We start from the raw sequence: 144,179 nt of genomic DNA, 5'->3' as shown, positions 1-144,179 counted from the left end.
TCAAGGAAGACGATCAAGGTGTGATATGGTTTAAAAACCGCATAGTAGTGCCAAAGAACGAATAACTCCGCCAGCAAATTCTTGATGAAGCACATCTTAGTCGTTATTCTATTCATCCCGGAAGCACTAAGATGTATCAAGACTTAAAGCAACATTACTGGTGGACAAAGATGAAGATCGAAATTGCACGCTATGTGGCTAAGTGTGACACTTGCAGACGTGTCAAGGCCATACACATGAAAACTGCTGGTCCATTACAATCTTTGCCAATCCCAACATGGAAATGGGAAGACATCAGTATGGACTTTATTGTGGGACTGCCCAGGACGACAAAAGGGTATGACTCTATTTGGTTTATAATTGATCGACTTACAAAGATTGCTCACTTTCTGCCAGTCAAGACAGATTCCCCGGTTACTGTCTACGCCCAATTGTACATTGCTCGTATTCTTAGTCTGCATGGTGTTCCAAAGACCATAGTGTCGGATCGTGGACCTCAATTTGTAGCCAAGTTTTGGGAAGCGCTTCACAAATCCTTGGGTACTAAGTTACTCCACAGTTCGGCCTATCATCCTCAAACCAGTGGACAGACTGAGAGAGCGAACCAAATACTTGAAGATATGCTGCGGGCATGTGTTCTGGATTTCTCACCAAAATGGGATGAATGTTTGCCTTTGGCGGAGTTTTCATATAATAATAGCTATCAAGAAAGTATCAAGATGACACCCTTCGAAGCTTTATATGGACGACGGTGTCGTACTCCGCTAAATTGGTCTGAACCTGGGGAAAGGTACTTCTTTAGGCCTGATATGGTGAAGGAGGCCGAGGAAAAGGTTCAGAAAATTATTCATAATATGAAGAAAGCACAAGCTCGTCAGAAGAGTTATGCAGACAAACGGCGAAGGCCCTTATATTTCCTGGAAGGAGACTATGTTTACCTGAAGGTCTCACCAATGAAAGGTGTATCGCGTTTTGGGGTTAAAGGGAAACTTGCACCCAGGTACATTGGTCCATTCCTGGTGCTTGAGCAATGTGGACCAGTGGCATACCGACTTCAGCTCCCCGAAACATTGTCTGCTGTGCATAATGTGTTCCACGTGTCACAATTGAAGAAGTGTCTTCGGGTTCCCGATCGAACCATTGAAGTGACTGATGTTGTCCTGGAACCAGATTTAACATACTCAGAACATCCTATTCGAGTTCTGGATCAAAAGGACAGGGTCACCCGAAGAAAGACTCTCAAGTTCTACAAGATACAGTGGAACCAGCATTCTGAAGATGAGGCTACATGGGAAACCCAAGACTTTTTAGATAAGAATTTCCCAGGCTTTTTAGCCTCTTGTAAATTGTAAAGTCTGTATAGCTGTGTAATAAAGAAGTGACCCCCACACCACCCCTGCCTTGTACCAAAAATAAGGAAATAAAAGTATTCTGCGTTTCCTTTTCCATTACTTACCCTAGGACTTTTAATCTCGGGACGAGATTCTTTTATGGGGGGAAGGATGTAACACCCCTGGTGTTACTATAACTAAAACTTGAGCATGGCATCATAAGCATTGGCATTGCATATGTTTGACACACCTAGAGTGCATCCACTAGGCAAAAATTTCAAACAAGTTGCATTGTTTTAATGTTTTGCAAATAGGACCCTGGATAGGAAGCTTTAACCCTAAATAGGTATTAAAGGGGTAAAAACTTAACCCAAATTGAGAAAACATAAAGACTTTAGGGTAAAAGTCATAAAATGACCCCAAAAATAAAGTTGAATCACATTTATACCCCTGGGATACCAGAAACCCTAATTGGAACCCTGGAAAACCCTAAAACCAAACCCTAGGGGCCTATGTGCAAAATTAGTCCACTTTTGGACTAAAGTGCAAAACCAAGTTAAATAGGTATCTTTAGTCATTTGGGTCACATATATGTGAATTTGCAAGTTAAACCCTAAGTTTTGGGCTTAATTGCAAAAATCACCTCTTAAGCACTATAGAGCCTAAGTCTGAAATTCAGTTTAGTTGGTTCAACTTTGGAGCCCTGTATCTTCTGAAATATAGGGTTTTTGCCCAAAGTGACCACAACAAGTTTGTAGCCCAATTATAGGAGAACAACTTTGTTTAAGGATTCAAGCCATGTTCTTATGAAAAATGTGGAGAAAATCTCAACCCAAGTTGGACTGTCAGTCTGGTTCTGTCTGAATATCAGACTAACAGATTCATGCCCTAAACTTCAAACCCAATTTCAAACCAGATGCAGTGGCTTTTTGGGGCAACATCATATGGCAAGATTGTAGAGGGCATGTTGCTTTACAACTTTGCTTCAGATCCTGGTTGGAGTTGTTATTGGAAATCGAGAGAAAACTCAGCTTCGAATTTGGTTGTCAGGCGACTGATGAAGATGCACCATGGTACAGTAGCTCAATGGGGATCAGACCGCCAGCGCGGCTGTCCTCACCGCCGACGGCTCCCTCCGCCGCGATTCGTGTCACCGGCGTCGGGATTCGTGCCTGGCTGGTTGGATAGCGCCGTGGGGTAAAAAGATCGTCTTTCCCTCGTGCGCTGGACGCCACTCCGATGACCCCCCCGTACTTCCCCTCTGGCTTGCGGCTGGGACTGATAAGAACGCCGGTGAGCCGCCGTCGCTGGGTCTTGCGCCGCGTGTCCGGGCGCTTTACCACGTCGCGGATAGTTACGCTAGGAGTGTCCGGTGATCGCCGGAGATACCGCCACGGTAGAAGCCACCTAGCGTTTGCGCCAGTGCTTTCTTCTTCCTCTGGCCGCCGCGCGTCCCGTCCGATTCACCGGCCACCGCTTGCGAGCCCTATAAATTGAAGGCCCGGGCAACTGCGCTAGATCATCCTGAAGCCATAGCACCCGCTCCCACCCTCGATCATTCACCAGCGCCCGCGAATTTCAAATTCTCCCCAAAACAGTTCTCCACCGCCGTGAAAGCACCTCGTCGTGGCCAGCCCTCCCCAGGTCTAATCACGCCCTCTCTAATCTCATTTTAGCATCCTTAAGCTTCCCTCAAACTCACTGACCCATACAATTGAATTAGGAGTCCTCTGGTCGCTGGGAACGCGACTGCCTAGCCGCAATGCTCACGGTTGCCGTGGTCAGGGTAAAATAGGGCACCATTCTTCAAATTAACCTAGGGGAAACATTCACTAGGTTGTGAATTTGGTTTAGGCCGAAGCTGAGCACCGGTCATGGCCCCGCTCGGCCGGTCTACGCGCTCGCCGGAGCTCCTCCGCGCGCTGCCGTCGTCGGGGACCTCACCTGTGGAGAAATAGAACCTCAGGGACCCCGGTGCAAGTTGTCAGTGACTGATACAAATAGTAACTGAACTCGTTCACATTTAGCCAGAAACCCGAGGCCCTTTCTGCAAAGCCGCCAGGGCGCGGGCGCACGCGCGCGTTTTCCTCTCTGGACTGGGCCGCCTGGGCTGAAACCGGCCCATCACTGTTTCAACCTTTTCTTTTTCTTTTTCAGTAGAGCTTTAGAAATATGTAGAAAAATGTAGAAAAATGCTAAAATTGTGAAACTAATTTTCCTAGGCTTGTTATTTTCCCTAGAATTTAGTAAAAATAGTTTTATGATTTTTAGTGGAAATAAGAAATTTTAGGGTATTTAAAGTGGTTAAAAGTATTAGTTATAGATTTTTAGAAAATAATTGGTAAGTCCAAAAATGCCCAAACCTTTTATAGGAACTTAAAGCAATATTTAGAAGCCTTGGGTAGAGTTTGAATTGATTTGGACCTTGTTTGATCACCAAAACCCAAAACCACCCCCTGCCCTGTGAACTCCTTTACCGACTCCGGAAACCCTAAGTTCTCGGAGTTCCGTGAAGGAAAGTTGTACTCAAGACCTAAATAATAAGTTTATATTATCTTTGCATCCTCATAAGCATCCCATGGCATCCATTCTTATACCTATGTATGGTTATGATTAGAACGTGAAGAAGAGATAGAAGTCACCGAAGACAGGACACCACCACCTTCGGATTCGCAAGCAGGCAACTGCTTCTACTTCGATATCTGTGGATCCGAACCCGAATCACCTGTAAACGAAGGCAAGCCCCGGTGCATTTGCCACCTTCCTTGATGTTTTTATAAATCTTTCTCACTTGATTGCTGCATTAGGTGATAGGAGTTGATTGATAAAACAATTCCTGCATTACCTTCCTTGAATTTGATTACCTTCCTTGATCACCTGTTTTACAAAAGATTTTTGATGCTTAGCCTTGCTTTAGAAAAACAAAATGTTTTGTTTTTACAAAAGATGTTGTGGCAAAAGTGGGAGGGTTGTTTTCAAAAATAAAACTTGATGGTGAATCCATCATGGCCATGATGGATTCAACATCGGAAAAGATGTACCTCTGCCAGGTACCAAGTTTTTGGGTTAAAAAGATTAAGCTGAGACCGGGCAGGTGACTTGCACGAGAAGAGAGTCTCGGTGTAGTGTCTCCGTCTGAGTCGATTAAGGACCTTGTCGATGTAGGCCTGCTGACCGAGGACCCTTTAACTGGTCACATGCCTCGTCATGGGTAAGCCTTGCCTCGGGCAGACTAAGGCCAGAATAAGATAACACGAAATGGGCGTGGAGCGGTGGCGAGAGTAGCGTGTACCCTCCATGGCAAGAGGCTGGACGGTGGTGTATCTGTGCTCTCAGTTTGCGTGAACCTGATCTGGTCTTAAGAACCCCGGTGGCGGGTTGACATATGCAAGGGTTAAGTGCTACATATGTCGTGTGATTGGAGATCCTCAGCTGAGTATAATCGATTCGGATCGCCGTACCTTCGCGGTTATGGAGACTTGGCCACTGACTTACACGTAGCATTCCACTAAAGACGATGGGCTTTTGTTAAGAAATTGGCTAGTGCAGGACCAGTGATTGAACTAGGGTAGAAAGAACTCTAGTGCAGGTAATTTTACCTAACTTGACAAATAAAATTGGATTTTTAAGGATCCACTTTAGTAAGCATTTCTGCAAAACAAAGTCTTTGATTATTGAAAAGCCTTACCTTGACTCCCATATAACCAGCATACCCTTGAGAGTCTTTTCTTTAGTCGGGTAAGACTTGCTGAATAATTCCATACTCAGGGTTTATCCCTTCGTTGTTTTTAGGTGAGGAAGTAGCAGATTTTTGCTGCTTCTGTGCCAAGGTGGTTCCCAAAGAAGAAAAACAAGACTGAAGTGCGGGAGGACTCGGTCCTCCACATAGGATCTTTTGCTTTTAGCTTATCGGGAGGAGTCTGTGCCTCCCTTGGTTTGTATAATATTACTACTCAGCACTCGCCTTTTTAGTTCTGGTCTGTAACAAAATAACTTAAGCTTGCTTTTGAAATAAATGTAATTTATGTAATCGCTTCCGCATTTCTTTATCTCCGATGTTCTGTAATGTCTGCAAGATGGGTGAAACGTTCCTGATAAGGTAAGGAAAGATACCGAACTTGTCAAGTGACTTAGGAACATCTACAGGGTGTCTGATGTCTGTTAGACAAGGACAACTGTAGGTGGGCCTAATTACTTGGGAGGTTCCGTCACAAGGAACAAAGCTCGACTTGTGGCCAAGGGATACTCTCAAGTCGAAGGTTTGGATTTCGGTGAAACCTATGCACCCGTAGCTAGGCTTGAGTCAATTCGCATACTACTAGCCTATGCTACTTACCATGGCTTCAAGCTTTATCAAATGGACGTGAAGAGTGCCTTCCTCAATGGACCAATCAAGGAAGAGGTCTATGTTGAGCAACCTCCCGGCTTTGAAGACAGTGAGTACCCTAACCATGTTTATAGGCTCTCTAAGGCGCTTTATGGGCTCAAGCAAGCCCCAAGAGCATGGTATGAATGCCTAAGAGATTTCCTTATAGCTAATGGCTTCAAAGTCGGCAAGGCCGATCCTACTTTATTCACTAAAACTCTTGACAATGATTTGTTTGTATGCCAAATTTATGTTGATGATATTATATTTGGGTCTACTAACGAATCTACATGTGAGGAATTTAGTAGGATCATGACACAGAAATTCGAGATGTCGATGATGGGGGAGTTGCAGTATTTTCTAGGATTCCAAGTAAGCAACTCCAAGAAGGCACCTTCATTAGCCAAACGAAGTATACTCAAGACATTCTAACCAAGTTTGGAATGAAGGATGCTAAGCCCATCAAGACACCCATGGGAACCAATGGGCATCTCGACCTCGACACGGGAGGTAAATCCGTCAATCAAAAGGTATACCGGTCGATGATAGGTTCATTACTCTATTTATGTGCATCTCGACCGGACATTATGCTTTCCGTTTGCATGTGTGCAAGATTCCAATCCGACCCTAAGGAATCTCACCTTACGGCCGTAAAACGAATCTTAAGATATTTGGCTTATACTCCTAAGTTTGGGCTTTGGTACCCTCGGGGATCCACATTTGATTTGATTGGTTTTTTGGATGCCGACTGGGCGGGGTGCAAGATTAATAGAAAGAGCACATCGGGGACTTGCCAGTTCTTGGGAAGATCCTTGGTGTCTTGGGCTTCAAAGAAGCAAAATTCCGTAGCTCTTTCTACCGCCGAAGCCGAGTACATTGCCGCAGGCCATTGTTGCGCGCAATTGCTTTGGATGAGGCAAACCCTGCGGGACTACGATTACAAATTAACCAAAGTCCCTTTGCTATGTGATAATGAGAGTGCAATCAAGATGGCGGATAATCCCGTCGAGCATAGCCGCACTAAACACATAGCCATTCGGTATCATTTTCTTAGGGATCACCAACAAAAGGGAGATATCGAGATTTCTTACATTAACACTAAAGATCAATTAGCCGATATCTTTACCAAACCTCTTGATGAACAAACTTTTAACAAACTTAGGCATGAGCTCAATATTCTTGATTCACGCAATTTCTTTTGCTGAATTGCACACATAGCTCATTTGTATACCTTTGATCATGTCTCTTTCATATGCTATGACTAATGTGTTTTTCAAGTCTATTTCAAACCAAGTCATAGGTGTATTGAAAGGGAATTGGAGTCTTCGGCGAAGACAAAGGCTTCCACTCCGTAACTCATACTTCGCCGTCGCTCCGCGCATCTCTCCATCTTTTTGGGGAGAGTTCAAAGCAAAAGGACTCCATCTTTGGTATAATCTTCACTCATTTATTTATGTCCAAAGAGGGAGAAAGTTCCAATGAGGGCTCTAATGACTCCGTTTTGGCGATTCATGCCAAAGGGGGAGAAAATATTTGGCCCAAAGCAAAAGGACCGCACCACCACCTAATTTTAAAAAAAATTGGAGATTTTCAATTGGTAAATTTCAAATTGGTATCTTATTGTATTCAAAAGGGGGAGAAAGTAGTATTTCAAAAATGATATATCAAAACCCTCTTGAACACTAAGAGGAGGATCTCATTTAGGGGGAGTTTTGTTTAGTCAAAGGAAAAGCATTTGAAACAGGGGGAGAAAATTTCAAATCTTGAAAATGCTTCGTAGAATCTTATTCATTTACCTTTAACTATTTGCAAAACAACTTTGAAAAGGATTTACAAAAGAATTTGCAAAAACAAAATCTGTGGTGCAAGCGTGGTCCAAAATGTCAAAAATGAAGAAACAATCCATGCATATCTTGTAAGTATTTATATTGGCTCAATTCTAAGCAACCTTTGCACTTACATTATGCAAACTAGTTCAATTATGCATTTCTATACTTGCTTTGGTTTGTGTTGGCATCAATCACCAAAAAGGGGGAGATTGAAAGGGAATTAGGCTTACACCTAGTTCCTAAATGATTTTGGTGGTTGAATTGCCCAACACAAATAAATGGACTAACTAGTTTGCTCTAGTGTATAAGTTATATAGGTGCCAAAGGTTCACACTTAGCCAATAAAAAGACCAAGTATTGGGTTCAGCAAAAGAGCAAAGAGTCAACTGAAGGCACCTCTGGTCTGGCGCACCGGACTGTCCGGTGCACCACCAGACAGTGTCCGGTGCACCAGAGGACTCCAACTCGTCACCTTCGGGAAAATCTAGAGGCGCTCCGCTATAATTCACCGGACTATCCGATGTACACCGGACAGTGTCTGGTGCTCCAAGGAAGAGCGGCCTCAGGAACTCGCCAGCTTCGGGAATTCGCAAAGGCTCGTCCGCTATAATTCACCGGACATGTCCGGTGTGCACCGGACTGTCCGGTGTGACAACGGGACAACAGCTATTTCGGCGCCAACGGCTACCAGCAGCGCATTTATTGCGCGCCAGCGCGCGCAGAAGTCAGGCACGCCCATACTGGCGCACCGGACACTCAACAGTACATGTCCGGTGCGCCAGCGGACATCCAGGCGGGCCCAGAAACAAAGCTCCAACGGTCGGAACCCAACGGTTTTGGTGACGTGGCTGGCGCACCGGACATGTCCGGTGTGCACCGGACTGTCCGGTGCACCATACGACAGTCAGCCCCACCAAACGGCTAGTTTGGTGGTTGGGGCTATAAATACCCCCAACCACCCACCATTCAAGTCATCCAAGTTTTCCACTTCTCAACCACTTACAAGAGCTAGGCATTCAATTCTAGACACACTCAAGTGATCAAATCCTCTCCAATTCCACACAAAGCTTTAGTGATTAGCGAGAGAGATTTGCCGTGTTCTTTTGAGCTCTTACGCTTGGATTGCTTCTTTTCTTTCTCACTTGTTCTTGTGATCAAAACTCAATTGTAACCAAGGCAAGAGGCACCAATTGTGTGGTGGCCCTTGCGGGGAAGCTTTGTTCCCGTTTGATTGAGAAGGAGAAGCTCACTCGGTCCGAGGGACCGTTTGAGAGAGGGAAAGGGTTGAAAGAGACCCGGTCTTTGTGACCACCTCAACGGGGAGTAGGTTTGCGAAAACCGAACCTCGGTAAAACAAATCCGCGTGTCTCACCGCTTCACTCGCTTGCGATTTGTTTTTACGCCCTCTCGCGGACTCGTTTGTATTTCTAACACTAACCCGGCTTGTAGTTGTGATTATTTTTGAGAATTTCAGTTTTGCCCTATTCACCCCCCTCTAGGCGACTATCAGGGTAGGGAACTTTTGGACATGCTTTGTTTAGACCAGTGTAGTCTACACACATCCGCCATTTCCTGCCTTTCTTTCTCACAAGCACAGGGTTGGCTAGCCATTCGGGATGGAATACCTCTTTGATGAACCCTGCAGCCATCAGCTTGTGGATCTCCTCTCCTATGGCTCTGCGCTTTTCTTCGTCGAATCGGCGCAGAGGCTGCTTCACGGGTCGGGCTCCAGCTCGGATATCCAGCGAGTGCTCGGCGACATCCCTCGGTATGCCAGGCATGTCCGAGGGACTCCACGCAAAAACCTCGGCGTTCGCGCAGAGAAAGTTGACGAGCACTGCTTCCTATTTGGGGTCGAGCTTGGAGCCGATCCGGACTTGCTTGGAGGCGTCGTTGCTGGGGTCGAGAGGGACGGACTTAACCGCCTCTGCTGGCTCGAAGTTGCCGGCGTGGCGCTTCGCATCTGGCACCTCCTTGGAGAGGCTCTCCAGGTCGGTGATGAGGGCCTCGGATTCGGCGAGGGCCTCGGCGTACTCCACGCACTCCACGTCACATTCGTACGCGTGTCGGTACGTGGAGCCGATGGTGATGACCCCGTTGGGCCCGGCATCTTGAGCTTGAGGTAGGTGTAGTTGGGGACGGCCATGAACTTGGCGTAGCATGGTCTCCCCGACACTGCGTGGTAGGTTCCTCGGAACCCGACCACCTCGAACGTGAGGGTTTCCTTTCGGAAGTTGGAGGGAGTCCCGAAGCAGACGGGCAGATCGAGTTGCCCAAGGGGTTGGACGCGTTTCCCGGGGATGATCCCGTGAAAGGGCGCCGCGCCGGCCCGGATCGTGGACAGATCGATCTGCAGGAGCCTGAGGGTCTCGGCGTAGATGATGTTGAGGCTGCTGCCTCCGTCCATGAGGACCTTGGTAAGCCTGACATTGCCGATGACGGGATCGACAACGAGCGGGTACTTTCCCGGGCTCGACACGCGGTCGGGGTGGTTGCCCTGGTCGAAGGTGATGGGCTTATGAGACCAGTCTAGGTAGACTGGTGCCGCCACCTTCACCGAGCAGACTTCCCGGCGCTCCTGGTTGCGGTGCCGAGCCGAGGCGTTCGCCACTTGCCCACCGTAGATCATGAAGCAGTCATGGACCTCGGGGAACTCTTCTGCCTTGTGGCCCTCCTTCTTGTCATTGTCGTGGGCTCTGCCACCTTCCGCCGGTGGCCCGGCCTTGTGGAAGTAGCGCCGAAGCCTGACGCACTCCTCAAGGGTGTGCTTGATGGGACCCTGATGATAGGGGCACGACTCCTTGAGCATCTTGTCGAACAAGTTGGCGCCTTTGGGAGGCTTCTGAGGGTTCTTGTGCTCGGCGACGGCGACAAGGTCTGCGTCTACGGCGTCGCGTTTCGCTTGCGACTTCTTCTTGCCCTTCTTCTTGGTGTCGCGCTGAGCGGACGCGTCGGGGACGTCTTCCGGTTGGCGCCCCTGAGGCTGCTTATCCTTCCGGAAGATGGCCTCGACCGCCTCCTGACCAGAGGCGAACTTGGTGGTGATGTCCATCAGCTCGCTCGCCCTGGTAGGAGTCTTGCGACCCAGCTTGCTCACCAGGTCGCGACAAGTGGTGCCGGCGAGAAACGCGCCGATGACATCCGAGTCGGTGATGTTGGGCAGCTCGGTGCGCTGCTTCGAGAATCGCCGGATGTAGTCCCGGAGGGATTCTCCCGGCTGCTGGCAGCAGCTTTGGAGATCCTAGGAGTTCCCAGGGCGCACGTATGTGCTCTGGAAGTTGCCAGCGAAGGCTTTGACCAGGTCGTCCCAGTTGGAGATCTGCGCAGGGGGCAGATGCTCCAGCCAGGCTCGGGCGGCGTCGGAGAGGAACAGGGGAAGGTTGCGGATGATGAGGTTGTCATCGTCCATTCCACCCAGCTGGTAGGCCAGCCGGTAGTCTGCGTGCCACAGTTCCAGCCTTGTTTCCCCCGAAAACTTGGTGATGGTAGTCGGAGTTTGGAACCGGGTCGGGAACGGCGCTCGTCGTATGGCCCGGCTGAAAGCTTGCGGATCGGGTGGTTCGGGCGAGGGGCTCCGATCCTCCCCGCTGTCGTAGTGTCCCCCACGCCTGGGGTGGTAGCCTCGGCGCACCTTATCGTCGAGGTGGGCTCGACGGTCATGGCGGTGGTGCTCGTTGCCGAGGCGACCCGGGGCCGCAGGCGCTGTGGCCCGCGTGCGCCCGTTGTGGACCGAGGCTCCCCACATGAATCGGGAAGTCGCAGCGCGATGCTCCGGGGGGTACCCCTGCCTTCGGGAAGCAGAGCTTTCGGCCCGTCGGACCGCGGTATCCTCTAGGAGATTCTTGAGCTCTCCCTGGATACGCTGTCCCTTGGTGGTGGATGGTTCCGGCATCGCTCGGAGTAGTATTGCTGTTGCAGCCAGGTTCTGGCCGACCCCACTGGAAGCAGGGGCAGCCTTGCCCTGGCATCGTCGGCGATGCGGTGCTGGACGTCCTGGGCCAGATGACGCGCTTCTCTTGCCAGTGCTCGGCCTGCCCCCTCCTGCCCGATAGTCTGCCGGAGCTGCACAAGTTGTCCTGCTTCCTCGTCGAGCCTGGCCTGCATCTCGCGGATTTGCTCGAGCTATGCGTCCTGACCCCCCGCAGGGACTGGGACCACATCTAGCTCCCGAAGGATGTCAACGCGAGGCACATGCCTAGGGGGATCCCCGTCCTCCGGCATACCAAGATGGTTGCCTTCGTCGAGACCCCCTAGATCGACATGGAAACATACGCGACTTGGGCCACAGTCCTTGTCGTCGAGGCTGTGGCTACTATCGGAGTAATCGGAGAGGCAGTAGTCACATGCGGTCATGAAGTCCCGCATGGCACTGGGGTTATCGAGCCCGGAGAAATCCCAACTAGAGTCGGGCTCGTCATCTTCCTCGGAACCCGAGGGCCCGTAGGTCGAGACGACCGTCAGTCGGTCCCAGGTTGACCGCATATGATACCCCGGAAGGTTCGGATATGCCTTCATGAAAGCATCCGCCGAAGCGGGGTCGCTTGGTGGGTCGAAGCTGAATCTAAAAGGCACAGGATGAAAAACGGATGGTACCTCTTGATCGACGGATGGTGACGAAGTCGCGTCGGGGACGGACTGCACCGTTATCTTAGGTACGAGGCTAACGCCCAACAAGTCCTTCGCGAGCGTGCTGGCGTCGTCCGTCTGCTTGGGGTTGGCGTGTTGCGGGGAAACGACGCTCGTCTTCGTCTCAGACGCGAGGTCAACGCCCGACGTGTCCCCCACTGGGGTGCCAGCGCCGTCGACTCGCTCGACAGCCGATGAGGTGTCGCCTCCTGCTTGGCCATGCCCGCCCCGCCTCCTCCTCCGTCGGCGAGGAAGGTGACGGGACAGACCCGAATGTTGCTCTTCCGCCACGCGGGGAAGACGTCGTCGATTCCGCCGCCGGCGGGCGGGCTGATGGCCGCCATTGTCGTTGTCGCGCGGCGAAGGAAGGAGTACCATGTCGCAGCTGCCGTCGAGGGACATGAACTCAAGGCTCCCGAAACGGAGCACCGTCCCGGGTTGGAGAGGTTGCTGGAGACTACCCATCTGGAGCTTGACGGGAAGCTATTCGTCAACACGCAGCAGGCCCCTACCTGGCGCGCCAACTGTCGGCGTTTCGACCCCGGGGGGTCCCTGGACCGACGAGTAAATTGTCACTGTGTGTCCCAGCCCAGATGGGTCGGCGCGAGACGGAACACAAGGGGGGAAAACAGTAAGGGGAAACCGCGGCCTCGTGTTGCCTTGCGCCCAGGGCGGATGCGCTTGCAGTAGGGGGTTACAAGCGTTCGCGAGGGAGAGAGAGAGAGGGAGAGCCTTGCGCGTCGGACCATTCTCCCGCGCGGCCACCTTCTCGTATGAGAGCCCTGGACCTTCCTTTTATAGATGTAAGGAGAGGGCCCAGGTGTACAATGGGGGGTGTAGCAATGTGCTAACGTGTCTAGCAAAGGAGAGCCAGAGCCCTATGTACATGCCGTCGTGGCTGTCGGAGAGGTGTTGCTGCCCTGTTCATGTGATGTCATGGCCGTCGGAGGAGCGCTTGAGCCCTGTGGAAGCACAGCTGTCGGGGCTGTCGGATCCTTGCTGACGTCTCCTTGCTTCCGTAAGGGGCTGAGAACCGCCGTCGTCATGGAGCACGTGGGGTGCCATCATTACTTGTTTTACCGGGGCGAGCCAGATGGGACGCCGGTCTTGTTCCCCGTAGCCTGAGCTAGCTAGGGGTAGGGTAATGATGGCCCCCTGTGACGTGGTCGGTCCGAGCCCGAGGTCGGGCGAGGTGGTGACTCCTCCGAGGTCGAGGCTGAGTCCGAGCCCTGGGGTCGGGCGAGGTGGAGTCCGTCTTCCGAGGTCGAGGCTGAGTCCGAGCCCTGGGGTCGGGCGAGGCGGAGTCCGTCTTCCGAGGTCGAGGTTGAGTCCGAGCCCTGGGGTCGGGCGAGGTGGAGTCCGTCTTTTGAGGTCGAGGCTGAGTCCGAGCCCTGGGGTCGGGCGAGGCGGAGTCCGTCTTCCGAGGTCGAGGTTGAGTCCGAGCCCTGGGGTCGGGCGAGGCGGAGACCGTCTTCCGAGGCCGAGATTGAGTCTGAGCCCTGGGGTCGGGCGAGGCGGAGCTTCCTATGGCGCCCGAGGCTGGACTTAGCTGCTGTCGGCCTCACTCTGGCGAGTGGCACAGCAGTCGGAGCAGGGCAGGCGGCGCTGTTTTCCTGTCAGGTCAGTCAGTGGAGCGGCGAAGTGACTGCGGTCACTGCGGCCTTGTCGACTGAGGAGCGTGCGTCAGGATAAGGTGTCAGGCGATCCTTGCATTGATTGCTCCTGCGATACGGTCGGTTGGCGTGGCGATCTGGCCAAGGTTGCTTCTCCGCAAAGCCTGCCCGAGCTGGGCCTCGGGCGAGTCAAAGGTGCGCCCGTTGCTTGAGGAGACCCTCGGGCGAGGCGTGAATTTGCCTTGGTCTACTGTTCCTGCCCGAGGCTGGGCTCGGGCGAGACGAGATCGTGTCCCTTGAGTGGACGGAGCCTTGACCGGAATCACGCCCATCAGGTCTTTGCAGCTTTGTGCTGATGGGGGTTACCAGCTGAGATTAGGAGTCTTGGGGGTACCCCTAATTATGGTCTCCAACAATACGAATATAATTGTGGGTTAAACTAGTGAACATGTGTGTGGATTGTGAATTAGTCAGTTATGTGTTGTGTTAATTTGATGCTACGTTGATGTGGTCTTTGAAAGTATGAGTATAATTACTATTTTTTATTGTTAAATTAGTTAAAATTAACTAGAAATTGATTAATATATACATATTGTTTTTTCTGCTCTGACTTGCAAGCTAAACGAGCCGATTCAAGCTTATAAACGAGTCGAGCCGAGCTGACTCCGTGTCTCGTTAGCCTAACGAGCCAGCTCGAACTCGGACGAGTCAAACTGGCTCAATATACATCCGTAGATGAAACGGCGCTTGACAATGACCGGATCACCGGATAGGCAAAATTCTAGACCTTTATCCTATCCTACTACTTGCAACTGCCAAGGATTCGAACCATGATGATCCTTACAAAGAGAACACTCGCGATTAAACAGTGTGGCTCGTATTGATTTGTGTTGCACAAAATAATTGTATAGTATATATAGAAACTGCAGTCATGCAAATAACCGAAATATTAATACAGTAGCCCAAACTCCCCTTTCAGCCCATATCCATATGAGCCCCCCATCTAGCCCAAGACTAAGGGGCTGTTTGGTTCGTAGCTAAATGTGTCACGCTTTGCTTAATATTAGTCGTTCGAATTGAAGAATTAACCTTAGGCATAAAAGTTAGATAAAGTGTGACAAGTTAGCCATCAAACCAAACAGGCCCTAAATGTTGTGGCTGCGCCACCATGTTCATGAGAGACAACCAATCGTGATCACTGTCAAAAGAAGAAGAAAACGAATAAAAGGAAACCTGATTTGCTGGGACGAGACACGTGAATCTATGGAACTGTTTCTGTACTTGTGCGCACACACAACATACAAGGATCTTGCTTTTTCCATTGAGTCCCCGCTCTCTGTCTTTGCACACACAACAACAATTGGGACCGTGAACAGTTGGCACGGCCCTGTTCGACCAATCAATAACTTGGAGTTTGCTTGCTAAGGCTTCGGTAAGACGCACATGGTTGCACGTTGCACGGAACCGACAATCGACACTCTCGTTCCCTCACGTGGCATCGGACAGCCTTACACGATGCATGCTGCACGGATCATTTGAAAGTCGTTTAGAGAGGATGAATATATAAAATCTGGAAATTATAAATATTGAACACAAAATTCACCTGAGGTTAGCGTTAGAACGAGTAATAATGAAGTCGGAGTACAAAAGATAGTTCATTTTGCCACGAGTTGCTAAATTAACGCGGATAACTTTGTGAGCTAAGTCAAAATGGTCGCAAGCAAGATAACTTAAAGAAAATGAAGAAGAAAAATCAAATTGCAATGCAAAATTAACACAAATACACGGACGATTTGTTTCCCGATGTTCGGTTTCGAAGGACCTACTCTCCATTGAGGAGGCCATGTAGGACGGGTCTTTTCAACCCTTTTTCTCTCTCAAACGGTCACTTAGACCGACTGAGTGCTTCACCTTAATCTCGAGGTTCACTAAGACCCATCAATGATCACCGCACACTTAGGTGTCTCTTGCTAGCTTTATAGTTCAATGATAATTTAGAAGGAAGAAAGCACGATCAAGAAACCAAGTATTAAGAGCTAAAAAAAACACAAGGTCACACTCTCTATATTGTCTCTCCAAGGCGCTAATCACTAAATATTACAAATCACAATTATGGCGCTTGGAGGAGTTTTGAGGCTTTTGAGTGTGGCTTGAAGTGAAGACTTGCTATTGCAATTAATGAGTGTTGCGGAAGCTTGGATGTATTGAATGAAGGTGGTTGGGTGATATTTATAGCCCTCAACCACCACATAGTTGTTGCCTTCAATCTGTCACACGCGGATGGTACGTGCTTTAGGTTCGGACGGTCCGCCCCTGCATATCAACGGCCGGATTTGCTACAGTTAGTAGTAACGGCTATAATCACATTAAATGTGTCGTCATATGTCACATAAAGTCAGACGCGGATGGTTCGGTCGTGCCTCCAACGGCTCGCGTGGATGATATAAATTATTTTTTCTGAATCTGGTACCTTCGAGTTTTTCTGGTTTTCAACGGGTGGACGGTCCGCGCATGAGGCTAGACAGACCGTGCATGAGGTCAGATGGTCTGTGCCAGGTGCCAAACGATATCCACTTATCTGTCGGATAGTCAGATGTAGAGATAAGCATTTTCACAGTGCCTGCCTGAAGTCCATCGTGGTGTCGCAGGCGTTCTGCCAGAAGGGTTCAGACGATCCACGATAAGCTTATTTGAGGCTTCATCTTTCTTGAAGTATTTTCCAAATTCTTGAATTCATAACTTAGTAAAATAGTTAGCTCTGTTGGTTGTGATGATCATCAATTACTGAACACATGTGTGAAAATGGTTTTTAGGCCTATTTTTCTTTCACCCTTGCACCCACCAGCGCCCTAGCCCGCACGTGCTGAAGCCCTCATGTGCAGACAACCAGAGAGTTGTGAACTGCACTATGTCTGGTTTGTTCGGTTAAACCAAAAAACCGAACCGAACTTGACGATTAATCAGGATGTCAGTTTTTACTTTTTCATATAGAATTTCGGTTACCATTGTAAAAACCAAACTTTAAAAAACCGAAAAATTGAACCGAAAAAATTCGGTTAACCGAAGGTTAATGTTTATGGCTTGATGTAGTGATTTGAGAAAAATGTGACCTCTCAGGCGATAATACTTTGTATGTACTCATGGCCAAATATATCTAAATAAATAGATCGACGCTAGGTACGATAGGTGGGTCTAGCACAATCCAAGAACGACACGACACAATGTTGATAGCGTTCGTGAAGCTATGTTGATGGTAGGGGTGCAAATGCACTCCCATAAAATGCAAAATCTATAAATAGCTAAAAATTACCATATATGCACCTCTAAAATATTCTTATGTATCCATAAGACAAATACATTCATCCAAACTTGCTCTAGCTTTGCCACTATCAGCATGGCCCTGTCCTAGTGCTGCGCTTGGGCTACCACTCATGCCCAACATGATAAAGAAGCATGTGACACATTTTTAGGATGTGCAATTCAGCTTATCAAACTTGCTTTTGCTTTCAAAAAACATAAGTAGAACCAAGAGGGATCACCAAATTTGCTTCTTCTACCAAAATGACTAATATAAATTTTGGAAGCAGGTTCCTCCTGCTTTTATGCTCTTCAAACTTCTCAAAATTTATCCACCTGATATTGGTTACACAAACTTACCTGTTGGGGCGAAGGCGAAGACGCTACCCTTCGCTCGATGCCTTCGTCGATCTCGCCGCACCAACGGAGGCGAAGCGACCGGCAGTTTCCACCCTTCGTCCAACACGCCGCAAGACAAAGGCCTACGACGAGGTCGCCCCGTCTCGCGTCCTCGTCCAACACGAAGGCCCACGTGGAATTCGGCCCATTGTAACAGGCCCCGCGCGGCTGAGTGTATTACGGGCCCGATTTGTAGAGGCTTTTCTGTAATGACAGTCTGTAACCCTGCTTTATGGGAATATTCCGGGGATGACCTAGGCGCCTGAGGGCACATGCGTCCTTAATCCAAGACGTTGGGTACTCAGGCACTTATAAATGTGCCCTTGAGAGGCTAGATTAACAGAACAATTGCCTTCCTGAGCTAAAACCTTGTTTGCATTACTTTCACTCCCCCGTTGGATCATCTTGCTCGGGAGAGCAAGTGTAACACCCTGAATTTGGGGGTATAAAATTTCTTTGCTCATATTCACAAATTCAGGTGTTACTTCTCTTTTCTCACCTTTCCCCAATCTCCTCTTTCTCATTCCTATAGGAGAAGAGTGGTTATTCTTATTTGTAATTATAAGTTAGTAGGTTAAACTCCAAGGGAGTATGAATTGTTGCATCATGTTGAACCCTAGATTTCACTTTTGTTTGGTGCATAATTCTTAGAGAGTCTAATTTGAATTTGTGGCTTATTTGGATTTGAATCAAATAGAGAAAATAAAAAGAAAAGGGAAAACAAATACCAGAATAAAAGAAAAAGGGAAAGAAGCTCAACCCTGCCCCCTCCTCGGCCTTTCGGCCCAGTCGGCCCAATCCCGCGCGCGCGCGTCTCCCCCCCCTCCTCTCTCTGCCCCGGCGGGCCCGCCCGTCAGCGCGCCCGTTTTCCCCGCGCCCGCGCCCGCTTTCCCCTCTTCCTCTGCCCGCGGGCCCCGGCTGTCAGCTCCGCCGTCTCTGCGTAACCGCCGCCCGAGCTGCGCGTTGCCGCGGTCTCCGCGCCCACGTCGCGCGTGGAGCTCGCAACCGCCCCGCCCCCGGCCACTTGAGCCCAGAACCCCGCTCGCCCTCTCTCCCTCCCCCATTTGCGCACCAGCAGACCCCTCTCTCACCTCCCCCGCGCTGCGCACACGCCAGAGCACCGCCGCCATTAACCGCCGCCGTCCCGAGCCCGTTTCCCCGTCGCCGTTGGAGCTCCGCCGTGCCCCCTGCCACGGTGAGCTTCGCCTCGGCGTCCGCAACCCGGGACACGCCCCAATTCCTCTTCCCCCTCCCTATTTCCCTCTGCCCGCGCTCACCCGCCATCCTCCGTGCAGCCGCGGAGGTCCGCCACCGTCGACCCGGGCCGCCGTCGCGCCATTGCCGCCACCGAGGAGTTCCCGGAGTCCGCCTTGAGGTAAGGAACCTCTCCCGCCCCCTCCCGACCTTTGTATTGCCTCCTGTCGCGTTCAATTGCTCGCCGGAGCCCTTTTGCGCCGCCGCCGAGCCGCTTCGCCGTGGACCGCCCCCCTCCGGTGCCCCTGCCCCGACCTAGCCCCCACCAGAAGACTCCCCGCGCCTTCCCCAACCTCTCCGGCCGTCCAGGTCGCCCCAAAGACCCGCAGGGCCCCCGCGCCCCTCGTCTCCGGCGAGTTCTCCGCCGCGGGGACGAGCGCCGCCGCCTCTGCTAGCCGTAGGAGAGGCCAAGGCCGGCCACCCGATCCCCGCCGCCCATCCCAGATCAGGCGGCCCCGTTTCAATTAGGCCGAGCCCAACCCTAGCCGTTCGCCTGAGATCCAACGGCCTAGAGCCGTTTCCCCCGTGCCCCGCCTTCCTGCCATTTGGGCCCCGCCTGTCAGCCCGCCGCCCCGCGCTGCCCGCCTGGCCCCGCCTGTCAGCCGCCCGCGCCCGCGCTGCCCGCCTGGCCCCGCCTGTCAGCCGCCGCGCGCCCGCGCGCCCGCCCGCGGATCTAATCCTGCGCGTTGATCTGAGATCCGACGGCCGTAGGAGCCCGATACCCCTTCGCCCGCGCGTTTTCTTAAAGAGACCCCCGGTTTTCTGAAATTTAACCCGCCGTCCCTGGATTCTCTCAGTTAGGTCCTCGGACCTTTTATTTAATTCAAAATAAGTATTTAGGGTATATTTTTTAACCCCTAAACTTGTAAAATTCATAACTTTGTCATATGAACTCCAAATTAGGTGCTTCAAATTGCAAAATGCTCATAGTATTTTTGTCTATCTATTTAAACAATGTTTCCCTGCTGTTTCCATGTCCCAATTAATAGTTGATCATTAGGATAGGATTAAGGTTATTGGAGCCCTATTTGAGATAAATAGAAGATGGTAGACTTTAATAAAAGTTAGAGCACCTAAGTTTATGGACTTAAACACCCAAGTTTAGAGACTTAAAACCATGTAATGATTTAACCTCACCACTGACTTAAACCTGATTAGTGGATAATGAATCACTTTGAATAGTCCTCTACCCTAGACCTAAGGAACACCAGTGTGCCAATCCTTTTCTATTATGAACTTGTGATCCCTCTGCTGCATATGTTTGGTATATTGCTTTTGTTTGTTATTTCCCAAGTGCATAGTGTGAATGATTACTTTACGTAGACAACGGGCAGTCTGTGTTTCCCGAGGAAGTTGCAGAGGAAGTCCCTGATCAGCAGTTTGGTGAAGGCAAGTGTCCTCTGACCCATTATGTCCCTTGCACTTATAATTCACTTTCCCGCATTACTTAATTGAAACCTAAGGATTGACTAGCTTGATACTTTACCTTATCCTTGATGACCTGTTGGGTTATTATGGTTAGCATTTTGCTATTGCCTCAACCTAATCAATGAACATGATGTGACTATTTATGATACGATACTGTTATCCTGATGATATTGATGATCTTGTGATACTCTAGGGGGCTCAGGCTGTTTCCTGAGTACCTCTCCGTAAGGACCTGTTCGTTGAGAGACCACCCGAGATAACAGCGCAACCATGAGGGTGGAATGGGGTGCCCTTAGCTAATTAATTAGAGGAACTAGAAGTGTAGTTGCTTCGCCGTCGTGCCGTCAATGGGGTCCAGGCACAGTACTTGCTCTGCCGAGGCTGGGTGCCGAGGTTCTTTCGTTTTGCTTTTTAGTCACCCTCCTGCGGGGAGAGGTACTGTGTTTATCAAACTGGAGAAACCTAACGGGCAGCTATGACCTCTAGGGAATCTTTGTAAAGGCTTCGTAGTGAATCCCTGGCCATTCACCTCGGGAGTGAATAAGGGTCTTGCAAGCCCGGGCTAGAGAGAGAATCACGGCTCATGGGTAAAGTGTGCGACCTCTGCAGAGGGTAGTGAAACTGGTATATCAGCCGTGCTCACGGTTATGAGCAGCCTTGGGATCCTCTTTGATTAGAGATACAGATGGTTCGAGACACAAGGATTATGTTATGGTTTTGGTTCGACTATGATGATGTTGTTCCTCGATGAGGAAATGATTTACGGGTTGGCTAATGCTAAAATCTGGCCTCTACTAATGATAAATACCTGACCAACTAAAAGCAACTGCTGGAGCCTAACCCCATATAAAGCTAGTCCACTTCAGCCAAACGGGACATTTGCTGAGTACGTTGATGTGTACTCATCCTTGCTTTACCACAAAACACCAGGTTGTCCGTATTGTAACCACTACTCAGGAGAAGGTGAAGCCGTGGAGGGAGACTTCCAGGAGTTCCAAGACTACGACGAATTCTAGGTGTGGGTTGGCGGCAACCCCCAGTCAGCTGCCTGTGAAGGCCTTATCTTTACTGCGTTTCGCTAGCACTTTGATTTACCGGTTAAGTTGATGACTATGTGGATGTCTATGACTCTGTGATGTAATAAGTTAATACTCTTTTATGTTATTATTCGAGCACTGTGCAATGATGTTCATTTATGTAATCGCTGTGTACGTGAGTTCTGATCCTGGCACGTACATAGTTCGCATTCGGTTTGCCTTCCAAAACCGGGTGTGACATAAGTGGTATCAAAGCCGTGCTGACTGTAGGACCGCTGACCTAGAGTAGCACTGGTCGTACTAAGGACTATTGACCTTCCCTCTCACCTTGACCTCTGATGTTACTTCAAAAGTCGGTCACCTCGACCAACCCTATGTTTTACTACATATATATACTATATTATACCTTGTGAAAATTTTTATCTTGTTCTATCTATGGTTTATTCACTTGTCATATTAGTTCTGTTCTTACTCTTGTGCTTACGATGTCTTTTGTAGATGGCTCGTCTTAGACACACAGCACGTAAGTCGGTGATTCCTTTCCTGCCGTCTCGACTTGCGGAGCGTCCCCTGCGCCGCACCGTGTCCGGTCAGTCGAGTCACCTGGAGAGACTGCACCACCGCCTGCGTGAGGAGCAGGAACGCCGGCGCCAGCACAGGGAGCAGCAGGGCTCTTCCTCCCCACCCCAGCAAGAGGTGGAGTCCGTGAGGCCCCGTTCCTCTGTTGCTATAGCATCCCAAAAACCCTAATCTAGGGTTGAAACCCTAATCCACCTTTTACCCCTCCCTCCATCCTCTAATTCTAAAAGTCCTCCCCAAAAAAAAATTTCCTTCATCATATGCATACATTTTGGTTGATCACAAAGCACCTCACTTAGATTCTATTTTCTAAACACTTAGAGTATCTACAAAATAATTTGTTCCAAAGAAAAAGATGCAAAATGGGAAATAGGAATTAGAAAGTAAAAAGAAAAAAGAGAAAAGCCTTCCCCCCCTACTGGGCCGACTCCCGGCCCAAACCCGCGACTCCCCCCCCTCTCGCGCCCGCGCTCCTTCTCTCTCGGCCCACTCCCGGCCTACCTCCGCGCGCGCGCCAGCCCGCTCCGCACTCCGCCTCTCTCTCACTGACAAGCCAGCCCCACCCGTCAGCCGCCCTCTCTCTCGCGCACTCGCTCCCTCTGACCAAGCGACCCCACAGGTCAGCCGCTTCGTCGTCCTCCCCGCATACGACGCCCCGCCGTCCCTTCACCGCCGTCCCTTCCCCGCCGTCTCTTCACCGCCGTCTCCTCGCCGCACAGGAAAGTTTGGCACCGCTCCGTCCTCCTCCCCTTGACCAGCGTCCTCGCCAGTACCGCCCCGCCGTAGCGTCCCCTCGGCGGCGCTGTGCGCCATTAATGGCGGCACCGGGAAGCTCGCCGGAGTCAGGGAGCTCCACCGCTCCCCTTGCCCCCGCGCGCCTATAAAAAGCTCGCCCCGAGCTCCTTCTTCCTCGCACCGGCCTCGACCACTACCCTCCTCCCCTCGCCCGAGCCCAATTCGCGAAGCCCCGCCGTCTTCCCCCTCTCCGGTGAGTCCCTCCCCCTCTTCTCTCTCCCTCTCTGTTGGCCCAGCGAGCGATTAAGTTAGCCTAGCAGCTTCCTCACCTTGCCGCAAACGCAATACACCACTCCCCCACCCCGATTGCTCGCCCAGAGCTCACCGACGGCAACCCCGCCGCGAAGCTCCGCCACCTCCCCGCGGACAGCCCCCTCCCGACCTCCTCTGACCAAATTGAGCCCACCTCTAGGTCCGCCATCCCCTCCCCATGCTAAGACACCTGCACATTGCCCAAGAACCGGGCCACCGGCGGCGAACCGCCACCGAGCCCACTGGCGGCCGAGTCCTCATCGCGGACGGCCGGTTCACCCCCCCGTCAACCGTAACGCCGTCCCTTCTCCCCCCTCTCTCGCTGGCAAGTGGGCCCTATGCGACGCCGTCACCCCCCCACGGCCGCGCCGTTCTCCCCCCCCCCCCCGCTCGTGGGCCGCCGCTGGGCCGAAAGCGCCTCAGCGCGCGCTCGCGCCCGGGATGGGCCAAAATTCATGCCCCCAGCCCAGATAAGAGGAATTCCCTTCTCTTTTTCTTTTCCACCCCTTTTTCCCATTTAAATAGTTTTCTCAATATTTTATGCACAAAATATTATCAAAAAGGATTTCCAAGGACACATAAAATAATGTTGTTAGGAAATGGCACACTATGATTGTTAAACTACTGTTGATGTATTGTTCTACTGTATGTTTCCTAGAAGAAGAGGGAACCGCAAATCCGGATCCCGTAGCCCCGGAAGAGGGACCAGAGCCCGAACTTCCGGAAGTAGGTCTTCTGTGCCAGGAAAGCTTCGACGAAGGCAAGTCCATCCTTCCCTTGATGCATAAATTACCTATTCTCTCTACCACTGCCTAGGCCGGGAATCACGGGGGAATATTGCATTGGGAGTGAGAGATGGCCCGCATTAACATATACTTTCTGGATACGTAATGTGGTTTGGAAAGAATGGCAATGTGTTTTCCCCTAATAAAGTCTCTTCTTGAAAAGTTTTGCGATGAAGGGTACTCACCCTCATCACCCTGGGAGTGGGATGATCAGGGACTCCCTGGTTTAGGGGAGGGCCTAAGGTGTTGGCTCAGCTGGTTTAGGCGTGAGCAGAAGGATTGTCTCCTCATATAAGGACCGGTTTGTCATTTTCACTACCTGTACTCCTTTGACGTACAACCACTCGAGACTGTGTGGGCAGTCACTCAATCCGAACTCGTGCGGTCCAACCCCAGGGTTAAGAAGGCTGGGGAGCACCGGGAGGATAAGGAGGGGGAAAGTTTTGTCCGGTTTGGGCATGGTGGTGGCCTGACTCCTTCCGGATAACCGTTAAGGTTAGGATGCACGAGTAAGGAAAGAGATCCGGCATTCGGGTCTCGCGACGGTGAGATCGCAGAAACCGGGCTAGTGGGTAAAGTGTACCCCTCTGCGCAGAGTTGAAACCTATTCGAATAGTCCGTGTCCACTGGTATGGATGAGTCTGGTATGGTATGGCAATTAGAGCTTTTTCTCTAAGTTCTTAACAAGGAAAAGGTGTGTTTAAATGGGTTTTGAAAAAGAAAATAAAGCCACGGGAGCGGGAAGCTCCGTGGTGGTTGAGTTTTTGGTTACTGGTAATACCATGGGAAAACCTTCAAGCAACTGCCTCTCTCTAAGAAAATGATGAGTGACTACAACTCCACCAAATTGAGCATGTACATCATAGGTCTCTTTCTCTCTACGGGAGCGGGGTGGGCTTGCGGAATACCTAGTGTATTCACCCAGATTTATTTATGTTTTTCAGCAGTCGAGGACTTCTTTTCTGCTATGCTTGATTAAGAGGGCTGTGTCTGCACCCAGTTCTGCCTGTGGCTTGGGCTAGTGTATTTTCCTACTGCGCTTCTCTATTTGGCTCTCTCGAGCTTGTACCCCGGTATTGTAATAACTTTATCTAAACTCTGTACTATTTGAAGTAAGGAATGTGTTTACTAGCCTCCTGAGACTAGTAATTGTTTCACATTTGAGTCCCAAAGGATCGGGACGCTTCAGGTGGTATCAGAGCCCATAGGACTGGCCGTAGGTCGCAGCCCTGACCCTAAAACTTACCTTAGAAAGAAAATACCCCTTACCTCAAGAAAAGTTTTCTCTTCCCTTCCCCGGTTTTAACAAGACCCTTCTTTTCCTATTCCAGATGGAAGACTCTCTGGCCATTAAGTCATCCTACTGCTCAGAAGTGGAAGGGTTCCCACGCCTCTTGCGAAGCTGTGCGCTCCGCATGGGAATCCGCAAGAAGCCGGAATACGTCTGGACGGAACATTTAGAGGGCGGAATGATGAGATGCTCTATGGCAGTCTACCTGGGGGAAAGCCAAAGCTATCCCAACCAACGTTCCTTCCAAGTCACTTTTACCGGAGCCCATTTCCTAGATGCTTGCCAAAATGTCGCCCGAAAAGCCCTCCGACAGCTATGTCAGAACTACAACAAAGTAATCATTGAAACCCCCCTTCGCTACTTTCCACCCAGCAACAAGAATACCCCCACCTGGAGGAAAAGACTTCAGGCCCTATCAGGAGGAGATCCTATTGAGAATGATCCCACCATTGTCTACATGGCTGGATACCTTCATACCCTTGATAACCAATATGATGACCTCGCCCTCCACTGCACTTCCCTAACCTCCCGGGTGGAAAGCCTGGAGCAGAAAGTCAGGGAACTTTCAGAAGAAAAGGCGTCCCTTCAAGAGAGCCTCTCGTTAGCTGAAGGCGAAGAGACCAACACCCGTGAAGCTTACCGCACCCTCAAAATGGACTACGACAAGAAACTGAAGAAGCTCGCCCCCGCAAGGAAAATCCGCAAGAAGACCAAAAGCCAAGGATGTCAGACTGAGCAGCAGGAAGAGAACCCTCCCAGGAACCAGTCCGACCCCGAGGACATGTCCCTGGCCAGCCTTGATGACCTTCTCAAGGAGTTTGGGGACACTTTAGAGAAAGAGTTCGGGGGTACCCTAGGAAGCACTCGTGTGTAATAAGCTTGTGGTAGTGGTATGCTATGTAATGTAATGGCTTGATGTAATGAATAAAATAACTAGTTAAAAAAAATGGCATGTGCATAATAGCGACTCTTTTCCCATGGCAGATGGCTTCGGATAGAACCACGCCTACCGCCTCCGGGATTGGAGCAAGACTTCCTCTAGGAGCTGAGGGAGAGGCTGGCGGAGAAGGGGGTGAGACCCACCTCCCCGCACCTCCAGAACTACCACTAGACCTAGCCCAAATTCTGGCCAATCAAACCAGACTCATTGAAGTCCTCACTCGAAGTCTGGAGAACCAGCGCCCAGGCGGTGGAAGGCCCCAGGACAGGATGGGAGAATTTCTGAGACTCAAGCCTCCCACGTTCGCGGGGTCCAGCAATCCCCTCGATGCAGATGACTGGCTTCGCACGATCAAGAGGAAGTTGGAAGCCATCGCATGTCCTGAGAATCAGCGCGTTCAGCTGGCAGCCCATCAGCTTTCAGGAATGGCTTTAGCATGGTGGGACACTTTCAGTGAAGCCATCAGAGACGCCACATGGGCAGAATTTGAAGCAGCCTTCCGTGAGCACCACGTACCCCAGGGGATAGTTCAACTCAAGGAGGATGAGTTCCGGGAGCTAACCCAAGGCAGAAGAACAGTCAGTGAATATGTGCACAAGTTCACAGAGTTGGCCCGCTACGCGCCCGAGGATGTCAGCACCGAGTCCAGAAAGATGGCTCGTTTTCTGAGAGGGTTAAGACCCGAGCTTAAGACCATCCTCGCCAGCCAGGACTTCCACAGCTTCTCTCACCTTTCCAACAAAGCTATTCAAGTGGAAAGAGCAAAAGAGGAAGAAAAAGGGCACATCAAGAGAAAGTTCCAGGTCCTCCGAGCACAACAGCAAGAACGTCACCAGAGAGCTTGACCCTTTGGGCTCCCCCCAGAGGTCCAAGCTTCCATAAACAATCTGGACCCTCTCCATCGCGCTACAGTCAGCAGAGTCAGAGCTCCCATCAGGCAACCTCCGTTGCAAGCAACCAGCCGCCAGCAAACGCCTGTTGGCACTGCGGGGACCCCAGTCACTTCAAGAACAACTGCCCCCAGTTGAAGGCACCAGGACCAACCTACTCCAACTCGGTGAATGGCCCCAAGATTCCATCAGCACCAACCTCCAAGGTGCTCCCTTCCAACAGCCAGCAGAGCAGGACTCAGTACCAGGGCAGGGCCCGGGTCAACCACGTCGACGCGCAGGAAGCCCAGCAAGCCCCGGGAGTAGTGCTCGGTGAGTTCCTCGTTGAATTTACCCCCGCTTCTGTGCTTTTTGATTCAGGAGCATCCCATTCATTTATAGCCGCTAAGTTTGTGGAGAAGCATGGCATACCCTCTACACCTCTAGCTATCCCTTTGGTCACCCGAACCCCGGGGTCAGACCTCCTGTGCAAACTCAGGTGTTCCCAAGTCAGAATTCTTTTGAGTGGGGTAGTGTTCCTGGTAGACTTAACCATCTTGCCATCCCGAGGAATTGACGTAATCCTAGGAATGGATTGGCTAGCTAAGCACAAGGGTGTTATCAGCTGCGCAAGCAAGACTGTTCTTCTCATAGATCACCAAGGAAAGGCAGTTACCTGTCAAGCCCAACCGCCCGCAAATGATCCAATGATATTTAATCTGGTAGTAGAAAGCATGTCTGTAATCAAGGAGTTTGAAGATGTATTTCCAGAAGAGTTGCCTGGGATGCCACCAGAAAGAGAAGTAGAGTTCTATATAGATCTCATTCCCGGCACCGCACCCATCGCAAAGAGACCATACCGCATGGCCCCCACTGAGTTGGCAGAATTGAAACTTCAGATTTCGGAACTACAATAAAAAGGGTACATCCGTCCCAGTTCGTCTCCCTGGGGAGCACCCGTTCTTTTTGTTACCAAAAAGGATGGGAGCATGAGGATGTGTATTGATTATCGATCCTTGAACGAAGTTACAATCAAGAATAAGTACCCTCTCCCTCGGATCGATGACCTCTTCGACCAACTACAAGGAGCCAAATACTTCTCCAAGATAGACCTCAGGTCAGGGTATCACCAACTGAGAATCAAAGAGGCAGACATTCAGAAAACTGCATTCGTCACCAGATATGGGCAATATGAGTTCACAGTGATGCCATTTGGACTAACCAACGCACCCGCCTTTTTCATGAACCTCATGAATAAGGTATTTATGGAAGAATTGGATAAGTTTGTCGTGGTTTTTATCGACGACATCCTCATCTATTCCAAGAGTCGCAAGGACCATGAGCAGCACCTTCGAACCGTCCTCGGAAGACTCAGAGCACATCAACTTTATGCTAAGCTCAGCAAGTGTGAGTTCTGGTTAGAGAAGATAGCCTTCCTAGGGCATATCTTGACTGCAGAAGGGATAGAAGTGGACCCATCCAAGGTAGAAGCTGTTTCAAATTGGAAGCAACCATCCAATGTCAGTGAAGTACGAAGCTTTCTGGGAATGGCAGGGTATTACCGCCGTTTTATCAAGGGATTCTCCAGCATAGCAAAGCCCTTGACCGAACTTCTCAAAAAGGACAATAAGTTTGTGTGGACTCCCAAGCGTGAAGAAAGTTTCCAAATCATCAAAGAGAAACTTACAACTGCACCAGTCCTGACTCTGCCAGACATACACCAAGATTTTGTCATCTTCTGTGATGCTTCCAAGCAAGGCTTGGGGTGCGTCTTAATGCAAAATGAGAAAGTCATTGCTTATGCATCTCGCTTACTCAAGCCGCACGAACAGAACTATCCTACCCACGATCTGGAATTGGCAGCCATAGTGCACGCCCTAAAATTTTGGAGGCATTATCTGATTGGGAACAAATGCCACATCTTCACTGATCACAAGAGTCTGAAGTACATCTTCACGCAACCGGACCTCAACCTCCGTCAAAGAAGGTGGCTCGAATTGATCAAAGATTATGACCTCGAAATCCACTACCACCCCAGAAAGGCCAACGTGGTAGCAGACGCCCTCAGCAGAAAACCCTTCGGGGTTAAGGGAGCAAACTTTCTGGAAGATTGGAAGAAAGAATCAGCTCAGCTAAATGCATGTCTGGGAGACAACGGTGGCCTGGAAGTCAAGCCAAATCTAGAAGATCTCATACGCAAGGCCCAACGCCTGGACGCAGAAACAATCAAGCTTATGGAAAGAGCACGAAAAGAGCAACTTCCGGACCTCAGGACAAATAATCAAGGAGCCCTCTGGTTCAAGGATCGCCTGTGCGTGCCAGTGGGAGAAACACGAGAAACCCTGCTCGATGAAGCCCACAACTCAGCTTACTCTATCCACCCAGGGACCACTAAGATGTACTTAGACCTTAAGACCAGATATTGGTGGAAAGGGATGAAGAGGGAAATAGCACAGTATGTGGCCCGATGTGACACCTGCCAGCGAACAAAGGCCGAACATCAGAAGCCTGCAGGCCTACTTCAACCCCTCCCAATACCCGAGTGGAAGTGGGAAGAAATAGGCATGGATTTCGTAACCGGACTACCCAGATCACAAAGAGGAAATGACTCCATATGGGTAATAATCGATCGTCTCACCAAGGTGGCCCATTTCATTCCAGTAAAGACCACTTTTGGAGGGGCAGCCCTCGCCCGATTATACCTTAAAGAGATAGTCAGGCTACATGGCATTCCACGGAAGATAGTATCAGATAGAGGAACACAGTTCACTTCAAAATTTTGGAAGGGCCTTCAGCAAGCAATGGGCACCAAGCTAGATTTTAGCACTGCTTATCACCCCCAGTCAGATGGTCAAACAGAAAGAGTCAACAAAGTCCTCGAAGATTTACTCAGAGCCTGCGTGTTAGCCTTCGACAGAGATTGGGAGTCTAGTTTGCCGTACGCCGAATTCTCATACAACAACAGCCATCAGGCCAGCATCAAAATGTCACCATTCGAAGCACTGTATGGAAGAAAATGCCAGACTCCCCTAATGTGGTCCAATGTAGGGGAAAGAACACTAGAAGGACCCGACTTTGTTAAAGAAGCCGAAGAAAAAGTTGCTTTGATCCGCAGAAGGTTACTTGAAGCTCAGAGTCGACAGAAGAGTTACGCAGACAATAGGCGAAGGGAACTCAGATTTGAGGAAGGAGATTTTGTTTATCTCAAGGTTTCCCCAATGCGTGGTGTCAAAAGGTTCCAAATGAAAGGAAAGCTAGCACCCCGTTTCGTCGGTCCTTACCCTATCATTTCCCGAATAGGACCCGTGGCATACCGTCTTGAGCTACCAGAATCCATGTCAGATATTCACAATGTGTTCCATGTGTCCCAACTCCGCAAATGTCTAAAAGTACCAGAAACCCGTATCGAGGCAGAAGCAATTCAGATTCAAAAAGATCTCCAGTATCGAGAAAAGCCAGTGAAGATTCTCGACTCAGCAGTCAGAAGGACCCGCAATTCAGAAGTGAAGCTCTGTAAGGTTCAGTGGAGCAGAGATGGGGAAGAGGAAGCCACCTGGGAAAGTGAGGACTCTTTGAGAAAGGAATACCCTTACCTTTTCTCGAGCCCCGTCTGAATCTCGAGGGCGAGATTCCTTTAAGTGGGGTAGGTTTGTAGCATCCCAAAAACCCTAATCTAGGGTTGAAACCCTAATCCACCTTTTACCCCTCCCTCCATCCTCTAATTCTAAAAGTCCTCCCCCAAAAAAAAAATTTCCTTCATCATATGCATACATTTTGGTTGATCACAAAGCACCTCACTTAGATTCTATTTTCTAAACACTTAGAGTATCTACAAAATAATTTGTTCCAAAGAAAAAGATGCAAAATGGGAAATAGGAATTAGAAAGTAAAAAGAAAAAAGAGAAAAGCCTTCCCCCCCCTGCTGGGCCGACTCCCGGCCCAAACCCGCGACTCCCCCCCCCCCCCTCTCGCGCCCGCGCTCCTTCTCTCTCGGCCCACTCCCGGCCTACCTCCGCGCGCGCGCCAGCCCGCTCCGCACTCCGCCTCTCTCTCACTGACAAGCCAGCCCCACCCGTCAGCCGCCCTCTCTCTCGAGCACTCGCTCCCTCTGACCAAGCGACCCCACAGGTCAGCCGCTTCGTCGTCCTCCCCGCATACGACGCCCCGCCTTCCCTTCACCGCCGTCCCTTCCCCGCCGTCTCTTCACCGCCGTCTCCTCGCCGCACAGGAAAGTTTGGCACCGCTCCGTCCTCCTCCCCTTGACCAGCGTCCTCGCCAGTACCGCCCCGCCGTAGCGTCCCCTCGGCGGCGCTGTGCGCCATTAATGGCGGCACCGGGAAGCTCGCCGGAGTCAGGGAGCTCCACCGCTCCCCTTGCCCCCGCGCGCCTATAAAAAGCTCGCCCCGAGCTCCTTCTTCCTCGCACCGGCCTCGACCACTACCCTCCTCCCCTCGCCCGAGCCCAATTCGCGAAGCCCCACCGTCTTCCCCCTCTCCGGTGAGTCCCTCCCCCTCTTCTCTCTCCCTCTCTGTTGGCCCAGCGAGTGATTAAGTTAGCCTAGCAGCTTCCTCACCTTGCCGCAAACGCAATACACCACTCCCCCACCCCGATTGCTCGCCCAGAGCTCACCGACGGCAACCCCGCCGCGAAGCTCCGCCACCTCCCCGCGGACAGCCCCCTCCCGACCTCCTCTGACCAAATTGAGCCCACCTCTAGGTCCGCCATCCCCTCCCCATGCTAAGACACCTGCACATTGCCCAAGAACCGGGCCACCGGCGGCGAACCGCCACCGAGCCCACCGGCGGCCGAGTCCTCCCCGCGGACGGCCGGTTCACCCCCCCGTCAACCGTAACGCCGTCCCTTCTCCCCCCCTCTCTCGCTGGCAAGTGGGCCCTATGCGACGCCGTCACCCCCCCCACGGCCGCGCCGTTCTCCCCCCCCCCCCCCCCCCGCTCGTGGGCCGCCGCTGGGCCGAAAGCGCCTCAGCGCGCGCTCGCGCCCGGGATGGGCCAAAATTCATGCCCCCAGCCCAGATAAGAGGAATTCCCTTCTCTTTTTCTTTTCCACCCCTTTTTCCCATTTAAATAGTTTTCTCAATATTTTATGCACAAAATATTATCAAAAAGGATTTCCAAGGACACATAAAATAATGTTGTTAGGAAATGGCACACTATGATTGTTAAACTACTGTTGATGTATTGTTCTACTGTATGTTTCCTAGAAGAAGAGGGAACCGCAAATCCGGATCCCGTAGCCCCGGAAGAGGGACCAGAGCCTGAACTTCCGGAAGTAGGTCTTCTGTGCCAGGAAAGCTTCGACGAAGGCAAGTCCATCCTTCCCTTGATGCATAAATTACCTATTCTCTCTACCACTGCCTAGGCCGGGAATCACGGGGGAATATTGCATTGGGAGTGAGAGATGGCCCGCATTAACATATACTTTCTGGATACGTAATGTGGTTTGGAAAGAATGGCAATGTGTTTTCCCCTAATAAAGTCTCTTCTTGAAAAGTTTTGCGATGAAGGGTACGCACCCTCATCACCCTGGGAGTGGGATGATCAGGGACTCCCTGGTTTAGGGGAGGGCCTAAGGTGTTGGCTCAGCTGGTTTAGGCGTGAGCAGAAGGATTGTCCCCTCATATAAGGACCGGTTTGTCATTTTCACTACCTGTACTCCTTTGACGTACAACCACTCGAGACTGTGTGGGCAGTCACTCAATCCGAACTCGTGCGGTCCAACCCCAGGGTTAAGAAGGCTGGGGAGCACCGGGAGGATAAGTGTAACACCCTGAATTTGGGGGTATAAAATTTCTTTGCTCATATTCACAAATTCAGGTGTTACTTCCTTTTCTCACCCTTCCTAATTCTTTTCTCTCTCATTTCAATAGGAACTAAGTGCTTATTTTACTTGTAATTATAGTCTATTATGTTAAACCCTAGTGGAGTATGAATTGTTGCACCATGTTGAACCCTAGATTTCACTTTTGTTTGGTGCATAATTCTCAAAAGGTCTAATTTGAATTTGGGGCTCATTTGAATTTGAATCAAATAGAATAAATAAAAGAAAAGGGAGAAACAATTCAGAATAAAAGAAAAAAGGTAAAGCAGCCCAACCCAGCCGCCCCCTCGGCCTTTCGGCCCAGCCGGCCCATCTCTCGCGCGCGCACCTCCCTCCCCTCCTCTCTCTGCGCAGCGGGTCCCACCTGTCGGCGCTCCCGCCTTCCGCGCACCCGCTCCGTTCTCTCTCTGCTCGCCCGGTCCCACCTGTCGGCGCCCGCTTTCCCCGCGCGCGCTCGCTCCCTCGCTCTCTCTCTGCTCGCGGGCCCGGGGTGTCAGCCCCGTCTTCCTCGCGTAACCGCCGCCCGAGCTGCTCGCGCCCGCCTTCCCCGCGCCCACGTCGCGCGTGGAACTCGCCCCACCTCGCCCCTGGCCACTTGAGCCCCGAACCCCACTCGCCCTCACCCCCTCCCCCATTTGCGCCCCAGCAAACTCTCTCTCCCCCTCGCTGCGCGCACGCAGAGCGCCGCCGCCACTAACCATCGCCGCCCGAGCCGTTTCCTCGTCGCCGGTGGAGCTCCGCCGCGCCCTTAGCCCCGGTGAGCTCCGCTCTGGCGTCCGCAACCCGGAACGCGCCCCAATTCCCTCTCCCCCTCCCTATTTCTCTCTGCCCGCGCTCACCCGTCGTTCGCCGTGCAGCCGCCACCGTCGACCCGAGTCTCCGTCGCGTCCCCGTCGCCGCCGAGGAGTCCCCGGAGCCCGCCTTGAGGTAACGGACCCCTCCAGCCCCTATCGCCCCTTGTTTTGCTCTCTGTTGCGCTTGATTGCTCGCCGGAGTAGATTAACCCCGCCGCCGAGCCGCCCCGCCGTGAACCGCCCCCCTCCGGTGCCTCTGCCCCGACCCAAACCCTACCGGAGAACTCCCCGCGCCCTCCCCGACCTCCCCGACCACTCGGATTGCCCCAGAGCCCCGCCAGTCGCCCGCGCCCCTCGTCTCCGGCGAGCCCTCCGCCGCGGGGACGAGCGCCGCCGCCCCAGCTAGCCGTAGGGGAAGCCCAGGCCGGCCACCCGATCCCCACCGTCCATCCCAGATCGGGCGGCCTCGTTTTAATTTGTCCAAGCCCAATCCTGGCCGTCCGCCGGAGATCCAGCGGCCCAGGCCCGCTTCCCCCTCACCCCGTCTCTCTGCCGTTTGGGCCCAGCCTGTCAGCCCGCCCGCGCGCTCGCTCTGCCCGCCCGGCCCCGCTTGCCAGTCGCCCGCGCGCCCGCGCTGTCCGCCCGGCCCCGCCTGTCAGCCGCTCCCGCCGCCGCGCGCTCGCGCGCCCGCCCGCAGGATCTAATCCTGGCCGTTCGCTTTAGATCTGACGGCTGTAGGCGCTCGATACCCCTTCGCCCGCGCTTTTTCTTAAAGAGACCCCCGGTTTTCTGGAATTTGAACCCGCCGTCCCTGGTTTCTCGCAGTTAAGTCCCTGGCCCTTTTATTTAATTAAAAATAAGTCCTTAGGGTATAATTTTAACCCCTAAACTTGTAAAATTCATAACTTTGTCATATGAACTCCAAATTAGGTGCTTCAAATTGCAAAATGTTCATAATATTATTATCTATCTGTTTATGCAATGTTTCCCTGCTGTTTCCATGTATTAATTAATAGCTAATCACTAGGATAGGATTAAGACTATTGAAACCTCATTTAAGATAATTGGAAATAAGTAGACTTTAATAAAAGTTGGATTACTTAAGTTTGTGGACTTAAACACTTAAGTTTAGAAACTCAAACCAGATAATTATTTAATCCCACCACCAACTTAGACCTGATTAGTGGATAGTGAATCACTTTGTGTAATCCTCTACCCCCAGACCTAGGGAACTTTAGAGTGCCTATCCCTTTTCTGTTATGAACTTGTGACCCCTCTCTGCTGCATATGTTTGGTATATTGTTTTTGTCTGTTATTTTCCCAAGTGCATAGTGTGAAAGATTGCTTTGCGTAGACACCGAGCAGTCTGTGTTTCCCGAGGCAGTTGCAGAGGAAGTCCCTGATCAGCAGTTTGGTGAAGGCAAGTGTCCTCTGTCCCATTATGTCCTATTCATTTATAATTTACTACCCCGCATTACTTACTTGAAACCTAAGGATTGACTAGCTTTACACTTTACTTTATCCTTGATGACCTATTGGGTTGTTATGGTTAGCACTTTGCTACTGCTTTAACATAATCAATGAACATGATGTGGCTATTTATGATACTGTTATCCTGTTGATGTTGATGATCTTGTGATATTCTAGGGGGCTCAGGCTGTTTCCTGAGTACCTCTCCGTAAGGACTGGTTCGTTGAGAGACCACCCGGGATAACAGTGCAACCATGAGGGTGAAATGGGATGCCCTTAGCTGATTAATTAGATGAATTAGAGGTGTAGTTGCTTAGCCGTCGTGCCGTCAATGGGGTCCAGGCACAGTGCTTGCTCTGCCGAGGCTGAGTGCCGAGGTTCTTTCGTTTTGCTCTTTGTTAGTCACTCTCCTGCGGGGAGGGGTACTGTGTTTATCAAACTGGAGAAACCTAACGGGCAGCTACGATCTCTAGGGAATCTTTGTAAAGGCTACGTAGTGATGCCCTGCCGGACCACCTAGGTAGTGGTCAATGGGGAGTAGCTCTCCCCGGGTAGAAAGGGAATCATGACTCATGGGTAAAGTGTGCGACCTCTGCAGAGGGTAGTGAAATTGGTATATCAGCCGTGCTCACGGTTAAGAGCAGCCTTGGGATCCTCTTTGATTAGAGATACAGATGGTTCGAGATGCAAGGATTATGTTATGGTTTTGGTTCGACGATGATGATGATGTTCCTCGATGAGGAAATGGTTTACGGGATTGGTTAATGCTAAAATCTGGCTTCTACTAATGATAAATACTTGACCAACTAAAAGCAACTGCTTGAGCCTAACCCCACATAAAGCTAGTCCACCTCAGCCAAACGGGACATTTGCTGAGTACGTTGATGTGTACTCATCCTTGCTTTACCACAAAACACCAGGTTGTCCGCATTGTAATCACTGCTCAGGAGAAGGCGAAGCCGTGGAAGGAGACTTCCAGGAGTTCCAAGACTACGATGAATTCTAGGCGTGGGTTGGCGGCAACCCCCAGTCAGCTGCCTGTGGAGGCTTTATCTTTACTGCGTTTCGTTTAGCACTTTGATTTACCTGTTAAGACAATGACTATGTGGATGTCTATGACTCTATGATGTAATAAGTACTCTTTTATGTTATTATTCGAGCATTGTGTGATGATGTTCATTTATGTAATCGCTGTGTACGTGAGTTCTGATCCTGGCACGTACATAGTTCGCATTCGGTTTGCCTTCTAAAACCGGGTGTGACATAAGTGGTATCAAAGCCCATGCTGACTGTAGGACCGCTGACCTAGAGTAGCACTGGTCGTATTAAGGACTATTGACCCTTCCCCTCACCTTGACATCTGATGTTACTTCAAAAGTTGGTCACCTCGACCAACCCTATATTTTACTATCTATCTATACAATACCTTGTTAAAATTTTTATCTTATTCTGTCTTTGGTTTATTCACTTGTCATATTAGTTCTGCTCTTACTCTTATGCTTACGGTGTCTTTTGTAGATGGCTCGTCTTAGACACACTGCACGTAAGTCGGTGATTCCTTTCCTGCCGTCTCGACTTGCGGAGCGTCCTCTGCACCGCACCGTGTCCGGACAGTCGAGTCACCTGGAGAGGCTGCACCACCGCCTGCGTGAGGAGCAGGAACGCCGGCGCCAGCACGGAGAGCAGCAGGGCTCTTCCTCCTCACCCCAGCAGGAGGTGGAGACCGTGAGGCCCCGTTCCTCTGTGGCCCAGCTGGAGGCGCCCCTTGTTCCACCGCGGGACGTCCCGGCTGTTGGAGGAGCTACTGGAGGAGACCCCGACGACGACGACTCAGCCCACAGCACGGAGTCCTCTGAGCCGCAGGAGGCGGAAGGATGGGTCGCCCGACCCATCACCCGTGACGCCGCTCGCGGTTGTCACTTCCACGACGCACTCGACACCTTGCTGCGGCAGGCTTTCGACCGGCACACCTGGTCGATCGAGTATCGTTGTGTAGTCTACCAGCACAATCGCGGCAGGTACCCGGACCGCTGGGAGGCTACCTGCCTAGTTCGCCGTCCGGAGGATGACCTCCGGGGTGCGGAGGCTGTTTCGGAGCACTATTCCATCTCCGAGAGAGACACTGCAGAGGCGGCTATGCAGGATGCAGCACGACGTGCACTCTCTCAGTACTGTTCTTTGTTCGGTGGCGTGGCCGACGGTCTTAACCTTCGGTACTACCCCCGCCGCCCTACTGGCAGCACATAGAGTGTGGTTGTTTCACCTGTTGGTGAGGCTAACCCTAGGTTGAGCAGCACAGTCAACCTAGTCGCAGTGCTTAACACGGAGCTGGATCACTCTCTGGACGAGCTAAGCAGGGCTCGAACGGAGATTGCGGAGTTGCGTGCTGAGTTGGCAGAGCGCCATCACCAGGAGGGTGGTTCTCCCGCACCTGTTGGGACTCAGCACCCATACCGCTCACCGCCACGTGGTCACCACACTTATGGTTCCCCTGTCTGTAAGACCAGGATAGATTTGGATCCTTAGGTCGTTAGCGTCGAAGTTTGTAATAATTCTAAGTCAGATGTCTCAGTCTTAGGTAGTCAGTTTAGTTTGCTTATCAGTTGCTTCCATTTAGTTTAGTTTGCTTATCAGTCGCTTGCATGCTTGTTATGATGAACTTGTGTTGGATTTGGATCTTTGTAATGACTGTAGCCAACATGTGGGTTTCCCCTGCAGTTTGGCTTAGCTAGTAATATTAATGAAGTCAGTTGTTTAGTTGGGAAGCCATTTACTCTTACTTTCCTTTCTTATCTGAGAAGCTGTGTTGAATCATGAATGAGGATCAGTGAGGCTCTTTTGTTCGCTCAGTGTCATGAAGAATTCTGTATTCTCTTTTCTTATGCTGAAGGGTTGTAAGATCAATGCTGATGTATGAATGTCTTCCACAGATGTCTGACAACAGGCGCCGATGCAACAGGCGTGCTCAGCTAGAGCAACATGACCAGCAGGAGGAAAATCAGAGGCAGCCTCCCCCGCCACCCCCGATGTCAGTGGAGCAGATGTTCTTGATGCAGACCCAGGCAGTGCAGGCCATTGGACAGACTCTGGCAGCCATGCAGCAGGCTCAACAGCAGCCCCAACCCCAGTTGCAAGTGCAGATGCCCCAGATGCCACGAGATAAGCGTGGTGAGTTCATGAGAGGGCACCCTCCTACCTTCACCCATTCTGCTGACCCCATGGATGCAGAAGACTGGTTGCGCGCAGTGGAAAGGGAGCTGCGCACCGCCCAATGCGACGACAGGGAGAAGGTTCTGTATGGTCCCCGCCAGCTGAGGGGAGCAGCCCAGTCCTGGTGGAAGTCCTACCTCGCCACCCATGCTGACCCCGAAGCCATCACTTGGGAGGAATTCAGCGAGAGTTTCCGTCGGTACCATGTGCCAGAGGGACTAATGATCGTGAAGAAGGAGGAGTTTCTGGCTCTAAAGCAGGGACCCATGTCTGTTAGTGAGTACAGAGACAAGTTTCTGCAGCTGTCTCGTTATGCACCCGAGGATGTCAACACTGATGCCAAGAGGCAGTACAGGTTCATGAGAGGTTTGGTGGATCCCCTGCATTACCAGCTGATGAATCACACCTTCCCCACCTTCCAGCACCTGATCGATAGGGCAGTCATGACTGAGAAGAAGCGTAAGGACATGGAAGATCGGAAGCGCAAGATGAGTGGACCCCAGTCCGGAGGCATCAGCCGTCCACGTTTCTCAGGCAGTTCATCTCAGCAAGGCAGACCTGGTCACCCACAGGGATATCAGAATCAGAATCAGCGTCCGCATCAGCAGCAGTTTCAGAGACAGTACCCGCAGCAGCAGCAGCAGTATCGTCAGCACAGCCAGCAGGGAGGTAATCAGTATCAGAAGCAGAACAACCAGGCACCTCGCCTTCCTGCCCCAGCAGCGAATCAGAGCAACCAAGCAGCCCCGGCACAAGGAGGAGGCAGAGGATGCTTCCACTGCGGAGATCAAGGCCACTGGGCGATGCAGTGCCCAAAGAAGATGGCTCAGCAGCAGACCAACCCCAATGCTCCAGCAAGGCAAGGTGTACTGCAGCCGGCAGCAGGCAATCGTAACCAAGCGTACAACCGCGGAAAGGTGAACCACTTGGAGGCCGAAGCGATCCAGGATGCACCAGATGTGGCAGTAGGTATGTTCTCAGTCGAATCTCATCCCGCGAAAGTGCTATTTGATACTGGTGCAACTCATTCTTTTGTCACTGCAACATGGGTAGAATTGCATAACATCTCAGTAGAGGCAATGATGCCACCCATGAGGATTAATTCGGTTGGTGGCAGAGTGCAAACAGATAAAATATGTTCAAACATAATGGTGGAAATAAGGGGGATAGGATTCCCCAGTGACTTAATAGTAATAGGCACCCCTGGGATAGATGTCATTCTAGGGATGAACTGGTTAATGAAGTATGAAGCAAATGTTAGTTGTGACAAGAGGACCATAACATTGAAATCCCCGTCAGGAGAAGAGGTAGTGGCCGAGCTAAGGATGCCTAAGTCAGAAGAAGGAGTCTGTCACCAGATTTCAGTTGATAGTAAGGAGCCCAACCCGCTCGAGGTTATCAAGGTTGTGTCGGACTTTCCGGATGTGTTTCCCGAGGAGCTAACGGGCATGCCGCCCGAAAGGAAAGTCGAGTTTGCCATAGAGCTTATCCCTGGTACCGCCCCCATTTCCAAAAGAGCCTATCGAGTGTCTGGACCAGAATTGGTGGAACTCAAGAAGCAGATAGATGAGATGCTAGAGAAGGGTTACATCAGGCCAAGTACCTCGCCTTGGGCCGCTCCAGTGTTGTTTGTAGAGAAGAAAGATGGTACCAAAAGGATGTGCATAGACTACAGAGCCCTGAATGAAGTCACTGTCAAGAACAAGTACCCCCTGCCAAGGATAGAAGATTTGTTCGACCAGCTCAGAGGTGCCAGCGTATTCTCGAAGATAGATCTGAGATCAGGTTACCATCAACTCAGAATCCGACCCTCGGATATACCGAAGACGGCATTCATCACCAAGTATGGGTTATATGAGTTCACAGTTATGTCCTTTGGTTTGACAAATGCGCCAGCCTTCTTTATGTACCTGATGAACAGTGTGTTCATGGATTATCTGGACAAGTTTGTGGTAGTGTTCATCGATGACATTCTCATATACTCTCAAAGTGAGGAAGATCATGTGGAGCATTTGAAGATGGTATTGCAAAGGCTTCGAGAGCATCAGTTGTACGCCAAGCTGGGCAAATGCGAGTTCTGGATTCATGAAGTCTTGTTTCTGGGTCACATCATAAACCAAGAGGGATTGGCAGTGGATCCAAAGAAAGTAGCAGATATCCTGAACTGGAAAGCACCGAAGGATGTTCGTGGGATCAAGAGCTTCATTGGAATGGCTGGATATTATAGGCGTTTCATTGAAGGTTTCTCGAAGATTGCTAGACCAATGACAACGTTGCTAGCGAAGAAAGTTGAGTTTAAGTGGACCCAAAAGTGTCAGGAAGCATTTGAAGAACTGAAGAATAGATTGACTACAGCTCCTGTGTTAGTCCTGCCTGATGTTCACAAGTCATTCTCAGTGTATTGCGACGCTTCGTACACCGGATTGGGATGTGTGCTGATGCAAGAAGGGAGAGTTGTAGCGTACTCATCTCGACAGCTGAAGATCCATGAGAAGAATTACCCCACACATGACCTGGAATTGGCAGCAGTGGTTCATGCTTTGAAGACCTGGAGACATTACCTGTATGGGCAGAAGTGCGACATCTACACAGATCATAAGAGTCTGAAGTACATATTCACCCAGTCAGAGTTAAACATGAGGCAGCGAAGATGGTTGGAACTGATCAAAGACTATGAGTTGGAGATACATTACCATCCGGGCAAAGCCAATGTTGTTGCAGATGCTCTGAGCAGGAAGAGTCAAGTCAACATGTTGGCCTCGCACCCAATGCCGTATGAGTTAGCCAAGGAGTTTGACAGACTGAGCCTCGGTTTCCTGAATAGTACGCAAGGAGTGACAGTGGAATTAGAGCCCACCCTAGAGCGGGAGATCAAAGAAGGGCAGAAGGATGATGAAAACATCAACAAAATCCGGCAGCTGATCCTAGAAGGAAGAGGCAAAGACTTTCGAGAGGATGAAGAAGGGGTAATCTGGTTCAAGGACCGATTGTGTGTTCCCGACCTCAAACCTATTCGGGAACTGATCCTCAAAGAAGCTCATGAGACAGCCTACTCCATACACCCTGGAAGTGAGAAGATGTACCAGGATTTAAAAAGGAGGTTTTGGTGGTATGGTATGAAAAGGGAGATCGCAGAATATGTCGCCATCTGTGATAGCTGTCAGAGAACCAAAGCAGAGCATCAGAGGCCTGCCGGACTGTTGCAGCCATTGCAGATTCCTCAGTGGAAGTGGGATGAGATCGGGATGGATTTCATAGTTGGCCTACCTCGTACCCGGGCCGGCTACGATTCCATCTGGGTGGTTGTGGACCGCTTAACAAAGGTGGCCCATTTCATACCTGTGAAGACGACATACACCGGAGCAACGTTAGCCGAGTTATACATGTCACGGATAGTCTGCCTTCATGGGGTGCCGAAGAAGATAGTGTCAGATCGAGGAACGCAGTTCACATCTCATTTTTGGCAGCAGCTACAAGAAGCTTTGGGCACCCATTTGAACTTCAGCTCAGCTTATCACCCGCAGACAGACGGTCAGACTGAAAGAACTAATCAGATCCTAGAAGATATGTTGAGAGCCTGTGCGTTGCAAGACAAGTCAGGATGGGACAAAAGGTTACCTTATGCAGAATTCTCTTACAACAATAGTTACCAGGCCAGCCTGAAGATGTCACCGTTTCAGGCACTCTACGGGCGGAGTTGTAGGACTCCGCTGCACTGGGACCAGCCTGGAGAGAGACAGGTGTTTGGCCCCGACATCTTGCTTGAAGCCGAAGAGAATATCAAAATGGTTCGGGAGAATCTGAAGACAGCCCAGTCAAGACAGCGAAGCTATGCGGACCGAAGGAGAAGAGAACTGAGTTTTGAAGTGGGAGACTACGTCTATCTGAAGGTGTCACCTATGAGGGGAGTCAGAAGGTTCGGAGTTAACGGCAAGTTAGCACCCCGGTACGTCGGACCATATCAGATTCAAGCCAAGCGTGGAGAAGTGGCCTACCAGCTCGACCTACCAGAGAGTTTGTCAGCAGTGCACAATGTGTTCCATGTGTCGCAATTGAAGAAATGTTTGCGAGTACCAGAAGAACAGTTGCCAGTGGAGGGTTTGGAAGTCCAAGAAGATCTGACATACATAGAGAAGCCAACGCAGATTCTGGAGTTTGCAGACAGAGTCACCCGGAGGAACACCATCAGAATGTGCAAAGTCAGATGGGGTCACCACTCGGAGGATGAAGCAACCTGGGAACGAGAAGATGACCTGAAGGCCAAATACCCTGAACTCTTTGCTGACCAACCTTGAATCTCGGGGCGAGATTCTTTTAAGGGGGATAGGTTTGTAACACCCTGAATTTGGGGGTATAAAATTTCTTTGCTCATATTCACAAATTCAGGTGTTACTTCCTTTTCTCACCCTTCCTAATTCTTTTCTCTCTCATTTCAATAGGAACTAAGTGCTTATTTTACTTGTAATTATAGTCTATTATGTTAAACCCTAGTGGAGTATGAATTGTTGCACCATGTTGAACCCTAGATTTCACTTTTGTTTGGTGCATAATTCTCAAAAGGTCTAATTTGAATTTGGGGCTCATTTGAATTTGAATCAAATAGAATAAATAAAAGAAAAGGGAGAAACAATTCAGAATAAAAGAAAAAAGGTAAAGCAGCCCAACCCAGCCGCCCCCTCGGCCTTTCGGCCCAGCCGGCCCATCTCTCGCGCGCGCACCTCCCTCCCCTCCTCTCTCTGCGCAGCGGGTCCCACCTATCGGCGCTCCCGCCTTCCGCGCACCCGCTCCGTTCTCTCTCTGCTCGCCCGGTCCCACCTGTCGGCGCCCGCTTTCCCCCGCGCGCGCTCGCTCCCTCGCTCTCTCTCTGCTCGCGGGCCCGGGGTGTCAGCCCCGTCTTCCTCGCGTAACCGCCGCCCGAGCTGCTCGCGCCCGCCTTCCCCGCGCCCACGTCGCGCGTGGAACTCGCCCCACCTCGCCCCTGGCCACTTGAGCCCCGAACCCCACTCGCCCTCACCCCCTCCCCCATTTGCGCCCCAGCAAACTCTCTCTCCCCCTCGCTGCGCGCACGCAGAGCGCCGCCGCCACTAACCATCGCCGCCCGAGCCGTTTCCTCGTCGCCGGTGGAGCTCCGCCGCGCCCTTAGCCCCGGTGAGCTCCGCTCTGGCGTCCGCAACCCGGAACGCGCCCCAATTCCCTCTCCCCCTCCCTATTTCTCTCTGCCCGCGCTCACCCGTCGTTCGCCGTGCAGCCGCCACCGTCGACCCGAGTCTCCGTCGCGTCCCCGTCGCCGCCGAGGAGTCCCCGGAGCCCGCCTTGAGGTAACGGACCCCTCCAGCCCCTATCGCCCCTTGTTTTGCTCTCTGTTGCGCTTGATTGCTCGCCGGAGTAGATTAACCCCGCCGCCGAGCCGCCCCGCCGTGAACCGCCCCCCTCCGGTGCCTCTGCCCCGACCCAAACCCTACCGGAGAACTCCCCGCGCCCTCCCCGACCTCCCCGACCACTCGGATTGCCCCAGAGCCCCGCCAGTCGCCCGCGCCCCTCGTCTCCGGCGAGCCCTCCGCCGCGGGGACGAGCGCCGCCGCCCCAGCTAGCCGTAGGGGAAGCCCAGGCCGGCCACCCGATCCCCACCGTCCATCCCAGATCGGGCGGCCTCGTTTTAATTTGTCCAAGCCCAATCCTGGCCGTCCGCCGGAGATCCAGCGGCCCAGGCCCGCTTCCCCCTCACCCCGTCTCTCTGCCGTTTGGGCCCAGCCTGTCAGCCCGCCCGCGCGCTCGCTCTGCCCGCCCGGCCCCGCTTGCCAGTCGCCCGCGCGCCCGCGCTGTCCGCCCGGCCCTGCCTGTCAGCCGCTCCCGCCGCCGCGCGCTCGCGCGCCCGCCCGCAGGATCTAATCCTGGCTGTTCGCTTTAGATCTGACGGCTGTAGGCGCTCGATACCCCTTCGCCCGCGCTTTTTCTTAAAGAGACCCCCGGTTTTCTGGAATTTGAACCCGCCGTCCCTGGTTTCTCGCAGTTAAGTCCCTGGCCCTTTTATTTAATTAAAAATAAGTCCTTAGGGTATAATTTTAACCCCTAAACTTGTAAAATTCATAACTTTGTCATATGAACTCCAAATTAGGTGCTTCAAATTGCAAAATGTTCATAATATTATTATCTATCTGTTTATGCAATGTTTCCCTGCTGTTTCCATGTATTAATTAATAGCTAATCACTAGGATAGGATTAAGACTATTGAAACCTCATTTAAGATAATTGGAAATAAGTAGACTTTAATAAAAGTTGGATTACTTAAGTTTGTGGACTTAAACACTTAAGTTTAGAAACTCAAACCAGATAATTATTTAATCCCACCACCAACTTAGACCTGATTAGTGGATAGTGAATCACTTTGTGTAATCCTCTACCCCCAGACCTAGGGAACTTTAGAGTGCCTATCCCTTTTCTGTTATGAACTTGTGACCCCTCTCTGCTGCATATGTTTGGTATATTGTTTTTGTCTGTTATTTTCCCAAGTGCATAGTGTGAAAGATTGCTTTGCGTAGACACCGAGCAGTCTGTGTTTCCCGAGGCAGTTGCAGAGGAAGTCCCTGATCAGCAGTTTGGTGAAGGCAAGTGTCCTCTGTCCCATTATGTCCTATTCATTTATAATTTACTACCCCGCATTACTTACTTGAAACCTAAGGATTGACTAGCTTTACACTTTACTTTATCCTTGATGACCTATTGGGTTGTTATGGTTAGCACTTTGCTACTGCTTTAACATAATCAATGAACATGATGTGGCTATTTATGATACTGTTATCCTGTTGATGTTGATGATCTTGTGATATTCTAGGGGGCTCAGGCTGTTTCCTGAGTACCTCTCCGTAAGGACTGGTTCGTTGAGAGACCACCCGGGATAACAGTGCAACCATGAGGGTGAAATGGGATGCCCTTAGCTGATTAATTAGATGAATTAGAGGTGTAGTTGCTTAGCCGTCGTGCCGTCAATGGGGTCCAGGCACAGTGCTTGCTCTGCCGAGGCTGAGTGCCGAGGTTCTTTCGTTTTGCTCTTTGTTAGTCACTCTCCTGCGGGGAGGGGTACTGTGTTTATCAAACTGGAGAAACCTAACGGGCAGCTACGATCTCTAGGGAATCTTTGTAAAGGCTACGTAGTGATGCCCTGCCGGACCACCTAGGTAGTGGTCAATGGGGAGTAGCTCTCCCCGGGTAGAAAGGGAATCATGACTCATGGGTAAAGTGTGCGACCTCTGCAGAGGGTAGTGAAACTGGTATATCAGCCGTGCTCACGGTTAAGAGCAGCCTTGGGATCCTCTTTGATTAGAGATACAGATGGTTCGAGATGCAAGGATTATGTTATGGTTTTGGTTCGACGATGATGATGATGTTCTTCGATGAGGAAATGGTTTACGGGATTGGTTAATGCTAAAATCTGGCTTCTACTAATGATAAATACTTGACCAACTAAAAGCAACTGCTTGAGCCTAACCCCACATAAAGCTAGTCCACCTCAGCCAAACGGGACATTTGCTGAGTACGTTGATGTGTACTCATCCTTGCTTTACCACAAAACACCAGGTTGTCCGCATTGTAATCACTGCTCAGGAGAAGGCGAAGCCGTGGAAGGAGACTTCCAGGAGTTCCAAGACTACGATGAATTCTAGGCGTGGGTTGGCGGCAACCTCCAGTCAGCTGCCTGTGGAGGCTTTATCTTTACTGTGTTTCGTTTAGCACTTTGATTTACCTGTTAAGACAATGACTATGTGGATGTCTATGACTCTATGATGTAATAAGTACTCTTTTATGTTATTATTCGAGCATTGTGTGATGATGTTCATTTATGTAATCGCTGTGTACGTGAGTTCTGATCCTGGCACATACATAGTTCGCATTCGGTTTGCCTTCTAAAACCGGGTGTGACAATAAGGAGGGGGAAAGTTTTGTCCGGTTTGGGCATGGTGGTGGCCTGACTCCTTCCGGATAACCGTTAAGGTTAGGATGCACGAGTAAGGAAAGAGATCCGGCATTCGGGTCTCGCGACGGTGAGATCGCAGAAACCGGGCTAGTGGGTAAAGTGTACCCCTCTGCGCAGAGTTGAAACCTATTCGAATAGTCCGTGTCCACTGGTATGGATGAGTCTGGTATGGTATGGCAATTAGAGCTTTTTCTCTAAGTTCTTAACAAGGAAAAGGTGTGTTTAAATGGGTTTTGAAAAAGAAAATAAAGCCACGGGAGCGGGAAGCTCCGTGGTGGTTGAGTTTTTGGTTACTGGTAATACCATGGGAAAACCTTCAAGCAACTGCCTCTCTCTAAGAAAATGATGAGTGACTACAACTCCACCAAATTGAGCATGTACATCATAGGTCTCTTTCTCTCTACGGGAGCGGGGTGGGCTTGCGGAATACCTAGTGTATTCACCCAGATTTATTTATGTTTTTCAGCAGCCGAGGACTTCTTTTCTGCTATGCTTGATTAAGAGGGCTGTGTCTGCACCCAGTTCTGCCTGTGGCTTGGGCTAGTGTATTTTCCTACTGCGCTTCTCTATTTGGCTCTCTCGAGCTTGTACCCCGGTATTGTAATAACTTTATCTAAACTCTGTACTATTTGAAGTAAGGAATGTGTTTACTAGCCTCCTGGGACTAGTAATTGTTTCACATTTGAGTCCCAAAGGATCGGGACGCTTTAGTTGCCCAGCTGGAGGCGCCCCCTGCACCACCGCGGGACGCCCCGGCTGTTGGAGGAGCTACTGGGGGAGGTCCTGGAGGAGACCCCGACGACGACGACTCAGACCACAGCACGGAGTCCTCTGAGCCACAGGAGGCGGAAGGATGGGTCGCCCGACCCATCACCCGTGACGCCGCTCGCGGTTGTCACTTCCACGACGCACTCGACACCTTGCTGCGCCAGGCTTTCGACCGGCACACCTGGTCGATCGAGTATCGTTGTGTAGTCTACCAGCACAGTCGCGGGAGGTACCCGGACCGCTGGGAGGCTACCTGCCTAGTTCGCCGTTCGGAGGATGACCTCCGGGGTGCGGAGGCCGTTTCGGAGCACTATTCCATCTCCGAGAGGGACACTGTAGAGGCGGCTATGCAGGATGCAGCACGACGTGCACTCTCCTAGTACTGTTCTTTGTTCGGTGGGGTGGCCGACGGTCTTAACCTTCGGTACTACCCCCGCCGCCCTACTGGCAGCACAGAGAGTGTGGTTGTCTCACTTGTTGGTGAGGCTAACCCTAGGTTGAGTAGCACAGTCAACCTAGTCGCAGTGCTTAACACCGAGCTGGATCACTCTCTGGACGAGCTGAGCAGGGCTCGAACGGAGATTGCTGAGTTGCGTGCTGAACTAGCAGAGCGCCATCACCAGGAGGGTGGTTCCCCCGCTCCTGTTGGGACTTAGCACCCTTACCGCTCGCTGCCACGTGGTCACCACACTTATGGTTCCCCTGCCTGTAAGACCAGGATAGATCTGGATCCTTAGATCATTAGCGTCGGAGTTTGTAATAATTCTTAAGTCAGATGTCTCAGTCTTAGGTAGTCAGTTTAGTTTGCTTCTCAGTTGCTTGCATGCTTGTTATGATGAACTTGTGCTGGATTTGAATCTTTGTAATGACTGTTGCCAACCTGTGGGTTTCTCCTACAGTTTGGCTTAGCTAGTAATGTTAATGAAGTCAGTTGTTTAGTTGGGAAACCATTTACTTCTACTTTCCTTTCCATCTGAGAAGCTGTGTTGAATCATAATGAGGATCAGAGAAGCTCCTTGTTCACTCAGTGTCATGAAGAATTCTGAATTCACTTTTCTTATGCTGAAGGATTGTAAGATCAATGCTGATGTATGAATGTCTTCCACAGATGTCTGACAACAGGCGCCGATGCAACAGGCGTGCTCAGCAAGAGCAGCATGACCAGCAGGAGGAACATCAGAGGTAGCCTCCCCCACCACCCCCGATGTCAGTGGAGCAGATGTTTTTGATGCAGACTCAGGCAGTGCAGGCCATTGGGCAGACTCTGGCAGCCATGCAGCAGGCTCAACAGCAACCCCAACCCCAATTGCAAGTGCAGATGCCCCAGATGCCAGGGGATAAGCGTGGCGAGTTCATGAGAGGGCACCCTCCTACCTTCGCCCATTCTGCTGACCCCATGGATGCAGAAGACTGGCTGCGCGCAGTGGAGAGGGAACTGCGCACCGCCCAATGTGACGACAGGGAGAAGGTTCTGTATGGTCCCCGCTAGCTAAGGGGAGTAGCCCAGTCCTGGTGGGAGTCCTACCTCGCCACCCATGCTGACCCCGAAGCCATCACCTGGGAAGAATTCAGCGAGAATTTCCGCAGGTACCATGTTCCAGAGGGACTGACGATTGTGAAGAAGGAGGAGTTTCTGGCTCTGAAACAGGGACCCCTATCTGTTAGTGAATACAGAGACAAGTTTCTGCAACTATCTCGTTATGCACCTGAGGATGTCAACACTGATGCTAAAAGGCAGTACAGGTTCATGAGGGGTTTGGTGGATCCCCTGCATTACCAGCTGATGAACCACACCTTCCCCACCTTCCAGCACCTGATCGATAGAGCAGTTATGACTGAGAAGAAGCATAAGGATATGGAAGATCGGAAGCGCAAGATGAGTGGACCCCAGTCCGGAAGCACCAGCCGTCCCCATTTCTCAGGCAGTTCATCTCAGCAAGGCAGGCCTGGTCACCCACAGGGATATCAGAATCAGAATCAGCGTCCGCATCAGCAGCAGTTTCAGAGGCAGTACCCACAACAGCAGCAGTATCGTCAGAACAGCCAGCAGGGAGGTAATCAGTATCAGAAGCAGAACAACCAGGCACCTCGCCTTCCTGCCCCAGCAGCAAATCAAAACAATCAAGCAACCCCAGCACAAGGAGGAGGCAGAGGATGTTTCCACTGTGGAGAACAAGGCCACTGGGCGATGCAGTGCCCGAAGAAGATGGCGCAGCAGCAGACTAACCCCAATGCTTCAACAAGGCAAGGTGTACTGCAGCCGGCAGCAGTCAATCGTAGCCAAGCGTACAACCGTGGAAAGGTGAACCACTTGGAGGCCGAAGCAATTCAGGATGCACCGGATGTGGCAGTAGGTATGTTCTCAGTCGAATCTCATCCCGCAAAAGTGCTATTTGATACTGGTGCAACTCATTCATTTGTCACTGCAATATGGGTAGAAATGCATAACATCTCAGTAGAGGCAATGATGCCGCCCATGAGGATTAATTCGGTTGGTGGCAAGGTGCAAACAAGTAAAATATGCTCAAATGTAAGGGTGGAAATAAGGGGGATAGGGTTCCCCAGTGATCTAATAGTAATAGACACCCTTGGGGTAGATATCATCCTAGGGATGAATTGGTTAATGAAGTATGAAGCGAATGTTAACTGTGACAAGAGGACCGTAACATTGAGGTCCCCGTCAGGAGAGGAGGTAGTGGCCAAGCTAAGGATGCCTAAATCAGCGGAGGGAGTCTGTCACCAGATTTAGTTGATAGTAAGGAGCCCAACCCGCTCGAGGCTATCAAGGTCATGTCGGATTTTTCGGACGTGTTTCCCGAGGAGCTAACGGGCATGCCACCCGAGAGAAAAGTCGAATTTGCCATAGAGCTTATCCCTGGTACCGCCCCCATTTCCAAAAGGGCCTATCGAGTGTCTGGACCAGAATTGGTGGAACTCAAGAAGCAGATAGATGAGATGTTAGAGAAGGGTTACATCAGGCCAAGCACCTCGCCTTGGGCCGCTCCAGTGTTGTTTGTAGAGAAGAAAGATGGTACCAAAAGGATGTGCATAGACTACAGAGCCTTGAATGAAGTCACTGTCAAGAACAAGTACCCCCTGCCAAGGATAGAAGATTTGTTCGACTAGCTCAGAGGTGCCAGCGTATTCTCAAAGATAGATCTGAGATTAGGTTACCATCAACTCAGAATCCGACCCTCGGACATACCGAAGACAGCATTCATCACCAAGTACGGGTTATATGAATTCACAGTTATGTCCTTTGGTTTGACAAATGCGCCAGCCTTCTTTATGTATCTGATGAACAGCGTGTTCATGGACTATCTAGACAAGTTTGTGGTAGTGTTCATCGATGATATTCTCATATACTCTCAAAGTGAGGAAGATCATGTAGAGCATTTGAAGATGGTATTGCAAAGACTTCGAGAGCAACAGTTGTATGCCAAGCTGAGTAAATGCGAGTTCTGGATTCATGAAGTCCTGTTTCTGGGCCACATCATAAATCAAGATGGGTTAGCAGTGGATCCAAAGAAAGTGGCAGATATCCTGAACTGGAAAGCACCGAAGGATGTTCGTGGGATCAAGAGCTTCATCGGAATGGCCGGATACTACAGGCGTTTCATCGAAGGCTTCTCAAAGATTGCTAGACCAATGACAGCGTTGCTAGTGAAGAAAGTTGAGTTTAAGTGGACCCAAAAGTGTCAGGAAGCATTCGAAGAACTGAAAAATAGATTGACTACAGCTCCTGTGTTAGTCCTGCCTGATGTTCACAAGCCATTCTCAGTGTATTGCGATGCTTCTTACACCGGATTGGGATGTGTGCTAATGCAAGAAGGAAGAGTTGTAGCATACTCATCTCGACAGCTGAAGATCCATGAGAAAAATTATCCCACACATGACCTGGAGTTGGCAGCAGTGGTTCATGCTTTAAAGACCTGGAGACATTACCTGTACGGGCAGAAGTGCGACATCTACACAGATCATAAAAGTCTAAAATACATATTCACCCAGTCAGAGTTAAACATGAGGCAGCGAAGATGGTTGGAATTGATCAAAGACTATGAGTTGGAGATACATTACCATCCAGGCAAGGCCAATGTTGTTGCAGATGCTCTGAGCAGGAAGAGTTAAGTCAATATGATGGCCACGTACCCAATGCCATATGAGTTAGCCAAGGAGTTCGACAGACTGAGTCTCAGTTTCCTGAACAGTACACAAGGAGTAACAGTGGAGTTAGAGCCCACCCTAGAGCGGGAGATCAAAGAAGGGCAGAAGAATGATGAAAACATCAACAATATCCGGCAGCTGATCTTAGAAGGAAGAGGCAAAGACTTTCGAGAGGATGAAGAGGGAGTAATATGGTTCAAGGACCGATTGTGTGTTCCCGACATTAAACCTATTCGGGAGCTGATCCTAAAGGAAGCTCATGAGACAGCCTACTCCATACACCCTGGAAGTGAAAAGATGTATCAGGATTTAAAAAGGAGATTTTGGTGGTATGGCATGAAAAGAGAAATCGCAGAATATGTCGCCATCTGTGATAGCTGTCAGAGAACCAAAGCAGAGCATCAGAGGCCTGCCGGATTGTTGCAACCATTGTTGATTCCTCAGTGGAAGTGGGATGAGATCGGGATGGATTTTATAGTTGGCCTACCTCGTACCCGGGCCGGCTATGATTCCATCTGGGTGGTTGTGGACCGCTTAACAAAGGTGGCCCATTTCATACCCGTGAAGACAACATACACCGGAGCAACGTTAGCTGAGTTATACATGTCACGGATAGTCTGCCTTCATGGTGTGCCGAAGAAGATAGTGTCAGATCGAGGAACGCAGTTCACCTCTCATTTTTGGCAGCAGCTACAAGAAGCTTTGGGCACACATTTGAACTTCAGCTCGGCTTATCACCCGCAGACAGACGGTCAGACTGAAAGAACTAATCAGATCCTAGAAGATATGCTGAGAGCCTGTGCGTTGCAAGACAAGTCAGGATGGGACAAAAGGTTACCTTATGCAGAGTTTTCCTACAACAATAGTTACCAGGCTAGCTTGAAGATGTCACCGTTTCAGGCACTCTATGGGCGGAGTTGTAGGACTCCGCTGCATTGGGACCAGCCTGGAGAGAGACAGGTGTTTGGCCCCGACATCTTGCTTGAAGCCGAAGAGAATATCAAAATGGTTCGGGAGAACATGAAGATAGCACAATCAAGGCAGCGAAGCTATGCGGACAGAAGGAGAAGAGAACTGAGTTTTGAAGTGGGGGACTACGTCTATCTGAAGGTGTCACCTATCAGGGGAGTCAGAAGGTTCGGAGTTAAAGGCAAGTTAGCACCCCGGTACGTCGGACCATATCAGATCCAAGCCAAGCGTGGAGAAGTGGCCTACCAGCTCGACCTACCCGAAAGTTTGTCGGCAGTGCACAACGTGTTCCACGTGTCGCAATTGAAGAAGTGTCTGCGAGTACCAGAAGAACAGTTGCCAGTGGAGGGTTTGGAAGTCCAGGAGGATCTGACATACATAGAGAAGCCAACGCAGATTCTGGAGTTTGCAGACAGAGTCACCCGGAGGAACACCATCAGAATGTGCAAAGTCAGATGGGGTCACCACTCGGAGGAAGAAGCAACCTGGGAACGAGAAGATGATCTGAAGGCTAAATACCCTGAACTCTTTGCTGACCAACCTTGAATCTCGGGGCGAGATTCTTTTAAGGGGGATAGGTTTGTAACACCCTGAATTTGGGGGTATAAAATTTCTTTGCTCATATTCACAAATTCAGGTGTTACTTCTCTTTTCTCACCTTTCCCCAATCTCCTCTTTCTCATTCCTATAGGAGAAGAGTGGTTATTCTTATTTGTAATTATAAGTTAGTAGGTTAAACTCCAAGGGAGTATGAATTGTTGCATCATGTTGAACCCTAGATTTCACTTTTGTTTGGTGCATAATTCTTAGAGAGTCTAATTTGAATTTGTGGCTTATTTGGATTTGAATCAAATAGAGAAAATAAAAAGAAAAGGGAAAACAAATACCAGAATAAAAGAAAAAGGGAAAGAAGCCCAACCCTACCCCCTCCTCGGCCTTTCGGCCCAGTCGGCCCAATCCCGCGCGCGCGCCTCTCCCCCCCCCTCCTCTCTCTGCCCCGGCGGGCCCGCCCGTCAGCGCGCCCGTTTTCCCCGCGCCCGCGCCCGCTTTCCCCTCTTCCTCTGCCCGCTTTCTCCGCGCCCACGTCGTGCGTGGAGCTCGCAACCGCCCCGCCCCCGGCCACTTGAGCCCAGAACCCCGCTCGCCCTCTCCCCCTCTCCCATTTGCACACCAGCAGACCCCTCTCTCACCTCCCCCGCGCTGCGCACACGCCAGAGCACCGCCGCCATTAACCGCCGCCGTCCCGAGCCCGTTTCCCCGTCGCCGTTGGAGCTCCGCCGTGCCCCCTGCCACGGTGAGCTTCGCCTCGGCGTCCGCAACTCGGGACACGCCCCAATTCCTCTTCCCCCTCCCTATTTCCCTCTGCCCGCGCTCACCCGCCGTCCTCCGTGCAGCCGCGGAGGTCCGCCACCGTCGACCCGGGCCGCCATCGCGCCATTGCCGCCACCGAGGAGTTCCCGGAGTCCGCCTTGAGGTAAGGAACCTCTCCCGCCCCCTCCCGACCTTTGTATTGCCTCCTGTCGCGTTCAATTGCTCGCCGGAGCCCTTTTGCGCCACCGCCGAGCCGCTTCGCCGTGGACCGCCCCCCTCCGGTGCCCCTGCCCCGACCTAGCCCCCACCAGAAGACTCCCCGCGCCTTCCCCAACCTCTCCGGCCGTCTAGGTCGCCCCAAAGACCCGCAGGGCCCCCGCGCCCCTCGTCTCCGGCGAGTTCTCCGCCGCGGGGACGAGCGCCACCGCCTCTGCTAGCCGTAGGAGAGGCCAAGGCCGGCCACCCGATCCCCGCCGCCCATCAGCGCGGGCGAAGGGGTATTGGGCCCCGCCTGTCAGCCCGCCGCCCCGCGCTGCCCACCTGGCCCCGCCTGTCAGCCGCCCGCGCCCGCGCTGCCCGCCTGGCCCCGCCTGTCAGCCGCCGCGCGCTCGCGCGCCCGCCCGCGGATCTAATCCTGCGCGTTGATCTGAGATCCGACGGCCGTAGGAGCCCGATACCCCTTCGCCCGCGCGTTTTCTTAAAGAGACCCCCGGTTTTCTGAAATTTAACCCGCCGTCCCTAGATTCTCTCAGTTAGGTCCTCGGACCTTTTATTTAATTCAAAATAAGTATTTAGGGTATATTTTTTAACCCCTAAACTTGTAAAATTCATAACTTTGTCATATGAACTCCAAATTAGGTGCTTCAAATTGCAAAATGCTCATAGTATTTTTGTCTATCTATTTAAACAATGTTTCCCTGCTGTTTCCATGTCCCAATTAATAGTTGATCATTAGGATAGGATTAAGGTTATTGGAGCCCTATTTGAGATAAATAGAAGATGGTAGACTTTAATAAAAGTTAGAGCACCTAAGTTTATGGACTTAAACACCCAAGTTCAGAGACTTAAAACCATGTAATGATTTAACCTCACCACTGACTTAAACCTGATTAGTGGATAATGAATCACTTTGAATAGTCCTCTACCCTAGACCTAAGGAACACCAGTGTGCCAATCCTTTTCTATTATGAACTTGTGATCCCTCTGCTGCATATGTTTGGTATATTGCTTTTGTTTGTTATTTCCCAAGTGCATAGTGTGAATGATTACTTTACGTAGACAACGGGTAGTCTGTGTTTCCCGAGGAAGTTGCAGAGGAAGTCCCTGATCAGCAGTTTGGTGAAGGCAAGTGTCCTCTGACCCATTATGTCCCTTGCACTTATAATTCACTTTCCCGCATTACTTAATTGAAACCTAAGGATTGACTAGCTTGATACTTTACCTTATCCTTGATGACCTGTTGGGTTATTATGGTTAGCATTTTGCTATTGCCTCAACCTAATCAATGAACATGATGTGACTATTTATGATACGATACTGTTATCCTGATGATATTGATGATCTTGTGATACTCTAGGGGGCTCAGGCTGTTTCCTAAGTACCTCTCCGTAAGGACCTGTTCGTTGAGAGACCACCCGGGATAACAGTGCAACCATGAGGGTGGAATGGGGTGCCCTTAGCTAATTAATTAGAGGAACTAGAAGTGTAGTTGCTTCGCCGTCGTGCCGTCAATGGGGTCCAGGCACAGTGCTTGCTCTGCCGAGGCTGGGTGCCGAGGTTCTTTCGTTTTGCTTTTTAGTCACCCTCCTGCGGGGAGAGGTACTGTGTTTATCAAACTGGAGAAACCTAACAGGCAGCTATGACCTCTAGGGAATCTTTGTAAAGGCTTCGTAGTGAATCCCTGGCCATTCACCTCGGGAGTGAATAAGGGTCTTGCAAGCCTGGGCTAGAGAGGGAATCACGGCTCATGGGTAAAGTGTGCGACCTCTGCAGAGGGTAGTGAAACTGGTATATCAGCCGTGCTCACGGTTATGAGCAGCCTTGGGATCCTCTTTGATTAGAGATACAGATGGTTCGAGACACAAGGATTATGTTATGGTTTTGGTTCGACTATGATGATGTTGTTCCTCGATGAGGAAATGATTTACGGGTTGGCTAATGCTAAAATCTGGCTTCTACTAATGATAAATACCTGACCAACTAAAAGCAACTGCTGGAGCCTAACCCCATATAAAGCTAGTCCACTTCAGCCAAACGGGACATTTGCTGAGTACGTTGATGTGTACTCATCCTTGCTTTACCACAAAACACCAGGTTGTCCGCATTGTAATCACTGCTCAGGAGAAGGTGAAGCCGTGGAGGGAGACTTCCAGGAGTTCCAAGACTACGACGAATTCTAGGTGTGGGTTGGCGGCAACCCCCAGTCAGCTGCCTGTGAAGGCCTTATCTTTACTGCGTTTCGCTAGCACTTTGATTTACCGGTTAAGTTGATGACTATGTGGATGTCTATGACTCTGTGATGTAATAAGTTAATACTGTTTTATGTTATTATTCGAGCACTGTGCAATGATGTTCATTTATGTAATCGCTGTGTACGTGAGTTCTGATCCTGGCACGTACATAGTTCGCATTCGGTTTGCCTTCCAAAACCGGGTGTGACAGCAAGTTCCAACATTTGGCGCCCACCGTTCGTGCTACGAAAAAACCACCCGCGATGGCACCCAAGCGAGCTAGCTCGAAGGCAGCCCCATCCGTTGATGAAGCAGCGAAGGCAGCGCTATTGGCCGAGAAAAAGGGCAAGGCCCTTGTCGACGCCACCCACCACGAAGCCTGCGAAGACGACGCACTCAGCAAGAGGCAGCGCAATGAACAACCCACACCCGAAGGCAGTCTCCGCACCTGTAGCTCCGGAGGACAACCGCAACCTCCCCCAGGCTTCGCTCCACCGGAGGGCGCGGACGCCACTGAGGATGGCGAAGCCATCGGCGTTTCAGCAGAGGAACAACTACAGCTGCGGGCCTTGCGCATCAAGAACTGCAACCTCCAGAAGCAAAAGGAGATCCTCGAGGCCAAGCGCCAACGTGTCTCTGCGCAGGCCAAGGTGCGCCAGATGATACGCGATGAGGAGCAGAAGGCTCAGGAGCTTGATCAAGAGATTGCACTCATGCAGAGCGAAGGCCAACTTGGTCTGCAACAAGGCCCACCCCTCCAACAGTGTGCGCCATTCGAAGACCTGTTCATTCCTCAGCGCGGACCCACCCCGCATGCCACAGCGTTCCAAGGGTCAACTACCTTGACGAGCGAAGTCCCCTGGCGCCGCACCTGCAAGTGTCACCATGGCCCGCCAACTTCAGGGCGGGAACCTACCCCAAGTACAACGGCAGCACTGACCCAGCACCGTATATCATGAGCTACCAAGTCGCCGTTGCATCATCCAGAGGGGACGACGCCACGATGGCCAAATCATTCATCATCGCCCTCGAAGGCCCGACTCTCACTTGGTACACCAGGTTGCCCCCGTTATCCATCGACTCCTGGAGAAGTCTGCGGGACAAATTTTTGCTCAACTTCCAAGGGTACCGCCCAGACACCGATGCCTTGGCTGAACTGTCACTCTGCAAGCAGCTGGAAAGAGAGACTCTACGGGAGTACTACCGCAAGTTTCTGACTCTCAAGTCGCAACTGCCTTCGGTTGATGACCAAATAGCCATTCACTATGCCATCAGTGGCCTTCGGGCTGGCGTTCTTTACAGCCACTGCATCAGAGATCCACCCAAGAACCTCCAGGAGCTGTATCAGCTGTTCGAAAAATATGCCAGATCCGAAGAGCTCCACCAACGCAAAGTTGAGTCCCAGAGGAAACCCAAAGACCCTCCGCAGTCCAGCCGTACGTGGATGAGACCTTCGCAAGCAGACTCCGGTCGGGACGGCCGCAGTCAGCAGCAGGTACACAACATCGCCAACCAGCACCCCACTGGTGAGGCCCCTCGCCGCCAAGAGTATCCCCCATAGGGCCGCGGCAACGGAACTCGTGGTCGGGACCGGGGATGGGCGCAGTAGCCGTGCAGATTTTACTGCTTGTTCCACAGCGAAGACTGCACGCACCCTACAAGGGACTGCCCAGAGACGAAGGCCACCAGAGACAGGATGTCTCGGGTGCAACCAGCCGACAACCCTAGAGTTGTCGCGCACACATATCAACAACTCCCTCAACCATACAACCACGGCCCCGCTCAGCTTCCACCTAACCACGCATACCCACACCACCAGGAGGTACAAATCATACCTCCCCACCCCCACACCCGCAACAGCCAAACATCCACCACCCCAAGCACCAAAACAAGAAGACTTCGCCGATCAGCCGTATCGCGGAGTCATTCACATGATCACCGGGGGGTCCAGCGTCGACTTCGACACGAAGCGACAGAAGAGGGACCACTACCGCAACATCAACCATGTCGCCATCACCGGTCCAGTCGTGCAGACAAAGTGGTCCCATGTGCCATTGACCTTCGACGCCCGAGACGTCGACCTGCGCAGCGCACCCCACATCGACACCATGGTTATCAACTGCAGTGTGGCAGGCTGGGACCTGCACAAAGTCTTAGTTGACAACGGCAGCCAGGCGGATATCATTTTCCTCCACGCCTTCGACCGCATGGGCATCAGCCACAGCTTGCTCAAACCCTCGGACAACCCACTGTATGGCTTCGGCGGCAAGGGCACCTTTCCTGTCGGCAAAATAGAGCTACCCCTCTCCTTCGGTGTAGCACCCTGAAAGTCGCCTAGAGGGGGGGTGAATAGGGCAAAACTGAAATTCTCAACAATAATCACAACTACAAGCCGGGTTAGCGTTAGAAATATAATCGAGTCCGCGAGAGAGGGCGGAAAACAAATCGCAGGCGAATAAGAAGTGTGACACGCGGATTTGTTTTACCGAGGTTCGGTTCTCGCAAACCTACTCCCCGTTGAGGAGGCCACAAAGGCCGAGTCTCTTTCAACCCTTCCCTCTCTCAAACGGTCCCTCGGACCGAGTGAGCTTCTCTTTCTCAAATCACTTGGGAATCAAACTTCCCGCAAGGACCACCACACGATTGGTGTCTCTTGCCTCAATTACAAGTGAGTGTTTGATCACAAGAAAGAATGCCAAAGAAAAAGAAGCGATCCAAGCGCAAGAGCTCAAATGAACACTACAAATCACTCTCTCTAGTCACTAAGGCTTTGTGTGGAGTTGGGAGAGGATTTGATCTCTTTTGGTGTGCTTTGCAATGAATGCTAGCTCTTGTATAGTGGTTGGAAGCTGGAAAACTTGGATGCAATGAATGGTGGGGTGGTTGGGGTATTTATAGCCCCAACCACCAAACTTGACCGTTGGTGGAGGTTGTCTGTTCGATGGCGCACCGGACAGTCCGGTGCACACCGGACATGTCCGGTGCCCCAGCCACGTCACCAGTGCCGTTGGAATCTGACCGTTGGAGTTCTGACTTCTGGGCCCGCCTCGATGTCCGGTGGCGCACCGGACATGAACTGTTCAGTGTCCGGTGCGCTGGTATGGGCGCGCCTGCCTTCTGCGCGCGCTGCGCGCGCGTTTAATGCGTTGCAGGTAGCCGTTGGTGCGAAGTAGCCGTTGCTCCGAGGATGCACCGGACAGTCCGGTGCACACCGGACATGTCCGGTGAATTATAGCGGAGCAGCCTTCGTGAAATCCTGAGGCTGGCGAGTTCCGGAGCAGCGTCTTCGTTGGAGCACCGGACACTGTCCGGTGTACACCGGACAGTCCGGTGAATTATAGCGCGCTGGTTCTGGATTTTCCCGAAGGTGACGAGTTGGAGTTGGAGTCCTCTGGTGCACCGGACACTGTTCGGTGGTGCACCGGACACTGTCCGGTGGCACACCGGACAGTCCGGTGCGCCAGACCAGAGGAGCCTTCGGTTGCTCCTTTGCTCTTTTGTTGAACTCAATACTTGGTCTTTTTATTGGCTAAGTGTGAACCTTTTGCACCTGTATAACTTATACACTAGAATAAACTAGTTAGTCCAAAGATTTTTGTTGGGCAATTCAACCACCAAATTTATATAGGAACTAGGTGTAAGCCTAATTCCCTTTCAATCTCCCCCTTTTTGGTGATTGATGCCAACACAAACCAAAGCAAATATAGAAGTGCATAATTGAACTAGTTTGCATAATATAAGTGCAAAGGTTTCTTGGAATTGAGCCAATATAAATACTTACAAGATATGCATGGATTGTTTCTTTATTTTTAACATTTTGGACCACGCTTGCACCACATGTTTTGTTTTTGCAAAATCTTTTGTAAATTTTTTTTCAAAGTTCTTTTGCAAATAGTCAAAGGTAAATGAATAAGAGTTTGCAAAGCATTTTCAAGTTTTGAAATTTTCTCCCCCTGTTTCAAATGCTTTTCCTTTGACCAAACAAAACTCCCCCTAAATGAAATCCTCCTCTTAGTGTTCAAGAGGGTTTTGATGAATCAATTTTGAAATACTACTTTCTCCCCTTTTTGAACATATTAAGATACCAAATTGACAATTGAAAATTATATTTTAAAATTAGGTGATGGTGCGGTCCTTTTGCGTGATGGTGCGGTCCTTTTGCTTTGGGCTAATACTTTCTCCCCCTTTGGCATGAATCGCCAAAAACGGAGTCATTAGAGCCCTACGAAGTACTTTCTCCTCCTTTGGTCATAAAATAAATGAGTGAAGATTATACCAAAGTTGGAGAGATGCTTGGAGTGACGGCGAAGGATGAGTAGTAGAGTGGAGTGGAAGCCTTTGTCTTCGCCGAAGACTCCAATTTCCTTTCAATATACCTATGACTTGGTTTGAAATACACTTGAGAACACATTAGTCATAGCATATATAAAAGAGATATGATCAAAGGTATACTTGTGTGCTATGTGTGCAAATTAGCAAAAGAAATTCCTAGAATCAAGAATATTGAGCTCATGCCTAAGTTTGGTAAAAGATTGTTCATCAAGTGGCTTGGTAAAGATATCGGCTAATTGATCTTTAGTGTTAATGTATGAAATCTCGATATCTCCCTTTTGTTGGTGATCCCTAAGAAAATGATACCGAATGGCTATGTGTTTAGTGCGGCTATGCTCAACGGGATTATCCGCCATGCGGATTGCACTCTCATTATCACATAGCAAAGGGACTTTGATTAATTTGTAACCGTAGTCCCGCAGGGTTTGCCTCATCCAAAGCAATTGCGCGCAACAATGACCTGCGGCAATGTACTCGACTTCGGCGGTTGAAAGAGCGACCGAATTTTGCTTCTTTGAAGCCCAAGACACCAAGGATCTTCCCAAGAACTGGCAAGTCCCCGATGTGCTCTTTCTATTAATCTTACACCCCGCCCAATCGGCATCCGAATAACCAATTAAATCAAAAGTGGATCCCCGAGGGTACCAAAGCCCAAACTTAGGAGTATAAGCCAAATATCTCAAGATTCATTTTACGGTCGTAAGGTGGGATTCCTTAGGGTCGGATTGGAACCTTGCACACATGCAAACGGAAAGCATAATATCTGGTCGAGATGCACATAAATAGAGTAAAGACCCTATCATCGACCGGTATACCTTTTGATCCACGGACTTACCTCCTGTGTCGAGGTCGAGATGCCCATTAGTTCCCATGGGTGTCTTGATGGGCTTGGCATCCTTCATTCCAAACTTGTTTAGAATGTCTTGAGTATACTTTGTTTGGCTAATGAAGGAGCCCTCTTGGAGTTGCTTCACTTGAAATCCTAAGAAGTACTTCAACTCCCCCATCATAGACATCTCGAACTTTTGTGTCATGATCCTACTAAACTCTTCACATGTAGATTCGTTAGTAGACCCAAATATAATATCATCAACATAAATTTGGCATACAAACAAATCATTCTCAAGTGTTTTGGTAAATAGCGTAGGATCGGCCTTTCCGACTTTGAAGCCATTAGCAATAAGGAAATCTCTAAGGCATTCATACCATGCTCTTGGGGCTTGCTTGAACCCATAAAGCGCCTTAGAGAGCTTATAGACATGGTTAGGGTACTCACTATCTTCAAAGCCGGGAGGTTGCTCAACATAGACCTCTTCCTTGATTGGTCCGTTGAGGAAGGCACTTTTTACGTCCATTTGATAAAGCTTAAAGCCATGGTAAGTAGCATAGGCCAATAATATGTGAATTGACTCAAGCCTAGCTACGGGTGCATAGGTTTCACCGAAATCCAAACCTTCGACTTGGGAGTATCCCTTGGCCACAAGTCGTGCTTTGTTCCTTGTCACCACACCATGCTCATCTTGCTTGTTGCGGAAAACCCATTTGGTTCCTACAACATTTTGATTAGGACGTGGAACTAAATGCCATACCTCATTTCTAGTGAAGTTGTTGAGCTCCTCTTGCATCGCCACCACCCAATCCGAATCTTGTAGTGCTTCCTCTACCCTGTGTGGCTCAATAGAGGAAACAAACGAGTAATGTTCACAAAAATGTGCAACACGAGATCTAGTAGTTACCCCCTTATGAATGTCGCCGAGGATGGTGTCGACGGGGTGATCTCGTTGTATTGCTTGGTGGACTCTTGGGTGTTGCGGCCTTGGTTCTTGCTCATCCTCCTTTTCTTGATCATTTGCATCTCCCCCTTGATCATTGCCATCATCTTGAGGTGGCTCATTTGCTTGATCTTCTACTTCATCAACTTGAGCTTCAACCTCATTTTGAGTCGGTGGAGATGCTTGCGTGGAGGAGGATGGTTGATCTTGTGCATGAGGAGGCTCTTCGGATTCCGGTTAGGAGTTCATAGGATGTCTTCTTGAGGATTCGGTGTAAATATAACCGGTTGATGGCGTAGCAGGCGGTGTTGACCGCCTCGGCCCAAAACCGATCCGGTGTCTTGTACTCATCAAACATGGTTCTTGCCATGTCCAATAGAGTTCGATTCTTCCTCTCCACTACACCATTTTGTTGTGGGGTGTAGGGAGAAGAGAACTCATGCTTGATGCCCTCTTCCTCAAGAAAGCCTTCAATTTGCGAGTTCTTGAACTCCGTCCCATTGCCGCTTCTAATTTTCTTGATCCTTAAGCCGAACTCATTTTGAGCCCGTCTCAAGAATCCCTTTAAGGTCTCTTGGGTATGAGATTTTTCCTGCAAAAAGAACACCCAAGTGAAGCGAGAATAATCATCCACAATAACTAGACAATACTTACTCCCACTGATGCTTATGTAAGCGATCGGGCCGAATAAATCCATGTGTAGGAGCTCCAGTGGCCTGTCGCTTGTCATAATGTTCTTGTGTGGATGATGAGACCCAACTTGCTTTCCTGCTTGGCATGCGCTACAAATCCTGTCTTTCTCAAAATGAACATTTGTTAGTCCCAAAATGTGCTCTCCCTTTAGAAGCTTATGAAGATTCTTCATCCCAACATGGGCTAGTCGGCGGTGCCAGAGCCAACCCAAGTTAGTCTTAGCAATTAAGCAAGTGTCGAGTTCAGCTCTATCAAAATCTACCAAGTATAGCTGACCTTCCAACACTCCCTTAAATGCTATTGAATCATCACTTCTTCTAAAGACAGTGACACTTACATCAGTAAATAGACAGTTGTAGCCCATTTGACAAAGTTGCGAAACGGAAAGCAAATTGTAATCTAAAGAGTCTACAAGAAAAACATTGGAAATAGTATGGTCAGGTGATATAGCAATTTTACCCAAACCTTTGACCAAACCTTGATTTCCATCCCCGAATGTGATAGCTCGTTGGGGATCTTTGTTTTTCTCATATGAGGAGAACATATTCTTCTCCCTTGTCATGTGGTTTGTGCACCCGCTGTCGAGTATCCAACTTGAGCCCCTGGATGCATAAACCTACAAAACAAGTTTAGTTCTTGACTTTAGGTACCCAAACGGTTTTGGGTCCTTTGGCATTAGATACAAGAACTTTGGGTACCCAAACACAAGTCTTTGACCCCTTGTGTTTGCCCCCAACAAACTTGGCAACTACCTTGCCGGATTTGTTAGTTAAAACATATGATGCATCAAAAGTTTTAAAAGAAATGTCATGCTCATTTGATGCACTAGGAGTTTTCTTCTTAGGCAACTTAGCATGGTTAGGGCCAGAGTGAGACTTCCTAGAATTAACTCTCCTAATTTTGTTCTCAGGATAGCCGGCAGGGTACAAAATGTAACCCTTGTTATCCTGAGGCATGGGAGCCTTGCCTTTAACAAAGTTAGACAAGTTCTTAGGAGGGGCATTAAGTTTGACATTGTCTCCCCTTTGGAAGCCAATGCCATTCTTGATGCCAGGGCGTCTCCCATTATAGAGCATACTTCTAGCAAATTTAAACTTTTCATTTTCTAAGTTATGCTCGGCAATTTTAGCATCTAATATTGCTATATGATCATTTTGTTGTTTAATTAAAGCCATGTGATCATGAATAGCATTGATATCAACATCTCTACATCTAGTACAAATAGAAGTGTGCTCAACGGTAGATGTAGAGGGTTTGCAAGATTTTAGTTCTACAACCTTAGCATGCAACATATCATTCTTAGTTCTAAGGTCGGAAATAGTAGTATTGCAAATATCAAAATCTTTAGCCTTAGCAATCAAATTTTCATTTTCTACTCTAAGGCTAGCAAGAGAATCATTCAATTCCTTAATCTTAGCAAGCAAATCATTATCATTTCTAAGATTGGGAATTGAGACATCACATACATGAGAATCAACCTTAGCAATTAATCTAGCATTTTCATTTCTAAGGTTGTCAATGGTCTCATGGCAAGTGCTTAGCTCACTAGACAATTTTTCACATTTTTCAACTTGTAGAGCATAAGCATTTTTAACCTTAACATGCTTTTTATTTTCCTTGATTAGGAAGTCCTCTTGGGAGTCCAAGAGATCATCCTTCTCATGGATGGCACTAATTAATTCATTTAATTTTTCTTTTTGTTGCATGTTTAGGTCGGCAAAAAGGGTACGCAAATTATTTTCCTCATCACTAGCATTATCATCACTAGAGGATTCATATTTAGTGGAGGATTTAGATTTAACCTTCTTCCTTTTGCCGTCCTTTGCCATGAGGCACTTGTGGCCGACGTTGGGGAAGAGGAGTCCCTTGGTGACAGCGATGTTGGCAGTGTCCTCGTCGGAGGAGGAGTCAGTGGAGCTCTCGTCCGAGTCCCACTCCCGGCAAACATGGGCATCGCTGCCCTTCTTCTTGTAGTACCTCTTCTTTTCTCTCCTCTTTCCCTTCTTGTCGTCGCCCCTGTCACTGTCACTAGATATAGGACATTTTGCAATGAAATGACCGGGCTTACCACACTTGTAGCAAACCTTCTTGGAACGGGATTTGTAGTCCTTCCCTTTCCGTTGCTTGAGGATTTGGCGAAAGCTTTTGATGATTAAAGCCATCTCCTCATTGTCGAGCTTGGAGGCGTCAATTGGTTGTCTATTCGGTGTAGACTCCTCCTTCTTCTCCTCCGTCGCCTTAAATGCCACCGGTTGCGCTTCGGACGTCGAGGGTTCGTCAAGCTCGTTGATCTTCTTTGAGCCTTTAATCATACATTCAAAGCTCACAAAATTCCCGATTACTTCCTCGGGAGTCATTAGTGTGTATCTAGGATTACCACGAATTAATTGAACTTGAGTAGGGTTAAGGAAAATAAGTGATCTCAAAATAACCTTAACCACCTCGTGGTCATCCCATTTCTTGCTCCCGAGGTTGCGCACTTGGTTCACCAAGGTTTTGAGCCGGTTGTACATATCTTGTGGCTCCTCTCCTTGGCGAAGACGGAAGCGACCGAGCTCCCCCTCGATCGTTTCCCGCTTGGTGATCTTGGTGAGTTCATCACCCTCGTGCGCGGTCTTGAGTAGGTCCCAAATCTCTTTTGCATTCTTCAACCCTTGCACCTTGTTGTATTCCTCCTTGCTTAGAGAGGCGAGGAGTATGGTTGTAGCTTGAGAGTTGAAGTGCTCGATTTGGACCACTTCGTCCGTGTCATAATCTTCATCCCCTATGGATGGTACCTGTGCTCCAAACTCAACAACATTCCATATACTTTTGTGGAGTGAGGTTAGATGAAATTTCATTAAATCACTCCACATAGCATAATCTTCGCCATTAAAGGTTGGTGGTTTGCCTAACGGAACGGAAAGTAATGGAGTATGTCTAGATGTACGAGGATAATGTAAGGGGATCTTACTAAACTTCTTGCGCTCTTGGCGCTTAGAAGTTACGGACGGCGCATCGGAGTCGGAGGTCGATGTTGATGAAGTGTCGGTCTCGTAGTAGACCACCTTCCTCATCCTCTTGTGTTTGTCGCCTTTCCGATGCGACTTGTGTGAAGAAGATTTTTCCTTCTTCTCTTTGTGGTGTGAAGAAGAAGATCTTTTCTCCTTCCGTTTGGAGGAGTCCTTCTTCTTCTCCTTCCTCTTGGTGCGGGACTCTTCCGATGAAGTGCTCCCATGGCTCGTAGTGGGCTTGTCGCCGGTCTCCATCTCCCTCTTGGTGTGATCTCCCGACATCACTTCGAGCGGTTAGGCTCTAATGAAGCACCAGGCTTTGATACCAATTGAAAGTCTCCTAGAGGGGGGGTGAATAGGGCGAAACTGAAATTCTCAACAATAATCACAACTACAAGCCGGGTTAGCGTTAGAAATATAATCGAGTCCGCGAGAGAGGGCGGAAAACAAATCGCAGGCGAATAAGAAGTGTGACACGCGGATTTGTTTTACCGAGGTTCGGTTCTCGCAAACCTACTCCCCGTTGAGGAGGCCACAAAGGCCGGGTCTCTTTCAACCCTTCCCTCTCCCAAACGGTCCCTCGGACCGAGTGAGCTTCTCTTTCTCAAATCACTTGGGAATCAAACTTCCCGCAAGGACCACCACATGATTGGTGTCTCTTGCCTCAATTACAAGTGAGTGTTTGATCACAAGAAAGAATGCCAAAGAAAAAGAAGCGATCCAAGCGCAAGAGCTCAAATGAACACTACAAATCACTCTCTCTAGTCACTAAGGCTTTGTGTGGAGTTGGGAGAGGATTTGATCTCTTTTGGTGTGCTTTGCAATGAATGCTAGCTCTTGTATAGTGGTTGGAAGCTGGAAAACTTGGATGCAATAAATGGTGGGGTGGTTGGGGTATTTATAGCCCCAACCACCAAACTTGACCGTTGGTGGAGGCTGTCTGTTCGATGGCGCACCGGACAGTCCGGTGCACACCGGACATGTCCGGTGCCCCAGCCACGTCACCAGTGCCGTTGGAATCTGACCGTTGGAGTTCTGACTTCTGGGCCCGCCTCGATGTCCGGAGGCGCACCGGACATGAACTATTCAGTGTCCGGTGCGCCGGTATGGGCGCGCCTGCCTTCTGCGCGCGCTGCGCGCGCATTTAATGCGTTGCAGGTAGCCGTTGGCGCGAAGTAGCCGTTGCTCCGAGGATGCACCGGACAGTCCGGTGCACACCGGACATGTCCGGTGAATTATAGCGGAGCAGCCTTCGTGAAATCCTGAGGCTGGCGAGTTCCGGAGCAGCGTCTTCGTTGGAGCACCGAACACTGTCCGGTGTACACCGGACAGTCCGGTGAATTATAGCGCGCTGGTTCTGGATTTTCCCGAAGGTGACGAGTTGGAGTTGGAGTCCTCTGGTGCACCGGACAGTCCGGTGCGCCAGACCAGAGGAGCCTTCGGTTGCTCCTTTGCTCTTTTGTTGAACTCAATACTTGGTCTTTTTATTGGCTAAGTGTGAACCTTTTGCACCTGTATAACTTATACACTAGAATAAACTAGTTAGTCCAAAGATTTTTGTTGGGCAATTCAACCACCAAAATTATATAGGAACTAGGTGTAAGCCTAATTCCCTTTCACACCCAATGCACGAAGCGAGCAAGTCACTTTCGACATCGTCGACATGGTGTACCCATACAACGCCATAATGGGTCGGGGCTCCATAAACAAGTTTGAGATAGCCATTCACGGACTTTACCTGTGCATGAAGATCCCGGGTCCACAAGGCGCGATCACAGTCTACGGCAACCAGCAGGCCGCGCACAACATAGAAAGAGACTTCGTTCCTAGGCAAAGGAACGTACACTGCCTCATGGCGCAGCGTGAGGTCCCCGAGTCTGCCAGTCCAACCGCCAAAGAGCATAAAAAGGCACAGCTGCAGAGCAACGATGGGACCAAGACTGTTCCCCTCAACCAGGCAACGCCCAAGCAAACAGTCATCATAAGCGAAGACCTCACTTCGCATGACGAGGCGAGACTCCTCTCCTGTCTGTCCAAAAATAAAGACGTCTTCGCCTGGTCCGCCCTCGACCTGGTCGGAGTCAGTCGCTCTATCATCGAGCACAACTTGGGAATTGACCCTTCGGTGAGGCTGAAGAAGCAACGACTGCGCAAGATGTCTGATGAGAAGACAGAAGCCGCCAAGGCTAAGGTACACCGCCTGCTTGAGGCCAACTTTATCGAGCCAGTCGCCTACCCTACATGGCTCGCCAACGTAGTAATGGTGCAGAAGAAGAGCGGCAAGTGGCAAATGTGCATTGATTTCACCAGCCTCAACAAGGCCTGCCCTAAGGACAACTTCCCGCTGCCTCGGATCGACAAGATCATCGATAGTGCGGCCGGGTGCGAAGTCATGTCACTCCTTGATTGCTTCTCCGGCTACCACCAAATATATATGAAGGAGGAAGACAAGGCAAGCACCAGTTTCATAACACCCTTCGGCACATATTGCTTCATCAGAATGCCGGAGGGACTTAAGAACGCTGGGTCCACATTCTCTCGGCTCACCAAAATGGTGCTCGAGAGCCAAGTCGGCAGAAACATATTTACGTATGTGGACGACATCGTTGTCACCAGCAGAAGCAAGGAAGACCATCTGGCTGACCTCACAGAAACGTTCGCGAACATGCGGGACGCGCGACTTCGCCTAAACCCCGAAAAGTGCGTCTTCGGCGTTCGCCAGGGGAAAATACTGGGCTACCTGGTGTCCCACCGCGGGATCGAAGCCAATCCGACCAAAATCCAGGCCATCATCAACATGACGCCCCCGCAGTAAGCCAGAGACATCCAGCGACTGACAGGCAGATTGACCGCCCTCAACAGATTCATCTCCAAGTCTGCAGAGCGAAGCCTACCTTTCCTCAAAACACTCCGCGATGCAAAAGACTTCGCATGGGGACCAGAGCAAGCGGCGACCTTCGCTTCATTAAAGCAGCACCTGTCAGAGTTGGCAATTCTTACAAGCCCCAACCCCTCGCTACCCCTGTTGCTGTACATCGTAGCTTCGCCGCATGCGGTCAGCGCAGCACTGGTTCAAGAGCAGGACAGAGAGGGCACGATCAGGCAATGTCCAGTTTATTACGTCTCCGAAGTACTCACGACATCAAAATGCAACATGACAGAACTGGAAAAAATTGCCTACGCAGTTGTTATGGCTTCGCGCAAATTGCGCCATTATTTTGAAGCGTTCAAGGTACGGGTCACCTCAGACAGGGGACTCGGCGAATTGTTCAGAAATCCAGAGGCATCTGTCCGGATTGCCAAATGGGTAGCCGAGCTTTCCGGCTACCATATCACCTTCGAGCCCAGGACAACCATCAAGTCACAAGTCCTGGCAGACTTCATCGTCGACTGGACCGGGCTAATAACGCAGCCGGACACATCCGCAGAGAAGGTGTGGACCATCCATTGCGACGACGCATGGTGCCATGCGGGGACAGGCGCAGCTGCAGTCATTACTTCACCCACAGGGGTCAAGCACAGATATGCAGCACGCCTCAGCTTTGCTTTGGAGTCTGACAGATGCACCAATAATATAGCAGAATACGAAGCTATCATCCTCGGCCTTCGCAAGCTAAGGGTACTTGGCGTCACTACCTGTATCATCAGAACAGACTCCAAGGTAGTCGCCGGCCAAGTCGAGAAAGATTACGCAGCGAAGAACCCCGCACTCATGCAGTATCTCACGGCTATCCGCAGTCTCGAGAGGCAATTCAAAGGCTTCACCTTGCAGCACGTGGACCGAGCCAAGAATGAGGACACCGACGCATTGGCCAAGGCAGCCGCCAGAGGCGAGGCCCTACCCTCCAACGTATTCTACCATGTCATCGGCACGCCAGCCGTCCGTAGCCCAGAGGGCCTCCAAATAACCAATGATAGCGAGGGCCACCGCATAGTCAACCTCATTATGACCGAAGACTGGCGGGCACCAATAACCCTGTTTCTGCAGGGGTACTATCATCCAACCGACATCAACGAGACCAAGCGCCTCAAACACTGAAGCCGGGACTTCGCACTCATCGAAGACCACCTTTACAAGAAGGGAATCAGCCAACCCATGCTTAAATGTGTCACCGAAACCGAAGGCATCCAAATCCTACGCGAAGTCCACAGCAGGACTTGCGGCTCTCACGCAGGGCCTAGGGCCCTAGCTGCAAAGGTGATCCGTCAAGGCTTCTATTGGCCCGCCATGATCTGCGCCGCAAATTGGGTCACAAGGTCATGCGAAGCCTGCCAGAAGTTTTCTCCACGCTCGGGAAGCCCTTCGCAATTCACAAAGCTATTCGCCCACACATGGCCCCTTCAGCGCTGGGGCCTGGACATTGTCGGGCCACTACCCACGGCCCAAGGGAACCTCAAGTTCACCTTCGTCGCCGTCGAGTATTTTACCAAGTGGATCGAGGCGAGGGCAGTATCCACGATAACATCGAAGACTGCCCAGAAATTCTTCTGGCAAAACATTGTTTGCCGATTCGGAGTCCTATCCGAGCTCACAGTTGACAATGGCAAGCAATTTGACAGCCAAGACTTCAGGGATTTCTGCTTCTCCATTGGCACCAAGCTTGCCTTCGCCTCAGTGTACCACCCACAATCCAACGGCGTCGTGGAGCGCGCCAATGGCAAGATTTTCACGGCGATCAAGAAAATGCTCCTCGGCGACAAGGGAAAATGGGCCGACCTGCTACCTGAAGCAATCTAGGCACTGAACACGACCGAGTGTAGGGTGACCGGTTTCACCCCCTTTCGCCTGCTATACGGATCGGAGGCCATGACCCCGCAGGAAATCAAACATGGGTCCCCGCGGACAAGCGCTTCAGCAGTACCCGACGTCGACGAGCCAACTTCCAAAGGCCTCATTGACGGAGACCGTGTCTTCGCCCAGCAGGCCCTCGACAAATATCAAGCACAAACAAAGGCTTGGCGCGACCACGCAGTCGTCCCAAGAGAATTCAATGAAGGGGACCTCGTACTTGTCCGCACAACCCAGACAGAGTCACGGGGTAAGCTGGAACCAAAGTGGGAAGGACCATTTATCGTCAAGACGAAGTCGTCTCCCAGCGCGTACAGACTGACGACACAATCTGGCGAAGACCTGGAACATTCCTGGAATATAGATAATCTTCGCAAATTTTTTGTTTGAATCCTTAGGGCCATCACGCCCTTGTAATTCACCAAACATTATTATTCCGGCCCGCACTCTTTTCTTCCCAGGGGGGGTGAGGTTTTTAATGAGGCGGCGCAATGTAATTGATAGTCGCCTAGAGGGGGGTGAATAGGGCGAAACTGAAATTCTCAAAAATAATCACAACTACAAGTCGGGTTAGCGTTAGAAATATAATCGAGTCCACGAGAGAGGGCGCAAAACAAATCGCAAGCAAATGAAGAGTGTGACACGCGGATTTGTTTTACCGAGGTTCGGTTCTCGCAAACCTACTCCCCGTTGAGGAGGCCACAAAGGCCGGGTCTCTTTCAACCCTTCCCTCTCTCAAACGGTCCCTCGGACCGAGTGAGCTTCTCCTCTCAAATCAAAGCCGGGAATAAAACTTCCCCACAAGGGCCACCACACAATTGGTGCCTCTTGCCTTGATTACAATTGAGTGTTGATCACAAGAGCAAGTGAGAAAGAAAAGAAGCAATCCAAGCGCAAGAGCTCAAAAGAACATGGCAAATCTCTCTCGCTAATCACTAAAGCCTTTTGTGGAATTGGAGAGGATTTGATCTCTTTGGTGTGTCTAGAAATTGAATGCCTAGCTCTTGTAAGTGGTTGAGAAGTAGAAAACTTGGATGCAATGAATGGTGGGGTGGTTGGGGTATTTATAGCCCCAACCACCAAAAGTGGTCGTTGGGAGGCTGTCCGTTCGATGGCGCACCGGACAGTCCGGTGCACACCGGACAGTCCGGTGCCCCCGCCACGTCATCACTGCTGTTGGATTCTGACCGTTGGAGCTTCTGACTTGTGGGCCCTTCTAGATGTCCGGTGCACACCGGACATGTACTGTTGGATGTCCGGTGCGCCAGTATGGGCGTGTTTGCCATCTGCGCGCGCTGTGCGCGCATTTAATGCGACGCAGGTAGCCGTTGGCGCCGAAATAGCCGTTGCTCCGCTGTTACACCGGACAGTCCGGTGTACACCGGACAATCCGGTGAATTATAGCGGAGCGGCTGAAGTGAATTCCCGAGGCTGGCGAGTTCCTGGGTGGCTCTCCCTTGGAGCACCGGACACTGTCCGGTGTACACCGGACAGTCCGGTGAATTATAGCGGAGTCGCCTCTGGAATTTCCCGAAGGTGACGAGTTCGAGTTGGAGTCCTCTGGTGCACCGGACACTGTCCGGTGGTGCACCGGACACTGTCCGGTGGCACACCAGACAGTCCGGTGCGCCAGACCAGAGGTGCCTTCGGTTGCCTCTTTGCTCCTTTGTTGAATCCAAAACTTGATCTTTTTATTGGCTAAGTGTGAACCTTTTACACCTGTATAATCTATACACTTGAGCAAACTAGTTAGTCCAATTATTTGTGTTGGGCAATTCAACCACCAAAATTAATTAGGGACTAGGTGTAAGCCTAATTCCCTTTCAATCTCCCCCTTTTTGGTGATTGATGCCAACACAAACCAAAGCAAATATAGAAGTGCATAACTGAACTAGTTTGCATAATGTAAGTGTAAATGTTGCTTGGAATTGAGCCAATCTAAATACTTACAAGATATGCATGGATCGTTTCTTTCTTATTTAACATTTTGGACCACGCTTGCACCACGTGTTTTGTTTTTGCAAACTCTTTTGTAAATCCTTTTCAAAGTTCTTTTGCAAACAGTCAAAGGCAAATGAATAAGATTTTGAGAAACATTTTCAAGATTTGAAATTTTCTCCCCCTGTTTCAAATGCTTTTCCTTTGACTAAACAAAACTCCCCCTAAACGAGATCCTCCTCTTAGTGTTCAAGAGGGTTTTGATATATCCTTTTTGAAATACTACTTTCTCCCCCTTTTGAACACAATAGGATACTAATTGATAATATTCTTGGAAACACGAAGTTTTTGAAATTGGTTTCTTGGAAACACGAAGTTTTTGAAATAGGTGGTGGTGCGGTCCTTTTGCTTTGGGCTCATACTTTCTCCCCCTTTGGCATGAATCGCCAAAAACGGAAGCATTAGAGCCCTCGAAGTGCTATCTTCCCCTTTGGTCATAAATAAATGAGTTAAGATTATACCAAAGACGAAGTCCTTTTGTTCTCTCCCCCAAAGATGGAGAGTCTCTTGGAGCGACGGCGAAGGATGAGTTACGGAGTGGAAGCCTTTGTCTTTGCCGAAGACTCCAATTCCCTTTCAATACACCTATGACTTGGTTTGAAATAGACTTGAAAAATACATTAGTCATAGCATATGAAAGAGACATGATCAAAGGTATATAGAAGAGCAATGTGTGCAATTTAACAAAAGAAGTTCCTAGAATCAAGAATATTGAGCTCATGCCTAAGTTTGTTAAAAGATTGTTCATCAAGAGGCTTGGTAAAGATATCGGCTAATTGATCTTTAGTATTAATGTATGAAATCTCGATATCTCCCTTTTGTTGGTGATCCCTAAGAAAATGATACCGAATGGCTATGTGTTTAGTGCGACTATGCTCGACGGGATTATCCGCCATCTTGATTGCACTCTCATTATCACATAGCAAAGGGACTTTGGTTAATTTGTAACCGTAGTCCCGCAGGGTTTGCCTCATCCAAAGCAATTGCGCGCAACAATGTCCTGCGGCAATGTACTCGGCTTCGGCGGTGGAAAGAGCGACCGAATTTTGCTTCTTTGAAGCCCAAGACACCAAAGATCTTCCCAAGAACTGGCAAGTCCCCGATGTGCTCTTCCTATTGATTTTACACCCCGCCCAATCGGCATCCGAATATCCAATTAAATCAAATGTGGATCCCCTAGGATACCAAAGCCCAAACTTAGGAGTATAAGCCAAATATCTCAAGATTCGTTTTACGGCCGTAAGGTGAGCTTCCTTAGGGTCGGCTTGGAATCTTGCACACATGCATACGGAAAGCATAATGTCCGGTCGAGATGCACATAAATATAGCAAAGAACCTATCATCGACCGGTAAACCTTTTGATCCACGGACTTACCTCCCGTGTCGAGGTCGAGATGCCCATTGGTTCCCATGGGTGTCTTGATGGGCTTGGCATCCTTCATCCCAAACTTGTTTAGAATGTCTTGAGTGTACTTCGTTTGGCTAATGAAGGTGCCCTCTTGGAGTTGCTTCACTTGGAATCCTAAGAAATACTTCAACTCCCCCATCATAGACATCTCGAATTTCTGTGTCATAATCCTACTAAACTCTTCACATGTAGACTCGTTAGTAGACCCAAATATAATATCATCAACATAAATTTGGCATACAAACAAGTCATTTTCAAGAGTTTTAGTAAAGAGTGTAGGATCGGCTTTTCCGACTTTGAAGCCATTAGCAATAAGAAAATCTCTAAGGCATTCATACCATGCTCTTGGGGCTTGCTTGAGCCCATAAAGCGCCTTAGAGAGCCTATAGACATGATTAGGATACTCACTGTCTTCAAAGCCGGGAGGTTGCTCAACATAGACCTCTTCCTTGATTGGTCCATTGAGGAAGGCACTCTTCACGTCCATTTGATAAAGCTTGAATCCATGGTAAGTAGCATAGGCCAATAATATACGAATTGAGTCAAGCCTAGCTACGGGTGCATAGGTTTCACCGAAATCCAAACCTTCGACTTGGGAGTATCCCTTGGCCACAAGTCTTGCTTTGTTCCTTGTCACCACACCATGCTCATCTTGCTTGTTGCGGAAAACCCATTTGGTTCCTACAACATTTTGATTAGGACGTGGAACTAAATGCCATACCTCATTTCTAGTGAAGTTGTTGAGCTCCTCTTGCATCGCCACCACCCAATCCGAATCTTGTAGTGCTTCCTCTACCCTGTGTGGCTCAATAGAGGAAACAAACGAGTAGTGTTCACAAAAATGTGCAACACGAGATCTAGTAGTTACCCCCTTATGAATGTCGCCGAGGATGGTGTCGACGGGGTGATCTCGTTGTATTGCTTGGTGGACTCTTGGGTGTGGCGGCCTTGGTTCTTGCTCATCCTCCTTTTCTTGATTATTTGCATCTCCCCCTTGATCGTTGTCGTCATTTTGAGGTGGCTTATCTTCTTGATCTTCTTGTTCAACATCTTGAGCCTCATCCTCAATTTGAGTTGGTGGAGATGCTTGCATGGAGGAGGATGGTTGATCTTGTGCATGTGGAGGCTCTTCGGATTCCTTAGGACACACATCCCCAATGGACATGTTCCTTAGCGCTATGCATGGAGCCTGTTCTTCACCTATCTCATCAAGATCAACTTGCTCTACTTGAGAGCCGTTAGTTTCATCAAACACAACGTCACAAGAAACTTCAACTAGTCCTAAGGACTTGTTAAAGACTCTATATGCCCTTGTGTTTGAATCATATCCTAGTAAAAAGCCTTCTACAGTTTTAGGAGCAAATTTAGATTTTCTACCTCTCTTAACAAGAATAAAGCATTTGCTACCAAAAACTCTAAGATATGAAATGTTGGGCTTTTTACCGGTTAGGAGTTCATAGGATGTCTTCTTGAGGATTCGGTGAAGGTATAACTGGTTGATGGCGTAGCAAGCGGTGTTGACCGCCTCGGCCCAAAACCGATCCGAAGTCTTGTACTCATCAAGCATGGTCCTAGCCATGTCCAATAGAGTTCGATTCTTCCTCTCCACTACACCATTTTGTTGTGGCGTGTAGGGAGAAGAGAACTCATGCTTGATGCCCTCCTCCTCAAGGAAGCCTTCGATTTGAGAGTTCTTGAACTCCGTCCCGTTGTCGCTTCTTATTTTCTTGATCCTTAAGCCGAACTCATTTTGAGCCCGTCTCAAGAATCCCTTTAAGGTCTCTTGGGTTTGAGATTTTTCTAGTAAAAAGAATACCCAAGTGAAGCGAGAATAATCATCCACAATAACTAGACAGTACTTACTCCCGCCGATGCTTATGTAAGCTATCGGGCCGAATAGATCCATGTGTAGGAGCTCCAGTGGCCTATCGGTCGTCATGATGTTCTTGTGTGGATGATGAGCGCCAACTTGCTTCCCGGCTTGGCATGCGCTACAAATCCTGTCTTTCTCAAAATGAACATTTGTTAGTCCTAAAATGTGCTCTCCCTTTAGAAGCTTATGAAGATTCTTCATTCCAACATGGGCTAGTCGGCGGTGCCAGAGCCAACCCAAGTTAGTCTTAGCAACCAAGCAAGTGTCGAGTTCAGCTCTATCAAAATCTACCAAGTATAGCTGACCCTCTAACACTCCCTTGAATGCTATTGAATCATCACTTCTTCTAAAGACAGTAACACCTACATCAGTAAATAGACAGTTGTAGCCCATTTGACATAATTGGGATACGGAAAGCAAATTGTAATCTAAAGAATCTACAAGAAAAACATTGGAAATAGTATGGTCAGGTGATATAGCAATTTTACCCAATCCTTTGACCAAACCTTGGTTTCCATCCCCGAATGTGATAGCTCGTTGGGGATCTTGGTTTTTCTCATAAGAGGAGAACATCTTCTTCTCCCCTGTCATGTGGTTTGTGCACCCGCTGTCGAGTATCCAACTTGAGCCCCCGGATGCATAAACCTACAAAACAATTTTAGTTCTTGACTTTAGGTACCCAAACGGTTTTGGGTCCTTTAGCATTAGACACAAGAACTTTGGGTACCCAAACACAAGTCTTGGAGCCCTTGTGTTTGCCCCCAACAAACTTGGCAACTACCTTGCCGGATTTGTTAGTAAGCACATATGATGCATCAAAAGTTTTGAATGAAATAGCATGATCATTTGATGCAATAGGAGTTTTCTTTCTAGGCAACTTGGCACGGGTTGGTTGCCTAGAACTAGATGTCTCACCCTTATACATAAAAGCATGATTAGGGCCAGAGTGAGACTTCCTAGAGTGAATTCTCCTAATTTTGCTCTCGGGATAACCGGCAGGGTACAAAATGTAACCCTCGTTATCCTGAGGCATGGGAGCCTTGCCCTTAACAAAGTTAGACAAATTTTTAGGAGGGGCATTAAGTTTGACATTGTCTCCCCTTTGGAAGCCAATGCCATCCTTGATGCCCGGGCGTCTCCCATTATAGAGCATACTTCTAGCAAATTTAAACTTTTCATTTTCCAAGTTATGCTCGGCAATTTTTGCATCTAATAATGCTATATGATCATTTTGTTGTTTAATTAAGGACATGTGATCATGAATAGCATTGATATCAACATCTCTACATCTAGTACAAATAGAAACATGCTCAACATTAGATGTAGAGGGTTTGCAAGATTTTAATTCAACAACCTTAGCATGTAACATATCATTCTTAGTTCTAAGGTCGGAAATAATAGAATTGCAAACATCAAAATCTTTAGCCTTAGCAATCAAATTTTCATTTTCTACTCTAAGGCTAGCAAGAGAATCATTCAATTCCTTAATCTTAGCAAGCAAGTCATTATTATCATTTCTAAGATTGGGAATTGAAGCATCACAAACATGAGACTCAACCTTAGCAATTTAACTAGCATTTTCATTTCTAAGGTTGGCAATAGTGTCATGGCAAGTGCTTAGCTCACTAGATAGTTTTTGACATTTTTCTACTTCTAGAGCATAAGCATTTTTAACCTTAACATGTTTCTTGTTTTCTTTAATTAGAAAATCCTCTTGGGAATCCAAAAGGTCATCCTTTTCATGAATAGCACTAATCAATTCATTTAATTTTTCCTTTTGTTCCATGTTAAGATTGGCAAAAAGGGTAAGCAAGTTATCCTCCTCATCACTAGCATTATCATCACTAGAGGATTCATATTTTGTGGAGGATTTAGATTTAACCTTCTTCTTTTTGCCGTCCTTTGCCATGAGGCACTTGTGGCCGACGTTGGGGAAGAGAAGCCCCTTGGTGACGGCGATGTTGGCGGCGTCCTCGTCGGAGGAGGACTCGGTGGAGCTCTCGTCGGAGTCCCACTCACGGCACACGTGGGCATCACCGCCCCTCTTCTTGTGGTACCTCTTCTTTTCTCTTCTCTTGCCCTTCTTGTCGTTGTCCCTGTCACTGTCACTTGATAATGGACATTTAGCGATAAAGTGACCGGGCTTACCACACTTGTAGCAAACCTTCTTGGAACGAAATTTGTAGTCTTTCCCCTTCCGTTGCTTGAGGATTTGGCGAAAGCTTTTGATGATTAAAGCCATCTCCTCATTGTCGAGCTTGGAGGCGTCAATTGGTTGTCTACTTGGGTAGACTCCTCCTTCTTCTCCTCCGTCGCCTTGAAGGCCACCGGTTGCGCCTCGGATGTGGAGGGTTCGTCAAGCTCGTTGATCTTCTTTGATCCTTTAATCATACATTCAAAGCTCACAAAATTCCCGATAACTTCCTCGGGGATCATTAGTGGGTATCTAGGATTACCACGAATTAATTGAACTTGAGTGGGGTTAAGGAAAATGAGAGCTCTTAGAATAACCTTAACCACCTCGTGATCGTCCCACTTTTTGCTCCCGAGGTTGCGCACTTGGTTTACCAAGGTTTTGAGCCGGTTGTACATATCTTGTGGATCTTCCCCTTGGCGAAGTCGAAAGCGACCGAGCTCCCCCTCGATCGTTTCCCGCTTGGTGATCTTTGTTAGTTCATCACCCTCGTGCGCGGTCTTGAGGAGGTCCCAAATTTCCTTTGCATTCTTCAACCCTTGCACCTTGTTGTATTCCTCTCTATTTAGAGAGGCCAAGAATATGGTTGTGGCTTGGGAGTTGAAGTGCTCGATTTGGGCCACTTCGTCCTCATCATAATCCTCATCCCCTACGGATGGTATCTGTGCTCCAAACTCAACAACATTCCATATACTTTTGTGGAGTGAGGTTAGATGAAATTTCATTAAATCACTCCACCTAGCATAATCTTCACCGTCAAAGGTTGGCGGTTTGCCTAATGGAACTGAAAGTAATGGAGTATGTCTAGATGTACGAGGATAGTGTAAGGGGATCTTACTAAACTTCTTACGCTCTTGGCGTTTAGAAGTTACGGAGGGCGCATCGGAGTCGGAGGTCGATGTAGATGAAGTGTCGGTCTCGTAGTAGACCACTTTCCTCATCCTCTTGTGCTTGTCGCCTTTCCGATGCGACTTATGAGAAGAAGATTTTTCCTTCTTCTCTTTGTGGTGAGAAGAGGAAGATCTTTTCTCCTTCCGTTTGGAGGAGTCCTTCTTCTTCTCCTTCCTCTTGGTGCGGGATTCTTCCGATGAAGTGCTCCCGTGGCTTGTAGTGGGCTTTTCGCCGGTCTCCATCTCCTTCTTGGCGTGATCTCCCGACATCACTTCGAGCGGTTAGGCTCTAATGAAGCACCGGGCTCTGATACCAATTGATAGTCGCCTAGAGGGGGGTGAATAGGGCGAAACTGAAATTCTCAAAAATAATCACAACTACAAGCCGGGTTAGCGTTAGAAATATAATCGAGTCCACGAGAGAGGGCGCAAAACAAATCACAAGCAAATGAAGAGTGTGACACGCGGATTTGTTTTACCGAGGTTCGGTTCTCGCAAACCTACTCCCCGTTGAGGAGGCCACAAAGGCCGGGTCTCTTTCAACCCTTCCCTCTCTCAAACGGTCCCTCGGACCGAGTGAGCTTCTCTTCTCAAATCAAAGCCGGGAATAAAACTTCCCCACAAGGGCCACCACACAATTGGTGCCTCTTGCCTTGATTACAATTGAGTGTTGATCACAAGAGCAAGTGAGAAAGAAAAGAAGCAATCCAAGCGCAAGAGCTCAAAAGAACACGACAAATCTCTCTCGCTAATCACTAAAGCCTTTTGTGGAATTGGAGAGGATTTGATCTCTTTGGTGTGTCTAGAAATTGAATGCCTAGCTCTTGTAAGTGGTTGAGAAGTAGAAAACTTGGATGCAATGAATGGTGGGGTGGTTGGGGTATTTATAGCCCCAACCACCAAAAGTGGCCGTTGGGAGGCTGTCCGTTCGATGGCGCACCGGACAGTCCGGTGCACACCGGACAGTCCGGTGCCCCCGCCACGTCATCACTGCCGTTGGATTCTGACCGTTGGAGCTTCTGACTTGTGGGCCCTTCTAGATGTCCGGTGCACACCGGACATGTACTGTTGGATGTCCGGTGCGCCAGTATGGGCGTGTCTGCCATCTGCGCGCGCATTTAATGCGACGCAGGTAGCCGTTGGCGCCGAAATAGCCGTTGCTCCGCTGTTACACCGGACAGTCCGGTGTACACCGGACAGTCCGGTGAATTATAGCGGAGCGGCTGAAGTGAATTCCCGAGGCTGGCGAGTTCCTGGGTGGCTCTCCCTTGGAGCACCGGACACTGTCCGGTGTACACCGGACAGTCCGGTGAATTATAGCGGAGTCGCCTCTGGAATTTCCCGAAGGTGACGAGTTCGAGTTGGAGTCCTCTGGTGCACCAGACACTGTCCGGTGGTGCACCGGACACTGTCCGGTGGCACACCGGACAGTCCGGTGCGCCAGACCAGAGGTGCCTTCGGTTGCCTCTTTGCTCCTTTGTTGAATCCAAAACTTGATCTTTTTATTGGCTAAGTGTGAACCTTTTACACCTGTATAATCTATACACTTGAGCAAACTAGTTAGTCCAATTATTTGTGTTGGGCAATTCAACCACCAAAATTAATTAGGGACTAGGTGTAAGCCTAATTCCCTTTCAGTAATATACAAGCAAAAATCCCCCGCAAAAAACTAAGCCAATGTTGAAAAAGACCGCATCGACGGTCTTCGGCATTCGACCACACCAAAGTCACCGCGAGGGGCAGTGCTGACTACCCTCGCGTGCGACACTCCATGCAAAAGTCGCCTAAGGGTGCAGCCGGAATAGCACAATACTTGCGTAAAATCAAAGTCTTCTCCAAAAGACTACCCGTGCAAAAGTCGTCCAAGGGTGCAGCCGGACCCCCCGTGCAAAAGTCGCCTACGGGTGCAACAGGAATAGCACAATAAGTGTGCAAAATCGAAGTCTTCTCCAAAAGACTACCCGTGCAAAAGTCGCCCATGGGTGCAGCCGGACCCTTCGTGCAAAAGTCGCCTACGGGTGCAGCCGAACTAGCATAATAAGTGCACAAAATCAAAGTCTTCTCCAAAAGACTCCCCATGCAAAAGTCGCCTACGGGTGCAGCCCGACTAGCATAATAAGTACACAAAATCGGAGTATTTTCCGAAAGGTTCCCTGCGCACAAGTCGCCTACGGGCACGACCGGATCAACGAAGGCACGCAGCTTCATATAAATTACGGTTACATACATACAGCGAGGGCATCACACTTTACATTGGCTCAACCTTCGGGATGATACCCATCTCCCTGTAGTTGAACAGCATTATCCTCAGCTCTTCACCCTCAAAAAGATTTCGCAACTCCCCCTCACCTACAGCCGGCGAGGACAACAATTCCCGTTTGCTAGCTCCGTCCACACGAAGACGACCACCCTCCACCTCACTCACCCTCCGTTTCCCCATCGCCCTTCGCCGCCTACGCCCAGCACTCGGACCAGGAAGAACTTCAGCACCCATCACACGTGGAGAAGCCTCCGCCGCAGCCACATCCAAGGCCGCAAAATAATCCAAGTCCTCATCCGAAGACTCTTCCGACCACACAACCGAACTCCCAGAATCATCAGACTCAAAAAACTTAGACACGGAATCATCAGAATCATTTTCGGCAACCACGGTCGAAGCCGCCACAAAATTAGCATTGTCAGTAGCGGTTGCGTGCGCAGGCCCAAAACCCTGAACCTGCGCAGCAACCGAGGTTCAGTAACGCGTAGACAAAATTTACAAACTCCCCTGCACCCATTTAACTACTTAGCCACCTGCGAGGGCACGACCGCGGCCATGGGGTCTTCGACTGCCGGCTCAGCCACCACCTCCAGGGCACCTTCGACCGTCGACGCAGGGGCCGACACAGGGTCTTCGCCAGCCATACCAGGCACGGGCACGACCGAGGGGCCTTCACCGACATCCGAGGGTAGCACCGGATTGCCCTCCGCAGCCTCGGGCGGCGCGCCGACCAGACCTCCAAGGTCCTTGGCGTCCTCGGCACGCTCCATCTGCAGCAAAAGCACATTCACTCAGCAAAAACTACACATATCCACACGCAACCAACCACATAAAAATAATAACCTTCACCTGCTCTCTCGCCCGGTCGGATCGCTCCCTGACAGCCTCCCGACCATGCGCCCCCACATCCTATCAAAAAGTGCCCCCGCTGACTGCTTCACAACAGGGTCTTCGGCCTTGAAGATCTCGCGTTCAAAGCTCTCGTCTGATTGGTCGAAGACCTCGTAGTGTCTGCAGCCCTCGTGGGACAACGCATTCATGGCCCCCTCGCAGGTGACGAGGGAGGCAAAGGACATGAAACCCTCGACGATGGTCGGGAGTACCAACAACTCCTCCTGCAACCACTCGAGGAAGCGAAGGCCCGCCTCCCGGTCGGGCACCTCGAAGTCAGCAGTACGCGCACCCAACTCGCGGTACGAGTCCACGAACTGTGCGAGCGTCCGCTCAACCTCCGAGCGCGTAGAGGCCTCGGCCTTGTCCACGCGGCCGTGCAGGGCGTTGTACCTCGCCTCCCACTCCTCGGCGCGCTGGCTGGCGAGACTTTCCTCCGCCCGTGCCACTTTGGCCTCCGCCTGTGCAGCCTGCGCCTCAGCGATGGCCTAATTCGCCTCCTCCCTTTCCTCCACCAGCTGGCGCTGGAGGTCCGTCTTCTCGGCCTCCAAGGCGGCCACTTTCTCCGCCAGCCTGCGGTTTTTGCTCTCCACAGCCGACTTCTCCCAGATGGCGTCCGCGTGCTGCGCCCGAAGTCTCTCGACTTTGGCAGCCACGTCCACAGTCAGGACGCCAGACGCAACACGGTCGGTGAAGTCGGCCGCCTGACAACAACACATGAGACCCAACTCCTCATGAAAACAACAAACACCGAAGTCCAGCTCAACTTACTTGACTCAGCGGCTGCGACAGCCGCTGCGATGCATCCCTCAGCCGCTGGGACATGGTGCCCGCCACGTCCTTAGCGGCAGCGGCTGTCAAAATCTCGCCGCTTGCGCAGAAGGCGGCCCACGGGTCCTACGCGGTTCCCTTCGCCCTTACCACCGCTGATGGCGAAGTGGTCGCCACCAAAGGCGGGACAACAACCATTTGTCCCTCGCCCGGCCCTGCAATATATCACTGGTCAGAAGACCTCCTAAAAAAACTTACCAACAAAATAGTCCTCCACGCTGATGTTCGTGCCGAAGTCGGCAACACGTTTTCCCGGTGAGGGCAGCTCCTGTACTTTCGCAGCCTCGACCGGGGGAGGATTGGTCCCGCCAGCGGCGGCTGTCTTCGCGCTCGTCGACGACTTGCCGGATCCAGGCGCGGCCGGTTTCGCAGCCGGCATCGGCTGTGTAATACCCACTTTGTAAGAAAATCTAAAAGGAGAAAATTATGTTTCTTTATATACATGTGTGCCATCTCTATTTGTCATTTCATGTGAACACCTTATTTAAAAACAAAGGATTAATAAAAGTCATTAAATTGTGCATCATGCTGAGGTTTCATTGTGTGTGCATTTTTTTATTGTTGTAACAATGTGAAAATAATGTAGAAATAAATATGATAACACCTAAATTAGAATTTAAATCCTAAAGGGAATTCTAGAAATGTGGAGAAGAGAAAGAGATAAAGGATATGAATAAATAAATAATATATGTAAATAAATACCTCCAGAATTAGTATCTCTAAATGTTACAAGTATAAATTATAATGATGAGCCACAACAGTTTGAATTTAAGTTTGAATTCAAATTGAAATTTGGAAAGGAAAAATAAAAAGAAAAAAGAAAATGGAAAAGAACCTAACCGGGCCTACATCACCCTATTTGGCCCACTATCCCTTTACCATCGCGCCAGCCCACTAATCTAACGGCGCTGACACCCGGGCCCCGCCCGTCGGTCTCTCTCTCGTACTCGCCCTCCCCTTTTCACTGCGTGTGGGACCCATCGCCCCTATTCCTCTTCCCGGTCATGGACCGCAGCGCGGGTTGTTGCGCACGCCAGGCATTTGTGCGTGGCCGACTGCCTGATGGACCCCGCTGGGCTGTCCCTTTTTGCGCGCAACCGGCTTCCACTGTCGGGCGGGCCCGAGATGGCAGCTCCCCCTCACCCACCTCGCGCGGGTGCTCACCGTGGAATTAGGCCACCGTAACCACTTCGCCGCGAAATCCACGGAAGAGGGTAGGCTGGACCGGGTACAAAGGTAATCCCGCACCTCTCTTTCCCCCTCTTAGCTCGCAAATGCCCTTACACAACCGAAGCACTGCAATCGAGAGAATTAGGGCGGGCTGCGGGCGATTCGCGCCGCCGCCGGGGATAGCCGTCGCTGGGGGGTCTCCGCTCTCAGAGTCGGATCGTGGAGTATCGTCTTCGCCTGGAGAAGCCATCTGTGCCAAGCAATTGGGTGGTGAGGCTGCGGAGCGACGCCAATTTCTTGCCATTGCTGTCGCGCCACCGTGAATCCGCACCACGTCGAGTACCGGTCTGCTGGGTCTTCATCCTCGGTAAATTACCCCCCAACTAATCCCGCCTTGTGCTTCGCCTCGCATTAGTGCACTCACGATTAGGATTGTGCCGGTAGATGGCCGGAATTGCCGAACTCCGGCGAGGGCGCCACCCCGACCACGTCCGCTGCGTCGCGTCGATAGCTGAGGAGGTAGGGGATGCATGAGCCATTGATCGTTGGGTGTGCGGCTGGGATTAGTTGCCTTGTGTCGCGTTGACCGGCCAAATGGTGGTCATGGATGTGTGATCCTATGGTGGAAAACAACTTTAGGATTCATTAAAGGCTTACCGTTAAATCGGGATCGGATGGGCATAGTTTCGTACCGATTCGTAAAGAGCAGGATCTAATCGTGGCCCTCGGATTTGATCTGAACGGCCCTCATGTGAGCATACCCCTTCACCATGACACTTTGCAGAAAACCCCTTATAAGTTTAGAGAACCAACCCGCAGTTCACCCTGTACAGCACTCTGAGTCATAGGAAGAATTACTCCGCGGTCCCTATGTTTTCCAGAAATAGGTGCCCAGTCCAGAGAACAGAAAAACCAGAGAAATGAATTTAGGAATAGATTTTTAGTATTAAATTAATTGTAGAAAGTTGTTTAATTTGTAGAAAATGCATATGAACTCCAAATTGGTCCATTCCAGTTCCTAATTTTTTTAATATTATTGTCTATCCATGAGTGCCTCTGTTTTGGCATGAAAGACTCATTTAAATTTATCTAATACTTAATCTTGTATTAAATACGTAAAACCTTGGAAAATTTATAACTTAAAATCTTTAACTCCAAAATTAATGATTCTAGTTCCTATGAGCTTATTTTAATGTCTAGATTTTTATTGTATTTTATTTATATGTTTGGTGTGATGTTAATTTTTGCTATACTATGTATGTATTGTGTTGATGCGAATAGACGATCAAGCCACTGTGGATTCTGAGGTTCAGCAAGTAGAAGTAGCTGAGCAGGAGCTCATTGAAGGCAAGTTGTGCCCTTGATCACTTACTTTTTCCCAGCCATGTTCTTATTAATTATAATGATCTACATAGGTTAATTTTGATGGGACCTAATAGGTTACCCCAGTTTTGGCTATCTTTATACCTTGTTTGCCACTAAATATTTTTGGGTAGTACTTGCTATCGCTTATTGTGGTTTTGGGTATGGAGATACACTATTCATTACTACACTTTTATTATCTATTTATTATTACTGTTCATGATAAGATCATTATGTTAATGGGAACATGGAGCGACCACCCGGGAAAACAGTGCTACCACAAGGGTATAATGGGACGCCCTTGGCCGATTAACTAGGAGAGCTAGTGGATGACTTCCTTACCTGAAAGGGGCAAGGGTAGTAGGGGAGTGGTCAGTGTAGGGAGGTCCTTGGGTTGATTTTGCTGCGATGGCGGTTAGGCGAGGGATTCCTGCACTGGAGCTTCCTATAAACTGTAGCGGGATTTCTGAAGCTAGTGGAACTTTGTAAAGGCCTCGTAGTGTTACCCTGCCTCGCCTCCTCGGTAGGGGTGTATGGGATTGGCCATATCTTGGCAGATGGGTGTATGGTATACTAGCCATGCTCACGGTCATGAGCAGCTCGGACCCTCACATGATTAATTTATGGAACTTAAATTTAATTTGACATTTGCATCGCATCTAGGATTATTTTATTATTACTTTTCTTTATTATTATTAAGGTTTGGTATTTACTTACACTTAGTAATTGCTAATAAAATTTTGACCAACTTATAAAAGCAATGCTCAACCTCGGCCTCTATTTCGTTGATCAGCCTTACACTTCACATGAACTCCCACCTTTGGTGAGTTCAAGCACATTATTCCCCACGACTTGTTGAGCTATGAACGTATGTGAGCTCACTCTTGCTGTCTCACACCCCCAAAGGAGAAGAACAGGTGGTCGAAGAGGAGCGGCCTAGCTCTGAGGCATTCGACTTGATCTAGGTGGCGTCTCCTAGTCAGCTTTCTGGCGCCAAGGATAGATTTTAGATCCTGCGATATTTATCTCTTATTTTGTAAGACTTCCGCTATGTAATAAGTACTCTGATTTTATTGTGACATTTATCTCTATACACTCTGTTATTTTATATGTTGTCTTCTTTGGCGCATGTATGAGATGCACCCGGCTTTGTTCCTTAAAACCAGGTGTGACAGAAGTGGTATGAGAGGAAATGTTGACTGTAGGACGAAACCTAGATAGAAATGGACAAAACCCTTATCTACTTATCTTACTTTGATTCATTCTATACTTACCTTACTCTGATTCTCTCTATAGTTATCTTGATCATGTCTCACATTCTACTGTTCCACTCTGATTATTCTTACCTTTTCTACTCTGAGATAAGATGGATTTCACACCTTGGAATCTTACATTTATGACCATTTTAAGAGATAGGAAACCTAAGACAAAATTAAAACTATTTTCTCTATTTAAAAATGTTGGTTGATTGTTCTGATGATGAATGCTTGATTTGCTTCTTTGATTGATTGAAATAGTATAGACGTGCATCTTAGCATGTACCACCATAAGGTAATGAATTTGCTTTAGTAGGCGACACACTTAGCTAATAAATCCTCAAAGTAACATGTTTCGTAATTACATGCCTTGTCTACAATCCTTTCTTTCGTACCCTATGTTTCTAATCCAGATGGGCTACCCCTATAGTGTTAGAAGAGAGCACTATAGACGTAATCCTTGGTATGTCATGGTTAAGAAAGGCAAAGGTAGTTTATACACTGTGCTAAAGGAACCATAGAACTCACCAGTTCCAAAGGAGAAAGATTTGAAGTTGAAATTGCAGTAACTACCGCCACCAGACCAGCGACATTCTTAGTAGATGGGAAGTTTGTTGGTGACAACATCCGTGTGGTTAAGGATTTTCCGGATATCTTTCCAGAGGAGTTACCAGGGATGCCACTTGTCGGCGTTTCAAACCCGGGGGGTCCCTGGACCGACGAGTAAATTGTCGCCGCGTGCCCCAGCCCAGATGGGTCGGCGCGAGACGGAGCGCGAAGGGGGGAAGAAGCCGGAGGGAGACGGGCGTGAGAGGTGAAATCCCGCGGCCTTCGTGTTTGTCCTGCGCCCAGGTCGGGTGCGCTTGCAGTAGGGGGTTACAAGCGTCCACGCGGGAGGGAGCGAGCGGCCTCACGCGAGCGCCGTCCCGTCCTTCCCCGTGCGGCCAACCCTCGTAAGAGGGCCCTGGATCTTCCTTTTACAGGCGTAAGGAAAGGATCCAGGTGTACAATGGGGGTGTAGCAGTGTGCTAACGTGTCTAGTGGAGGAGAGCTAGCGCCCTAAGTACATGACATCGTGGCAGCCGGAGAGGTTTTGGCACCCGATTCGTGTGATGTCGTGGCCGTCGAAGGAGCGCCGGAGCCTGGCAGAAGGACAACTGTCGGGGCTGTCGAGTCCTTGCTGACGTCCTCTTGCTTCCGTAAGGGGGCTGAGAGCCACCGTCGTCATAGAGTGTGCGGGGCGCCATCATTACTCGTATAGTGGAGCGAGCCAGATGGGACGTCGGTCTTGTTCCCCGTAGCCTGAGTCAGCTTGGGGCAGGGTAATGATGGCGCCTTCTGTTGACGTGGTCGGTCCGTGCCCTGGGTTGGGCGAGGTGGAGGCTCCTCCGAGGTCGAGTCTGTCTTCCAAGGCCGAGGTCGAGTCCGAGCCCCTGGGTCGGGCGAGGCGGAGACCGTCGGCTGATGCCAGGGCTGAGTCCGAGCCTTGGGGTCGGGCGAAGCAGAGTTCGTTGTCCTTCAAGGCTGAGCCCGAGTCCAAGCCCTGGGGTCGGGCGAAGCGGAGTTCGTCGTCTTCCGGGGCTGAGCCCGAGTCCGAGCCCTGGGGTCGGGCGAAGCGGAGTTCGTCGTCTTCCGGGGCTGAGCCCGAGTCCGAGCCCTGGGGTCGGGCGAAGCGGAGTTCGTCGTCTTCCGGGGCTGAGCCCGAGTCCGAGCCCTGGGGTCGGGCGAAGCGAAGTTCGTCGTCTTCCGGGGCTGAGCCCGAGTCCGAGCCCTAGGGTCGGGCGAAGCGGAGTTCGTCGTCTTCCGGGGCTGAGCCCGAGTCCGAACCATGGGGTCGGGCGAAGCGGAGTTCGTCGTCTTCCGGGGCTGAGCCCGAGTCCGAGACCTGGGGTCGGGCGAAGCGGAGTTCATCGTCTTCCGGGGCTGAGCCCGAGTCCGAGCCCTGGGGTCGGGCGAAGCGGAGTTCGTCGTCTTCCGGGGCTGAGCCCGAGTCCGAGCCCTGGGGTCGGGCGAAGCGGAGTTCGTCGTCTTCCGGGGCTGAGCCCGAGTCCGAGCCCTGGGGTCGGGCGAAGCGGAGTTTCCCATGGCGCATAGGGCCGGACTTGGCTGTTGTCAGCCTCACTCTGTCGAGTGGCACAGCAGTCAGAGCGGCGCAGGCGGCGCTGTCCTCTTGTCAGGCCGGTCAGTGGAGCGGCGAAGTGACTACGGTCACTTCGGCTCTACCAACTGGAGGGCGCGCGTCAGGATAAAGGTGTCAGGCCACCTTTGCATTAAATGCCCCTGCAATTTGGTCGGTTGGCGTGGCGATTTGGCCAAGGTTGCTTCTTGGTGAAGACTGGGCCTCGGGCGAGCCGAAGGTGTGTCCGTTGCTGGAGGGGGTCCTCGGGCGAGACGTAGATCCTCTGGGGTCGGCTGCCCTTGCCTGAGGCTAGGCTCGGGCGAGGCGTGATCGCATCCCTCGAATGGACCGATCCCTGACTTAGTCGCACCCATCAGGCCTTTGCAGCTTTGTGCTGATGGGGGTTACCAGCTGAGATTTAGGAGCCTTGAGTGTACCCCTAATTATGGTCCCTGACAGTAGCCCCCGAGCCTCGAAGGGAGTGTTAATACTCGCTTGGAGGCTTTTGTCGCACTTTTTTGCAAGGGGACCAGCCTTTCTTGGTCGCGTTTTGCTCCAGTGGGTGCGCGCGAGCGCACCCGCCGGGTGTAGCCCCCGAGGGCTCGGAGGAGTGGTTTGACTCCTTCGAGGTCTTAGTGCGTTTCACAACACTTCGGCTAGTCTAGTTGTTCCCTCATGCGAGCTGGCCGTAGCCCGGGTGCACGGTCGGGTCCCAAGTTCTCGGGCTGGTAGGTTGACGCTGTCAACGGTTTGGCCAGAGCCGGGTTTGCGAGAGCAACCCCCGAGCCTCCGCACAGGGCGAGAGGACGGTCAAGGACAGACTCGACTTTTTTACATACGCCCCTGTGTCGCCTTTCCGCAAGGAGGAGGGGGGGGAAGCGCCATGTTGCCCTTGGAGGGCGCCGAACATGGTGTCTCCAGCGAGCTGCTGACGGGTAATCCGAGTGGACGCCCGTGCCCCATTTATTAGGGGTCGGCTAGAGGCCCGGAGGCGCGCTCCAAAAGTACCTGCGGGTGATCTACCGGACCCGGTCCCCTTTTGACGGGGTCTGAGGGCTCGATGCCTCCCTCTGATGGGATTCTGTTACAAGATCGTTCCCGCTGGTCTCGGAAATGTCCTAGGGTACCTCGGGAGCGTAGCCCGAGCCTTGGTTATGTATCGAACGTACCCAGGGTCATCCCTCGCTCTGTGTCTGAGGCGGCTGTGAACCCTTCGAGGGCCAGCCTACGAACCCCTGATCAGTAGTGGGCGCGGAGCCCGGGTGGCCTGAGGCAGCCGTTGAACCCTTCCGAGGGGCCGGCCTTCGAACCTCTGACCAGTAGTGGGCGCGGAGCCCAAGCGCTCTGAGGCGGCTGTTGAACCCCTCCGAGGGGCCAGCCTTTGAACCTCTAATCAGTAGGGAGGCTCGGGGCCTGTTTCCTTCGCGGGGAAGGATTCCCTTTTGGGGTATCCCCCTTTCCCGGTCCCTGTTGCAAGAGAGAGAAAGAGGAAAAAGGAAAGAATACGAAATCGAGATGATGTGGCACACCTTTTTGACGCGGTCATTATGGCAAAGGTGAAGCGTCGCTCGCTTCTCCTGCCAAAGGTGCCGCCTGTCCTGCCGCGGAGTTAATGCGACGGGGCGAGTGGTTCGCGGGGCAGCCGTTGCGCGTGCGCGGGCCGTTCGAGGAACGGAACACGGGCGCGTCGTCTTCACGCCGTGAGAGAGGGTTCTCTCGCTGTCCCACGAGGTGACGTGAGCTTGGCTGACAACGTGACCGCTGCTTCTGCCCGCCTGCCACTGCCATTACTGCCGACCCATTTTTGCCGCATCGATCGTCGCGCCTTCTCCCGCGGCTGACTGGCCCGTGATCGATGCGCCTGGCTGGCACTGTTGGGTCATACGCAGGGTTGCCTCGAGTCGCGGTACTGGTTCCGCAGTCGAGGAGGCGCGGTAGTGGCGCAATGGGCGGCGTGGCTGCTCGCACGTAGCAACTGGCGTGCCGGTTGCGTGACGTGTGGGCCTGGGCCTGCATGCTGGACGCGTTGGAGTCGAAGGGGTGCGCCCACTTGGCGTGGTTGCATGCCGACTGCATGGCTGTCCGCCCTTTCACCCGCCGGTCTGGGCGAAAGTGGAGTAATGCTCGTAACCGCTGGGCAGTTGCGTGCACCACGCGCGGCGGTTTGGCTTCTTCTGCTCTGGGCCAGCCTGCATGACGCGTGGGACCCAGCCCCCGCGCCGTAGGGGGAGGACCTTGGAGCGTGTTGGAGAAGACTCAGCCCGCGACGGCTGGGGACGCAAGTAGGGAGAGTTGCCTTTAAAAGGAGGGTGACCCCCTTGAAAGGCGACCATGTCTTTGCGCTCCCTTATGCATCGTGTCTTTCCACCTTCCGAGCCCCCGGATGGGGAACACCCGCAATCCTTCCGCCTTGTCGTTGGAGGAACGCAACTTCGTGGAAGTTGGTACCTTTCAGCCATCGATCGGCTTCAAGGATTTTCATCATGCAGCCCGGCTGCACCCCCTCGCCGGTGGTCACCCAAGACGGTGACCTCCAGTTCGATGGCGGGGAAAAGCAAGCCGGGCTGCGGCCTCTGCCCCTCCCTCAGCTTCAAGGATTTTCATCATCAGTGCTGGGGAGGGGAGTGCGCCGAGTTGGGGTCGGTCCCTGCATGGGTGGCGGCCCGCTCCTTCCCTCAGTGATCGGGAAGGGCGTTCGCCGTTCGTGGCGCTGGCAGCTGCCGCGTGCCTGGCTCTCTGACCCAAGTGGCTTCGGAGCCGCTCCCGGCGCCGCCTTCCGCCACGGCAGCCAGAAGAGGTTTCTCCGCCGACGAGATAGCCGGTGCCGCCCACGGACTGACCTCCAACTCTACGGCCTTCTGCCCGTTCTTGCCTCTCGAGTGAGGGCATGGGCGAGGGCCTCATGGCAGCAGCATCCGCCCTGAGGTCATCGCTGCTGCTGTTCGGCCCCCCCGGAGCGGAAGTCGTCGTCGTCGCTGCTGTTGGAGCGGGCGACGGGGAGCCATCCGTCGGCCTTCTGTTGCTCTACAGGCCCCTCCAATCGTGTGGGGTTGTTCGTACCTGCGGAGGTGGAACCGGAGTTCCGTTTGTAATGGCACCTTGAATGCCGGTCTCTTGTTCATTGTGGCTGTCGGGGCCTGAACATGTATGTATTTTCGGCATGGAGCCGTGTTTTTTCTTCATTTCGAGCACTAAGACTCGCCTGTCGGCTATCTGAACCGCTTCACCAAGCGTGAGTTGCCTCGTGCAAAGGTGACGAGTGAGGTATCCGTATCCCGGAGGCGTAGGAGTCCCTCGGCTCGGTCGGCCTTGTTGTCCGAGGCTTGTCTTGCTTAGTCAAATGAACCCTCGGCTGCTCTTCGATGAGCCGAAGCCGAAGGTAGCGGTGTGAGCACGGATAGAGGCTGAGTTGGCTCAAAAAGAAGACTTGGTCGGCCAGAGCCTGGCCGGGTCGTCCATTGGCGGGACCGACGCCGGAGTTGAATTGCCGAGGCCACAAACCGAGCCGATGTCCTCGAGGGACAGCTGGCTGAGGCTTCGGGGTGACCGACCGAGCCGTCTGCTCGAGCCGGATTCCTGGAGAAGACCCTAGCGGCGATGGGCCGGGCGTGGTGCTGATGTCGTCCTTCGGGGTGGAGATCCTCCGACCGCGTCGCCGTCTGAGGCTAGGTCGGACCTCGCCGAAGGTGTAGTTGACACCGAGGGTGCTGCTGCTCCCTTCAATTGTCAAGATCCGAGCCTGCAGGATCAGATTATCTTGTAGTGTGTGTTTTCTGCGGCCGCCGAGGCCCAAACACACCATCGTCGTGTTGTAAAGCTGCGTTTCTTTTCCCCTTGTTTTGAGTATCTGGACTTATTTGTCGGTAACAGAATTGTTTGTGCGAGCGAGAGTTACTTTTCACGGAAGGTGATGAGTGAGGTATCCGTATCCCGGAGGCGTAGGAATCCATCGGCTCGGTCGGCCTTGCCGCTTACGCGCACTCTTACTCGTCCATAGGGTTCTGTCACCGACGCAGTCGAGAAGGCCCGAAAAATCATTTCGGCAGAGGAGCTTTCGGGCGTGAAGACTTGTTCGGTCCGCGGAATCACCTATCCGAGAGCGAGTTACTTATCACAGAAGGTGATGAGTGAGGTATCCGTATCCTGGAGGCGTAGGAATCCCTCGGCTCGGTCAACCTTGGCTGCTTACGTGTACTCCGTCGTTTTCAGGATCCACTTTCGAAGTAGTCGAAAAGCATGAAAGACATTCTGGCAGAAAAGATCTTTTTTCGAGGAAAATTTTGGCGCAGAGGGGGTTCCCCCCTTTTAGCCCCCGAGGGAGGGTCGAGCTTTGCCGAGGCAAGGCTGACCCTTCCTTGATGACTAAACTTTGCGTGGGAATGAGGTATACGAACAACTTGAAAGCATCTTAAGGGTAGAAGCGACGTAGCTGTTGGATGTTCCAAGCGTTGCTGTAGACCTCACCCTGACTGTTGACCAGCTTGTACGTTCCGGGCTTCAGAACTTTGGCGATGACGAACGGCCCTTCCCAGGGAGGCGTGAGCTTGTGCCACCCTCGGGCGTCTTGTCGCAACCGAAGCACCAGGTCGCCCACCTGGAGGTCTCGGGACCAAACCCCTCGGGCGTGGTAGCGTCGCAGGGACTGCTGGTACCGCGCCAAGTGTAGTAAGGCCATGTCCCGAGCCTCTTCCAGCTGGTCCAGTGAGTCTTCTCGATTAGCTTGATTGCTTTGGTCGGCATAGGCCCTCGTCCTCGGGGAACCGTATTCTAAGTCTGTGGGCAAGATGGCCTCGGCCCCATAGACTAGAAAGAACGGTGTGAAGCTCGTGGCCCGGCTCGGCGTCGTCCTCAGACTCTAGACCACCAAGGGGAGTTCCTTCATCCACCGCTTGCCGAACTTGTTGAGGTCGTTGTAGATCCGAGGCTTGAGTCCTTGTAGAATCATGCCGTTGGCACGTTCTACCTGCCCATTTGTCATGGGGTGAGCCACGGCGGCCCAGTCCACCCGGATGTGGTGACCCTCGCAGAAGTCCAGGAACTTTCTGCCAGTGAACTGGGTGCCGTTGTCGGTGATGATGGAATTCGGGACCCCAAAGCGATGGATGATGTTGGTGAAGAACGCCACCGCCTGTTCGGACCTGATGCTGTTTAGGGGTCGGACCTCGATCCACTTGGAGAATTTGTCGATGGCGACCAACAGGTGCGTGTAGCCCCCGGGTGCTTTCTGCAAGGGGCCGACTAGGTCCAGACCCCACACAGCAAACGACCAGGTGATGGGTATGGTCTGCAGGGCCTGAGCAGGCAGGTGGGTCTGCCTTGCGTAGAACTGACACCCTTCGCAGGTGCGGACAATTCTAGTGGCGTCGGCCACCGCCGTCGACCAGTAGAAACCTTTTCGGAAGGCGTTTCCAACAAGGGCTCGAGGTGCTGCGTGATGGCCACAAGCCCCCGAGTGTATCTCTTGTAGGAGCTCCTGGCCTTCGGCGATGGAAATACATCGCTGGAGGATGCCCGAGGGGCTGCGGTGGTAGAGCTCCTTCCCATCTCCCAGCAAGACGAACGACTTGGCGCGCCGCGCCAACCACCGAGCTTCGGCCTGGTCGAGGGGTAGCTCTCCTCGGTGGAGATATTGCAGGTACGGGGTCTGCCAGTTTCGATTAGGCGTGACCCCGCTCCGCTCCTCCTCGACGCGCAGTGCCTCACCCTCGGGGGCCGAGGGTGGCTCGGGCTAGGCCGAGGCCTTCTCGGGCTCGGGCGTGTCGTCGGTCTTGACGGAGGGTTGGTGCAGGTCTCGGGAGAAGACGTCCGGGGGAACCGTTGTTCGCCCCGAGGCTATTTTAGCCAGCTCGTCCACAGTCTCGTTGTAGCGTCGGGCGACGTGGTTGAGCTCGAGCCCGTAGAACTTGTCCTCCAGGCGCCGAACCTCATCGCAGTAGGCTTCCATCTTCGGGTCGCGGCAGTGGGAGTTCTTCATGACTTGGTCGATGACGAGCTGCGAGTCGCCGCGAGCGTCGAGGCGTCGGACCCCCAGCTCGATGGCGATGCGCAACCCGTTGACCAGAGCCTCGTACTCAACCACATTGTTGGACGCCGGGAAGTGGAGGCGTAGCACGTAGCGTAGGTGCTTCCCGAGGGGCGAGATGAAGAGCAGGCCTGCGCCTGCTCCTGTCTTCATCAGCGACCCATCGAAGAACATGGTCTAGAGTTCCGGTTGGATCGGAGCTGTTGGGAGCTGGGTGTCGACCCATTCAGCCACAAAGTCCGCCAAGACCTGGGACTTGATGGCCTTCCGAGGGGCGAACGAGATCGTCTCGCCCATGATTTCCACCGCCCACTTTGCAATTCTACCCGAGGCCTCTCGGCACTGGATGATCTCCCCCAGGGGAAGGATGACACCACAGTTACCGGATGAGACTCGAAGTAGTGTCGCAACTTCCGCCACATTAGGATCACCGTGTACAGCAGCTTCTGAATTTTGTGGGTAGCGGATCTTGGTCTCGGACAGTACCTCGCTGATGAAGTAGACTGGCCTTTGGACGGGCAATGCATGCCCCTCTTCTTGTCTCTCAACTACGATCGCGGCGCTAACCACCTGAGTGGTCGTGGCGACGTAGATTAAGAGGGCTTCTCCGGCAGCAGGGGGCACCAAGATGGGTGTGTTTGTGAGGAGCGCCTTCAGGTTCCCGAGGGCTTCCTCGGCCTCAGGGGTCCAAGTGAAGCACTCGGCCTTCCTTAAGAGGCGGTACAGAGGCAGGCCTCTTTCGCCGAGGTGCGAGATGAAATGGATCAGAGCCGCAAGGCATCCCGTGACTCTCTGTACGCCTTTCAAGTCCTTGATGGGCCCCATGCTGGTGATGGCCGCGATCTTCTCCGGGTTGGCCCCGATGCCCCGCTCGGAGACGACGAACCCCAAGAGCATGCCTCGGGGAACCCCGAAGACACACTTTTCGGGATTGAGCTTCACGCCTTTCGCCTTGAGACATCAGAATGTCACTTCAAGGTCGGAAAGGAGGTCGGAGGCTTTCCTCGTCTTGACTACGATGTCATCGACGTAGGCCTCGACCGTTCGGCCAATGTGTTCGCCAAACACATGGTTCATGCACCGTTGGTACGTTGCACCCGCATTCCTCAAACCGAACGGCATGGTAACATAGCAGTACATGCCGAAGGGTGTGATGAAAGAAGTCGCGAGCTGGTTGGACTCTTTCATCCTAATTTGGTGATACCCCGAGTAGGCATCGAGGAAAGACAGGGTTTTGCACCCAGCAGTGGAATCCACGATTTGATCGATGCGAGGCAGAGGGTAGGGAACTTTTGAACATGCTTTGTTTGGACCAGTGTAGTCTACACACATCCGCCATTTCCCTCCTTTCTTTCGCACAAGCACAGGGTTGGCAAGCCGTTCGAGATGGAATACCTCTTTGATGAACCCTGTCGCCATTAGTTTGTGGATCTCCTCGCCTATGGCTCTGCGCTTTTCTTCGTCGAATCGGCGCAGAGGCTGCTTCACGGGTCGGGCTCCAGCTCGGATATCCAGCGAGTGCTCGGCGACATCCCTCGGTATGCCGAGCATGTCCGAGGGACTCCACACGAAAACGTCGGCGTTTGCGCGGAGAAAGTCGACGAGCACTGCTTCCTATTTGGGATCGAGCTCAGAGCCGATCCGGATCTGCTTGGAGGCGTCGCTGCTGGGGTCGAGGGGGACGGATTTAACCGTCTCCGCTGGCTCGAAGTTGCCGGCGTGGTGTTTCACGCCTGGCACCTCCTTAGAGAGGTTTTCCAGGTCGGCGATGAGGGCCTCGGATTCGGCGAGGGCCTCGGCGTACTCCACGTCGCATTCGTACGCGTGTTGGTACGTGGGGCCGACGGTGATGACCCTGTTGGGGCCCGACATCTTGAGCTTGAGGTAGGTGTAGTTGGGGACGACCATGAACTTTGCGTAGCATGGCCTCCCTAGTACTGCGTGGTAGGTTCCTCGGAACCCGACCACCTCGAACGTGAGGGTCTCCCTTCAGAAGTTGGAGGGCGTCCCAAAGCAGACGGGTAGATCGAGTTGTCCGAGGGGCTGGACGCGTTTCCCGGGGATTATCCCGTGGAAAGGCGCAGCGCCTGCCCGGACCGAGGACAGATCGACCCGCAGGAGCCCGAGGGTCTCGGCGTAGATGATGTTGAGGCTGCTGCCTCCGTCCATGAGGACCTTGGTGAGTCTGACATCACCGATGACGGGGTCGACAACGAGCGGGTATTTCCCCGGGCTCGGCACGCGGTTGGGGTGGTCGTCCTGGTCGAAGGTGATGGGCTTGTCGGACCAGTCTAGGTAGACTGGCACCACCACCTTTACCGAACAGACCTCCCGACGCTCTTGCTTGCGGTGCCGAGCCGAGGCGTTCGCCACTTGCCCACCGTAGATCATGAAGCAGTCGCAGACCTCGGGGCACTCTCCTGCTTGGTGATCTTCCTTCTTATCGTCGTCGCGAGCCCTGCCACCCTCCGCGGGTGGCCCGGCCTTGTGAAAGTGGCGCCGAAGCATGGCGCACTCCTCAAGGGTGTGCTTGACGGGCCCCTGATGATAGGGGCACAACTCCTTGAGCATCTTGTCGAAGAGGTTGGCACCTCCGGGAGGTTTCCTAGGGTTCTTGTACTCGGCGGCGGCGACAAGGTCCGCGTCGGCGGCGTCGCATTTCGCTTGCGACTTCTTCTTGCCTTTCTTCTTGGCGCCGCGCCGAGTTGACGCCTCGGGGACATCTTCCGGTGGGCGGCTCTGGGGCTGCTTGTCCTTCCGGAAGATGGCCTCAACCGCCTCCTGGCCAGAGGCGAACTTGGTGGCGATGTCCATCAGCTCGCTCGCCCTGGTGGGGGTCTTGCGACCCAGCTTGCTCACCAGGTCGCGGCAGGTGGTGCCGGCGAGGAACGCGCCGATGACATCAGAATCGGTGATGTTGGGCAGCTCGGTGCGCTGCTTCGAGAATTGTCGGATGTAGTCCCGGAGAGACTCTCCCGGCTGCTGGCGGCAGCTTTGGAGATCCCAGGAGTTCCCGGGGCGCACGTACGTGCCCTGGAAATTGCCGGCGAAGGCTTGGACCAGGTCGTCCCAGTTGGAGATCTGCCCCGGAGGCAGGTGCTCCAGCCAGGCGCGAGCGGTGTCGGAAAGGAACAGGGGGAGGTTGCGGATGATGAGGTTGTCATCGTCCGTTCCACCCAGTTGGCAGGCCAGCCGGTAGTCCGCGAGCCACAGTTTCGGTCTCGTCTCCCCCGAGTACTTTGTGATAGTAGTCGGGGTTCGGAACCGAGTCGGGAACGGCGCCCGTCGTATGGCGCGGCTGAAAGCCTGCGGACCGGGTGGTTCGGGCGAGGGACTCCGATCCTCCCCGCTATCGTAGCGTCCCCCACGCCTGGGGTGGTAGCCTCGGCGCACCCTCTCGTCGAGGTGGGCCCGACGGTTGCGGTGATGGTGCTCGTTGCTGAGGCGACCCGGGGCCGCAGGCGCTGTGTTGCGCGTGCGCCCGGTATGGACCGAGGCTTCCCGCATGAATCGGGAAGTCGCGGCGCGATGTTCCGAGGGGTACCCCTGCCTTCGGGAGGCGGAGCTTTCGGCCCGTCGGACCGCGACATCCTCCAGGAGATTCTTGAGTTCTCCCTGAATTCGCCGCCCCTCGGTGGTTGATGGCTCCGGCATCGCACGGAGAAGCATTGCCGCTGCAACCAGGTTCTGGCCGACCCCACTAGAAACCGGTGGCGGCCTTACCCTGACATCGTCGGCGATGCGGTGCTGGATACCCTGGGGTAGATGACGCACTTCTCCGGCCGGAGGTTGGCCCGCCCATTCCTGCCCGATGTCCAGGCGGATCGGCTCAAGTGTTCCTGCTCCCTCGTCGAGCCTGGCCTGCACCTCGCGGATTTGCTCGAGCTGTGGGTCATGACCCCCCGCCGGGACGGGGACCACAGCTAGCTCCCGAAGGATGTCAACGCGAGGCACAGGCCTAGGGAGATCACCGTTCTTCGGCATACCAAGATGGCTGCATTCATTGGGACCCCCTAGATCGACGTGGAAACATTCACGACTTGGGCCGCAGTCCTCGTCGCCGAGGCTGCGGCTACCGTTGGAACAGTCGGAAAGGCAGTAGTCACACGCGGTCATAAAGTCCCGCATGGCACTGGGGTTACCAAGTCCGGAGAAATCCCAATAGAAGTCGGGCTCATCATCTTCCTCGGACCCCGAGGGCCCGTAGGTCGAGACGGCCGTCAGCCGGTCCCAGGGTGACCGCATACGATACCCCAGAGGGTTTGGACTTGCCTCTACGAGAGCGTCCACCAAAGCGAAGTCGCTTGGTGGGTCGAGGCTGAATCCAAAAGGCGTGAGATGGGAATCGGTTGGTACCTCTTGGTCGACGGGCGGTGACGAAGTCACGTCAGGGACTGACTGCACCGTCGTCTCAGGTACGAGGGTGACGCCCAGCAAGTCCTTCGCGAGCGTGCTGACGTCGACCATGTTAATAAAGCATCTTAAGTATTATGGTTCACAAATATGTGGATTTGTAAGCTAGACCCTGGATTTTGGACCCATTTGCAAAAAGGACCCCATTTGGGTTCTATGCTAAGTCTGAAATCAGTGTTATAAGCTCAACTTTGGAGCTTTATAACTTTCAAATTAGTAAGAATACACCTTAGGGCACCACATCAACTTTGTAGCTCTATGAAAGGAGAACAACTTTGCTTAAGAGTGTAAGCATAGTTATTGAGAAGAAATTAGAGATAAGTAAGCCCAAAGATGGGCTGTCAGACTAAAACAATCTGAAGATTTTATGATCAGTGGCTTGGGATCACCTTTGGAGACAAATTGTGGCTAATCCAGTAAGAATTTGTCTTGGGGTACTATAATAAAGATGAATATGGTATATTGGACTACAACTTTGCTGCAGGGCATTGGTTATGTTGTCACATGAAATTGGGAGAAAATCTCCCTACAAATCGCTCTGTCAGCTGTCTCAACCGAGCTCGCCATGGTACAATGCTTTGAGTGGATCAGACTACCAGCGCAGAGACCTCACCGCCGACGATCCCTCCACCACGATTCGTGCCATCGCCGTTCCAATTCGTGCCCGGAGTGGATAGATAACGTCATGGGGTAGAAAAATCTTCGCCACCGTTGAGCTGGACGCCACTCCGGCTAGTCGCCGTGCCTCTCCCCTTGCTCACCGATTCCTTGGATAAGGTCCTCACCGCCGTTAAGCCATCACCGCCGTCCGCCGCGTGTCTCTACCTTTCCACCGCATCACCGTAACCTACTCTCACTCTCCGTTGATCATCGGAGTAACTGCCACGGCGTGGGACACGAATCCACTGCGCCAGTGAACTCCCCTTCCTCCGACCGCCGCGCGTCCTTCTTCAAATTCACGACCACCGCTCACTAGGCCTATAAATTGAGCCCGCTGTCAGCTCCGCAAGATCATCACGCACCACACCACCCAGTATTGCCTCCAATCTTGCACCCGTGAGCTCCAATTTTGGATTTCCCCCAAATCCGCTCAAGAACACCGTAACAGCAATCTCTCCGTGGCCAGCGCTCCTCAGGTTAAAACATACCCAATTTCTTAATGTTCTAGCCTCTGTTAAGTCCCTTGTTGCTCGTGAATCCGTCCAATTGCGCTAAACCACCTTGGGTAGTCATGAACGCGAGTGAATGTCCTCGCGGCTCGCGGTCACCGTGGGCAGAGAATTGTAGGGCTCCAATCCAGAAATTAGTAGAGGGGAAACACTCCTTAGAGCTAGAATTTGGTGTAGACTGCTCGGAAGCACCTGCCCTTGCCCCGTTTGGCCGGTCCTGGAGCTCACCGGAGCTCGGCCGCGCTCGACGCCGTCGGGGATCGAGCGGTGTAAAGGAATAGAAATCCAGGGACCATTCTGCAAACTGTCAGCGACCCGTGTAAATAGTGCAAGTGCCCACTTACGGTTACCCAAAAGAATAGGGCCTTATCTGCAAAGTCTTGTTTGAATTAAGCCCAGCACTATTCATTGTCTTTTCTTTTTCTACCAGAGTTAAAACAATTCTGAAAAATAGTAGAAAAATGTTAAAAATGTCAAACCAATTTTGTTAGATTCCTAATTTTCCATAGAATTTAATAAAAGTAGTTTTATGATGTTTAGGACAAATAGGGAATTTTGGGTTATTTAAAATAGCCTAAAGCATTGCTTCTGGATTTTTAGAAAATAGATAATAATTCCAAAAATGCCCAAACTTTTTATTTGAACTCTAAGCATTATTTAGAAGCCTTGGGTAGAATTTGGTTTGATTTTGACCTTGTTTGATACTAGAACCCAAAACCCTACCCCCCTGCTCTTTGAACTTCACTAATGACTCCGAAAACCCTAAGTTCTCGGAGTTCCGTGAAGGAAAGTTGTATTCAAGACTTTAGATAATAAACTATTATTATCTTTGCACTCTCATGAGCATTACATGGCATTCAGTCTTATATATATATATGGTTATATTTAGAAAACGAGGAAGAAGTTGAGATAGAAGAAGAGAAGACTGCACCACCACCACCTGCGGAACATCAGACAGGGAATTGTTTTTTACTTTGACATCTGCGGATCCGAGCCTGACTCACCTATAAACGAAGGCAAGCCCCGGTGCATTTGCCATCTCCTTGTGTTTTTAAAATCTTTTTCACTTGCTTGATGCATTAGGAGATAGGAGTTGATTGCTAAAACAATTCCTGCATTACCTTCCTTGGATTTGATTACCTTTCTTGAAGTCCCTGTTTTACAAAAAGATTTTGATGCTTAGCTTTGCTCTAGAAAAACAAAAGGTTTTTGTTTTTTACAAAAGATGATGTGGCAAAGTGGATGGGATGTTTTCGAAAATAAAACTTGATGATGGATCCATCAAGGCCGTGATGGGTTCAACATCGGAAAAGATGTACCTCTGCTAGGTACCAAGCTTTGGGTTTGAAATGATTAAGCTAAGACCGGGCGGGTGACTTGCACGAGAAAGGAGTCTCGGTGTACTATCTTCGTCTGAGTCGATTAAGGACCGTGTCGATGTAGGCTTGATGACCGAGGACCCTTTAACTGGTCACATGCCTCGTCATGGGTAAACCTTGCCTCGGGCAGACTAAGGCCAGAATAAGATAACACGCAATGGGCATGGAGCGGTGGCGAGAGTAGTGTGTACCCTCCGTGGCAAGAGGCTGGACGGTGGTGTATCTGTGCTCTTGGTTGACGTGAACCTGATCTGGTCTTAAGAACCCCGGTGGCGGGTTGACATATGCAAGGGTTAAGTGCTACATATGTCGTGTGATCGGAGATCCTCATCTGAGTATATTGGATTCGGATCGCCGTACCTTCGCGGTTATGAAGACTTGGTCACTGCCCTATATGTAGAATTCCAGTAAAGATGAAGGGCTTGTTAAGAAATTGGCTAGTGCAGGTCAAGTGTTTGAACTAGGGTAGAAAGAACTCTAGATGCAGGTAATTTTACCTAACCTGACAATAAAACTGGATTTTTAAGGATCCACTTTTAGTAAGCATTTCTGCAAAACAGAGTCTTTGATCATTGAGAAACCTTACCTTGACTCCCTTAAACCAGCATACCCTCGAGAGTCTTTTCTTTAGTCGGGTAAGACTTGCTGAGTAATTCCATACTTAGGGTTTTATTCCCCATTGTTTTTAGGTGAGGAAGCGACAAACTTTTGTTGCTTCTGTTCTAAGGTGGTACCGAAGGAAGAACACCAGGAATGAAGTTGCGGGAGGAAAGGATCCTCCATAAGAACTTTTGTTTAAAACTTTATGGGAGGAGTTTTTGCCTCCCTTGGTGTGTAATAATATTACTCTGCACTCATAGGATATATTCTGGTCTGTAAATATTCAACTCTATCTTACTTTTAAATAAAGGTAAGTTCATGTAATTGCTTCCGCATTCTCGTAACTCTGATGCTTGTAATGTCTGCGTGACGGGTGAAACGCTCTTGGGAAAGGTAAGAAAAGTAGATACCGAACTTGTCAAGTGATTCAGGGGCACCTATAGGGTTGTCTGAGGTCCGTTGGACAAGGACAACTGTAGGTGGGCCTAATTACTTGGGAGGTTCCGTCACAACTGGTATCGGAGCGAAGCCCTTCTCTGCAGATATTATGAGGCATCTTCAAAAGGATTTTCTAAAGTCTTATCTAGAAAATCTCTTCCCTTCTTATCTAAGTATTTCTGAAGAGTTTATCTTAAAGACCAGATAGTAAGAGTGCAACATATAGAAGGTGTGAATCAACTAAGGTTGATTCTGTAATTACACATGCATCATGCTAAGAACTATGCTAATAAAATTTTCCCCCATAGAAAAATGCCGCCGCGCACAAGGAGAACTGCGCGCAAGCATACTGGCCCAATTGGTGTGCCATGTCATCAATTGGCCCCAAGACACGAGGATAACAGTAGTGGGAGTAATGATCCGATCGGGGTTATTGAAGCGCAAGTGAATCGGCTTCAAACAGAACTCCGACGCAGGACTGACATATGGGTCGCAGATGGTGACAGAATCAATGAATTGAGAAGTGATGTCCACCGCCTGCGAGATCAGCTCGTGGACCGAGATTTAGCGCTTGACTGGGTAGTTCAATCTCGTTCGCTTGCCTGGGCTAAGGAGGCAAAGGCTCAAGCTCGAGTAGAAGAGCTCAGCTCGACCATTGATGACCTGCAGGCTTATTGCAATACTCTACGTGAAGAAGTTCATGTACTGTATTCACAATTGCACCCCACCTACGGATCCTGTCGGGACGGAAGCCGGACCTTCTCATGTAGTGGGAGAAGCTTTTGGTGGCGAATTGGACCTTTTTAGGCCCCTTCCCTCTATGAGGTTGGTCGATGAGTGGTCTCCCACGCCCGGCGACGAGGCTGCTAGGAGCAACAGGAAGCAGGAGTAGTGGTGTAATAGTAGAAATAGAAGTAGTGTTATTGTACAATAGGTAGTGTTATTGTATAATAGGTAGTGAAATCCTGTTGTAAAATTCGAGTCTGTAACATTACTCTTTTTAGTAATGTAAAATGAATGGTTTTCTTTGGCATGTCATATTGTTTTCAAATGTTTGTTGCCACAGATGCCTTCCCGGACTCGTGCTCAGGACGGGGCTAGTACCTCCCGTGGGAGGGAGGCAACACCAAACCCACCTCCAGTCCCTCCCACACTTGCCGAGGCTATCGTCGCCTTGGTAAACGCGACAGCGGATAATACCCGTTTCCTACGGGAGATGGCGGGTCAACAACTCCAACAACAAGGCGGGCGGGGCTATCAGCAAGGCCCCCGTGAGACCTCTTATTTGGACTTCTCCGAGACGCGCCCACCGTTGTTCGTCAAGGCGGAAGACCCTTTAGAGGCGGACGAATGGATCCGCGTCATTGAGCAGAAATTCGGACTTCTTCGGTGTTCCGAAACTCAGAAGCCCCTGTTCGTGGCTCAGCAATTGCGTGGCCCTGCCAGCACCTGGTGGGGGAACTTTGTTGCTGTACAACCGGCTGGTCATCAAGTAACCTGGGATGAGTTTAAGTTGGCCTTCAGAGAACATTATGTACCTGAGGGAGTCCTCCACCTGAAACAAGAGGAATTTATGAAGCTGAAGCAAGGAGGGGATACTGTTAATCAGTATCTCAATAAATTTAATCACTTATCCCAGTATGCAATCGATCAAGTTAACACAGATTTGGAGAAGAAGAATTGTTTTATGAGAGGTTTAAATGATCGACTGCAAAGAAAGATGGCAACCTGCATCGACCTTACTTATGGAAGAGCTGTCAGTACAGCATTGGCAGTTGAAGCAAAGTATGCAGGCACCGGAAAATCCAAGGGTTTTGGAGGTGACAGGCCTAGTCAGGGCCCCGTGAAAAGGCAACGGTTAGTTATCCGGCCTTTCAACCAGAATCGCTCTTCCTCTCGTCCACCCTCCTTCCCTTTTAAGCAACCAGTGTTCATCCGTCCCAATACTGCCCCCATTAGAACAAGTCAGCTGGGTGCCCCAGGCACTCGATTCCCTGCCCTTCCCAGTTCGTCAACGGGATGCTTCAATTGCGGAAAATCTGGGCATTTTATTAAGGATTGCCCCTACCCGAAGCAGAATCGCTCAAACGATCAACAAGGTACTGGGAATTCTTCTCAAGCTAAGGGAAATACGGGCAAGAACATAAAGAAGACGGGATGAATTTATTACACCCAAGTGGACACCACACTGGACGGTGAACCGGTAATGATGGGTACGTTCCTTGTGGCCAATCATCCCGCAGTTATTCTCTTTGATTCTGGTGCTTCGCATACATTCATCAGCAAGAAATTTGTGGAGCAATATTGCATTTCATACCATGAATCAAAGGAAGGGTTTAAAATTCACTCACCTAGGGTACAAATATTTACTAGAGAAGTGGCCTATCAAGTGCCCATAACATTGGCCGGACAAGACTTTCCTACTAATATGATTGTTCTGAAAGGCCAAGACATAGATGTCATCTTGGGCATGAATTGGTTGGCCCGACATAAAGCAACCCTCAACACTGATCAGAGAACCATCAGGTTGAGTCATAATCAAGAGGAAATTCTTTTGTCTATCCCCATTCCAACCAAAACTACCGGCAGAGTTTATGAAGCCATTATACTGGAGATCAAGGATATTCCGGTAGTATGTGAGTTCCCAGATGTCTTTCCAGAAGATTTGCCTAGATTGCCACCTGAAAGGGATGTAGAATTTGTAATTGAGTTGAAGCCCGGTATGGCTCCCATTTCTAGAAGATCGTACCGAATGCCTCCAAATGAGCTGGCAGAACTTAAGACCCAATTGCAAGATCTACTAGAGAAAGGATTCATCTGGCCAAGCTCGTCACCATGGGGTTGTCCAGTCATATTCATCAAGAAGAAAGATCAAACATTGCAGATGTGCGTGGATTATCGACCCCTGAATGAGGTCACTATCAAGAACAAGTACTCTCTTCCGCGGATTGACATTTTATTTGATCAACTGACCGAAGCGAGGGTATTCTCCAAGATTGATCTCAGATCGGGCTATCATCAGATCCGTATTCGGCCCGAGGATATACCAAAAACCGCATTCACTACGCGGTATGGATTATTTGAATACTTAGTAATGTCTTTCGGACTGACAAATGCTCCTGCCCACTTCACTTATCTGATGAACTCGGTATTCATGCCCGAGTTGGACAAATTCGTGGTGGTCTTCATAGATGATATCTTAATATATTCCAAGAATGAAGAGGAGCATGCTCAACATTTACGGATCGTATTAACGCGCTTGAGAGAACATCAGTTATATGCCAAGTTTAGTAAATGCGCGTTCTGGCTGGAAGAAATCCAATTTCTGGGACATGTGTTATCTGCCAGGGGGATTACGGTAGATCCCAGCAAGGTCAAGGATATCTTGGAGTGGAAACCCCCAACCACTGTTCATCAAGTCCGAAGTTTCCTTGGACTGGCTGGCTATTACCGCCGATTTATACCAGATTTTTCTAGGCTTGTGAAGCCAATCACGAGTCTGTTAAAGAATGATACTAAATTTAAATGGTCTTCAAAGTGTAATGAAGCCTTTGAGAAATTGAAGATATTATTAACCACTGCTCCGGTATTGGGTCAACCGAACATTAATAAGCCCTTTGATGTGTATTGTGACGCATCAGGCAGTGGTCTCGGCTGCGTGTTAATGCAAGAAGGCCGAGTAATCGCGTATGCTTCAAGGAAGTTGCGCCAGCATGAGGAGCATTATCCCACTCATGATCTGGAGCTAGCTGCAGTGGTTCATGACCTGAAGATCTGGCGTCATTATCTGCTGGGTAATATCTGTCACATTTATACAGATCATAAAAGCTTGAAGTATATCTTCACCCAGTCAGAGTTGAACATGAGACAAAGGCGATGGCTTGAGCTTATCAAGGATTATGAATTAGAGATCCATTATCACCTAGGCAAAGCAAATGTAGTGGCAGATGCACTCAGTCGCAAGGCTTCCTGCCATTGTCTAACAATGAGGACTTCTGACATTACATTATGCCAGGAGATGGAAAATTTGAACCTGGGAATGATTCAGCATGGGACTTCAAATCATTTGAAGCTGGAGTCAGTCATCTTACAAAGGATAATTGACACACAGAAAAATGATGAGGGTATGAAACATATACGTGAGAAGATAAGGGCCGGAAAAGCTAAATGTTTCAGAGAAGACGATCAAGGCATTGTATGGTTCAACAACCGCATAGTGGTGCCTAAAAATGAAGAAATCCACCAACAAATATTAGATGAAGCACATCTTAGTCGCTATTCTATTCATCCCGGAAGCACTAAGATGTATCATGATCTAAAGCAGCATTACTGGTGGACGAAGATGAAAATTGAAATTGCATGCTATGTGGCTAGATGTGACACTTGTAAACGTGTCAAGGCCATAGACCTGAAAGCTGCCGATCCATTACAATCTTTACCAATACCAACATGGAAATGGGAAGATATTAGTATGGACTTCATTGTGGGATTACCTAGAACAGCAAAAGGCTTTGACTCCATTTGGGTTATCATTGATCGACTTCCAAAGATCGCCCACTTCCTTCCAGTCAAAGTAAAATATCCCATCATCACCTATGCGGAGCTGTACATTGCTCGCATTCTCAGTTTGCACGGGGTTCTGAAGACTATAGTGTCAGATCGTGGACCTCAATTCATATCCAAATTCTGGGAAGAACTTCATAAATCCCTGGGTACCAAATTGCTCCACAGTTCGGCCTATCATCCTCAAACAAGTGGGCAGACTGAGAGGGTCAATCAAATACTTGAAGATATGCTGCGGGCATGTGTGCTGGAATTCCCACAGAAATGGGATGAATGTTTACCACTAGTAGAGTTCTCATATAATAATAGCTATCAAGAAAGTATCAAGATGGCACCCTTCGAAGCTTTATATGGACGACGATGTCGTACTCCGCTAAATTGGTCTGAACCTGGTGAAAGGTACTTCTTCAGGCCTGATATGGTGAAAGAGACCGAAGAAAAGGTTCAGAAAATAACTCATAATTTGAAGAAAGCTCAAGCTCGTCAGAAAAGTTATGCAGACAAACGGCGGATGCCCTTATATTTTCTGGTGGGGGATTATGTTTATCTGAAGGTCTCCCCAATGAAGGGTGTATCGCGTTTCGGGGTTACAGGGAAGCTTGCACCCCGGTACATTGGTCCTTTCCTTATACTTGAGCAATGTGGACCAGTGGCATACCGACTCCAACTACCCGAAACCTTGTCTGCTGTACATAATGTGTTCCACGTGTCTCAGTTGAAGAAGTGTCTTCGGGTTCCAGATCGAACCATTGAAGTGACAGATGTTGTTCTTGAACCAGACTTGACATTTTCTGAACATCCTATTCGAGTCTTGGATCAAAAGGACAGGGTTACCCAGAGAAAACTCTCAAGTTTTATAAGATACAGTGGAACCAACATTCCGAAGATGAGGCCACATGGGAAACTCAAGACTTTTTAGACAAGAATTTCCCAGGCTTTTTAGCCTCCTGTAATTTGTAAAGTGTATAAAGTGGTTGTAATAAAGGAGCGAGTCCCAAACCACCCCTGCCTTGTACCAAGAATAAGGAAATAAAGACATGACATGTTTCCTTTTCCATTACTTACCCTAGGACTTTTAATCTCGGGACGAGATTCTTTTATGGGGGGAAGGATGTAACACCCCTGGTGTTACTGTTACTAAAATTTGAGCAAAACATCATGAGCATCAGCATTTCATATGTTTGATACACCTAGGATGCATTCACTAGGTAAATATTTCAAACAAGTTGTATTGTTATAACATTTTGCAAATAAGACCCTAGTGTAGGGTACTTAACCCTAAATGGGGATTAGAAGGGCAAAACAGGGACTAAATAGAGAAAACCCCAAAGATTAAGTGAAATAGTCATAAAATATTACTAAGGATGGGTCTAAGTTACATTTACATCCCTGAGATACCAAAAACCCTGAAAAGGACCCTAGAAAACCCTAGGGGGTTAAGTGCAAAATTAGTCCACTTTTGGGCTAAAGTGCAAAAACCATGTTAGTAAAGCATCTTAAGTATTATGGTTCACAAATATGTGGATTTGTAAGCTAGACCCTGGATTTTGGACCCATTTGCAAAAAGGACCCCATTTGGGTTCTATGCTAAGTCTGAAATCAGTGTTATAAGCTCAACTTTGGAGCTTTATAACTTTCAAATTAGTAAGAATACACCTTAGGGCACCACATCAACTTTGTAGCTCTATGAAAGGAGAACAACTTTGCTTAAGAGTGTAAGCATAGTTATTGAGAAGAAATTAGAGATAAGTAAGCCCAAAGATGGGCTGTTAGACTAAAACAATCTGAAGATTTTATGATCAGTGGCTTGGGATCACCTTTGGAGACAAATTGTGGCTAATCCAGTAAGAATTTGTCTTGGGATACTATAACAAAGATGAATATGGTATATTGGACTACAACTTTGCTGCAGGGCATTGGTTATGTTTCCACATGAAATTGGGAGAAAATCTCCCTACAAATCGCTCTGTCAGCTGTCTGAACCGAGCTCGCCATGGTACAGTGCTTTGAGTGGATCAGACTGCCAGCTCAGAGACCTCACCGCCGACGAGCCCGGAGTGGATAGATAACGTCACGGGGTAGAAAAATCTTCGCGGCCCTTGAGCTGGACGCCACTCCGGCTAGTCGCCGTGCCTCTCCCCTTGCTCACTGATTCCTTGGATAAGGTCCTCACCGCCGTTAAGCCATCACCACCGTCCGCCGCGTGTCTCTACCTTTCCACCGCATCACCATAACCTACTCTCACTCTTCGTTGATCACCGGAGTAACTGCCATGGCGTGGGACACGAATCCACTACGCCAGTGAACTCCCCTTCCTCCGACCGCCGCGCGTCCTTCTTCAAATTCACGACCACCGCTCACTAGGCCTATAAATTGAGCCCACCGTCAGCTCCGCAAGATCATCACGCACCACACCACCCAGTATTGCCTCCAATCTTGCACCCGTGAGCTCCAATTTTGGATTTCCCCCAAATCCGCTCAAGAACACCGTAACAGCAACCTCTCCGTGGCCAGCGCTCCTCAGGTTAAAACATACCCAATTGCTTAATGTTCTAGCCTCTGTTAAGTCCCTTGTTGCTCGTGAATCCGTCCAATTGCGCTAAACCACCTTGGGTAGTCATGAACGCGAGTGAATGTCCTCACGGCTCGCGGTCACCGTGGGCAGAGAACTGTAGGGCTCCAATCCAGAAATTAGTAGAGGGGAAACACTCCTTAGAGCTGGAATTTGGTGTAGACCGCTCGGAAGCACTTGCCCTTGCCCCGTTTGGCCGGTCCTGGAGCTCACCGGAGCTCGGTCGCGCTCGACGCCGTCGGGGATCGGGCGGTGTAAAGGAATAGAAATCCAGGGACCTTTCTGCAAACTGTCAGCGACCCGTGTAAATAGTGCAAGTGCCCACTTACGGTTACCCAAAAGAATAGGGCCTTATCTGCAAAGTCTACTGCGCGCGGGCGCGGGCGCGCTTTCACCCGTTGTTGGGCCGTCTGGTTTGAATTAAGCCCATCACTATTCACTATCTTTTCTTTTTCTTTTTCTACCAGAGTTAAAACAATTCTGAAAAATAGTAGAAAAATGATAAAAATATCAAACCAATTTTGTTAGATTCCTAATTTTCCATAGAATTTAATAAAAATAGTTTTATGATTTTTAGGACAAATAGGGAATTTTGGGTTATTTAAAATAGCCTAAAGCATTGCTTCTGGATTTTTAGAAAATAGATAATAATTCCAAAAATGCCCAAACTTTTTATTTGAACTCTAAGCATTATTTAGAAGCCTTGGGTAGAATTTGGTTTGATTTTGACCTTGTTTGATACTAGAACCCAAAACCCTACCCCCCTGCTCTTTGAACTTCACTAATGACTCCGGAAACCCTAAGTTCTCGGAGTTCCGTGAAGGAAAGTTGTATTCAATACTTTAGATAATAAACTATTATTATCTTTGCACTCTCATGAGCATTACATGGCATTCAGTCTTATATATATATGGTTATATTTAGAAAACGAGGAAGAAGTTGAGATAGAAGAAGAGAAGACTGCTCCACCACCACCTGCGGAACATCAGGCAGGGAATTGTTTTTACTTTGACATCTGCGGATCCGAGCCTGACTCACCTATAAACGAAGGCAAGCCCCGGTGCATTTGCCACCTCCTTGTGTTTTTAAAATCTTTTTCACTTGCTTGATGCATTAGGTGATAGGAGTTGATTGCTAAAACAATTCCTGCATTACCTTCCTTGGATTTGATTACCTTCCTTGAAGTCCCTGTTTTACAAAAAGATTTTGATGCTTAGCTTTGCTCTAGAAAAACAAAAGGTTTTTGTTTTTTTACAAAAGATGATGTGGCAAAGTGGGTGGGATGTTTTCGAAAATAAAACTTGATGATGGATCCATCAAGGCCGTGATGGGTTCAACATCGGAAAAGATGTACCTCTGCCAGGTACCAAGCTTTGGGTTTGAAATGATTAAGCTGAGACCGGGCGGGTGACTTGCACGAGAAAGGAGTCTCGGTGTAGTGTTTCCGTCTGAGTCGATTAAGGACCATGTCGATGTAGGCTTGATGACCGAGGACCCTTTAACTGGTCACATGCCTCGTCATGGGTAAGCCTTGCCTCGGGCAGACTAAGGCCAGAATAAGATAACACGCAATGGGCGTGGAGCGGTGGCAAGAGTAGTGTGTACCCTCCATGGCAAGAGGTTGGACGGTGGTGTATCTGTGCTCTCGGTTGACGTGAACCTGATCTGGTCTTAAGAACCCCGGTGGCGGGTTGACATATGCAAGGGTTAAGTGCTACATATGTCGTGTGATCGGAGATCCTCAGCTGAGTATAATCGATTCGGATCGCCGAACCTTCGCGGTTATGAAGACTTGGTCACTGCCCTACACGTAGAATTCCAGTCACTACACGACGGTTGATCTTTAGCGACCCTTATTAGGTACCAACTATTGGTTGCTAAAGGTTAGGGACCGACGGTCAGTCGCTAAATCCTTTTGTAGTAACAGTCGGTTGGTCGCTAAAAGTCTAGAAATTTGACAACTTATGATTGGTCGCTATAGATGTCTTTGGGGACTAGCGGTGGGTCGCTATAGAGCAAGGATCACTATAGATGTTAGATGTTAGTGACTAAAAATTAATTAAAACAATTAAACATTGATCACTAAATTGTAGTAAAGAAAAAAAAAGAATTGTAGAAAAGAAAAAAAGAATTATGGAAAAGAAAACGAATTGTAAAAAAGGATTTTTAAGGTTTTGAATCTTGAATCTGTTTGACTCAATTTTTAAGTTTAACCATTTTGTATATAATTATTTGTAAAAATCTCACTTTTATTGTTTTATTGTGACACACATTTGATTTAAATGGAATCTATTCGAAAATTTTATATTTTATTTATAAACTATTATTGTTGGGATTTATTATAATTTTTAGAGAGTATATATATTTGTTACAGTAAAAAGGAAATTCGAAAAAAGAAAAAAAACATAAACCCTATCCTAATCGGCCCACTAGGGGCCCAACACCTAACCCTAGCGCGCGCCTTGGCTCCTCCCTGTGGCCGCCGCCTCCTGCTTCCTCTCCCTTAGCCGCCACCCACTCTCTCCTCTTCCCTCTCTCTGCACGCGCCCAACTCGCTCCGGGCTCCGGTCATCCACCGTGCGCCGTTGGCTACTCGCCTGCTCCCATGCTCCCTCTGGATCTGCCCTCTCGGTGATTTGGCGCGGTGGCTCTGCGCCTCCACACCTGATCGCCGGCCTCCTCACCTCCACAAGCCCACACCATCGCCATCTCCTCTCCGCCATCGCCCCACTCGCCTCCTCTGCCAATGGCCCGACCAACCTCGGCTCCTCGCTCTGCCCCTCCCTCCCAACTCCTGCCATCAAAGTGCACAACTTCACCGGCCCCAATGTGGCTCTGTCGACCCTCCGTCGGCACCCACGCATACCACCTCAACTGCGCGTAGCCTCTGCGGCACCGCCGCCAGGGCCGCCTCTTCCGCGATGGTGCGTCGCCCCTCTCCGCCTCCCCAGCGGTCGCCCCACCCTCTCTTCTACATCGACCAACATCTCAGGCCACTGTCGGGGTGTAGGCGTGGTTGGGGCTGGGGGTTCTGGATTTGGGTGGGGATGAAGAGCTGAGGTTTTACCTTATCGGCATCGCAACTGGAAATTTATGTACATTCAGCTCCTCTCTTTGCAAAACTTTTGTTTTGCATCGGGCTAATTGTTGATGATTGGTAGGAAATGCATTGCAAGAGCAGGCGAGCAACGCCAAGTAAGGATGAGAAGACGGAACACGCTGCTGCTCCTGCAGCAGAAGAGGAGCCCATTACTGCTGTAGCAGTGGATGAGTGTGTATATACCTATGCTCGTAGCTTCATTCAGTAGTAAGCTAGTAGTAAGCTAGTTTGTTCCCTTGTGCATGTGCTATATGCAATCCAAAAGAAAATGAAGTGTTTTACATGATTATAAAATTGTGTGATTTGTTAGGACCGGTACAATACAAAAAAGGGTACCCTATTGAGAAATGGTTGTTTGTTGTTCCCATATTTGTTTCAACTATTCTGTTTGGCATTCACATTTTATTTAATTGCTTTGACTAAAGCTTTGGGACGACAGTGCCATGCAATCATCAATTACTTATGCAATTTGTAAGAAACACGAGTGTTATGGATTATATTCTCTAAGGTCATCTGCTATTTTGTATACCTGATATTCCCTATGGTTTGGCCATGCTCATTTGTCCTTTATGTATCCAATTTTAAATTCTTGTGCTGTTGTATCGGCGCTACATTCTTCCAAGACATGATCGAGTGTAATTTCATTTCATTTGTTCATTTTAAAGGTGCAGAGAGGAAGATGCCAACTGTGACAACACACAGACAGTTGTGCAACAGCAGCCCTCTGACGACAGACAGACAGTTGAGCATGCTCCTCTTCAGGAAACTGATCCAGGCAAAGAGACACATGTTTCAGAGGCTAAAACGCTCACAGCAGATGCTGATGGAAATTTGAGCTCAAGCCAGCAAACCGGGGAGTACAATGAATTGCTGAGACAATACTATTAAATTGTTGCTTAATTTTAAATTGTTCATTGTAAACTAGAACTTATTGTGACTGATCATCTCTGGAGCTTTTGTGAATGATCTAGCTAGCTATCTGTAAATGATATAGTTGTGAATGATATTATAATTGTGATGCTTTTGTGAATATATAATTGTGGTGCTTTTGTGTTTTGTGATGGATCTATGACTGTGATATACTGATTAACTGTGTATGTCTATGATTTGTGTATAAAAATCTGTGATTTGTGGTGCTTAATTAAATGTATATTATTATTAATAACAACTGTAAAAAGGGCGACTTTCTGTTGGTTGCTAAATGTATAGTATGACGACTTACAGTTGGTTGCTAAATCTATAGTACAGTAACCCACGGTTGGTCGCTAAATATACAATATTAGCAATGGACGGTCGCTCGCTAAAAAGACATCGGACGCTAAAGCCTTTAGCGACGACACTTACAGCGACCATCCTTATGGGTCGCTAAAAGTTTTTAGCGACCAACCGTAGGTCGCTGAAGGCCGTTTTAGCAACCAATCGTAGGTCGCTGTAAGTGAACCGTCGTGTAGTGAGTAAAGATGAAGGGCTTGTTAAGAAATTGGCTAGTGTAGATCAAGTGTGTGAACTAGGGTAGAAAGAACTCTAGATGCAGGTAATTTTACCTAACCTGACAATAAAACTGGATTTTTAAGGATCCACTTTTAGTAAGCATTTCTGCAAAACAGAGTCTTTGATCATTGAGAAACCTTACCTTGACTCCCTTAAACCAGCATACCCTTGAGAGTCTTTTCTTTAATCGGGTAAGACTTGCTGAGTAATTCCATACTCAGGGTTTTATTCCCCGTTGTTTTTAGGTGAGGAAGCGACAAACTTTTGTTTCTTCTGTTCTAAGGTGGTACCGAAGGAAGAACACCAGGAATGAAGTTGCGGGAGGAAAGGATCCTCCATAAGAACTTTTGTTTAAAACTTTATGGGAGGAGTTTTTGCCTCCCTTGGTGTGTAATAATATTACTCTGCACTCATAGGATATATTCTGGTCTGTAAATATTCAACTCTATCTTACTTTTAAATAAAGGTAAGTTCATGTAATTGATTTCGCATTCTCGTAACTCCGATGCTTGTAATGTCTACGTGACGGGTGAAACGCTCTTGGGAAAGGTAAGAAAAGCAGATACCGAACTTGTCAAGTGATTCAGGGGCACCTACAGGGTTGTCTGAGGTCCGTTGGACCAGGACAACTGTAGGTGGGCCTAATTACTTGGGAGGTTCCGTCACAGCTGGTATCGGAGCGAAGCCCTTCTTTGCAGATATTATGAAGCATCTTCAAAAGGATTTTCTAAAGACTTATCTAGAAAATATCTTCCCTTCTTATCTAAGTATTTCTGAAGAGTTTATCTTAAAGACCAGATAGTAAGAGTGCAACATATAGAAGGTGTGAATCAACTAAGGTTGATTATGTAATTACACATGCATCATGCTAAGAACTATGCTAATAAAATTTTCCCACGTAGAAAAATGCCGCCGCGCACAAGGAGAACTGCGCGCAAGCATACTGACCCAATTGGTGTGCCATGTCATCAACTGGCCCCAAGACACGAGGATAGCAGTAGTGGGAGTAATGATCCGATCGGGGATATTGAAGCGCAAGTGAATCGTCTTCAAACAGAATTCCGACACAGGACTGAAATATGGGTCACAGATGGCGACAGAATCAATGAATTGAGAAGTGACGTCCGCCGCCTGCGAGATCAGCTCGTGGACTGAGATTTAGCGCTTGACTGGGTAGTTCAATCTCGTTCGCTTGCCTGGGCTAAGGAGATAAAGGCTCAAGCTCGAGTAGAAGAGCTCAGCTCGGCCATTGATGACCTGCAGGCTTATTGCAATACTCTACATGAAGAAGTTCATGTACTGTATTCGCAATTGCACCCAGTGAACCCGCGGATCCTGTCGGGACGGAAGTCGGACCTTCTCATGTAGCGGGAGAAGTTTTGGTGGCGAATTGGACCTTTTTAGGCCCCCTCCCTCTATGAGGTTGGTCGATGAGTGGTCTCCCACGCCCGACGACGAGGCTGCCAGGAGCAACAAGAAGCAGGAGTAGTGGTGTAATAGTAGAAATAGAAGTAGTGTTACTGTATAATAGGTAGTGTTATTGTATAATAGGTAGTGAAATCCTGTTGTAAAATTCGAGTCTGTAACATTACTCTTTTTAGTAATGTAAAATGGATGGTTTTCTTTGGCATGTCATATTGTTTTCAAATGTTTGTTGCCACAGATGCCTTCCCGGACTCGTGCTCAGGACGGGGCTAGTACCTCTCGTGGTAGGGAGGCAACACCAAACCCACCTCCAGTCCCTCCCACACTTGCCGAGGCTATCGTCGTCTTGGTAAACGCGACAGCGGATAATACTCGTTTCCTACGGGAGATGGTGGGTCAACAACTCCAACAACAAGGCGGGCGGGGCTATCAGTAAGGCCCCCGTGAGACCTCTTATTTGGACTTCTCCGAGACGCGCCCACCGTTGTTCATCAAGGCGGAAGACCCTTTAGAGGCGGACGAATGGATCCACGTCATTGAGTAGAAATTCGGACTTCTTCGGTGTTCCGAAACTCAGAAGCCCCTGTTCGCGGCTCAGCAATTGCGTGGCCCTGCCAGCACCTGGTGGGGGAACTTTGTTGCCGTACAACCGGCTGGTCATCAAGTAACCTAGGATGAGTTTAAGTTGGCCTTCAGAGAACATTATGTACCTGAGGGAGTCCTCCACTTGAAACAGGAGGAATTTATGAAGCTTTAGCAAGGAGGGGATACTGTTAATCAGTATCTCAATAAATTTAATCACTTATCCCAGTACGCAATTATCAAGTTAACACAGATTTGAAGAAGAAGAATTGTTTTATGAGAGGTTTAAATGATCGACTGCAAAGAAAGATGGCAACCTGCATCGACCTTACTTATGGAAGAGTTGTCAGTACAACATTGGCAGTTGAAGCAAAGTATGCAGGCACCTACAGGGTTGTCTGAGGTCCGTTGGACAAGGACAACTGTAGGTGGGCCTAATTACTTGGGAGGTTCCGTCACAGACATGTCTTCGCCCTCCGCCCAGGGGATCAGAAGATTCTTTGGCCATCGACCCTCGATAACCTCCAGCATTCGCGTCGAAGACTCCCGGAGCTCGGGCGAAGACATCCTTCCCCCGGGGGCCGCACATGTCCCCATCAACTCCACAGCAAAATTATCAGACACCCACATTCCCCCCACCGTAATACCTAATTTCCTCCTCTTAGCGGCCGGGGCAGCATCCTGCGAAGGCCCTTCCTTGGTCCCACCCATCGGTTTCTTCCCGCGGTGGTCGGCGGCGTCTTCCCCGGGATAACCACCGTACGGCAACCAGTTCAATTCGAAGACCCGATTCAACCTGTCATTGGACCCACAGATATCCCAGCTCCGCAGACCCTCTGTCTTCGGCACGTAGCGCCCCACGATCCTCGCCGCACCGTCTTCCGCTTCACGCACAAATGTGGCAGGATCTCGGCCACGCAAATCCACCGCGAAGGCATGACTTCGCACCAGCTGCCCGCCCCGGGAGGGCATCTCGCAAGGGCATACTTCGCCCAGCGCCCAGCCATGCGCCAAGGGCCATACCCCATACCCGATAAATTCCTCAACAAGATCGCGCCCGCTACTCATGCAGGCAGCGCACCGAAGGGCTCCTTCGTCTTCATCATCCTCCGCTACCTCAAACTACGGGTACGCTACGTAATAATGCGAGCACATGACGGCCACGAGGAGCCCTGGGTGGTCTTCGACTGTGCCTTTGGAAACGTAAAACCAGAATTCCCACCAGTTGCCCCATTTATTGCGGGCGCAGGGAACCAACTCCACGACTTCCATCGAAGTCTTGCCAGTCTTCGGCGTAAATGTGCACGATCCAAATTGTGCAATCTCATGTCCAATTTTCCTCTTTTGTCAATGCAGACAATAATGTTTTGCGAAGACTTCCACAGAGGGCTAACCGCCATACGAAGTCGTCGCTCAGACATACTTCGCCAGGGCCACCACAACATTCGGCGTCAGCTAGTGGACCTGGACCTCGAATCTCCGCAGGACCTCCGCCACGAATCGATGCGCAGGCAGACGAAGGCCAGCGGCGAAAAAAGCCTAAAAACGACCAACTCCCCTTCTGGCTCGGGGACCTCCTCCACTCCCGGGACACGCCCCACTCCGCTGCCAAAATATCCAAGCTGTTGCATATCTTGCACGCGGACCGAGAACATCCGCGAGACGCCAAACTCCACGGTATCACCAGGACAAAACTCCTCTGCCGCCACGTTGCTCAGTGTATCCTCGGACGATGCGCCAGCCGGCGGTGTATCGGCAGCAGAAGAGGAAGAGGACGACATGGCTACGTACCATCGGCGGTGGCGGGCGGTCTGCTTCACGCGGGCCAGATCTCCGATGAGCAGGAGCAAGGAGGGCAGGCGAGCAATCAAACGGTTTCAAGAGGAGGCTAGGGTTTTGCGGTGCACAGAAAGAGTACCTGATCCGCGCCGCCCCATCCCCTTTTTATACACAGGACACGACGCTTCGGGAAACCCGCAGTCCAACAGTGCCGCGTCCGTCAACGGTCACATCAAAAACCCCCACGGAACCACTTCGAGCGAGGGCAGCGTCTCCACCATCTAGCGACATCTTCGACACCAGATGACTTAGTCGAACTGGTCCCTTGGAGGGCAAATGTTGGGGAGAAGGCGAAGACGCTACCCTTCGCTCGATGCCTTCGCCGATCTTGCCGCACCAACGAGGCGAAGCGACCGGCAGTTTCCACCCTTCGTCCAACACGCCGCAAGATGAAGGCCTACGACGAGGTCGCCCCGTCTCGCGTCCTCGTCCAACACGAAGGCCCACGTGGAATTCGGCCCATTGTAACAGGCCCCGCGCGACTGAGTGTATTACGGGCCCGATTTGTAGAGGATTTTCTGTAATGACAGTCTGTAACCCGGCTTTATGGGAATATTCCGGGGATGACCTAGGCGCCTGAGGGCACATGCGTCCTTAATCCAAGATGCTGGGTACTCAGGCGCCTATAAATACCCCCGCACAGTGCCCTTGGGAGGCTAGATTAACAGAGCAATTGCCTTCCTGAGCTAAAACCTTGTTTGCATTACTTTCACTCCCCCGTTGGATCATCTTGCTCGGGAGAGCAAGTTCCAACATTACCCCCTACATTTATTTTGTCCTCATGATACCTCTTCACTGATATGTTCCCCACATGAACAAAGCTCACGTGCTCCCGACAACTTTGTTTGTGGCCACCGACAACCGCTAGGTGTCAGTCGCCGGCCACTGGAATTTAACATAATCGTCATGTTCGCCCCAGCTTCTCCCTCCCCTAACCCGCAAGGGTCACCGCACTCCAACCATCATCGAGCCGTGTAGGTGATGTCGATCATCAAGAGTAATAAACACTATACTTTGAAAAGGAAAATGGCCTTAAACCATTTTCTCTAATTGATTTTAGTGCTTGATGACCATCACAATGATCTGAACTAACTAGTTTGTCTAGTCTTTGATTCTTAGGTCCATAAGATCAATAGTTCAGTTTCTAAGTCCGAAACAGCTCAAAACTAACCAAAAAGGGGTAAAACTCGGAATAGATGAACTATGTCTAATTCTATACTTTGGATAAGTCCTGAACTCCTGTAGGAATATATTTGATACACTTATAGAGGTTGGAAAGCTCAGATTCGGGAAGTCACATTTTTGGAGCTAGCTTGAACTAAAACAAGAATATGAGTTAGTGAAAATGAAATGACCAAGATCCATGACTTAGACTTAATGGATTGGCACTACATATGTTTGTATAAGTCATAGGAACATCCTCAAGACTAGTCAAAATCATTTGAAGAAGATTTGCATAAAGAAGAAATTGGTCTATTGTTTGGTGCATCAGACCGTCGTCGTAGAGAGGCCGAGAATTGGCCTTTCCTCATCTGATGCACCAGATCGGTTCGATGGCTATCGAGACCGATTACACAACGAGGATGTTTTCAAGTAGAATGGAGCTAGGGCATCGGACCGGTCCGGTGGCGCACCGAACTGTCTGACAGGTTCGATGGTTGATTCAACCGTAACGACTAGTGACGTGGCGGTGGTCCGGTGCATACGGACCTGACCCTATGCCCTAACAGATTAGAACAGTCACCTACAAGCTGCAACTATCAGTGTCAGATGGTCGGGTGGTGCACCGGGTCAGCACTGTAGGGGTCCGGTGCACCACCCGACAGTGCAGTTCAGCCCAACTTTTTACCATGGCTATTTTGGTGGTTGATGCTATAGATACCCCCAACCAACACATTGAAGACATAAGAGCTACTCCAACAAACCATACATCAGTTACAACTACTCATATGCATTCAAAGCCACATAAGCGTGCATCTGGTCGATTTGAGTGAAGAGAGACTTAGTGATTGTGTTATTGAGTGTTGCAAACCCTTGTGCTCTTGATTTTGGTTTTTATTCTCGCTCTCACCTCCATTATCACAAGTTGTAAAGTGAAGCAAGAGACTCTGTTTCTTTTTATGGAGGTCCTTGCGAGAATTAGAGTCCCTAGAAAGGAGAAGAAAACTTGATTGGTCTCCATGGTTGTTCGATAGAGGGAAAGAGTTGAAAGATACCCATCCCACGTGGACTCCTCGATGGGGGAGTAGGTTCCTTGGAACCGAACCTTGGAAAACAAATTGCATGTGTCTTTGTGTTGATCCTCATTTGTGATTTGCTTCTTTCTCCCCCCTCTTGTTCTCTTGCTTGTGATTTATTCCATATCAAATTGAGTTCCACCCAAGTAATTTCAGTCATTAGTGCAACTCTAAGAAAGTAGAACACCTCTCCCACACTCTGATTGTCTTTATTCACGCTGTAACACTAACCCAGGGTTTGAAGTTGTGCTTAAAGTTGTTGATTTCAGATTTCGCCTATTCACCCCCTCTAGGTGACCTTGAGAGCACATAGAGCGGAAGAATAGGTGATCCTGCAAAATAGTCACTAAAAACACAGACTTTGTCTAAAAGTTATGGGTTGGCACAATAATAAACCAAGTTTGAAGGAGAAGAAAGAAAGTTCTCTTCACTTGATTGATTTTCAAGGATGTAAATTAAACTAAGAGCAATATTCCAAGTGATTTAGGAGAACTAAGGAAGAGATAAAATCATAAGAATGTAAATGCACAAGACACAGACAATTTTATCTTGTGGTTCGGCCAAGCCTGAAATGCTTGCCTACTCCACATTGTGGTGTCCCATTGGACAAGGGTTGCACTCAACCCCTCTCGAGTGATCTAAAGATTGAACTTGAGTGTCGTGGTACTTCCTCATATTAAGATGGTTCCCTCTCACAAGGAATCTCCACAATTTTGAGTCTCTTGCAACCATACACAAAATCAGAGTTACAACTTATAGAACAAGAGAGGGAAAGAGTACACACACAAGAGCAATACACAACAACACAACGCAAGAGAGAAAATCACAAGAGCGCAAACACAAGTGTCACAGAAATCAGCTTAAAACAACGCTCAGATCTCACTAGAATCATTAAACAATGTCGTGGCAGAATGTTAGAGTTTTGTGTTGCTCTTGGAGTGCTTGAGTACTGAAGGAGGTCTCCATAGGGGGTCCTTGAAAGTCGCCTAGAGGGGGTGAATAGGCGAAACCTGAAATTTATAAACTTAAACACACACTAAGGTCGGAGGTTAGCGTTAGAATCAAATTCAAGTCCAAAAGAATATCTATCTTGCTAGGAGTTGCTTAAGGATTGCGGATGACGTATGAGAGCCAACTCAAATTCACACTAGCAAGGAAACGTTAGAGAGGGGAAAACAAATCAAACAAGAATCAAGGAGAGTGAACACGATGATTTGTTTTACCAAGGTTCTGTTCCAAAGAACCTAGTCCCCATTGAGGAGGTCACAAAGACTGGGTCTATTTCAACCCTTTCCCTCTATCAAACGATCACTTAGACCGAGTGAGCCTTTTCCTTAATCTCTCGGGTCACTTAGACCCCTCAAGGACCACCACACACTTAGGTGTCTCTTGCTTTGATTACAAGTCTCTTGAGAACAATAAGGGAAAAGAAAAAGGCCAAACCAAGTGACAAGAGCAACAAAGAACATAAGTGATCCTCTCACAAGCCCTAATGCACTAGAGTTGATTTTGGGGCTTTGAGTGGATTGATTGCTTTGATTGTGTCTTGTAGTGTTGGGCTTTTGCTCTTACAATGAATGAAGAATTCAGAATGCTTGGATAGGAGCGAATGAGGTGGTTGGGGGGTATTTGTAGCCTCCCAACCACTTATAAGCGTTGGCTGAATTCTGCTGGCGATGGGCGCACCGAACAGTCTGGTGTGCACCACGTCAGCGCAACCATTAGGGTTCGGAGCTGGTCGAACGTTTGAACCTTTGTCGTCTTGCTGCACTAGACAGTCTGGTGTGCTCTGACTTCTGTGCGACACTGTTCATCAATGTTCCTTCTGACGAAACAATCGTTGGTGTGGAGGGAGTCGTTGCTCCGCTGACTCACCAGACAGTTCGGTGAATTATAGTGGAGCACGCCCCTGGAATTCCTGAGAGTGGCTGGTTCATGTGTTGTACGGCCTGGTGCACCTAACACTGTCCGGTGGCACACCGGACAGTCCGTTGCGCCATTTTTCAGCACACTCAAGTTATGTGCTCCATTTTTTATTGTGACCCTCACCGGATTTCTATATTGGTTTGTTTTGAACCTTATGCACCTGTAATAGATAATATCTTGACAAACTAGTTAGTCCATGTGTTTGTGTTGATCATCAACCACCAAAATTAATTATAGGAAATGGTTGATCCTATTTCCTTTCAATCTCCCGTTTTTGGTGATTGATGCCAACACAAACCAAAGCAAATATAAAGTGTGGAAATGTAACTAGTTTGCAGTTGGGATGATTGTGCATAGGTTGCTTAGAATTAAACCAATAAAAGATTTTCAATATATGAATAAGAGTGAAAGGTTTGGCTTTCTTTTATTTAATATTTTGTACCACATTTGCACCACAAGTTTGTTTTTGCAAATCTTTTGGAAATCTATTCAAAAAATTTGCAAATAGTCAAAGGTATAGAAATATGATTGCAAGAAGCATTTTTTTTGGATTTTGATATTCCTCCCCCTGTTTCAAAAGCTTTTCCTCTGACTACATAAAAGCTCCGCCTGAATGAAATTCTCTCCTTAGCTTTCAAGAGGGTTTTGAAGTAGATACCAATTGAATTTTTCTCTCTCACATATGAGTTGAAAGTTAGATACTTATTGAAAAATATACTAATTGAAATTCTTTCATACTTATTGTGAAGTTTTGAAGATACCAATTGAGAAATTTTCTTCACATACCCATTGAAAATTCATTTTGATCAAACACCAATTGAAATACTAATATTTTTGAAATTTTGAATGGTGTTGCGGTCCTTTTGCTTTGGGCATAATACTTTCTCCCCCTTTGGCATTAAGCGCCAAAAATGGAGAACTTGAGAGCCCTTTTAATTTTTCTCCCCCTTTGGGGCCTAATACCTTCTCCCAAATGGTAAAATGAATACGAGTGAAGGGTTAGACCATGAGAGTTGTAGGAGTAATGACAAGGGGTAAATGACACCGTCTAAGTTGGAGTGGAAGCCTTGTCTTTGCCGAAAACTCTATTTCCCTTTCAATCTACGACTTAGTATAGAAATACACTTGAAAACACATTAGTCGTAGTCTTGGCACAAGAAGAATAAGAAATGTGCATTTGCACCAAATGAAAGAGATATGATCAAAGGTATATAAATTATATATGTGTGCAATGTTACAATCAAAGTTCCTAGAATCAAGTATATTTAGCTCATTCCTAAGTTTGCTAAAGGTTTTCTCATCTAGTGGCTTGGTAAAGATATCGTCTAATTGGTTGTGGGTGTTAACATAAGCAATTTCGATATCCCCCTTTTGTTGGTGATCTCTCAGAAAGTGATACCGAATATCTATGTGCTTAGTGCGGCTGTGTTCAACGGGATTATCCGCCATGTGGATTGCACTCTCATTATCACATAGGAGAGGGACTTTGCTCAACTTGTAGCCATAGTCCCTAAGGGTTTGACTCATCCAAAGTAATTGCACACAACAATGCCTTGCGGCAATGTACTCGGCTTCGGCGGTGGAGAGAGCTACCGAATTTTGTTTCTTTGAAGCCCATGACATCAAGGATCTTCCCAGAAACTAACAAGTTCCTGATGTGCTCTTCCTATCAATTTTACATCCGGCATAATCGGCATCGGAATACCCAATTAGATCAAAGGTAGATCCCTTGGGGTACCAAAGCCCAAACTTAGGAGTGTAAACTAAATATCTCATGATTCTTTTCATGTCCCTAAGGTGAACTTCCTTAGGATTTGCCTGGAACCTTGCACACATGCATACAGAAAGCATAATATCCGGTCGAGATGCACATAAGTACAGTAAAGAACCTATCATCGACCGGTATACCTTTTGATCTACGGATTTACCTCCCGTGTCGAGGTCGAGATGCCCATTGGTTCCCATGGGTGTCTTGATGGGTTTGCCATTCTTCATCCCAAAATTCTTAAGTATGTCTTGAACATATTTGGTTTGGCTGATGAAGGTGCCTTCTTGGAGTTGCTTGATTTGAAATCCAAGGAAGTACTTCAACTCCCCCATCATTGACATCTCAAATTTCTGTATCATGATCCTACTAAACTCTTCACAAGTTGACTTGTTAGTAGACCTTATATCATCAACATAAATTTGGCATATAAACAAGTCTTTTGCAACAGTTTTAGTAAAGAGAGTAGGATCGGCTTTACCGACTTTGAAGCCATTAGCGATAAGAAAATCTCTCAGGCATTCATACCATGCTCTTGGGGCTTGCTTGAGCCCAGAAAGCGCCTTTAGTTAGGGTACTCGCTATCTTCAAAGCCAGGAGGTTGCTCAACATAAGGTTCTTCCTTGATAGGTCCATTGAGGAAGGCACTTTTCACGTCCATTTGGTAAAGCTTAAAGCCATGGTAAGTAGCATAGGCAAGTAATATTCGAATTGACTCAAGCCTAGCTACGGGTGCATAAGTTTCATCAAAGTCCAAACCTTCGACTTGTGAATATCCCTTTGCCACAAGTCAGGCTTTGTTCCTTGTTACCACACTATGCTCATCTTGTTTGTTGCGGAATACCCATTTGGTACCTACAACATTTTGATTAGGACGTGGAACTAAATGTCATACCTCATTCCTTGTGAAGTTGTTGAGCTCCTCTTGCATGGCCACCACCCAATCCGGATCTCTTAATGCATCCTCTAACATGTATGGCTCAATAGAAGACACAAAAGAGTAATGTTCATAGAAATGAGCAACTCAAGATCTAGTGGTTACCCCCTTATGAATGTCACCAATGATGGAGTTGACGGGGTGATCTCTTTGAATTTCTTGGTGGACTCTGGGTGTGATGGTCTTTGATCCCTTATTTCTTGACCATCTTCCTTGTCTTGATCATCTTCATCTCCCCCTTGATCCATGTCCTCCTCTTGAGGTGGCTCATCCTCTTGATCTTCATCTTCATCATCTTGAGCCTGATCCTCGTCTTGAGTTGGTGGAGATGCTTGCATGGAAGATGATGGTTGATCTTGTGCTTGTGGAGGCTCTTCGGATTCCTTAGGACACACATCTCCAATGGACATGTTCCTTAATGCAACGCACAGAGCCTCTTCATCATCTAGTTCATCAAGATCAACTTGCTCCACTTGGGAGCCATTAGTCTCATCAAACACAATGTCACAAGAAACCTCAACTAATCTAGTGGATTTGTTGAAGACTCTATATGCCCTTGTGTTTGAGTCATAACCAAGTAAAAAGCCTTCTACAACCTTAGGAGCAAATTTAGAACTTCTACCTCTTTTAATAAGAATGAAACATTTACTCCCAAAGACTCTAAAATATGAAATATTGAGCTTTTTACCAGTGAGGAGTTCATATGATGTCTTCTTGAGGATTCGGTGAAGATATAACCGGTTGATGGAGTAGTAGGCGGTGTTAATTGCCTCGGCCCAAAACTGGTTCGGTGTCTTGTATTCATCAAGCATGGTCCTTGTCATGTCAAATAGAGTTCTATTCTTCCTCTCCACTACACCATTTTGTTGAGGAGTGTAGGGAGAAGATAACTCATGCTTGATGCCCTCTTCCTCAAGAAATCCTTCTATTTGTGAATTCTTGAACTCCGTCCCATTATCGCTTCTAATCTTTTTGATTCTCAATCCGAACTCATTTTGAGCCCGTCTCAAGAATCCTTTTAATGTTTCTTGGGTTTGTGATTTTTCCTGCAAAAAGAACACCCAAGTGAAGCGAGAATAATCATCCACAATAACTAGACAGTACTTAATCCCATCGATGCTTATGTAAGCGATCGAACCGAATAGATCCATGTGGAGTAGCTCAAGCGGCCTGTCCGTCGTCATTATGTTTTTGTGTGGATGGTGACTCCAACTTGCTTCCCTGATTGGCATGTGCTACAAATTCTGTCTTTCTCAAAATGAACATTGGTTAGTCCTAAAATGTGTTCTCCCTTTAGAAGTTTGTGAAGTTTCTTCATCCCAACATGGGCAAGTCGACAATGCCAGAGCCAACCCATGTTAGTCTTAGCAATTAAACAAGTGTATAGTTTAGCTTGGTTATCATTAAAATCAACTAAATATAACTGACCATCTAACACTCCCTTAAATGCTATTGAATCATCACTTCTTCTAAAGACAGTAACACCTATATCAGTAAAAAGACAGTTGTAGCCCAGTTTACATAATTGAGAAACAGAAAGCAAATTGTAGTCTAAAGAATCTACAAGAAAAACATTGGAAATAGAATGGTCAGGAGATATAGCTATTTTACTCAAACCTTTGACCAAACCTTTATTTCCATCCCCAAATGTAATAGCTCGTTGGGGATCTTCATTTTTCTCGTACGAGGAGAACATCCTTTTCTTCCCTGTCATGTGGTTGTGTACCAGCTGTCGATTATCCAACTTGAACCACCAGATGCATAAACCTACAAAACAAGTTTAGGCCTTGTTCTTAGGTACCTAAACATTCTTGGATCCTTTGACATTAGAAACAAGCACCTTGGGTACCCAAACACAAGTCTTTGGACTCTTGTGATTGCCCCCCCCCCCCCCGACATATTTGGAAACTATTTTGCCTGATTTGTTAGTTAACACATATGAAGCATCAAAGGTCTTAAATGAAATATTATGTTCATTCAATGCAGCAGGAATTTTCTTTCTAGGCATTTTAACATGAGTGGTATGCCTAGAGCTAGAAGCCTCATTTTTATACATGAATGTATGGTGAGACATATTGTGAGGTTTCCTAGCATGGATTTTCCTAATCTTGTGCTCACGATAGTTGGCAGGATATAAAATGTAACCCTCACTATCCTGAACCATGGGAGCCTTGCCCTTCACAAAGTTAGACAATTTCTTAGGGGCTTTAAGCTTGACATTGGATTGGCTCCCTTGTTGGAACCCAATGCTATCATTAATGCTAGGGCGTCTCCCATTATAGAGCATGCTTCTAGCAAATTTAATTTTTTTCATTTTCTAACTCATGCTCAGTAATTTTAGCAGTTAATTTAGCTATGTGATCATTTTATTGTTTAATCATGGCAAGGTAATCATCCATAGCTTCAATATTAACATCTCTACATTTAGTGAAAATAGTAACATGATCAACAATAGATGTAGATGGTTTGCAGGCATTCAATTCTTCTATCTTAGCTTTTAATCTATCATTCTCATATCTAAGACAGGAAAATGAATCATTACAAACATCCAATTTTTCAATCTTAGAAACTAAACTAGCATTCTCAGTTCTAAGACTTGAAATTGAATCATGACAAATGCTAAGCTCCTTAAATAAGTTTTCACATTTTTCTACTTTCTGAGCATAAGCATTTTTCAATTTAACAAATTTTTTATTTTGTTAACGAGCAAGTCCTCTTGGCATTCCAAAAGATCATCCTTCTCTTTAATGGTCTCAATTAGTTCATTTAATTTTTTCTTTTGTTCCATGTTAAGGTTGGCAAAAAGAGCAAGTAAATCATCTTCATTATCGCTAGAGCTACCCTCATCACTAGATGTTGTATATTTGGGGGTGGCTCTAGAGTGTACCCTCTTCTTCTTGTCGTCCTTAGCCATGAGACACTTGTGGCCAACGTTTGGGAAGAGGAGGCCTTTGTTGACGGCAATGTTGGCGGCGTCCTCGTCGGAGGAGTCGGTGGAGCTCTCGTCAGAGTCCCATTCTCGGCGTATATGCGCATCGCCGCCCTTCTTCTTGTAGTATCTCTTCTTCTCCTTCTTCTTCCCTTTCTTGTCTTCGTCCCTGTCACTTTCACTAGAAATTGGACATTTAGCTATGAAATGATCGAACTTACCACACCGGTAGCACACCCTTTTGGAGCGGGGCTTGTAATCCTTCCCCTCCTTTGCTTGAGGATTTGGCGGAAGCTCTTGATGATGAGCGCCATCTCTTCATTGTCGAGCTTGGAGGCGTCGATTGGAAGCCTACTTTGTGTAGACTCGTCCTTCTTTTCTTCCGTCGCTTTGAATACGACAGGTTGGACCTCGGGTGTAGAGGTGGCGCCTTGCTCCAAGTTGACAATGTGTTTGGAGTCTTTGATAATTAGTTCAAAGCTCACAAACTTGCCAATAACCTCCTCGAGAGACATTAGTTTATATCTAGGATCCCCACATATTAATTAAACTTGAGTAGGATTGTGAAATATGAGAGATCTAAGAATAACCTTGACCATCTCATGGTCATCCCATTTGGTGCTCTCGAGGTTGCGCACTTGGTTCACCATGGTCTTGAGCCGGTTGTACATGGCTTGCGACTCTTCTCCCTTGTTGAGGACGAATCGACCGAGTTCTCCCTCGATCGTCTCGCGCTTGGTGATCTTGGTCACCTCGTCCCCTTCATGCGTGGTTTTGAGGACGTCCCAAATTTCTTTGGCACTTTTTAACCCTTGCAACTTATTATACTCTTCTCGACACAAAGAGGCGAGGAGTATAGAAGTTGCTTGGGAGTTAAAGTGTCGTATTTGAGCGGCCTCGTCCGAGTCGTAGTCTTTGTCACCCACCTTTGGTGCCTGCGCTCCAAACTCAACAATATCCCAAATACTTTCGTGGAGTGAGGTTAGATGGTGCCTCATTTTATCAGTTCACATACAATAATCTTCACCATCAAAATATGGTGGTTTGCCTAGGGGTACAAAAAGTAATGGAGCATGCTTTGAAATACGAGAATAGCGTAGGGACATCTTACTATACTTCTTGCGCTCATGGCGCTTAGAAGTAGTGGACGACTCGGAGCTTGATGTGGAGGGTGACGAAGAGTCAGTATCATAGTAGACCACCTTCTTCATCATCTTCTTCTTGTCACCTCTCCGATGCGACTTGATGGAGGAAGAGGATTCCTCCTTGTGTTTGTTGCTGGACTCCCTTGAGAGAATCCTCCCCGAGCTTGTGGCCTTTTTGCCGGTCATGATCTCCCTCTTGGCGTGATCTCTAGACATCACTTCGAGTTGGTTAGACTCTTAATGAAACACTGGTTCCGATACCAATTGAAAGTCGCCTAGAGGGGGGTGAATAGGTGAAACCTGAAATTTATAAACTTAAACACACACTAAGGTCGGGGGTTGGCGTTAGAATCAAATTCAAGTCCAAAAGAATATCTCTCTTGCTAGGAGTTGCTCAAGGATTGCGGATGACGTATGGGAGCCAACTCAAAATCACACTAGCAAGGAAACGTTAGAGAGGGGAAAACAAATCAAACAAGAATCAAGGCGAGTGAACACGATGATTTGTTTTACCGAGGTTCGGTTCCAAAGAACCTAGTATCCGTTAATGAGGTCACAAAGACCGGGTCTATTTCAACCCTTTCCCTCTCTCAAACAGTCACTTAGACCGAGTGAGCCTTTTCCTTAATCTCTCGGGTCACTTAGACCCTGCAAGGACCACCACACACTTAGGTGTCTCTTGCTTCGATTACAAGTCTCTTGAGAACAAGAAGGGAAAAAAAAGGCCAAACCAAGCGACAAGAGCAACAAAGAAACACAAGTGATCCTCTCACAAGCCCTAATGCACTAGAGTTGATTTTGGGGCTTTGAGTGGATTGATTGCTTTGATTGTGTCTCGGAGTGTTGGGCTTTTGCTCTTGCAATGAATGAAGAATTCATAATGCTTTGATAGGAGTGAATGAGGTGGTTGGGGGTATTTATAGCCTCCCAACCACTTCTAGCCGTTGGCTGAATTCTGCTGGCGATGGGTGTCGGCGTCTCGAGACCGGGGGGTCGCTCAGGCCGACGAGTGAGTGTGCCACGTGCCCCAGCCCAGATGGGTCGAGCGCGTGGGCGAGCGCGAAGGGGGGAAGCGAGGTGGCCGGAGACAGGCGTGAGAGAGGTGGAAATCCCGCGGCCTTCGTGTTCGTCCCGCGCCCAGGTCGGGTGCGCTTGCAGTAGGGGGTTACAAGCGTCCACGCGGGTGAGGGAAGCGAGCGGCCCCAAGAGAGCGCCTGTCCCGTCCTCGTCCCCGCGCGGCCAACCTTCTCTAAGAAGGCCCTGGTCCTTCCTTTTATAGGCGTAAGGAGAGGATCCAGGTGTACAATGGGGGTGTAGCAGAGTGCTACGTGTCTAGCGGGGGGAGAGCTAGCGCCCTAAGTACATGCCAATGTGGCAGCCGGAGAGATCTTGGCACCCTGCTGGTGTGGTGTCGTGGCTGTCGGAGGAGCAACGGAGCCTGGCGGAGGGACAGCTGTCGGAGCGGTTGGGTCCTTGCTGACGTCCCCTGCTTCCGTAAGGGAGCTGAGAGCCGCCGTCGTCACAGGGCTAGCAGGGCGCCATCATTGCCTATCTGGCGGAGCTAGCCAGATGGGACACCAGTCTTGTTCTCTGCGGCCCGAGTCGGCTCGGGGTAGGGTGATGATGGCGCTTCCTGTTGACGTGGCGGGCCTGTGCCCTAGGTCGGGCGACGTGGAGGCTCCTCCGAAGCCGGGGTCGAGTCTGTCTTCCATGGCCGAGGCCGAGTCCGGGCCCCTGGGTCGGGCGAGGCGGAGGTCGTCGGCAGAGGCCAGGGCGGTGTCCGAGCCCTGGGGTCGGGCGAAGCGGAGTTCGTCGTCTTCCGGGTCTTAGCCCGAGTCCGAGCCCTGGGTCGGGCGGAGCGGAGTTCGTCGTCTTCCGGGTCTTAGCCCGAGTCCGAGCCCTGGGTCGGGCGGAGCGGAGTTCGTCGTCTTCCGGGGCCTAGCCCGAGTCCGAGCCCTGGGTCGGGCGGAGCGGAGTTCGCCGTCTTCCGGGGCTTAGCCCGAGTCCGAGCCCTGGGTCGGGCGGAGCGGAGTTCGCCGTCTTCCGGGGCCTAGCTCGAGTCTGAGCCCTGGGTCGGGCGGAGCGGAGTTCGCCGTCTTCCGGGGCTTAGACCGAGTCCGAGCCCTGGGTCGGGCGGAGCGGAGTTTCCTATGGCGCCTTTGGCAAGGCCTGACTGCCTGTCAGTCTCACTCTGTCAAGTGGCACTGCAGTCGGAGTGGCGCAGGCGGCGCTGTCCTTCTGTCAGACCGGTCAGTGGAGCGGCGAAGTGACGGCGGTCACTTCGGCTCTGCCGGGGGGCGCGCATCAGGATAAAGGTGTTAGGCTACCTTAGCGTTAAATGCTCCTGCGACTCGGTCGGTCGGCGCGGCGATTTAGTCAGGGTTGCTTCTTAGCGAAGGCAAGGCCTCGGGCGAGCCGGAGATGTGTCCGCCGTAAAAAGGGGGGCCTCGGGCGAGACAGAAACCCCTCGAGGTCGGCTGCCCTTGCCCGAGGCTAGGCTCGGGCGAGGCGTGATCGAGTCGCTCGTATGGACTGATCCCTGACTTAATCGCACCCATCAGGCCTCTGCAGCTTTATGCTGATGGGGGTTACCAGCTGAGAATTAGGCGTCTTGAGGGTACCCCTAATTATGGTCCCCGACAGTAGCCCCCGAGCCTCGAAGGGAGTGTTAGCACTCGCTTGGAGGCTTTCGTCGCACTTTTTTGCAAGGGGACCAGCCTTTCTCGGTTGCATTTTGTTCCGGTGGGTGCGCGCGAGCGCACCCGCCGGGTGTAGCCCCCGAGGCCTCGGAGGAGTGGTTTCACTCCTTCGAGGTCTTAATGCCTTGCGTAATGCTTCGGCTGGTCTGGTTGTTCCCTCATGCGAGCAGGCCATAGCCCGGGTGTACGGTCGGGGCCCAAGTTCTCGGGCTGGTATGTTGACGTTGTCAACGGTTCGGCCGGAGCCGGGTTTGCGAGAGCAGCCCCCGAGCCTCCGCACAGGGCGAGAGGGCGATCAGGGACAGACTCGGCTTTTTTACATACGCCCCTACGTCGCCTTTCCGCAAGGAGGAGGGGGGGAGAGCACCATGTTACCCTCGATGGGCACCGAACATGGTGTCTCCGGTGAGCTGCAAGCGGGTAATCCGATTGGACGTCCGTGCCCCGTTCGTTGGGGGTCGGCTAGGGGCCCAGAGGCACGCCCAAAAGTACCTGCGGGTGATCTGCCGGACTCGGTCCCCTGGCGACGGGGTCCGAGGGCTCGATGCCTCCCTCCGATGGGATTCCGTTACAAGATTGCTCCCGCTGGTCTCGGAAATGTCCTAGGGTACCTCGGGAGCGCAGCCCGAGCCTTGGTTATGTATCGAACGTACCCCTGGTCATCCCTCGCTCGGCGTCTGAGGCGACTGTGAACCCTTCGGGGGCCAGCCTTCGAACCCCTGATCAGTAATGGGCGCGGAGCCCGAGTAGCCTGAGGCGGCCGTGGAACCCTTCGGGGGGCTGGCCTTCGAACCTCTCACCAGTAGTGGGTGTAGGGCCCACGCGATCTGAGGCGGCTGTTGAACCCTTCGGGGGGCCAGCCTTCGAACCCCTGATCAGTAAGGAGGCTCGAAGCCTGGTTCCTTCACGGGGAAGGATCCCTTTCGGGGTATCCCCCTTTCCCGGTCCCTGTCACAAGAGATAGAGAAAGAGGAAAAAAGGAAAAAGGATACGAAACCGAACGACGCGGCGTACCTTTTTTTGGCGCGGTTGTTTCGGCGAAGGCGAAGCGTCGCCCGCTGCTCCTGCCAGAAGCGCCGCCTGTCCAGCCGCGGAGTTAATGCGACGGGGCGAGTAGTTGGCAGGGCAGCCGTTGCGCGTGCGCGAGCCGTTCGAGGAACGGATCACGGGCGCGTTGTCTTCACGCCATGAGAGGGGGTTCTCTTGCTGCCCCCGGATGGGACGTGAGCTTGGCTGACGACGTGACCGCTGCTCCCGCGCGCCTGCCACCGTCATTACTGCCGGCCCACTTTTGGCCGCGTTGGCCGCCGCGTCAGGCTGGCGCTGCTGGGTCGCGCGCTGGGTCGCCTCGAGTCGCCGTATTGGTTCCACAATCGAGGAGGCGCGGTGGTGGCGCAGGCGGTGCAGTTGCTTGCATGCAACATTCGGCGCGCCGGTTGTGCGATGCGTGGGCCTGGGCCTCCATGCTGGCGTGTCGGGAGTCGGAGAAGCGCGTCCACTTGGCGCGGTTGCATGCCGTCTGCATGGCTGCCCGCCCCTTTCGCCCGTTGGTCTGGGCAGAAGTGGAGGGTCACTTGTAACCGCTGGGCGGTTGCGTGCACCACGCGCGGCGGTTTGGCTTCTTCTGCTCGGAGCCGGTCCGCATGACATGCGGGACCCAGCCCCCGCGCCGCAGGGGAGGGCTTTGGAGCGTGTTGGAGAAGACTCAGCCCGTGACGGTTGGGGGCGAACGTAGGGAGAATTGCCTTTAAAAGGAGGGCGACCCCTTTCGTAAGGCGACCATGTCTTCTCGCTCCCTTATGCGCCGCGCCTTTCCACCTTCCAAGCCCCCGGATGGGGGGAACCCGCCGTCTTTTCGCCTCATCATTGGAGGAACGCAACTCCGTGGGAGTTGGTACCTTTCAGCCATCGTTCGGCTTCAAGGATTTTCATCATGCAGCCCGGCTGCACCCCTCCACCGGCGGTCACCCAAGATGGTGACCTCCAGCTTGATGGTGGGGGAAAGCGAGCCGGGCTGCGGCCTCTGCCCCTCCCTCAGCCTCAAGGATTTTCATCACTAGTGCTGGGGAGGGGAGTGTGCCGAGTTGGGGTCGGCCCCTGCGTGGGCGGTGGCCCGCTCCTTCCCTCCGTGATCGGGGGGAAGGGCGGGAGTCGTCCGTGGCGCCGACAGCTGCACCGTGCCCGGCTCGCTGAGCCGAGCGGCTTCGGAGCCGCTCCCGGTGCCGCCTCCCGCCACGGCAGCTGGAAGAGGTTCCGCCGCCGACGAGTTTGCCGGCGCCACCCGCGGACCGACCTCCATCTCTACGGCCTTCTGCCCGTCCTTGCCTCTCGAGTTTGGGCATGGGCGGAGGCCTCCTGGCAGCAGCATCCGCCCTGAGGTCATCGCTGCTGCTGTTCGGCCCCCGGGACAGAAGTCTTCATCGTCGCCGCTGCTGGGGCGGGCGATGACAAGTCGTTCGTCGGTCTTCTGTTGCTCCGCAAGCCCACCCCTATCGAGTGGGGTTGTTCGTACCTGCGGAGGGGGGAACCGAAGTTCCGTTTGTAATGGCACTTCGAATGCCGGTGTTTTTTGTTCATTTTGGCTTTCGGGGCCTGAACATGTATGTAATTACGGCACGGAGCCGTGTTTTTTCCTCATTTTTGAGCGCTAAGACTCGTCTGTTGATTATCTGAACCGCTTCACCAAGCATGAGTCGCCTCGTGTCAAGGTGACGAGTGAGGTATCCGTATCCCGGAGGCGTAGGAGTCCCTCGGCTCGGTCGGCCTTGCTGTCCGAGGCTCCTCTAGCTTAGTTAAAGAGACCCCTCGGCCGCTCTTCGACGAGCCGAGGCTAGGGGTAGCGATATCAGTATGAACAGAGGCGGAGTCGGCTCGAGAATGAAACCTGGTTGGCCGGAGCCTAGCCGGGTTGTCCGTTGGCGGGACCGACGTCAGAGTTGATCAGCTGAGGCCTCAGGTTGGGCTGGCGCCCTTGGAAGATGGTTGGCCGAGGCCCCTGGGGTAACCAGTCGAGCCGCCTGCTCGGGCCGGATTCCCGGGGAAGTCCCTGGGAGCGATTGCCCGGGCGTGGTGATGACGTCGTCCTTCGGAGCGGAGAACCTCGGACCGCGTCGCCGTCCGAGGCTAGGTCGGGCCTCGCCGAAGGTGTCGTCGATGCCGAGGGCGTTGCTGCCCCCTCCCAGCGTCAGGACCCGAGCCTGCAGGATCAGATTGTCTTGTAGCGTGTGCCTTGTGCGGCCGCCGAGGCCAGAACACACACCCTCGCTGCGTTGTAAAGCTGCGTCTCTTTTCCTCTTGTTTCGAGTATCTGGACTTTGTGTCGGTAACAGGGATGTTTGTGCGAGCGAGAGTTGCTTCTCGCGGAAGGTGATGAGTGAGGTATCCGTATCCCGGAGGCGTGGGAGTCCCTCGGCTCGGTCGGCCTTGCCGCTTACGCGTACTTTCACCCGTCCGTGAGGCCCTGTCACCGACTCGGTCGAGAAGGCTCGAAGGATCGCTTCGGCAGAAGGGCTTCCGAACGTAAAGACTTGTTCGATCCGCGGAGCCACTTTATCCGAACGCGAGTTACTTATCGCAGAAGGTGATGAGTGAGGTATCCGTATCCCGGAGGCGTAGGAGTCCCTCGGCTCGGTCAGCCTTGGCTGCTTACGTGTACTCCGTCGTTTCCAGGACCCACTTTTCGAAGTAGTCAAAAAGCACGAAAGATATTCTGGTAAAAGAGATCTTTTTTCGAGGAAAATTTTGACGCAGAGGGGGTTTCCCCCCTTTTAGCCCCCGAGGGAGGGTCGGGCTTTGCCGAGGCGAGGCCAACCCTTCCTTGTTGACTAAACTTTGCGTGGGTGCGAGGTATATGAACAACTTGGAAACATCTTAAGGGTAGAAGCGACGTAGCTGTTGGATGTTCCAAGCGTTGCCGTAGACCTCGCCTTGACTGTTGGCCAGCTTGTACGTTCCGGGCTTCAGAACTTTGGCGATGACGAATGGCCCCTCCCAGGGGGGCATGAGCTTGTGCCTCCCTCGGGCGTCTTGCCGCAGCCGAAGCACCAGGTCGCCCACCTGGAGGTCTCGGGGTCGGACCCCTCGGGCGTGGTAGCGCCGCAGGGACTGCTGATACCGCGCCGAGTGTAGTAAGGCCTTGTCCCGAGCCTCTTCCAGCTGGTCCAGTGAGTCTTATCGGCTAGCTTGGTTGCTTTGATCGTCGTAGGCCCTCGTCCTCGGGGAGCCGTATTCCAGGTCAGTGGGCAAGACGGCCTCGGCCCTGTAGACCAGGAAGAACGGCGTGAAACCCGTGGCTCGGCTCGGCGTTGTCCTCAGGCTCCAGACCACCGAGGGGAGTTCCTTCATCCATCGCTTGCCGAACTTGTTGAGGTCGTTGTAAATCCGAGGCTTGAGCCCTTGTAGAATCATGCCGTTGGCACGCTCTACTTGCCCATTCGACATGGGATGAGCCACGGCGGCCCAGTCCACCCGGATGTGGTGATCCTCGCAAAAATCCAAGAATTTTCTGCCGGTGAACTGGGTGCCGTTGTTGGTGATGATGGAGTTTGGGACCCCGAAGCGATGGATGATGTTGGTGAAGAACGCCACCGCCTGCTCGGACCTGATGCTGTTCAGGGGTCGGACCTCGATCCACTTGGAGAATTTGTCGATGGCGACCAGCAGGTGTGTGTAGCCCCCGGGCGCCTTCTGCAAGGGACCGACGAGGTCCAGACCCCACACAGCGAAGGGCCAGGTGATGGGTATCGTCTGCAGAGCCTGAGCGGGCAGGTGGGTCTGCTTCGCATAGAATTGACATCCTTCGCAGGTGCGGACAATTCTAGTGGCGTCAGCCACCGCCGTCGGCCAGTAGAAGCCTTGCCGGAAAGCATTCCCGACAAGGGCTCGAGGCGCTGCGTGATGGCCGCAAGCCCCCGAGTGTATCTCTTGCAGGAGTTCCTGACCTTCGGCGATGGAGATGCATCGCTGGAGGATGCCCGAGGGGCTGCGGTGGTAGAGCTCCTTCTCATCGCCCAGCAAGACGAACGACTTGGCGCGTCGCGCTACCCGCCGAGCCTCGGCTTGGTCGAGGGGTAGCTCTCCTTGGCGGAGATATTGCAGGTACGGGGTCTGCCAATCTCGATCAGGCGTGGCCCCACTCCGTTCCTCCTCGATGCGCAGCGCCTCGCCCTCGGGGGCCGAGGGTACCTCGGGCTGAACCGAGGACGCCTCGGGCTGGACCGAGGGTACCTCGGGCTGGACCGAGGGTACCTCGGGCTGGACCGAGGGTGCCTCGGGCTCGGGCGTGTCGTTGATCTTGACGGAGGGTTGGTGCAGATCCTGGGAGAAGACGTCCGGGGGAAGCGTCGTTCGCCCCGAGGCTATTTTTGCCAGCTCGTCCGCAGTCTCGTTGTAGCGCCGAGCGATGTGGTTAAGCTCGAGCCCGTAGAACTTGTCTTCCAGGCGCCGAACCTCATCGCAGTAGGCCTCCATCTTCGGGTCGCGGCAGTGGGAGTTCTTCATGACTTGGTCGATGACGAGCTGCGAGTCGCCGCGAGCGTCGAGGCGTCGGACCCCTAGCTCGATGGCGATTCGCAATCCGTTGATCAGAGCTTCGTACTCAGCCACATTGTTGGACGCCGGGAAATGGAGGCGTAGAACATAGCGTAGGTGTTTTCCGAGGGGTGAGACGAAGAGTAGGCCCGCGCCGGCTCCCGTCTTCATCAGCGACCCGTCGAAAAACATGGTCCAGAGCTCCGGTTGGATCGGAGCCGTCGGCAGCTGGGTGTCGACCCATTCGGCTACGAAGTCCGCCAATACCTGGGACTTGATGGCCTTCCGAGGGGCGAACGAGATTGTCTCGCCCATGATTTCCACCGCCCATTTTGCGATCCTGCCCGAAGCCTCCCGGCACTGGATGATCTCCCCCAGGGGGAAGGATGACACCATAGTTACCGGATGAGACTCGAAGTAATGTCGCAACTTTCGCCTTGTCAAAATCACTGCATACAGTAGCTTCTGAACTTGTGGGTAGCGGATCTTGGTTTCGGACAGTACCTCGCTGACGAAGTAAACTGGCCTCTGAACGGGCAATGCATGCCCCTCTTCTTGCCTCTCGACCACAATCGCGGCGCTAACCACCTGAGTGGTCGCGGCGACGTAGACCAAGAGGGCTTCTCCATCAGCTGGAGGTACCAAGATAGGCGCCTTTGTAAGGAGCGCCTTCAGGTTCCTGAGAGCTTCCTCGGCCTCAGGGGTCCAAGCGAAACACTCGGCCTTCCTTAACAGGCGGTACAGAGGCAGATCTCTTTCGCCGAGGCGTGAGATGAAGCGGCTCAGGGCCGCGAGACATCCCATGACCCTCTGTACGCCTTTTAAGTCCTTGATGGGCCCCATGCTGGTGATAGCTGCGATCTTCTCCTGGTTGGCTTCGATGCCTCGCTCGGAGACGATGAACCCCAAGAGCATGCCCCGGGGCACCCCGAAGACACACTTCTCGGGATTGAGCTTGACGCCTTTCGCTTTGAGACATCGGAATGTCACTTCAAGGTCGGAGAGGAGGTTGGAAGCCTTCCTTGTCTTGACTACAATGTAATCGACGTAGGCCTCGACTGTGCGACCGATGTGTTCGCCGAACACATGGTTCATGCACCGCTGGTACGTCGCGCCCGCATTCCTCAAACCGAACGGCATGGTGACATAGCAGTACATGTCGAAGGGCGTGATGAAAGAAGTCGCGAGCTGGTCGGACTCTTTCATCCGGATTTGGTGATACCCTAAGTAGGCATCGAGGAAGGACAGGGTTTCGCACCCAGCAGTGGAATCCACGATTTGATCGATGCGTGGTAGAGGGTAGGGAACCTTCGGACATGCTTTGTTGAGACCAGTGTAGTCTACACACATCCGCCATTTCCCCCCTTTCTTTCTCACAAGCACAGGGTTGGCAAGCCATTCGGGATGGAATACCTCTTTGATGAACCCTGCTGCCATTAGCTTGTGGACCTCCTCGCCTATCACTCTGCGCTTCTCCTCGTCGAATCAGCGCAGAGGCTGCCTGACGGGTCGGGCTCCGACCCGAATATCCAGCGAGTGCTCGGCGACATCCCTCGGTATGCCTGGCATGTCCGAGGGACTCCACGCAAAGACGTCGGCGTTTGCGTGGAGAAAGTCGACGAGCACTGCTTCCTATTTGGGGTCGAGCCCGGAACTGATTCGGATCTGCTTGGAGGTGTCGCCACTGGGGTCAAGAGGGACGGCCTTAACCGTCTCCGCTGGCTCGAAGTTGCCGGCATGTCGCTTCGCGTCTGGCACCTCTTTGGAGAGGTTCTCCAGGTCGGCGATGAGGGCCTCGGACTCGGCGAGGGCCTCGGCGTACTCCACGCACTCCACGTCGCATTCGAACGCGTGTTTGTACGTGGGGCCGACGGTGATGACCCCGTTGGGGCCCGGCATCTTGAGCTTCAGGTAGGTGTAGTTGGGGACGGCCATGAACTTCTCGTAGCATGGCCTCCCCAGCACCGCGTGGTAGGTTCCTCGGAACCCGACCACCTTGAACGTCAAAATCTCCCTTCGGAAGTTGGAGGGCGTTCCGAAGCAGACAGGAAGGTCGAGCCGTCCGAGGGACTGGACGCGCTTCCCAGGAATGATCCCGTGGAAGGGCGCAGCGCCTGCTCGGACGGAGGACAGATCGACACGCAGGAGCCTGAGGGTCTCGGCGTAGATGATGTTGAGGCAGCTGCCCCCATCCATCAGGACCTTGGTGAGCCTGACGTCGCCGACGATGGGGTCGACGACGAGCGGGTATTTCCCCGGGCTCGACACGTGGTCGGGGTGGTCAGCTTGGTCGAAGGTGATGGGCTTGTCGGACCAGTCTAGGTAGACTGGCGCCGCCACCTTCACCGAGCAGACCTCCCGGCGCTCTTGCTTGCGATGCCGAGCCGAGGCATTCGCCGCATGCCCTCCGTAGATCATGAAGCAGTCGCGGACCTCGGGGAACTCTCATGCTTGGTGATCTTCCTTTTTGCCGTCGTCGCGGGCCCTGCCACCCTCTGCGGGTGGCCCGACCTTGTGGAAGTGGCGCCGAAGCATGACGCACTCCTCGAGGGTGTGCTTGACGGGCCCCTGATGGTAGGGGCACGACTCCTTGAGCATCTTGTCGAAAAGGTTAGCACCTCCGGGGGGCTTCCGAGGGTTCTTGTACTCGGCGGCGGCGACAAGGTCCGCGTCGGCGGCGTCGCGTTTCGCTTGCGACTTCTTCTTGCCTTTCTTCTTGGCGCCGCGTGGAGTAGACGCCTCGAGAGCCTCTTCCGACGGGCGGCCCTGGGGCTGCTTGTCCTTTCGGAAGATGGCCTCGACCGCCTCCTGGCCAGAGGCGAACTTGGTGGCGATGTCCATCAGCTCGCTCGCCCTGGTGGGGGTCTTTCGACCCAACTTGCTCACCAGGTCGCGGCAGGTGGTGCCGGCTAGGAACGCGCCGATGACATCTGAGTCGGTGATGTTGGGCAGCTCGGTGCGCTGCTTCGAGAATCGCCGGATGTAGTCCCGAAGAGACTCTCCCGGCTGTTGCCGGCAGCTTCGGAGGTCCCAGGAATTCCCGGGGCGCATGTACGTGCCCTGGAAATTGCCGGCGAAGGCTTGGACCAAATCATCCCAGTTGGAGATCTGCCCCGGAGGCAGGTGCTCCAACCAGGCGCGAGCAGTGTCGGAGAGGAACAGGGGGAGGTTGCGGATGATGAGGTTGTCGTCATCCGTTCCACCCAGTTGGCAGGCCAGGCGGTAGTCTGCGAGCCACTGTTCCGGTCTCGTTTCCCCCGAGTACTTTGTGATAGTAGTCGGGGGTCGGAACCGAGCCGGGAACGGCGCCCGTCGGATGGCCCGACTGAAGGCCTGCGGACCGGGTGGTTCGGGCGAGGGACTCCGATCCTCCCCGCTGTCGTAGCGTCCCCCACGCCTGGGGTGGTAGCCTCGGCGCACCCTTTCGTCGAGGTGGGCCTGACGGTCGCGACGATGGTGCTCATTGCCGAGGTGGCCCGGGGCCGCAGGCGCGGTGTTGCGCGTGCGCCCGGTGTAGACCGAGGCTTCCCGCATGAATCGGGAAGTCGCGGCATGAGGTTCCGAGGGGTATCCCTGCCTTCGGGAGGCAGAGCTCTCAGTCCGTCGGGCCGCAGCGCCTTCCAGAAGATTCTTGAGCTCTCCCTGGATTTGCCGACCCTCGGTGGTTGATGGCTCCGGCATCGCGCGGAGGAGCATCGCTGCGGCTGCCAGGTTCTGACCGACCTCGCTGGATGCGGGTGGCGGCCTGACCCTGACGTCGTTGGCGACGCGGTGCTGGAAACCCTGGGGCAGGTGACGTATTTCTCCGGCCGGGGGTTGGCCCGCCCATACCTGCCCGACGTCCCGGCGGATCGACTCGAGCGCTCCTGCTCCCTCGTCGAGCCTGGCCTGCGCCCCGCGGACTTGCTCGAGCTGTGGGTCGTGACCCCCCGCCGGAACGGGGACCACAGCTAGCTCCCGCGGGATGTCGGCGCGAGGCACCGGCCTAGGGAGATCACCGTTCTCCGGCATGCCGAGATGGTTGCCTTCGGAGGGATCCCCTAGCTCGACGTGGAAACATTCGCGGCTTGGGCCGCAGTCCTTGTCGTCAAGGCTGACAGTCGGAGAGGCAGTAGTCACATGCGGTCATAAAGTCCCGCATGGCACTGGGGTTGCCAAATCCAGAGAAATCCCAGCAGATGCTGGGATCGTCATCTTCCTCGGACCCAGAGGGCCCATAGGTCGAGACGTCCGTCAATCGGTCCCAAGGCGACCGCATACGAAACCCCAGAGGGGTTGCACTCGCCTCAACGAGAGCGCCTGCCAAAGCGAGGTCGCTAGGCGGGTTGAGGCCGAGTCGAAATGACGTAGGATGGGAATCAGTCAGTACCTTTTGGTCGACGAGGAGCGACATAGTCACGTCGGGGAGTGATTGCGCCGTCGTCTTAGGTACTAGGGCGACGTCCTGCAGGCCCTCCGCGAGCGCGCAGGCGTCGTCCACTTGCTCGGGATTGGCGTGTCGCGGGGGGATGGCGCTCGCCTTCGTATCAAACGCGAGGTCGACAACCGACGCGCCCCCCGTTGGGGCGCTGGGGACGTCGATTCGCTCGACAGCCGACGAAGCGCGGCCTCCCGCTTGGCTTGGTTGCCCCGCCTCCTCCTCCGTTGGCGGGGGAGAGAACGGGGCGAGCTCGAATGTTGTTCTTCCACCACGAGGGGAAGACGTCGTCGATTCCGCCGCCGGCGGGCGGGTTGTCGGCCGCCATTGTCGTTGTCGCGCGGCGGTGGAAGGAGTATCATGTCGTAGCTGCCGTCGAGGGACATGAACTCAAGACTCCCGAAACGGAGCACCGTCCCGGGTTGGAGAGGTTGTTGGAGACTGCCCATCTGGAGCTTGACGGGAAGCTGCTCGTCAACACGCAGCAGTCCCCTACCTGGCGCGCCAACTGTCGGCGTCTCGAGACCGGGGGGTCCCTCAGGCCGACGAGTGAGTGTGCCGCGTGCCCCAGCCCAGATGGGTCGAGCGCGTGGGCGAGCGCGAAGGGGGGAAGCGAGGTGGCTGGAGACGGGCGTGAGAGAGGTGGAAATCCCGTGGCCTTCGTGTTCGTCCCGCGCCCAGGTCGGGTGCGCTTGCAGTAGGGGGTTACAAGCGTCCACGCGGGTGAGGGAAGCGAGCGGCCCCAAGAGAGCGCCTGTCCCGTCCTCATCCCCGCGCGGCCAACCTTCTCTAAGAAGGCCCTGGTCCTTCCTTTTATAGGCGTAAGGAGAGGATCCAGGTGTACAATGGGGGTGTAGCAGAGTGCTACGTGTCTAGCGGGGGGAGAGCTAGCGCCCTAAGTACATGCCAATGTGGCAGCCGGAGAGATCTTGGCACCCTGCTGGTGTGGTGTCGTGGCTGTCGGAGGAGCAACGGAGCCTGGCGGAGGGACAGCTGTCGGAGCGGTTGGGTCCTTGCTGACGTCCCCCTGCTTCCGTAAGGGAGCTGAGAGCCGCCGTCGTCACAGGGCTAGCGGAGCGCCATCATTGCCTATCTGGCGGAGCTAGCCAGATGGGACACCGGTCTTGTTCTCTGCGGCCCGAGTCGGCTCGGGGTAGGGTGATGATGGCGCTTCCTGTTGACGTGGCGGGCCTGTGCCCTAGGTCGAGCGACGTGGAGGCTCCTCCGAAGCCGGGGTCGAGTCTGTCTTCCATGGCCGAGGCCGAGTCCGGGCCCCTGGGTCGGGCGAGGCGGAGGTCGTCGGCAGAGGCCAGGGCGGTGTCCGAGCCCTGGGGTCGGGCGAAGCGGAGTTCGTCGTCTTCCGGGTCTTAGCCCGAGTCCGAGCCCTAGGTCGGGCGGAGCGAAGTTCGTTGTCTTCCGGGTCTTAGCCCGAGTCCGAACCCTGGGTCGGGCGGAGCGGAGTTCGTCGTCTTCCGGGGCCTAGCCCGAGTCCGAGCCCTGGGTCGGGCGGAGCAGAGTTCGCCGTCTTCCGGGGCTTAGCCCGAGTCCGAGCCCTGGGTCGGGCGGAGCGGAGTTCGCCGTCTTCCGGGGCCTAGCCTGAGTCCGAGCCCTGGGTCGGGCGGAGCGGAGTTCGCCGTCTTCCGGGGCTTAGCCCGAGTCCGAGCCCTGGGTCGGGCGGAGCGGAGTTCGCCGTCTTCCGGGGCTTAGCCCGAGTCCGAGCCCTGGGTCGGGCGGAGCGGAGTTTCCTATGGCGCCTTTGGCAAGGCCTGACTGCCTGTCAGTCTCACTCTGTCAAGTGGCACTGCAGTCGGAGTGGCGCAGGCGGCGCTGTCCTTCTGTCAGACCGGTCAGTGGAGCGGCGAAGTGACGGCGGTCACTTCGGCTCTGCCGGGGGGCGCGCGTCAGGATAAAGGTGTCAGGCTACCTTAGCGTTAAATGCTCCTGCGACTCGGTCGGTCGGCGCGGCGATTTAGTCAGGGTTGCTTCTTAGCGAAGGCAAGGCCTCGGGCGAGCCGGAGATGTGCCCGCCGTAAAAAGGGGGGCCTCGGGCGAGACGGAAACCCCTCGAGGTCGGCTGCCCTTGCCCGAGGCTAGGCTCGGGCGAGGCGTGATCGAGTCGCTCGTATGGACTGATCCCTGACTTAATCGCACCCATCAGGCCTCTGCAGCTTTATGCTGATGGGGGTTACCAGCTGAGAATTAGGCGTCTTGAGGGTACCCCTAATTATGGTCCCCGACAGTGGGCGCACCGGACAGTCCGGTGCGCCACCTGTAATACTCAAATTTGTATACAAAGAATATGGAGAGGCCTCCTCATTTTATGTACCATATTTGCATCATAAAAAGAGCATGCATATTAAGAGTGATTAATTAAAAACCACTGATACTAAAATAAAAAGAAAATGCATCATGTTGGAGTTGATATGTTTGTGCATTAAATAAAATAATAAGGATAAAAATAATAAGATAATAATTACTAGAAGTTGGAGTTAACCCTAAATTGAAATTAGGGTTTTGAAAATAAGGAAAAGAGA

Source organism: Zea mays, chromosome 1 (assembly GCF_902167145.1).
Source record: "Zea mays cultivar B73 chromosome 1, Zm-B73-REFERENCE-NAM-5.0, whole genome shotgun sequence".
NCBI lineage: Eukaryota > Viridiplantae > Streptophyta > Magnoliopsida > Poales > Poaceae > Zea > Zea mays.
The sequence above is the reverse complement of the archived record's forward strand: the minus strand, read 5'-3'. Positions refer to the sequence as shown.